The sequence below is a fragment of the Pinus tabuliformis genome, chromosome 7 (genome assembly GCF_031772625.1).
Source record: "Pinus tabuliformis cultivar Carrire ecotype Pingquan chromosome 7, CPIR1, whole genome shotgun sequence".
Classification (NCBI taxonomy): domain Eukaryota; kingdom Viridiplantae; phylum Streptophyta; class Pinopsida; order Pinales; family Pinaceae; genus Pinus; species Pinus tabuliformis.
Genome location: NC_142293.1, coordinates 1,068,286,544 through 1,068,430,722, shown reverse-complemented (window position 1 = coordinate 1,068,430,722; position 144,179 = coordinate 1,068,286,544). Strand labels below are relative to the sequence as shown.

Genomic DNA, 144,179 nt, shown 5'->3' with positions numbered 1-144,179 from the left:
ATCAAATAAACCTTGAGCGGACTGCAATTGATCAAGTAAAGAGCAATGTACATATTTAAATCAGAAGCACACAACGAAAATAGAGAAAATAGAGGCACATAAATAATTTTTTTTCTTAGAAATGCATATAATAGAACCTCTAAAAAACTCTACAGATCGATCTGTACAACAAATGTAATCATACCCTCAAATATTCATCTCGACACCTCTAGAGCCAGCCCCCTCGGATGAGAAACTAAATGATTTAGATACATGGAGTTAATTGCTTGAATAACCATTCCTTAACTAATCAATTAAATGAAAACAAAAAATTAACTTTGAACTTCATTGTCCAGAAAGCTTTTGCTTTTGGATGACAGTTGAAAATCCAAATTAATTTTCTTTGGCATGGACTCGACGATTTCCTCATTTACATCAATTCTCACTCAAATCTTTCTTCGAGTCATCCTTTGAAGTGCTTTACATTAATTTCCTACATGAATAAAAGTAAACAAAAATTAGTTTAAAACATAAATTGAATTGCAATTGAATAGATCATTGCCTTTTTTTATAAATTTCTCATCAAAATTCGATCATGTATCATTTATCACTTATATATATATATATAGATATATATATATAAAAGATATATATAGCTTAATGTAATATTTCTATTAGATCCTGAACTATATAAAATAATATATATTATATTAATATAAAAATTAAAACCAAATTTTAATACTCTTTAGATGTGATGAGAGAGACAACACAAATAAAATCCAATAAATCTTAACCATCGAAGGGTTTTTAATCTTGCGATTTGTTGGGTTGGAAGTTGGTTGGTTGTTTAATCCATTCATTCAACCTGATGCTCTTTAATACAAACATACATTATATTATGTTAGATCTAAGACTTTTGTGATCCATAATGTATATAGATTCCTTTCGGATTAATCACATAATCATGAATTGGTCGACGTTTCGAACCAACTAATGTGGTCCATCCTCAGGACAAGGTGAAGAATCAGTCGATCTTAAGGAATAAATAGTAAGGATGCATCATTGTCCCGAATTTGCGGTTGAAAACTAGCCGATGGTAAAGTAGTTAAATTAGTTAAAAAGGGTAAGTAAAATAATAAAATAGTCAAATATATTTGTTAAAAACTAGCTGTAGAAATAAAAATAAAAATAAAAATAAAAATAAATTATTAAAGTGTTATAAATTAGTTTAAAAACTAGCAGTTAGGATTAAATAAATACTATATTGATTTTAAACATTAATTAAGGTGTTAAAATAATATATATTTATTTACAACTAACTGTTTTGAAAATATTTTATTTACGATTAACTGTTTTTAAAAATATTTTATTTATTATATCAAAGCCTTTAAATCTACTTTTGAGTCAAAATTTTATTTTAATGCTTTAATAATTAATTAGATATTATTAGATTATAAAAATCCTTGGGACTACCTTAATAAAAAACATTCATACGATTAAGGAAGAGAATCCAAGTTAAAGAGATCAGATTATAAAAATAAAAAGAAGGGGGTGGGGGTTTAATAAGTAAAATGAAATATAAAATATACAATTCTTAGATCTATTAATATTGCTCAAGATAAAAGTAAGATAAATACTCAAAAATTCATAAAATTAAGAGGAGGAAAAATGAATGAAAAGGAGAAAAAGAAAATGATTCATGAAATCAATCGGACAAAAAAGAGAGCTAGATTTTTATTGAGGTAGCCCCGAGGATTTTTATAAACTAATAATATCTAATTAATTATTAAAACATTAAAATAAAATTTTGACTCAATAGTAGATTTAAAGACTTTCATATAATAAATAAAATATTTTTGAAAACAGTTAGTTGTAAATAAAATATTTTCAAAACAGTTAGTTGTAAATAAATATATATTATTTTAACACCTTAATTAATGTTTAAAATCAATATAATATATATTTAATCCTAACTGCTAGTTTTTAAACTAATTTATAATATTTTAATAATTTATTTTTATTTTTATTTCTACGACTAGTTTTTAACAAATATCTTTCACTATTTCATTATTTTACTTACCCTTTTTAATTAATTTAACTACTTTACCAAAGTTTAGTTTTCAACAACAAATTTTGGACAATGATGCATCTTTACTATTTATTCCTTAAGATCCACTAATTCTTCACCTTGCCCTGAAGATGGACCACATTAGTTGGTTCGAAATGTCGACCAATTCATAATTATGTAATTAATCCGAAAAACATCTATATACATTATATTCATTGGGGTCTTCCCATAATACATATCTTTAAAAAGCATATTAGATATGTATGAGGACAAAACATTTAAAAGGATATTATACTATTTATCATAGAGCATATATTAACACAACATGATGTTACCTTATGGGTCCCATCGGGTGACAGAAGGAGAGAGAAAATACCAGCCATGTTAGGCCCGAAATGATCCTAACCGTCAAATAACCAATTCGTTGTGGTTGGTTTTGGGTGTGAAGGTGATATGTGGTTAACCTTGTCGGGTGGCCGGTGGGTTATTTGGCACGAGTCGAGTCGAATCTCTGATCGTAGCATTAGGTTTAATGGGAACAAGGTTAGGGGGTATTATAATACCCAAGCCCCCAGACCCTATAAACAAATTGAATGAGATGTGCATTCATTTGGAGAGAGTGGAGAGTATGCAGTGAGGAAATAGGTAGGTCAATTTAATTTTTTAATATTTTATTATACTTTGTTTATTATTTACTCCTTTAAAGAAACATGCCTTGTAATATGTATGAAGTAAGATGCTTTATAATATGAGGTAGGTGAGGGTAAGTTATTTAGGATTTCATTTGATATTTTATTTTTTGTTTTTTATTTATTTAATTTAGAGTATATATTTTATCTTTTAATTATTATGTTTAATTTTTTTTTAATTATTTTAAAAATAATTTTGTATTTTGATTATTAAATTAATTTATTATTTTTAATTTTAATTTTAACTATATAATTATTATAATGAAAATTATGGTTTATAGTTATAAAGTTTTTTATGCAAAAATTAATTTGAGATTAGGATTTTAATTTTTTTTAATGCAATAATGATTTTTATACGCTTTAATGTTGAATAAAGATGAAGATTTAAGATATCGATTTTTGACTATAGGAACATGAGAGGAAATTATATGGCGAGGGAAGCAAGAGGCAAAACCTACAGAAGGAGCGAGGTTCTAATTACGGCCAAATTTGGCGATAATATTTAGCTCCAACTGGGGATGATGCCTCCCCGCGAGGTGTCAAGAACTGCGGACCAGATGCCTTCGCGTTGGGCATGGAGTCGACTCATAAGGAAAATGGAAACTCGCGAGACAAAATGTAAAGCAATAAAAGGAAAATCTTTACATCTTAAAGCTTTAGTTGATTAATAATGAGAATGTAACAAAGATAAACCACATGAGGCCCTAGTACGTAAAAATTAACAAGTTCAATGATTATTCACATACATATAAGATATTTGTTTGTATACTCAGTACGTCATAGTAATTGTGGTAATGCTTTAGGGCACATGGTCATAAATTAGAATGTTTCGTTCCTCACAAGAGCATTCAACACCATATACAAGTCATACATGCTTATAGTTAATGATAAGGAAATTGCATAAATCATATAACTAATTAAGATTCATAAGAATGGATTTCATTTCTGAGTAAGATTTTATTGATAATAAGAAGGCTAGTCATCAGGGATTTGTTTCCCTTTTTGGTGCATAACATGAGTTTCCAGAATTGGATGTCGCTTTGTTACCAACGAGCATTCATATCCTCGACGGAGTCATCCACTATCCTAAGGTAAGAAACTTTCTGGATTCTTGTTTGTTCTTCGTGTTAGAGACCTTCTTTCAATTTATTTAGCAAATATAACATTCACAAAATGGGAGGACTATGCATTGTACTTATTCGAATACCACTAACCTTGCTCCACTGCCAATGAGCGTCCATAGCCCCGACGAAGATGTCAACATACCCCATTAGAAGTTACCTCAACAAAAGGAGTGGGAGGATTACACAATAGATTTTAATCTAGTGCCACTGGTCTTGTTCCATTGCCAGTGAGCGTCCATAGCCCTGACGGAGATACCAACATGCACCACCCAAGAAAACATAGGTTTCTATCCCTAGGGTAGTATGGTGATAAGTGAAGGTCTCATGCATGGTTATAATGTAACTATCTCTACCAACGTTTCAATTGAATTTTATGAAAGCCAAATCTTATGGTTATAGGTATAACACTCATGACTTAATGTCGCATTGGGCATGGAGTTGACTTATGAGGAAAATGGAAACTCGTGAGACAAAATGTAAAGCAATAAAAGGAAAATATTTACATCTTAAAGCTTTAGTTGATTAATAATGAGAATGAAACAAAGATAACCCACATGAGGCCCTAGTGTAAAAAATAACAAGTTTAATGATTATTCACATACATATAAGATATTTTTTTGTATACTCAGTGCATCATAGTAACTGTGGTAATGCTTTAGGGCACATGGTCATACATTAGAATGTTTCATTCCTCACAAGAGCATTCAACACCATATACAAGTCATACATGCTTACAGTTAATGATAAGGAAATTGCATAAATCATATAAATAATTAAGATTCATAAGAATGACTTTCATTTCTGAGTAAGATTTTATTGATAATAAGAAGGCTAGTCATCAGGGATTTGTTTCCCTTTTTGGTGCATAACACGAGTTTCCAGTATTGGATGTTGCTCTATTACCAACGAGCATTCATAGCCCTGACAGAGTCATCCACTATCCTAAGGTAAGAAACTTTCTTGATTCTTGTTTGTTCTTCGTGTTAGAGACCTTCTTTCAATTTGTTTAGCACATATAACATTCACAGAATGGGAGGATTATGCATTGTACTTATTCCAATACCACTAACCTTGCTCCACTGCCAGTGAGTGTCCATAGCTCCGACAAAAATGTCAACATACCCCATTAGAAGTTACCTCAACAAAAGGAGTGGGAGGATTACACAATAGATTTTAATCTAGTGTCACTGGTCTTGTTCCATTGCTAGCGAGCGTCCATAGCCCTGACAGAGATACCAACATGCCCCACCCAAGAAAACATAGGTTTCTATCCCTAAGGTAGTATGGTGATAAGTGAAGATCTCATGCATGGTTATAATGTAACTATCCCTACCAGCATTTCAATTAAATTTTATGAAAGCCAAATCTTATTGTTGTAGTTCTAACACTTAATGTTATCCCTTATGGTAGTCATTTGTAAGCAGTATGAGAAGAAATATGTGGTGAGGAACATTCAATACGAAGTTGAAATTATTAAATAAACTAATATTTGAGCCCTTTGAAATATAGTTACTCCTCAAACTCGATTTACAAACAAAGTTTTTAATATGTATTCAAAAAACTGTTAATATGGTGCATATCAAGGACTCATAGATTTGTATTCTATTCTAGCTATGATCATCTAAGTATTCTTTAAGATGTAAATATTTTCATATTTATTCATTCTAAACCTAAGAAGCATAAGAAAACAAAAGTATATTTATGTACATAATTTACATACAGTGTGTCCCAATGACAATATTTTACCAAAGAAGTCGAAAATCCAGTGTAACCAAATCAAAATCTTCTCAATGAAAAACTTCTTGATTTTAGGCCTTATTTTGATCAATAATAATAACATATTCAAATGTTGAAAGAAGCATGGGAGAAATTATTTACCAAGATTTCGATGAATATGCTCACGTTTGATTGAAAACAGGAAGAAACCCTTTTGAAATACTCACACATCCATGTTTCAACAAAATCATGCAACCCTGTATAAAAATTTGATTGAAAGAATCTTGGAGTATCAACAACTTGCTTATGAAAAGGATGTTCATGTATATACTGTATTTCTAATGAATTAGTCATGTCCAAGTTTAAAAATAAACAAATAATGATAAATTTCACCAAATTAATAGCCATAAGGTCCAAGGTATAATCCTCTTATAGTACAATATGGGCATCATAAACATTAGAGGAAATTTTAGCCTAAAAGTGCCCATGAAATTTTCATGTAATTTCCATGTCATAATATGTAAACCAATAAAATCCATTAAATTTAGAAAGATGTACATGTCCTAAATAATTTTAAATTGTTTAATTTGGGTATTCGTGAAATATTTTATTATTAATTTGAGTATTCATGAAGTATTTTATTAATGTTATTTACCTACCTTAGCCATATGAATTAGAATATCAAAAAAGTTATTAATGCAATGTAAATCTCGATATAAATATAAAATAACCATACCCCCAAAAAACAGTCAAATATAATATATATATATATATATATATATATATATATATATATATATATATATAGAGAGAGAGAGAGAGAGAGAGAGAGAGAGAGAGAGAGAGAGAGAGAGAGAGAGTTGTAAAATATAAATATAGACAATTGTAGATAAATATAAAATAGTTAAATATAAAATATAAAATAGTTAAATAGTTAAAAATAAAATATAGTTATAGTTAAATATAAATAGATAAATAGTTAAAAAGTGTATTCTTGAAAGAACAAATTACTAGATTCCAGCAAAAAATATAAAATATATTGATCCGGATTTTGGGGGCCCCAAGATCTGAGTGATTTCCACACTAGGAAAAGAACAAAAGTAAACCAAACTAGAAAGTAAATTAGGAACTAACTTTTATTAGATCAGAAAATGACGGTTGCAACTACATTATGCTGGACAATCTTCCCTCTTTACAAAAAGAGGCTTATTATTTATAGCTTTTTTTAGTTACATTACCATGAGTAAATACCATGGGTGGAAAAATATCATGGGTGGATAATACCATGGGTGAGTTATTTATAATCTTTAGTTACATTACCATGGTTAAACACTGTGGGTGAATTTCCATTCGGATCATTCCTCCCCCTTTAGGAAGCAATGGTCCCCATTACATGAAGTTCCCTCCATAGAAGCCTTTGTTGAAGATGAGTTTTGGATGACCAAATGCTATTTAACATATGGTTTTTGTGTGGTTTACCCATAACCGAGGGGTTTTGGATGACCCGTAACCATGGTGCATGAAGATCCAAGGATAGAGATACCCTGTAATGCATGTGATCCAACTATGATTTTGACAATGTATGACCTTAGCAAATGGATTTCGATAAGGGTTTTCTGTGGTTGACCCATAACCATGATAAACAAAGATTCGAGGATAAAGATACCTTATAATGCTTGTGGGCCAACTGTGATGTTGATAGTGTGTGGCCTAGAAAATGGACTTCGTTGGTAAGGGTTTTGTGTGGTTGACCCATAACCATGTTGAGATAGTTCGCTTGTTGATTTTCCTTGTAGAGATTTGGTGGCTTACCTTTGTAAATCATAACAAGAGCCTTTGCAATAAATGTATCAAGAAATCCAAGTGCCTCTACTATGCTTAAATGGAACACTATTTCTAGGTAAGCCATATAAGTTGAAGTTGAGTCCCCTCCATTTTCTGATGCTCTTGAAGCTAGCATGAGATCACCATTTGTGGGCCAACCCAATTCTCCAACAATGATTGTCATATTAGGGACCCCTTTCTTCTTTAGATACCAAACTAATGAATCAAGATTCCCATCAAAGATATTGGTGTACTAGATTTTCCCATGAATTAGTGGCTGATTATCACCATCAAAGAAGGTAAATTTTGTGGGGATATTGACCATAGCGGGTGATCCACTATCATTAAAAAATGTCACAATTTCCTTCGTGAGGTCATGAATATCTGCTCTAAAATCCCCAATAGATGGTACTGCATTTCCAGTTGGGGAATTGTAAACATATTCATTGAGAGGTACAATAACTTTTATTTGGTCTACTAAACCTACTTTGACAAGAGCTTTATGAGTATTTTGCAAAGCATGAAAAGTAGTATTCATATATGAGCCACTGTATGTGTTGGCTTAGGGGGTCTTGACCCAGGTTCTGAGTTAGTTGCGCCAACCAACAAAACCCTACACTACTGGCCCTTTCAGCAACAACCCGTGTAGCGCAGGCTGCAATCTCACCTGAAACAGCATGGGGGGATGCAAGAATCAAGCTTATACCTCTAGAGACAAGTGTGATGTCTTCCAGCCCCTTAGATCTACCTCCACGCAAATCGACAGACCTCTAGGGCTCGTTACTATAACTCTATTGAAATGAACTTCAGACCCCTGCGAAGGTCCACGATTGGCCTTTGCAGATCTTTAACAATCAATTTACCTACTTACGTGCATCAAAAAGCAGTCCTAAATCAGAATTCGTACAGATCTACTTAATTTGTTAGAAAACATAAGAGAAATCACCAAAAACTACACGGAAGTGTCTAAACATTCATTGCATACATTATTAAGATAGATTCAAGATAATCATGTAGCATTCAATTAGTATTTCATAAGACATGTCATTCATTAGCCGTATATAACATTAACTGATATAAACAGAAATACTCAGTAATTCTTTGGAAAATTGTCTTTATTGATCTTCAATTCACTGATTATAGACTCAAAATACCCTGCACACACAACTGCAGGGGTCCACGCACTTAGCTGCAAACTCTACCTAGGCCTCCGCGCACTCAGCGACAAAGCCTTCTTTCCTCTACCTAAGCGTAGGAAGCAGAGCCTTCCTGCCTTAGCTCCTGCCCAAGACTCTTTAATGAACTCAATTCTCTATCCAAGTTAAGTTCGGTTGCCTCTTTCCTTTCGCTAAGACTCAACTATTTATAGACTTTTCCATACAATGCCATGGTCCATGGACCATGGGTGAATCTTCAAAACTGACTCAAAACTTTACTTAAAACAAGGGGCTAAGCCCCTTTGACTCTTATTCATCTACGCGCTCTGCATCCAAAAATCGCAGAGACTTTAAATATTTTACAAAATTTGTTACAAAAATTTACTATTTAATTCCATTCTTCCCCTGGGGACCCCATCCCAACAAGCCCCCAACACAAAGATCGTGACTCGCCCTCGAGTCACTCAGCTGGTTGTTCTACTTTCTGGTGGAGTTCGCTGAATACCTTAGTTAATGTTTGTAGCTACGCGATACTCTGTTTTGATGCTTGCTGCACCTCCTAGACCAATTTCTCTGTGGTTGGCCCCTCTACTTCCAAGTGCGTAGTCCTCTGCGTCTGCTACATAGCCTTCAACTTCTCAAGAATGGTCTGTGTGAACTTTCTGGGTTCCTCTATTTAAGGCTCCAGTCGCACGCTGAGCACAAACTTCTTCTTCTGCAATTCCTGTATCTGTAATAGTTTTGCACTACCTTCATGCAGGCACACGAAACACTGGATTGGTGCCAATGTCCGCACTGTCATGCTGAGCTCATCGTACTGTTGCCGCGCTTCCCTAAGTTCTGTGCTCAACTGCTGCAACGTAGGATCCTCCTGCAAAGTATCCCAGAGGCCCATTACCTGAGTGAAGAGGTTTTCACACCCTTGAACATTGACATCTCACTGAGCCATGGATTCTTTAATCACCGCGTTCATTTGTTCCATTACCTTTTGCAGTGTGGTCAGTTGCAGTTTCAACTGCAGCTCAACTATCTGCATCCTGAGGTTGAAAGTCACCTTATCTACCTTCTCCTTCGAAGTGCACACTATACTAGCCAATTTCCTTACCTTGGATGAGGCCTTGGCATCATCAAGTATACCTAACTCAAGTACAGATTTGCAGGCCTGCTCGATTATTGCGAGCAAATTTTGATGTTGTGTGCACAACTCCCCCTGCTCCTTCAAGGTATGAGTCTTTTCGAAGAAAATTTGTTGGTTATTGACTTTAAACTCACTGACGGCAATCAGTGCATGTTTTTCTTTGATTTGTAGCTCATCCGCGACTCCCTGATGTAGCACATGAAGGGACTTGAGCGATAGGATGGCAAGGTTTAACCCCATGTCCTTTACTGTGTTAAGCATTGCATGATGCCCATCTAACTTCACACGAACTGACCCTTCAGGCAAAGGAAAGACTCTGACATCCTTAAGCCAGCCAATCTCTGATACTGCACTCTTTCCCTATGTTAAGCTGGCTTGCACACTGCTTGCCTTCCAAACATCTGCCTGAATTTGGTTCACCTAGATTTGTAGCTCGTGCAGATCCTTCTGGATGCCCCCAAGCATTTGCATGTATTGCTGCTTGAATTGCTGCAACACGTCTGTCATGGTGTCCCGAATTTTGTCGCCAATCTCATCGAGATCTCCCTCTATTAGCACCATGGGATCCACATATATCTACTTATCAGACTTATGTTTCTTCCACTACCCACCTTGTTGCTCCTACGTGCACTTCTTTAAGATGAAAGGAGTGGTTTTCTCTTCATCGCCACGTCCTCCTTGCTCTGATAGCTCTTGCTCATCGGTATGGTGGGAAGTGGACTTCTCGCTGTCCTCTGCATCCTTCTATTCGTGCTCTGCCTGCATTTTATTAGCGCGCTCCTTCTCCATATGGGCCTTCTCTATAGTTTCCATAGCAACTTCCTTCTTATTTTACGCAACCAAGGTGCGTGCAACTTGCTGAGTGAGGTCCTTCTACTTCTGTGCAACCGAGTTCTCTGCGCTTGTGCTTGTTCCTACATCTGAGTCCATAGGCATTCACCATTCCCATGGCCAGAGCCCCATGAATTCTGGGATATATGCATTTGTCACCATATAAGGCAATGCGTACCATTTCTGCTCAGGGTCTTTGTGTGCTTTGATCGAGACCCTATGAAAATCATCTTTGAATTCTACATAAGCCAATAGTTGCGCGTACAAGGTGGGAGAAAACCGTGGCCATTGGTTAACTGCCATATGCACGTCCATCTCCAGCAGAACCCAAAAGATCTTTGTCTCTTTAACACGCTCTAATATTTTGAGGCCCATAACGAGGCAAACCGCATTGCCTCGGGAAATTCTTCTTTGTGCAAAGGAAACTGGCTATCCTTTGGTAACCTCCAAGCAACCAAAACAATTGAAAACAATAGCTAGGTGTAATGAAATGGCCTAATCTCATCCTGGGCCTCACGGCAGTTCGCAAGGAACTCATGACATAGATACTTGGCCAATTTGTACTGAACTCCTTTTGGCGCACTGAGACGTGAGTGATATGATCGGCGCTAGAACTTCATCCGTGCGACATTTTCTCATTACTTTGCTTGCGAGAATCTAGGTAGCCAATTGTACTGCTGGGTTTGATATGGACGTGATAGAGTACCCTCGCAACTTTTTAATCAGACCAAACTCCTTCTTCATGGCCAACTCTTTCTCTCCATTTTTTACTCCAAATTCTTTGGTAGGGTTTGCACCTTTGTAAGGTAACTTAGTGATCTTGTGGATCAACATGTTGGTGATAGGGATAGGCTCTCCTAGCCATAGGTACCCATCATGAACCAACGCGAGGAGCTGGCACACATAGACCATATTAATGGGGGTGTGGTGATAATGTGGCACCAACAACAGATTGAGCAACCATGACTGCTCAACACCACGCACCCACTTCATGGGCTTCAAAATTGTAACCCCTATGTCATCAAAGTAGGTTTTCTGCATGTATTTGTGAGTCGCCAAGTGCAGAAACTTTATGTGGTCCACGAGGTCCCAATCTTCCATTTTAAGTAATGGAATTCACACCAACTTAGGACCCTCGAACACCACTTTCTCAAGAAGCAAAGGTGTTGACACTGTAAATTTCCCCGTATCAAAGTCCTTCGTGACCTTAGCCTTTCCCTTCTGTGGAGTGATATACTCAGGCAGTATCATCATAGGCTCCACTTCTTCAGCATCAATATCCTCAATTCCCTAGAATTCTTGCTCCTCTAGGTTTACTACATTCTCTGGTTGCTTATCCTTTTTCTACTTCGCTTTTGTCTCGGTATGATTTCTCAGTGATGCATGCACTGACACCAACTTCTTTGGCTTTTCCTTCACGACTGGTTTATTTTCTTTCATTGTAGGCTATTTTTGTTTCGCCACAGTCTGCGGGCACAATAGAGGTATCCTCCATACTGGATACTTCCAGTCCTAGCGCGTCAGATACAGCTGCTTTTGAACTAAGGGCTTTAGCAGGGTTAGTGGTAATCATTTTCTCAATGAATAAATCCATGTCTTCTGCAGAATAGTTCGCAAATGGAGGGTGCGACAAGAATTTCACCCAGAACGCTTGGCTTATATGCGATAGACATCAAAATTCACCAACAAGTCTTAGAGTGCGAAGTGTTCTCTATTGGACCAGAACTTGTAACTTATAGGGGTTTTTAAATTCAAATCCGACTTTACCACCAATTTTTGATAATAAATGTTGTTTTGGTGGCAGATCTTCAAAGATTTTTTCCTTAATTGCCACCATCCCGCTCCTCCTAACCACTCTATGGCCATCCCATAATGAATACTAACTCTAACAGTCATTTTCTTGTCAAGTTGCACGGTACCTTCCTCCATGGCGTAACTTCTTGAGCACAACCTCATGTGTGTATCTTCATCACTCCTCATGAAGCCTGCTTACTTCCTTGTCCTCTGAGCCGGGTAGTGTAGTTTATTGTCCAACACTCCCTTACAACTTCCTGGAGCACTAAGACTATCCTGCTGCCATATAGTCATTGCGCACGATCCCCTGTATACAACTTAAATCTGTTGCCATTCACCTTCCCTAGGAAGGGTTCCCCATTTAGCTTCATGAGCTAAATTGCGCCGCCATCTGTAATTTATTTGACAATATATGGCCCCAACCAATGCATCTGGAACATACCTGGAAATTTAGTGAACTTACTATCATATAATAGGACAAGATTGTTTACCTTGAATATAACAAGCTTGATATGTTGATCATGCCATGCTTTTTTGCATTCCTTCTATATTTGTTGATGGAATCCTACCAAAAAACGGTCTTCTTCGAGCTCCATGAGCTACACAAGCCGTCTTCCAAGGCCTCACAATACACCATATCCGTCAAGGCTGCTATGCATAGACTAGGCACAATGTATTCCATCGGCATTACGGCTTCGACCCCATAGACCAATATGAACGATGTTTGTCCTGTCAGCTTCTTACAAGTAGTCCTATAAGCCCATAGCACTGCAGGCACACGCACATCCAAGTCATTCCGCTGCGTGTTACAGATATTTGTCAATGCGTTCTCCAAAATTTTGTTAAAGGCTTCAATAGTTCCGTTTGCCTATGGATGATATGGTGTACTCTTCTAATGGTAGTGATCCGAATGGAAAATGGAATCCACCCATGGTATTCATTCACCCATGGTATTTTCCCATTGTATTGTGACATCCACCCATGGTATTCATTCACCCATGGAATTGACCTGTGGTATTGTGACATCCACCTATGGTATTCATTAACCCATGGAATTGACCAGTGGTATCGTGACATTCACCCATGGTATTCATTCACCCATTGAATTGACCTGTGGTATTGTAACTGGAAAATACTATAAGTAACAAGTCGCATTTTGTAAAAGGAAAAATAGTCCACCACAATGTAGTTCTTACAATTATAATCTGTTTTAATAAAAAAATTCTTTGTGTTTTTGTTTATTGGGCATTCTCCTCTTTTTCTTCTGGCAATTTCAATTTTTTAGATCTTGGGGGCCTCCCCCCAAGATCCGGATTAGGTTACGATTCCATGGGAATGAGGGTTCCATGCATATTTAAGTTTCAATTTTTTGCAGCAATATTCAACAAACTTCAGGCACTCACTGCGACCTCCATAGAGCACTTTCTTGGGCCAAGCAGGAAGAATTTTTCTTTTTTCATTTTTTTGCAGGATATTGTTTTGGGCGGCGTGTTTGTAGATTAGATCTGAAACATTTGGTGCAATATTTACAAAAAAAAAACTAGATCTGGATTCCTTGTGAAAAAATACCAAAATTCAAAAAAAAATTGGCCGAATCGGAGTCTGGATGAGGGAGATATCACTGATTTAAAATCAGCTACGTTGTATATTTTTTTTTTGACGAAAACTGGTGGACGACGACTCTCCTATCATTTTTAAAAATTTTTTGTCCAAAATTTCAAAAAAAATATTGTAGATCTGAGCTCCTCTTGAAAAATCACCCAATTTAAAAAAAAAATGGGTCGAATCAAAGTTCGGATGTGGGAGATATCGCTGATTTAAAATCAACTAATTTTTTTAGAACTTTTGTGATAGTAGAAAAATTGCAGCGCGAATGTGAGATTATAGAGTGTCCAGATAAGGATTTCCAACACATGGGAAGATGCAAAATGGTCCTTCTGCTTCCAAAAATAGGCTATAATAAATATTATGAGTTATGTCCATTTTAATTCTGAAGTAGCATTTAGAGTGGGTTTCCGTTGGATATGTGCCCTCCCACCCCACTTTAGTAGGCACCTACTTCACATTCATCAGTTTCAGCTAGCAGCATTCGGCTTGGGTTATTTGGAGACGTGTCCTCCCACCCCAGGCTATGTAGGCACCTGCTACTTCATCAACAACCAACATCACGGTTATGGGTCAATGGCACAAAATCCTTGTCATCGAAGTCCATTTGCTAGGTTGCACGTTGTTAGTATCACAGTTGGTCACAAGCATTACAGGGTATCTCTATCATCATATCTTCGTTTGTCCTAGTTATGGGTCATCCACAAACCCACACTTCATCGAAGTCCATTTGCTGGGACACACACTATCATTATCACAGTTGGTCACAAGAATTACAAGGTATCTCTATCCTCGGATTTTCGTTCATCATGGTTATGGGTCATCCACAAACCCACACTTTATTGAAGTCCATTTGCTAGGCCACACATTGTCAGTATCACAGTTGGTCACAAGCATTACAGGGTATCTCTATCCTTGGATATTCGTTCATCATGGTTATGGGTTAACCACATAAAACCCTTCTCTTCAGCGGGTCTTCATATTCAACAAAGGCTTTGTAGGAGGGAACTTTACGCAATGGGGAGCATTGCTTCTTAAGGAGGGAGGAATGATCCGAATGGAAAATGGCATCAACCCATGGTATTCATCCACCCATGGAATTTACCCATGGTATTGTAAGTGGCATCCACCCATGGTATTCATTCACCCATCGTATTTTCCCATCGTATTGTGACATCCACCCATGGTATTCATTCACCCATGGAATTGACCCATGGTACTGTGACATCCACCCATGGTATTCATTAACCTATGGAATTGACCCATGGTATTCATTCACCCATGGAATTGACCCGTGGTATTGTAACTGAAAAATACTATAAGTAACAAGTTGCATTTTATAAAAGGACAGATAATCCACCACAATGTAGTCCTTACAATTATTATCTGTTTTAATAAAAATTTTCTATGTGGTTTTCTTTTTTGGGAATTCTCCTCTTTTTCTTCTATTGATTTCAAATTTTCAGATCTTGGGGGTCTCCCCCTAAGAGCCGGATCAGGTAGACTTGGAATTCCTTATTCGACGCGCTGATCGTTTCATTCAGAAAGTGCATACCCCTGTCTCTCATCAACACTTTCGGGCATCCAAATCTTGTTAAGACATACTCAAACAAGAATTTTGCTAGTGTAGCCCCTGTACAATCCTTTATAGGTTGTGCTTCCACCCATCTGGTTAGATATTCCATCGTAGTGATAATATAGCTTGCTCCTGTTTTCTTTCCAAGGGGCTGAATTAGCCCAATAAAATCAATCACCCACTTCTCAAATGCCTGCAAAGTCTCCTGAGGATGTAGTGGTAACTCATCCCTTCGCGATGGTTGGCCAGTTCTTTGACATGCATCGCACACCTTACAATATGCCTTGGAACCCTTGTGCAATGTTGGCCACCATAGACTTGAGCACAAAATCTTTTGTGCAATTGCTTTACCAGCATAATGGCCTCCCGCGGCTCCTCCGTGAACATCGGTGAGAATGCTATCACGCTCGAAGTCTAGCACATATTGCCGCAATATTTCATCTGCACCCATTTTATACAAATACTCTGCAATGACTGAAAAATCAGTCACGCGCACTACAAACTCCTTCTTTTGCTGACTTTTATATCCTTCCTACACCATCCCCATAGTTAAGAAGTGAATAATATTTGTGAAATGGTCATCCTCTACGCACACCACAAAGAGCTGCGCATCTACCAACCCTTCCTCCAAATTACTAGGCTCTTCGCCTGTTTCAATTTGTGATAGATGGTCAGGCCCAACATTTAACCTCCCTAGCTTCACAATGACTTTAAAGTCATACTCCTGAAATAATAACAACCATCTACAAATATTCCCCCCCAACACAAGCTTGTTGACCAGGTATTTTAAGGCAGAATGATCTATATACATCTTGAAATTCCCTCCTAACAGATAATGCCTGAATTTTTGTAGCGTGTAGACCATGGCCAGCCCTTTGTGCTCAGTCGTTAAATAATTTTTTTCGGCCTTTGATAACTTCCTACTTGCGAAGGCTATAGGATGGTTCATTTCTCCTTCACCGGCCTATGTTAACACTACACTTAACGTAATGCAAGAAGCATACACGTGTACATGAAACTCCTTCTTCGAATTGGGAAATACCAAGATTGGTGCAGTTACCATCTTCTCTTTCAACACATCTAAGTTGCGTTGACATTCTTCGTCCCAACAGAATGTTATATCCTTCTTTAACAATTTTTGCATGGGTGTGGTAATTTGAGCATAAGCTTTGATAAATTTTCTATAGTATCCCATATGTCTTAGCATTGCACACAGCTGTTTGACATTCCTAGAATCCTCCAAGTTCACAATTACTACAATTTTTGTAAGGTCCACCATCAATCCTTGATTGCACACAACATGACCCAAAAAGATCCCAAAAGGAACACAGAATATACATTTTTTAAAATTCAGTGCGATCTGGTATCTTCGACATGTATCCAACATCAAGTGGAGATTCGCTACATGATGGTTCACTAATCCAAACATCGTCCAGTCATCAAAGTACACTTCCAGAAACTTATGAATGAATTCCTTGAACGCTGCTATGACTACACGAGAAAATATCATAGGCGTGTTCTTTAGCCCAAATGACATTACAGTGTAATGAAAATAACCCAATCCATCATGAAGGTCGTTTTGCTCCTATCCTCTGTCACAATCTTGATTTGATGATACCCCGAAAACCCATCAGTAAAGGAACATGCCTCTTGCCCTCCAACATTGTCTAACACTTTGTTTGTAAACGATGTTGGAAATGGATTGTGAACACATGCATCGTTAAGCTTTTGTAGATCTATTTAGATCATTATTTCGCCCTTTTTTTCTTTTCTTAGACCACCATCGGGCTCACCTAATCAGATTCTTCAACGGGTTCTATGATGCCTGCCTCCAACATGTTATCCAGCTCTTGGCGATCCTTTTCCTTATACTTAGGATTAAGGCGATAAGGCCTCTGTTTAATAGGCTTCGCGTCTAGCTTCAATGTGATCTTCATAACACCCAAATCATCGATTATGCCCTTTAAATCCAAAAACTTAGTGGGGAAGATATACTGGTATTCACGAGGCAATTCAACAACTTTATCTACTGTGGCATCGTCCCAATAATCTTCAATTTTCACGAACTTCAGTTCTTCCTTGGTGCCAATGTTTACTTTCTTTGTTTTCAAAGGTGCGGAGATGTCCAAGTTTTCTATTTTTGGACCTTCGGCTTCGCAATGCCCTTCCACCTCGTGATGCCCTTCCACCTCCAGAATATTAATGTTCCTTGGGTCTTTTTCTTCCTCTTTAGCGGTCACATTATAGCATTCCAATGTGTGGTGCAGCTGGGTGCTCCATTCCAGTTGGGTCCATTCCATAGGTTCCTTTGGTGTTTTGAAGATAACTACTTTAATCTCTTGAACGCTTCATCGATGCTTGCAAATCCGTCTTCAAAATTGAAAGTTAGCAAGAAACCTTCCTTCAATACATCCCATTCTGCAGTGCCATGGAAGAGTTGCGTTTCAAGATACCAATTCATGGGGATTGTATCCAAGGTATGACAAAATATGTGTACCCATTCTGGTTGTAGTTCTATCCCCCATGCCTTAGTCCATTTTTCCAGGTGATCGTGCGGATCATCCTTCCCATTATACTTCTCAGTCATTCTGGTATTAGCATGTCCAAACCATAGCTTCAACATTATTCTATAATCTTTCCATCCAACAAAACTATCCTTATGTGTACCCCACCATCGTGCAGGCATAGTGCACAGCGCCAACTCTAATTCTTGAAAGAGGTGTTCCTCTGGGACTTCACACTCAAATTCATTCAAAAACATATCTACGTCAGTTAAACAATCATAATAAGGTAATTTTCTTACCTCCAACGAAACACGGCGCAACGACTTCATCATCATATTGCATCTCAATGTGGAAACTTCATGTAAGAGATTCTGCCAATGCTCTAATTACTTGTCTGAATCAGAGGTGTAGGAACTCTCTCGGTCCCATGCAATCTACCCATATGTCATCAGATTGATCCAGTCCTGATCTCCCACTGTTATCTTGTAAATTTGATCCAGTTCATCATCACTTTCTTCATAATCGCAAACTAGTTCAGTATATCCCACCCCTTCTGCAGGGTCCAGTGGCACTATAACCCTAAGTGACTTTCTTTCAAATGACAATATCCTTTTCTTCAAATTGATGACCTCATTCATGTCAATAGCCTAGTCGATTCCCAGGAGTGCAGGGTGAGGGTTATTGTCATCGAAAATTTCTATAACTTCAAATTCTACCATTGCACTCGCACCCTCAATATCCACCGTTACCCCATATAATCGTTCCATGGGGATGATTTTCTGTTGGTTCACCATCCTGAGCTAAATCGGAGACCACTGTAGTGTAGGTCTCCCCATCCTTTCCCATGCCTATTTTGGTAAAACATTCGCATCAGGCCCCAGATCCAAGATGACCAGGTCCATCTCATAATCACCTATTTGCGCTGTTAGCCTCATCTCTCGCCATGTTCGTGCTTTATGCTTTCCAATCTTTCTGACCACGCGATATCCATCAGGGGCCTTTTCTTTAGTGACACATTTATTTATTAATTCCTGCAGTCCTTCCACAACCTTGCTATTGCGTAGCATCTTCATGCATGTCTCCAAAAATGTAGTGAGTACAGAAGGATCAACCTCTTTAGGTGCGTTGATTTCTTGTATCTTTCCCTAGCTTCCTGAGGTGGAGGCCTTAACGAAGCTCTTCTTGGCTTCCATAAATGTTTCCTTAGCATGATTCAGATCAAAGACAACTTATTTCTCCAGAGCTTTGCAAACCCATCCATCTTCTTCAAGTTGTTTACCTTTATCAACACCAGTCGTCATTCCACGTCTTAGCACAATATTAATGCTCTGATTTTCTTCGTAGGGCACAATCCTCACCATTTGTAAATTCTGCGTAGGCTAATGAGGTAGTGTTTTCTTCTCTTACATCTTAGATATTAACATCTAGAATTCTTCTATAGTATGATCGAACTCTCTGCAGTATTGAAATGATGGGTGTGTAGGATTCTAGCACTCTCATGCATAGTGCCCTGGTTGTCCGCAGTTATAGTAGATAATCTAACCACAACCTCTACCAGGTCCTCCTCCTCCTCGACCCTGATAACCTATACATGCTCCTCCGACGCCTTGATTTGGGGGTTGAGTTTCTACTTTTATACGATACGTAGGGGTTCTTTCCATCATCAGCTCATAGCTTCGACAGTGGTGCTCATCATGGCCAACATATTTACAGTACAAAACAACTGCTGAGGTGTTTAAACAAACTTCTGGAGCAAGTGGCAGTTATTCGTCACATGTTGCCCAATAACTTGACAAATGACACACCATAGCGCGGCCCCCGTGCTTGGCCCTACTGGGGCTTCTGGCTTCAGGGGAATTCCCCCCCCCCCCCCGCTGTAATATAATTCGTGAACATGGGACAATGATCCTTATCATGCCCATGGCCCTTGCACTTCAAACACCAAACTTCTATGCACATTTAAGGCTTAATTTCCTTGTCTTTCTTCAGACTTTGTAATTCTAGGTGTAGGCTTGCTAATTGTGAGTGGATCTGCTACAACCCAAGGTTCATGTCCTGAATAGTTGATGCATGCATCCTCATTACAATCTCCAAGGCTTCTTCTTGTGTTTCTATCTTCTGTTGTGATAGAGAAATTCTCAAGTGGGGCAAAAGTGACGCTATAAACCATTGGCGATGTTGGCTATTTGTGATATGCATGTTAGCCAGTATAATCTAACACTTCAACCTCTGATCAAAGTCCCAAGGCATATCCTCAACCTTCATCTGATTTATTTAAATCCAATCACTGGCTGTGAGTCAGATTTAGGCTTACTAAACTCTTTGTTCAAAGTCGTCTTAGTCTCTTCTAGTGTTGCATGAGGATTATCAGTGCAATACTTAATGTATTTTCTTAGCGCACGATCCTGCAAAGTGGTAACCAATTATGCTTTCTTTATATTATCATCAGTGATCTGTTGCACTGTCCATACAACGTTTGCAACAAACCAGAACTTCTCTAGATATTCACTTCCTATGCCCTTGAAAATCAACATCTTTATTGCGTTCGCCATGTTGAATGGTGGTGGTGGAGGTGGAGATGTGGGTGAAGGCATATGTGGTGGAGGTGGAGGTGGAGGTGGGGTGGATGGATGATTTGTTTTGAGAATCCCCTGAGTGATTAGCTGCACAGTGCTTCGCAACGTAGTTTAACCCGCCCCTTTGTCGTCGCTTGAAAGAGGTACAATAAATGGAATATACTATGGTCTTGATCCTTCATGATTTCTAAAGAATCTTCCACTTCAGATAGCTTCGAACATCAAGGTAATGGAATCAATCATTTTTTAGATAACAACATTTTAATCCAAGTATTCAATGATCTTAAATACTTACCTCGCAGTCCCTTGAAGAATATTCGCTCAGCTTCGCTATAGCTAACTGAGGTATCAACTGAAAATTCTGTAACAAATCCTCTTAGAATTCGATCGATCTAATGCTCAACAACTCGCGTGATCTTGTTTTCAAAAGCTTATAGTTGTCGCACTAATTCTAGAGTCCACACTATAGGAATATTGAGCTTCCAACTTCCTTGACTACCTGTCAATTTAGCTAACCACTCGTACAATTCAATGGGGAAGGTGCAGAAGAAGATTTCATGTATCTCTATATACATATATCTATTCAACCACTCTTCCTTTGACAGGTGCAGATTCCTGTTTTCTTGCTCTGCAAACTTGTGGATATTTCGATCCAAAAAATTTCAATTTCTTTCTTGGTCAGGTTCCAATGATGCGAGATCACACATCTCTTTCAAGCATATCTCGGTCCCCACAATGGAACCATTTATTGGCTTAGGGGGTCTTGACCCTTGTTCAGAGTTAGTTGCACCAACCAACAAAACCCTACACTACTGGCCCTTTCGGCAACAACCCATGTAACACAGGCTGCAGTCTCACCTGAAGCAATATGGGGGGATATAAGAACAAAGTTTCTGCATCCAAAGACTAGTGTGATGTCTTTTAGCGCCTTAGATATGCCTCCACATAGATCGACATACCTCTAGGGCTCGTTACTGTAACTCTATTGAAACAACCTTCAGACCCTTGTGAAGGTCCACGATCGGCCCTTGCGGATCTTTAATAGTCGATTTACCTACTTACGGGCATCAGAAAGTAGTCCTAAATCAGAATTCGCGTAGATCTACTTAATTCGTTAGAAAACATAAGAGAAATCACTAGAAACTTTGTGGAAGTATCTAAACATTCATTGCGTACATTATTAAGATAGACTTAAGATAATCGCATAACATTCAATTAGTATTTCATAAGACATTTCATTCATTAGCAGTATATAACATTAAGTGATATAAACAGAAATACTAAGTAATTATTCAGAAAATTGTCTTTATTGATCTTCAATTCACTCATTACAGATTCAAACTACCTTGCACACATAGCTTCAAGGGCCTGTGCAGTCAGCTATGGACTCTACCTATGCCTCCGCGCACTCAATTGCGGAGCGTTCCTTCCTCTACCTAAGCGTAGGAAGTAGAGACTTCCTGCCTTAGCTCATGCCCAATACTCTCTAATGAACTCAATTCTCTATCCAAGTTAAGTTCAGTTGCCTCTTTCCTTTTTCTAAGACTTGACTATTTATAGAATTTTCCATATAATGCCATGGTCTGTAGACCATGGGTGAATCTTCAAAACTGACTCAAAAATTTACTTAAATCAAGGGGCTAAGCCCCTTTGACTCTTATTCATCTACGCACTCCACATCCACAAATCATGGATACTTTACATATTTTACAAAATTTATTACAAAAATTTACTATTTAATTCCATTCTTCCCCCGGGGAACCCATCCCAATAGTATGTTGATCAAAAAGACTGATGCAGGAGCATTCAACTCAAGAAACATCATTGTATTTTAGTAGACATAGGGGGTCTTGTGTTTTAAGGAAGTTGGTTTCCTAAGTTTTGAATTAATGTAATTATTAAAGGTTTTGAGTGATTTAATGAGAATAGGATTTAATTAAGAATAGTGAGACATATTTGTAAATGCTCTCGAATGTAGGAGAACATGAGAGAATTAGGATAGTTGAGAGATTGAGGGATTTGAAAAGTAATTGTAAAGCTTAGATTAGGAGTTAGTTCATGATTTTGTGGATTAGAGAGGATCCTTAGAGATAAGAAAGAGATTTTAGGATTTTTTTGAGAAGCTTATGGATCTAAACCAAGAATCAGTTGTAGAATCCTTTTGTATCAATGTAAGCCTAAAAGGCAAAGTCAGGGGTTAGATGGTTAGATAGTTAGCTGGTTAGATAATTAAGCTAATTAGAGTGTGACTGTAAGCCTATACGCAGATTGTGAAATAGAGGCCACTGACATTAGAAGATCAGGCCAAAGAGAGAGAGACTCTTATGTAAATACTTGTTTATTAATACAAACAACTCAATTCTGAGTTTGTGTGTGTGTGTGGAGTAATTCAATTATAATTTGTGTGTGAACTTGGGTATTCTGCGTAATAGAGGTTGCAAGTGGATACAGGCAGAATATAGAGGAAAAGTATGATACGAAGGATCATAATGGATCGCTTGAATCCATTCGAAGGATCACAGTCAAGATTCAGGAGTGATTGTGCTAAGAACTGTTAGGCCCCTATACTGCTAGTGTAACCCATTATTGTTATTAATATAACCCCCTTATTATATTGTTGTACCCATGTACCCATATTGTTACTATTGTGCCCCATAGAAGCCCACTATTGTTATTATTGTGCCCTTACATTATTATTGTTATGTCGGCTCTGATTATATTATGACCCCTTAGACTCCTATATATAGAAAGGAGGTCTTTTCATTTGTATCATCGAAGAATTGTTCATTTGTGTAATGTAAAGGAGGTTTTCCCCTGGAAGAGGCTGAATTATAAGGCGTTGATTTATCTTTTCTATCTTTTTGTGAGCTGGTTTCATAACATTTGGTATCAGAGCTTTGGATTCTAGGGTTTCGCTGCTCCAAACAGGTCATCATGGCATTTTTGCTATAGCTTGTTTTCTGTGACGTTTCAGACACTAAAAAAAAATCCATTTGGGTTAAAATTGTTCTGAACCTTGGGACCAAATTTCAGAGCTTTTCATGCTATTTTTGCGAAGATATGATCTAAGGAACTTGGCATTTTTGCAGACTCCCGAATTACATTCTGAACAGGTGACATGGGGAAAATAGTCGTAACTTTTGTTTTGAGCATAAGATTGAAATTTCGTTAGAAGTTACAGAAAGAGGACGGACTGTAATTTCCTGTGTATATCTTTTAGATCCTAAGGTCAAACTAGTGACACGTGGAACTTCATACAAGTTAGCTCTTTTGAAAAGTTATATAATCAGGTCATCTTGGGAGATTGTGTATAACGCTTTCTTGGAGAATCTAAATTCAATCAGACTAGTGGCATTCAAAAGAGGACACAGAGGGCTACTGCAGGTTGCAATTTCAGAGCTTAAAGATCTGAAAGCATAGAGTTACAGTCGTTTCAAGATCGTGCTCCTAAAATCAATAAAAAGCGAGATGAGGAAGTTTGATGGCAAGGATTCGGTAAATTGGATACTACAGATGGAGAAATATTTTGATCTACATGGTGTACCACTATTACAATGTATTGCATCTTCATATTTAGAACAAGATCAATTTTTATGGTATAAAGGGCTTTGTTCTCGTAAACAACTTCTTACGTGGTCAATTTTCACAGAGGAAATTATAGCACATTATGAGAATGCAAAGAGCAACACCTTCTTTAGAACAACACCACAACAATTGGAAGAAAAAAGAGAAAAAGGGATTTGTTACAAAGTGGAAAGAAAAAGTATGGCAACAAGGAATTCTACCCCTCACAACTATAAAGATGGAAGTGTTGTTTCTCCTAGCTTTCCACAACATACAAGGGTGACACCACAACAATTGGAAGAAAAAACAGAAAAAGGGCTTTGTTACAATTGTGATAGCAAATGAACTAAAGGTCATAAGTGTGCTGAGAAGAAATTATTTTACATAGAGTATGAAGAGGAGGAAGAAAAGGATCAAGAAACATCAAAAGAAGAGGATATACGCCAGGACCCAACTCTAGAGAAAGAAGAAATGAATCCAACCATATCTTGTAAAGCATTGGCAAGAATTACCACTCCTCAAACTCTCAAGATAGAAGGACATATCAAGAAGAAAAAGGTTCAAGAAGTGAAATATCACATCGAAAAAGAAGAAATGAATCCAACCATAACTTGTAATGCATTGGTCGGAATTACCACTCCTCAAACTATCTAGATAGAAGGACATATCAATAAAAAAAATGTTGAATAAGTGAAAGATCACATCGATCATCAAGAAATGAATCTGACCATATCTTGTAAAGCATTGGAAGAAATTACCACTCCTCAAACTCTCAAGATAGGACATATTGAGAAGAAAAAGGTTCAAGCAGTGAAAGATCACATCGAGCATCAAAAACAAGTTCTCCAACTTTTAAAGGATAACGCCACTTTGGTGCAAAATTGAATGAAACAACAGGTAGATCAACATCGTAGTGAAAAATGTTTTGATGTAGGTGATTGGGTATTTTTACTACTACATCTCAAGCAAGCTATTTATGAGAAGGAAATGTTGGCAATACTACATGCACTTAAGAAATGGTGACCTTACCGAATGGGAAGACACTTCAAGGTAAAAATGGATCATGATAGCCTTAAATACTTTTTAGAACAACTATTATCATTAGAATCACTAAAAAAATGGGTCACAAATATGTTGGGTTATGGCTTTGACATCATCTATAGAAAAGGGAAGCAAAATTTTGTTGCAGATGCACTCTCAAGAAAGGATGAGGATGTGGAAGCATTGTTTTGTTCTATTTCTATTATCTAACCAGATTGGATAAACGAAGCAAGGGATGAATGGAAGAATGACGAAGAAGTATGGCCACTCATTCAAAAGTTGCAGAAGATCCCAATTCAAACAATATTGCAAGAACTTGAAGAGGTAGGAAAAATCATATTGGAACCTGGAGCAGTCACAGAAACAAGAACCTGACAGCTACGAAATCGATCAATTTCAGAGTATCTCATCAAGTGGAAGAACTTACCCACTGAAGATTCCACATGGGAGGACAAGAATTTTATACAGAAGCATCAAGAACTACGCAAGTATTGAGGACAACACTTTTTGAAGGAGAGGGGCATGTTAGGCCCCAATACTACTAGTGTAACCCATTATTGTTATTAGTATAACCCCCTTATTATATTGGTGTACCCATGTAGTCCCCATATTGTTACTATTGTGCCCCATAGAAGCCCACTATTGTTATTGTTGTGCCCTTACATTATTATTGTTATGTCGGTTCTGATTATATTATGACCCCTTATACTCCTATATATAGAAAGGAGGTCTTTTCATTTGTATCATCGAAGAATTGTTCATTTGTGTAATGTAAAGGAGGTTACCCCCTCGAAGAGGCTGAATTTTAAGGCGTTGATCTATCTTTTCTATCTTTTTGTGAGCTGGTTTCATAACAAGAAGATGCGAAGTTAAGCTCAGGAGAGAGTGGCGTAGAAGAATAGCGGAAGGACCAGAACTCTAAAGAAACCCAAAACCACAGAAGAACATTAAAGAACTAGCATAAAAACCCAAGTGAAGAGAAGAGCAAAGAAGTGAAGTGTCAACGCATAGGAGTCATTGGATCTATATGATCAACAGACGACATTTGTTCGTGATAAGCGACCAGGATTAAGTCGCACAAAATGGAACCAAGAAATGAACGACAAAGATTCAATCTAAGTATTTGCGGAAGGAGAAAGGCGGGAATCGATCTAGATCATCAGATCGACAGATCTGGTAGATCAATGGTGACTAACAACTGAGCGGGGGTAGAGAGTACCGAATGCCTTGATCGTGGTTGAATGCCCACAATTGTTCTTAGCCGTCGATCACAAAAGTTAATGCTTACGTCTCAACACACTACGACATTAAACCTGTAATTAACCTGCGTGTTAGTTGGAGGGCCACAGACTGTAAGATTTGTTGGCTTCCATTATCCAACAGATATTGGCCATAAAGATGATCAGACGATAATCTATGAAAGGACCCAAAGTTTTATAGATTGTGGACTTATAATTTGTATCGGCTCTGTGAGGCAGTTAAACATCGTGCAAATTTCCGATGCAATATCATTACAGACTATCAGATCAAATGGGTTCTGATCTACGATGTAGAATCATGGAGAAACTCTATTGATTGCAAAGGACATCAACCGTCAGATTAAAGGTAAGATCCATGGTGGAGATTGAGGGATAAGACTTGTGGAGAGTGGACCTGAGAAGGTTATAGGTGTGGTTTTATTCCATTTGAAGTCCATTTGTGTTATCGCATATTTCATGTGAGAGGCGACGAAGTCACAAGTTGGTACGATGCGAGATTGCGACAACCATTGATCTGGTGGATGAAATCAACAATGGAAAGCGTGATCGCATCTCGCAGATCAGGAGTTTCGAACGATAGATTCTAAAGAGTCCTTTTGAAACCCCGCGATTGCGATTGCTGAAAGCATCGGGTAATGTGCAAAGACCGAGGAAAGGGAGAAAAGGTATGGTTTACGTGTGTTGTGGAATATTTCTACTATGTAAACATTATAATAGAAATAAAGTGTTGATAGGAGGTTTATGGGTAAGTCCATGAATAACCATAGTTATAGAGTGGGGTTGGTTATATATGTGCGACATTAAGGATTGATTAAAAGTGTAATGAAGGGAGAGTATAGAGTCTCGATGGAAAGGATGGTTAAGGGTAGACTGAGTATTAGTTAAGAAATCATTCCACATGAGATTTGTTAATGGGGCCTTAAACTATTAATCAAATGAAGATTGACTCAACAGAGAGTTAAAATTCCTGAGGCAAACTAGAATTTGCATTTCATATTCATACTGTGGGTATGCGTAGGTTTTTCCTGTGTCAAAGTGGTATCAGAGCTGAATAAAGAAATGTTGTGTGAAAGTTTCTTTGAGAAAATTTAGAATAGAGTTATGTGTTAATATGTGTATGCAGGCAAGAGAAGATCATATTCTAATCTGACAAACAATAAGCACACAGAGGTAAGGTATAGTAGAATATTTGGAGAATTGCAGATGTAAGGGAACAGAGGATAATCCATTCAAAGTGAAGGTGAATGGTAGAACATGTTGGCATTATGATGCATGTATTGTACTTGTTGGCAACCCACTTGCAGCAGAACATCTCACTTATATATATAACTAGATGAATCTACAGAAGAGAGATCAGATGTGACAGAATACATGGGATGCAGAGCAACTCAAAGCATTCAGTTCAGAGGTAATGTATAGTGACATCTTATTATGATGACAGTTCACAGTATGGCAACCCACTAATAGTATGGCAACTTACTAAGATGGCAGATCACAGTTCAGGCTCTTAGAATGGAAGAAAATGAGGACCGCAGTTTCCTTTTGATAAAGTTGCGTACATATGCAGGTGCACCATTCAAAAGGTGCGTACATATCCGTAGGCGCACCGACCAAAAAGTGTGGATGTTCAGTAGCATGCACTTTCATGCAGAGAAAAACGCATGTGTGGGAAATCTTATGGTTGGTCCATGGTATTTAGTCTGACAGTTTTTGAACCTATGGTTTTGGTCCTTGGTTTTGCATCTAAAGTATTGATCCCTGGTATTGGGTCCCTAGTATTGGATCTCTATGGTTTTGGTCCATGGTTTGAGTAAGGCCTAGACTATAAAAAGGAAAGGAGATCATTTGGCTGGGTAACTAATGTGTTAAATATCTTGAGAGGAGCAAGATATGAAATATTGGTGATCGGTTGGTGAGTTGGATCTGAATCAAGGAGAAACCTGAGCATTACAAGGCGAATCTACTGAGGGGTCGAGATCTCTTTGGCGCATGATTAGATCTGTAAATCTGATAGTCTGGGGTATAATTGAGGACTGATAAATTGCTATACCCGCAGGTCCGCAGGCTAGACACGGTGCAGGTGTGCAGATCCGCAGGCTAGATAAGGCGTAGGTGCGCAGATCCGCATGCTAGACAAGGTGCAGGTGCGTAGATCAGCCGGCTAGACACGGCGCAGGTGTGCAGATGCACCGGATAGACACAAAGTAGGTGCGAAGATCTGCATGTTAGACACAGTGCAGGTGCGGATGTTCACATTTTAGACACGGCGGAGGTGTGGATGCCCATAGGTTTCTGTTGGTGAAGTTGTGGACTTTTCTTGAAACATGTTTTAGTTGTTTTATCTATTACTACAGTATTCAGGGTTCTGAATTGATGTCTGGTTGCCGTATGCTGAGAAGTTACTATTCAGTATTTGTACAAGGAAGTTGGCTGATTACAGATCTATTTGATGTTTGATTGATATTCATGGATCCAGTCTGAAAGCGTATGCATTATAAGATATGATATTTGAAGTTGTAGTTGGATATGGTTATTGTTGCAGAGTTCTGTTGAATGTGTTGTTGACAGGGTTTCAGTATTTCAATATTGAGTGATTCAGAGATTGATAATGCAAGTATAGTTGATATGTGTATTGCAGTGATGATTAATTTTGTGCTTTAATGATAGTGATGGGTCCAGTATGAAAATTGGATGAAATGTGGCCTTCAAATTATGTGTTGTGTTTCAGGAGTATCCAGTCTAAAAATGTATGAAACGTGGTACCCGGAGGAGAGAAGATTATAGGCTGGCACCTACGTACTAGTATCTTAGCTAATACAAAAGCTAAGGGGGTGGTAGCTCCCTTCCAGTAGCAGTTGGAAAAATTTGGAGCATGTCAACAGGTAGCAGCCTGTGTACTAGTAAATGGGTCGATTAGTACAAGAACTATGGGGGTTGTAGCTCCCTTCAAGAGAAGCTGAAGAATGAAAGAAGGTTGTAGCCTTCTGCAGGTAGAACCCTGCGTACTGGTATAAGACTTCACCAGTACAAAATCATTGTAAAAGAAGTTTCTTATTAAAAGGAAGATTGAGACGACTTGCAACAGGTGGTTTTCACCCACATTGGGTTTCCACCTTACATCATGGTGTTCATGTGTGCTTCTTGTGTGTGATGATCTGTTTTGTTTTACTGCTCCTGTTTACTGTTCTTATGGTTAATAATGTTCTGATGCACTCATTAAGGATCAACTAACTGAATCATAAGTTTACTGGATATACACTTGTTGCCTTAACTGAAGTAGAGTATATGAATCTTAATATGGAAATGAAAAAGTTTTATTGATGTGATAATACTGATTCACCCCCCCCTCTCAGTATTATTTCTAACAATTGGTATTAGAGTAGGTCCTTTGGTAGAAGCTTGATCGCTTGAAGGAGATCCGTAGAACAATGGGAAAGAAGCTTAAGAAGAAAGCACCTAAGAAAAAGAAGACATATCAGAAGAACTATGACAGTGGGAGAATCGATTGGGGAATATGTGGAAAAATCACTTCAGATTCAGAATCACTTCAAAATGAAGATGAACAAGCAAAAGAACTATCAGGTATGAATTTGTTATGCTCTGGTGATACACTTATCTATCCATTAGAAGAAGATGAAAGTGATAGTGAAACAACTGAATTTTCTCTTATGGGTGAGAAATAAAGATATCAAATAGAGGTAGAATTTAAAAGGCTTACAGACAAAATTAGAGATCAACAAGATCTGTTGAACAAAAGGGAATGTGCCTTCAAAGAAGAAGCTACCAAACTAAAAGCTCAACTAGAGGAAGGAAACAAGGTAAGGAAGTTATTCAAGGACAAGGAAGATCAATGTCAAAAGCTGCAGGATGAGGTGACATCATTAAGAAATGAAGTCAATGAAAGGAGCACAACGATCAAGAAACTTAGAGATAGATCCAGCTACTATGAAAGTCTTGAAGCTACAATTCTCTTGCTAAAAGAAGATCTTGAAGGATCAAATAAGCAGAATAAAGAACTACTCCAAGCTCTTGAAAAACAAGACAACAGAATTCTTGAATTAAGACATCAGTTGGAATAAGGAAGGAAAGCTGAAGAAGACATGAAGAAGCACTATCGTGAAAAGGAAGAGCAACATCAGACTGAGGTAAATATTCTAAAAGATAACTTAGAAGAAAAGGATAAGCTCTTACGATTTCAAGATAGTACTAAGATCTTGGATGATATTCTTAGTAGTCAAAGGTCTCCTGCTATCAAAACGGGTCTTGGTTTTCATGAATCTGTTGAAGGAGAATCTAGTTCACAAAGTAAGACAAGGAACTCTAATGTAAAATCTGAAATGCTCAGCAAGGAGATGAAAGGTCAACCTCATCAACAGCCAAGGAAAGAAATTCTTCAAAGAAAATCTTTTACTCCTCCGATGAATAATGTTGAATGTTATGTATGTCATAATCTTGGACATGTTGCAGCGAGATGCAGAAGAAGAATGGTTCAAGACCATCACACAGAAAGATCATCATGTTCCAGGTACTTTAAGGGATATTGTTTTTATTGCAATATGTTTGGTCACAAAGCTGTAGATTGTTACAGAAGGAATATGAAACATGTAAGATGTTATGAATGTAACAAGCTTGGACATATACCAAAGGAATGCAGGAACAAAGTACGGGCACCATACCAAAAGGATAAAACATCATCACACTTGAAGATATGGAAGAATAAGGAAGTACAATAAGAAAAATGTGGCACAACACAATGCACAGACATAACAGACTCAGAGGGAACTGAAAGTATAAAACTTCAGTATCCTGAATCTCATACGCAAGTTTCATAAAAGGAAGTCGTTGGTTACTGCATAGTCGCATATATGTTAGTTTGAGGAAAAGCAGTGGGACAGGCTCAGGAAAAGGGGTCTGATATGATCCATTATTTGCTCTATTTCATAATGGTTACAATCTGTTGATTTTGTGTGGAAATGTCTTGATACTTGTAATATGTTTAGGAATGATTTGATCTTATCTTGTGGATGATGATACTTCTTGTTGATATATGCATGATCAGATCTGACAGTAAGCAAGATGGCACAGGTTCAGGGGGAGCATATGCTTTTAATAATGCATTGTTGACATTTTGGTTAGTAGTCCTTAGTAATGATGCTTATATGGCTAAAGGATACATCTTGCTATGATTCTTGGGTTTTCATAGTTGGTGTTCTGATCAGATTTTTGGATGCATATATGGTGCTTACATGGTGACCTTCATGGGGATAAGGAGAAGTACAAAGCTTGAATACACTTGATGATGAGTCACTCATATGCTGTTGTCATCATATACATAAAGATCATATTATACAATTATAATGCAATATTCCTATAGTTCTTGGCGCTCATGCAGATGAGGATTGTTGTTGTTGATGATATCAACAAGTCTTGAAAAATGATCTTGAGCTCGAGATACATAGTTCTGGATACATGAATGATTACTCAAAGTTGCATTGTTGGAGACATGATGATGATGAGTTCTTACCTATATGATGGACATATACAGGTTGCTGGTCTGGATGCTATTGACAAATGCTTATATAGCAAATCATACACGATAGTTGCTGAGGACTATCATGGTCTTATTTAGATGTTTGGTCTCTATTATAAATGTCATGTATATCATTCGATGTAAAGGTCATATCAAGTCTCATGATGTAATAGTGTGTCTCTATCTATTGTAGTCAGTTGATGAAATCTCTTCTGGTCATATTTGTACCCCCATGCATAGGAAGGATGATGAAATATTTCAGTCATGTATTTCTTTTATTATCAAGGTCATGTAACGGCCTATGTTGGTTTCCCCACTATGCCTGGGATGGATGATGTTATACTCTTGTGTTATCATGTGTAAACTTTGATGTATCCCCACTTGGTTGGGTGGATGAGTCAAGTTTGGTATATCCCCATTTTGGTGGGAGATGGATGTATGTATGAGTCTTTGGTGACAGGAAGGTCATTTATGATGAATAGAGTCATGCTCTTCTTGTAGAATATCTCTTTACAGACCTTGCTTACAGTCAGGGGGAGCATGAATAGCACACTTCAGTAGAGCAGAGATTTCAGCATGTACTCAGAGGGAGAATGGACAGATTGGTACACATTGGCATATACAAAGGGGGAGCTCAATCAGAGATTTCAGCAGGTACTTAGGGGGAGTTTGGACAACGGAATGTATATCAAGGAAGAAATTATCTTGGTCCGCCCTTTGCCCTTGATGTCAAAGGGGGAGAGTGAGATGGTTGTTGCCATCAAGTCCAAAGGGGGAGATTGTTGGCATTATGATGCATGTATTGTACTTAATGGCAACCCACTTGCAGCAGAACATCTCACTTATATATATAACTAGATGAATCTACAGAAGAGAGATCAGATGTGACAGAATACATGGGATGCAGGCAACTCAAAGCATTCAATTCAGATGTAATGTACAGTGACATCTTATTATGATGATAGTTCACAGTATGGCAACCCACTAACAGTATGGTAACTTACTAAGATAGCAGATCACAGTTCAGGCTCTTAGAATGGAAGAAAATGAGGACAGCAGTTTCCTTTTGATAAAGTTGCATACATATGTAGGTGAACCATTCAAAAGGTGTGTACATATCCTCAGGCGCACCGACAAAAAAGTGCAGACGTTCAGTAGCACGCACTTTCATGCGGAGAAAAATGCACATGTGGGAAATCTTATGGTTGGTCCATGGTATTTAGTCTGATAGTTTTTGAACCTATGGTTTTAGTCCTTGGTTTTACATCTAAAGTATTGATCCATGGTATTGGGTCCCTAGTATTGGATCTCTATGGTTTTAGCCCATGGTTTGAGTAAGGCCTAGACTATAGAAAGGAAAGGAGATCATTTGGCTGGGTAACTAATGTGTTAAATATCTTAGGAGGAGCAAGATCTGAAATATTGGTGATCGGTTGGTGAGCTGGATCTGAATCAAGGAGAAACCTGAGCATTACAAGGCGAATCTACTGAGGGGTCGAGATCTCCTTTGCGCATGATTAGATTTGTAAATCTGATAGTCTGGGGTATAATTGAAGAATGATAAATTGCTATACCCGCAGGTCTGCAGGCTAGACACGGCACAGGCACGCAGATCCGTATGCTAGACAAGGCGCAGGTGCATAGATCCACTGGCTAGAAAAGGCGTAGGTGTGCAAATCTACCAGCTAGACACGGCTCAGGTGCGCAGATCTGTAGGATAGACACAGAGCAGGTTCACAGATCTGCATGTTAGACACAGTGCAGGTGCGGATGCTCGCATTCTGGAAACGGCGGAGGTGCGGATGCCCGCAGGTTTCTGTTGGTGAAGTTGCAGACTTTTTTTGAAACATGTTTTAGATGTTTTATCTATTACTGCAGTATTCAAGGTTCTGAATTGATGTCTGGTTGGTGTATGCTGAGAAGTTATTGATTCAGTATTTGTACAAGGAAGTTGGCTAATTACATATCTATTTGATGTTTGATTGATATTCATGGATCCATTCTAAATGCGTATACATTATAAGATATGATATTTGAAGTTTTAGTTGGATCTGGTTATTGTTGCAGAGTTCTGTTGACTGTGTTGTTGACAGGGTTTCAGTATTTCAGTATTGAGTGATTCAGAGATTGATAATGCAAGTATAGTTGATATGTGTATTGCAGTAATGATTAATTTTGTGCTTCAATGATATTGATGGGTCGAGTATGAAAAGTGGATGAAATGTGGCCTTCAGATTATGTGTTGTGTTTTAGGAGTATCCAGTATGAAAATGTATGAAACGTGGTACCCAGAGGAGAGAAGATTGTAGGCTGGTGCCTACGTACTAGTATCTTAGCTAATACAAAAGCTAAGGGGGTGATAGCTTCCTTCCAGTAGCAGTTGGAAAACTTTGGAGCATGTCAGCAGGTAGTAGCCTGCATACTAGTAAATGGATCGGCTAGTACAAGAACTATGGGGGTTGTAGCTCCCTTCAAGAGAAGCTGAAGAATGAAAGAAGGTTGTAGCCTTCTGCAGGTAGAACCCTGCGTACTGGTATAAGACTGCACCAGTATAGAATCATTGTAAAAGAAGTTTCTTATTAAAAGGAAGATTGAGACGACTTGCAGCAGGTGGTTTTCACCCACATTGGGTTTCCACCTTACATCATGGTGTTCATGTGTGCTTCTTGTGTGTGATGATCTGTTCTGTTTTACTGCTCCTGTTTACTGTTCTTATGGTTAATAATGTTCTGATGCACTCATTAAGGATCAACTAACTGAATCATAAGTTTACTGGATATACGCTTGTTGCCTTTACTAAAGTAGAGTATATGAATCTTAATATGGAAATGAAAAAGTTTTATTGATGTGATAATACTGATTCACCCCCCCCCTCTCAGTATTATTTCCAACAGAACAAGATCATGCAGAGATCTTGAAGGTGAGATGGTATGTTTTTATTTCAATCTGATTTGAAGATTGGAGAGTGTGTGGTTTTTATATTGATGCATAGGTAGCAGTATAAGAAGGTGAGAAGATTGCAGTAACCTAGAGCAAGGAGTGCTCAATTGGTTCCAGAGGAAAGAACCATAGAAAAGCTAACACACTGAGCTCAGAGGAGAGAAGACTAGTGAGGCATATGTAGCAAGAAGGAGAGTTGTTACTGCAGAGGTATTTTTTCAACTCACAAGAATATCATAAGGGAAATTCCATAAAGGATGTGGGTAGAATTGCTAAGTAATGAAGGAAGTTGATAAGACTTTCTAAGTTAAAGAAGAAGTGGTCAGAACCAAGTATTTCATTGTGATTGAAATACGAGAGGACAATTGTGTTCTTAGAAGATGTGATTGAGTTGAAGCCTAAAGGAGCAGATAGAAGTGCTCAAAAGAGGTTCCATAGATAGAGAACCAAGGGCTTGCCAAAAGACCAAGTACGGAGGAAATCTTGGTGAGGTAAGTGGCAGCAGGGAGGACTTGCTGTTGCAGAGGCTTTAATGCAGCTCATAGTAAGTGAGTGAGTGAGGAGCTCATAAGATAGAGATGGCGAGGAAGATGACTACTAATTGTCAAAGCAGAGGTTCTGAGGAAGAGCACAATAGAAGAAAGGTGAAGAAGGAGGATGCCAAGGAAAATGGCAAGAGGATGAGTCAAGAGGAAATTGCTGAGATGAAAGAACAACTCAATGTATTGAAGATGATACTAGAGGGAAGCCAAAGATTAGGTTGGGTATTAAAGAAGAAGCCAGTGAAGTGGCATAAGTTACAGAGGAAGCTACAACAGAGGCAAGTAAAGTGGCTGATGGAAAAATTCAGAGAAACTGAGTTGGAAATGGAAATGTCCCTTTGTGAACCAGAGCAGGGTGAAGTTCTGGATGAAGATGAAGACTTGAAGACTGAAACTTCGAGTGAGACCAAAGAGGCACATGATTTTAAAACTGAAAATTTGTGTATGTTTACAGGTGAAACATGTGAAGGACGAAAATTTGCTGATATTGACATAAATAAGGAAGAAGATAGGCATAATCTAAATTTTGTTCTAAAAGAAGAAGTAGAGAAGAATATCAAGCAATCAAGTATAGGACTTGATGAGATTGAGGAGAATACCATCAAAATATTTCTAAGTCATGTAAAGGACTTGAAACATCAGGGGGAATTGGTGATTCAATCATCATATGAAATCATGAGGTCTTGTGGTTTTACAACTAAGAAGGTGTGCATGAATGTAGGTATTGCAGAAGACAAACCATTTTATGGAACTGTCTTGAATGAAGCTGAAAGTTGCCAAGTAAAGTATGATGATGACTTCCTTTCAAATGAAGATCGAGTTGAGTTATTACAGCAAAAGGAGTTCATAAATTCCATGTTTAGTGGAGGAAATATCTTCAGTAGATATGAAATATTTATGTCTTATGATAAGAAATATGCTATTGGTAAGAACAACGAGGAATTGATTTTCTTAAATGACCAAAGGGAGAGTGATGGGAAGACATATAAAACTATCACAGAGATGGAGGATCAGAATTTTATTCTAATCAAGAAGGAAGAATTAGTGTCAACAAGAAGTTATACTTGTGACAAAGAAGAAGATAGTGAGGATTGTACAGAGCTTTTAGGAGAAATTTCAAGTGAGATGGCAAATTTGTGGCATGAGTTAAGTCTTTTGGAGAAAAGGCTAGAAAACCAAAAAGTAAGTGTTCAGGTTGTAAAATCAGAACTAGATAAGAAAGAACAAGTTCACTATAGTGGACAAGGACATAAAGACATCATTGAAACAGATGGTGTGGAGGAGAGACTAGCTGACAGTCTTGTGAATTCTGCTGAGAATTCAAAACAACATACTGATGTGTTGATAGAGGAGGAAGAATTAGAACAACAAGCTAAATTGTTTCCTAAGGAAGAAATGGTGCATAAGCCTTATGATTTTTATTTTAACAATTGTTTTGTGAGTGCAGGTTTAGTTGCAGATGTTGGAGAAAATTTGGCACAGATGAGTAGCTAAATAAAAATGAGAGAAGAATATTTTGTGGAAGTATTAAATCCATGGAACAGAGATGTTCAATTGCTGGAGAGAATGCTGGACAGTCATGATTCAATACAGAAAGAGATAATCATGAAAGAGGGTAAGGATGAAAGGGAGGCAGAACAAGTAAGAATAAAAGGAAGAATTCGACAACTTCAAGGAGAAGAACAACATATTGAAGAGTTAGTGGACCAACAACAACCTGAAATGGTGAGAAAGAGGGAGAAGTAAGTGGTAGAGTATGGAACAGTCCAAGAATGTGCTGGAAATGGAGATTGAAGAATTATGGCAGTTAATGATGAAACGGTCGATATGTAGGAGATTAATAGTAGCAGGAAGGATGATCAATCAGAGTTTGAACCTGATTGACAAGGAGAGGAAGATGAAATAGAAGACAACAGACATACATCAACAACAAAGGTGTAGAGCATTTGGGCAGTTACAAACTAAAGTTTGGGACCCTAGAGGTTTCCTATTAATATATGAACACACATGATCAGGAGATCATGAATATATTCTACTTTGGGCTGTTTGATGTAGGAGCATTCAACTCAAGAAAAGTCATTGTATTTTAGTAGACATAGGGGGTCTTGTGTTTTAAGGAAGTTGGTTTCCGAAGTGTTTAATTAATGTAATTATTAAAGGTTTTGAGTGATTTAATGAGAATAGGAATTAATTAAGAATAGTGAGACATATTTGTAAATGTTCTCGAATGTAGGAGAACATGAGAGAATCAGGATAGTTGAGAGATTGAGGGATTTGAGAATTAATTGTAAAGCTTAGATTAGGAGTTAGTTAATGATTTTGTGGATTAGAGAGGATCCTTAGAGATAAGGAAGAGATTTTAGGATTTTGTTGAGAAGCTTATGGATCTAAACCAGGAATTGGTTGTAGAATCCTTTTGTATAAATGTAAGCATAAAAGGAAAAATCAGGGGTTAGATGGTTAGATAGTTAGCTAGTTAGATAATTAAGCTAGTTAGAGTTTGACTGTAAGGCTACAGGAAGATTCTGAAATAGAGGCCACTGACATTAGAAGATTAGGCCAAAGAGAGAGAGAATCTTATGTAAATACTTGTTTATTAATACAAACAACTCAATTCTAAGTTTGTGTGTGTGTGTGTGGAGTAATTCAATTATAATTTGTTTATGAACTTGGGTGTTCTGCGTAACAGAGGTTGTAGGTGGATATGGGCAGAATACATAGGAAAAGAATGATACAGAGGATCATAATGGATCGCTTGAATCCATTTGAAGGATCACAGTCAATATTCGGGAGTGATTATGCTAAGAACATGCGAAGTTAAGCTCATGAGAGAGTGGCATAGTAGAACAGTGGAAGGACCAGAACTCTGAAGAAACCCAAAACCACAGAAGAACATTAAAGAACTGGCATAAAAACCCAAGTGAAGAGAAGAGCGAAGAAGTGAAGTGTCGACACATAGGAGTCATTGGATCTATATGATCAACAAACGAGATTTGCTCATTATAAGCAGCTAGGATTAAGTCGCACAAGATGGAACCAAGAAATGAACGACAGAGATTCAATCTAATTATTTGCGGAAGGAGAAAGGCGGGAATTGATCTAGACCGTTAGATCGATGATGACTAACAACTTAGCAGGGGTAGAGAGTATGGGATGCCTGGATCATGGTTGAATGTCCACAATTGTTCTTAGCTGTCAATCACAAAAGTTAATGCTTACATCACAGTCGACTACGACATTAAACCTGCAATTAACCCATGTGCTATTTGGAGGGCCGTAGACCATAGGATTTGTTGGCTTCCGTCATCCAACGGATATCAACCATAAAGATGATCGGATGATAATCTCTGAATGGACCCAAAGTTTTATAGACCGAGGACTTATAATTTATATCGACTCCGTGAGGCAGTTAAACGTCATGTAAATTTCTGATGCGATATCATTACAAACTGTCAGATCAAATGGGTTCTAATCTATGACGCAGAATCACCGAGAAAATCTGTTGATCGGAAAGGACATCAACTGTCGGATTAAAGGTAAGATCGACGGTGGAGATTGAGTGATAAGACTTGTGGAGAGTGGACCCAAGAAGGTTATAGGTGTAGTTTTATTCCATTTGAAGTTCGATTGTGTTATCGCATATCGCATGTGAGAGGCGATGAAGTCACAAGTTGGTACAATGTGAGATTGTGCTAGTCGTTGATCTGGTGGACGAAATCAATGGTGGAAAGCGTGATTGCATCTCGCAGATTGGGAGTTCCGAATGCTAGATTCTGAAGAGTCCTTTTGAAACCCCACGATTGCGATTGCGATAAAGGAAAGCATCGGGTAATGTGAAAAGACCGAGGAAAAGGTGAAAAGGTATGGTTTACGTGTGTTGTGGAATATTTCTATTATGTAAACATTATAATAGAAATAAAGCACCGATAGGAGGTTTATGGGTAAGTCCGTGAATAACCATAGTTATAGAGTGGGGTTGGTTATATATGTGTGACATTAAGGATTGATTAAAATTTTAATGAAGGGAGAGTATAGAGTCCCGATGGAAAGGATGGATTAAGGGTAGACTGTGGATTAGTTAAGAAATCATTTCGCATGAGATTTATTAATGGGGCCTTAAACCATTAAGTAATGAAGATTGACTCAACAGAGAGTTAAAATTCCTAGGGCAAACCAGATTTTGCATTTCATATTCATACTGTGGGTATGCGCAGGTTTTTCCTGCGTCAAAGACTCATTTCCAACTACAACATATTTGATGTTAACACCACTAGAGAAGTTATATCAAGTGGCATTCTTGTCCACCATTTCTCTAGAAACTTATAACTTTCACTGAGATGCTTGTTACACTAAAAAATGTCACCATGACTATTTACAGTTAGTATGGCTCTATCAACAGTCATGCTATCCTCTTAGGCAAGTCTTATGCCTCTACTCTCCATGTCAAACTCCAAAAAGAGAGAAAGTCTTTATAAATGTATTTATCTCTGGGGACGCAGGTTCTCTCAACCTTACCTGCGGGTACGCACCCAATGTTCACAAAAGCTGCGTCTTTGGACGCTCTGTATGTAAAGGGGCAGGTGTGTCCCCCTGTAAAGGTTAAAATGCGCAAGTTTCATCTTTAAAAAGTTACTTGTGGTCATTTCTAGAGCATTCTAGAAGGTTGTTCGACGTGTATTGAGCGCCTCCAGATGGTTCATGCACTCCTACCAAAGAGGAACTTATCCCATCAATAAGGGAGCTATCCCATCCAAAGAGGGGATTATCCCATTGATGGTGGACCTGATTAACTTCCTCTTGAGCACTATAAATACAGGCATTAGGCCAGAAGGAGAGGAGGTTGGAAGCTATACATTTCTAAGGGTAGATGCTGCAGGAATTAGGACTCCCATTTAGAAGCTTGTGAGGAGAGATTGCCATCTTTGCTTGTTCTATTTGGAAGTGGGTGAGCTTTGTCAAAGTAAAGGAGAACTCTTGATGGACCCTGGGAGGGACTTGCACAACACCAAGGCTCAGGTTGTATTTGTTCCTTTTGTTACCTATTAATGCAAATGAGTCCATTCTTCTCAATAACTTGTTATTTATGAGTTGTTTCATGTACTCCTTGGTCTATGTGTTAAATATGTTTTATCCTATGAGATTATCAAGTGCTATTTAATCGTTTGATTGTTAGTGTATGCAGGTTTCAAAGTGAAGGAGGAGCTCATCCGGATCAGCGGAGCTGGACTGCTACAACAGCGTTGGACTACAGGTAGGATCTAAACACTTGATTTCCCATATAGTAAATGCATGTTTAGAGAAGGATTGCTCTTGTTTGTCTTGTTTGTCACTAGAGAGTCTTCGGCTCCTAGGGAGGTTGGTTGTGTCCGCACAATCGACTCTTTCCGCCTGACAAATTGGCGACTCCGCTGGGGACTCCATTGATGTGAAAGTCTTTTCCTTTGTATGAACTTTGCTCTGAGAAAATTGGTTTATTTTTCTGGTTTTTGGCTCTGTGACTTTGTCTTTGGGTGGGTTAGCTTAGGGTTAGATTCATTTTGGTTTTTCTTGAATTTTCCAGTAGGACGCACCCTCTGAGTATTGCACAGTGCGTCCCTGGACGCACTGTCGCTGTGTGCACAGAGCGGGCCCGCACCTATTCTAACGGGTTGCCTGCGTCCCCTGCTAAAATTTGAGAAAATTCCATTTTTTGCATTTTTTCTCTTAGATTTTGCTTTTTCTCAGTTTTTACTGCCCAGACTCATTAGTCTCTTGTCAAAGATCTTCACCTGAACTTGTTTCGATAGCATTGAGTGTTTTAGTGGATTTCATAGAAGTTTAAGCCCTAGGGTTTGATTTTTGAGTAGGTCTTGTAGTGACTTTGGCGGTAGAAGTTGTCAAGCCTTAGATCTCTCTGGTTTTGTCAGCATTCTTAGAAGTCAGACCTGTCATAAAGTCTACCTGTGAGAACAACTTACCATTGAGTTGTCTCTTTGGGCAATTTTCGAAGTGCTTGTTGATTGAGTCTTGAATTCCATTTTACAAAAAGAACAAAAAGATTTGAGTTTTGTTTTGACTAGTCTTTTGATTCTGCATTAGCTGGTCCTTGATTTGATTTTGGTCAAGTAAAACAACCTAGAATCATCTTTGTGAGCTTTTGCCTTGTTAGGTTTGCTTAGAGTAATTTCCTTTTTTGATTTGCTTGTGAGTCAAGTTTTCATAGATTTTATAGCTTTTGAGATTGATTTTCGTTAAAATAGGTTTATATGCTTTATTAAAAAGAGAAAATACAAAAACATCTCCTTTGAAAAGTTTTGTTTCAAGTAGCTTTGAAAAGTTTTGAAAGAAAAGAGTTTTTCGTGCACGTAAAGAGTGGTCATGTTTGTATGCTTGAAAAGATAAAGAGAATTGTTTCTTTGATTGTCTTTACTAAGAAAGTTGTTTTCTATAAAATTTGCATCTCTCAACTCTCTTAGTTAAGAATTTCATTGAAAAAAGAAAGTAGCGTAAATCATCTTAGGTGCATCTTTGTAGTGGTTTGAGTCGAGTCTACACACCATTGGTTTCACTTCCGCTACCTTTTGTCTTTAATAAAAACCATAAAATTAACGCTTAAAGTAAAATCGACGTAGTAACTTTTATTTACTAGGGCTCTGAAACACCAATTTAGATCAGGCTAGTGTCTTGGAGTAGGTGAGTAATTAACTCTCCAAGACAACAAAACCAAACAAGTAGCTTATCTTGTGATAGAATAAATCCAATTGTCTCATTTGTACTCTGGGAAAGCTCCTCTTAAAGGAGAAGCACGAGCTCGTGTCCGAACTAGTGAGGGGATCAATCCCCCCTCGTTGGGAACGACGCCAGACACGCACGTATTACAAACGGTAAACCTCGGATTAACCATTGTCGAGGAGCCAGGGGTCACTTGTCGGTAAACCTTGGATTATTGTCAAGGAACCGGCAAGGGGATTGAGCTTGATACTCTGCCCTTGCGTGCTGTCGGAGTTTAGACTGTTCCCCCAGGTGCATTTGTTGCGGTTGGTAACCTTAGTGACCATTATCTTTAGGATTCTACCGAGGTGACGGTGGAGGGAAGATCCCACTGTACCTGGAGCAGACGTCGGCTAGACTCACTTGGATTTTCCGAGGGGTTCACTTCACTCGAGACGGTTAAAGTGGAGGAACTTGTGCGGTCTATTCATTAAGTAGGTTGCGGGGTAACTGTTCCACCCGCCACTTCTGTACTGAATCCGGCGAGGTTGGATTTCATCACCAACTAGCGCTTTCGGTCTGGAAGGCTACTGTTTGTGTTTGGTTTGACGCCCTAGATTCTTTAGGCGTGTGATTCAAATTTGTTTGGTTCTTTAGAGACTTTAGGTGGTTTGATTTGAGATTTTACTTTGTTTTCGTGTGTAGTAGTTAAAAGTTTTTAGCTGTGGCGGAATTACCGAGACAGTCCCGTAGACTTCGGGGCAAGTCACCTGAGATTGTTACCGGAACAGATTTGTTGAGGAAACACCGTAGATCGCAGGGTGGATCTCCTGAAGACATTCCGGGTCAGTACAAAGGGTTGAAGGTCCTTGTAACTCCTCCTAGTGGCAGTAGAGTAGGTTCACCTGAAGAAAGAGAATCTTCCTTGGTAGTCCATCCAGATTACCAAAGTTTAGAGACAGGTTATAATTCCGAAGCTGTTACAGTTTCTGAGCTTGTTGGTAGTTTTTTGTCTGCTAGTGATACAGGCGAAGAACCTGAAATATCTGAACCTGTTACTCCGACTTCTAGTGTTCCAGATTCACCGAGAATAGAAAGAGTTATCACCGAAAATCTTCCTACTGGTTTGATTGCTATCGAAGAACTTGCTCCAGAGGAAGAAATAGGCGTCTCTAACCTTGAAGGTCAACTTACCATTGATCTCAGGGAGCGTGAATCCATCTTTTACAGTCCTCCTAGAAGTACTACTTGGTACCTTTCGTTAACAAATTATTTAGACAACTCAGGGGTAGGTTTTTCTACACCTCGTACTCCTTTTCCACCTGGAGGTATTTATACTCCTGTGAATATGTCTGGTCAGTCATCCGTGTTTACTCAAAGTCCTGAATCTTTTTTACATGGCGGTCTCTCTGTTCCCACTAGGTATCAATCACTTTCTGGTACTTTTGCGGGGGCATCTCCTCAACCCATTGATCATGGGTTATTAGCTGGAAACAGTGGTAATATACCATTGGGTGTAGGAGACATTTACATGATGTCAGGTTCAGTTCCCGTTTCCCAACCTCAAGGTGGCCAATTACCGCCTGGGGGGCAGCCTCAGTTAACGCCTGGGGGGCAACCTCAAGGTCAGTATGCGCCTATAGTACAATACATGCCTCAAGGTCAACCCCAGCCTCAATATGTACCCCAGGGTCAACCTCAGTATCAATATCAACCTCAAGGATGGCAACCTCAAGGATGGCAACCCCAAGGGTATCAACCCCAAGGGTATCAACCTCAAGGGTACCAACCTCAAGGTCAAGGTCAACCCCAGTATCCGTATTTACCTCAAGGTTGTCAACCTCAAGGTCAATACTCGGGTCAAAGTTATCAACCACCTCAAGGTCAGTCATATGTTCCGGGTATGGGAACTGCACCTTACAATTATCAATCCTATCCTCAATCTGGTTATGGATCTCAGTATCCTCAACCTGTCACAGGTCAATACCCCGGAATGTTAGTGTGGGATCCATCACAGGGTCAACAGGTGTTGCAGCCAAGTATACAGTTGGTACCTCAAGCTGGACAACCCGTAGTTTCTGGTCCACCCCAGCAACCGCAACCTGTCCAGTCACATGTTCAAACTTCTGTAACTTCGGTAGTTACTCAGCCGCCAATTGCACCTAGTACTCCATCTCAAACGGCTGCTGCAACTACCGCCACATCTACCATACTTACTTCTGGAGTATCGACGGCTCCGGTTTCTACTGTCTCTGTAACCACTCCTCAGACATCTTTACCGTTGTCTGGATCTACAATTCAAACCACGGTCCAGATGCCTGCAGGTCAGCCTGGTACAAGTACGGTTGTCACTACTCAACCTCAACAACCCCAGTACGGTCCGGTTAATCCTGGTTTTCCAGGAGGATATAATATCCCAAATGCGACTCCTGTTCCTAGTTATCCTGGATATCCTCCTCCTGGGACTAGTCTTGTGACCCAGAGTTTTAGAGATCCTAACCGGCAGTTACCGTTTATCGCAACTTTGGATTTACCAGACTTGACGCGCCTAACGAACGATCCAATTCAATATCTTCAGTTCTAGCCGCCAATGCCAAATAAGTTGCCCAGTGATATACCCAAGTTCGAAGGTAAGTCTGGAGAGGATCCGTCCAATCATGTGATGACTTACCACCTCTGGTGTGCTTCAAATTCTATCTCAGATGATTCGATCCGCTTACGTCTTTTCCAGCGTACACTCATTGGTCTCGCGGCCAAGTGGTACATTGAGTTACCACGGGCCTCTTTTTACAATTTTAGCCAGTTAGCTACCTCGTTCTTAACTCACTTTCAGTTGCCAGTCAGATACGATAATGGCACGGAGTTATTAACTTCACTAAAACAATCGACGTCCACGTATATTTCTGATCACATTCATGAGTGGAGACGTCGAAGAAGGCTAGTGAAAGTTTTTATCCCGGACCAAATCTTAGCTGAATGGTTTGTTAAATCATTATTACCAAAGATTACTGAAGATGTAGCTAAGGCCGGAGTAGTTACTGAGGAGCAAGTCATTGCTCAGGCGCAATACCTTGACTTAGTTTACACTCAGTCGGGTACGTTACACGAGAAGATTCTGGATCTTCCAAAATCGAATCAAATCGCTGCTGCTCCTTTGGGATCTCATGCCGCTGATGGTATGATTGGTATCGTGAATACAAAGAGCAAGAAGAAGTCTTCCAAGGCTTCAACTACTCCTATTATCACTTTGCCTGATTCCCCGACAGGAGAGTCTTCTCCTGAACTTACCGCCGATATTCACGTTGTAGAGTCATCTACGGCCAAATCAAAAAACGGTGGAAAGAAGAAAGGAAAGAAGAAGGCTAAAGCAGACAAGGCTCCGAAGGAGAAAACGGAAAATTCGGAAACCAATGACGAAAAGCGCAAACCTCGATATCCTTGTCTTATTTGTGAAGAGGATCATTTTACGAGAGATTGCCCTCATCGGGCCGAGGTTGTGAAAATAGTCAAAGGTTCTCCCACTCCTGTTGTGTTAAAAAATCCATTTCCGGAGCAGGAGAATAAGATGATAGGTTCTTCCTCAAATGCCAGTGAAGAACCCATTTTGATGATGTCTCATGTGAGGATTACGACTCGATCGCAAGATTATGGTAGTAAGAATCCTGTTGATGGTAAGGAAGCAGAATCTTCTCACTCTAACCCATCAACCTCAGCTCCTGGTTCCGATCCACTACAGATTGAAAAACCTAACCCGGACTTAGTAATTAAACCGCCCGCCAAGGGTGTACTTCGAAGGTCTACTTTCAATCCACATGCGAGAGCAGCCCAGAATTACAACATTGTTGAGGACTTAGCTGTTTCACCCTCAGCAATGTCGGCGTTAGAAGTGCTGCAATCATGCCTAGCACAACGAAAATTACTTTTGTCGGCTATTGGAGCTGTTGATGTTCAGGACCCGAACCTGATAATCTTCGATCTAGAAAATAGTACACTGCGTCTCCCCCATCAAATGGCTTTCCAAATTCCAGTGATAGTAAAAAACAGGCCTATTCATCGGACTGTGATTGATGAGGGAGCTTCTACGTGTATTATGTCGATTCAATGTTCGAGATCTCTTGGTTCTCCTTCGTTGAACCAATCCCCCACCATCCTTAAGGCCTTTGATGGCCGTGGGTTCCGTCCGTTTGGTATTCTACAGGAATTGCCTATAGGGGTAGAAAGTAAAACCGTTAGTCTGGATGTGGAAGTGGTTGATGCCCCTCTAGACTACAACCTTCTTTTGGGTCGAAGTTGGTCATATGCTATGACGGCGGTCGTTTCATCGGTCTTCAGAGTAATTAAGTTTCCATATAACGGTAAGATCGTGACTATTGATCAGCTGACATACTTTTCATCCGACCCAGCCTCTTCAGAGAGTATCCAGCATGTCGGTAAGACGACAATCCCTTATAGGGACGTTGGCGTAGGTTTAGTTAAAGATTCTGGTTTACTGGGAACTTTTCCTCTCCCTCCAATCAGCGTAGATCCTTCATTTGCATCACTTCATATGATTACATCAGAAAACATTATTTATGATGATCCTTGGATTGTCCCATCTGACTCTGAGATAGACTCATTCGGTGATGCTATGCCTTTGAGTCCATATGAAATTGCTTATGAAGCTGTCATGTCTTTTACCGACTCGCGTTCAACCCAAATCGACCAAATGAATGTGGTCAGTGAAGAATCACTTTTCACCTCAACCTTAGAACGGATAGCGTTTCCCGGAGTCGTGTCATCTGACGAGCAACTTCGCGAAATCCTAAGTGTAGACGATCTACCGTGGGAAGATCTCCATCACAGATCTTCGTTTTTACCTAAGGATGATGCATTTGCAAATGATTTTTCATCTATTTTTACCGCTGAATATGTCAAAGACGCTCAGGATCCAACGAAACATTCTGATTCAGAGTTGAATTTAGGGAATATTTCTCGCACTATTCCCATTGATATTTCAGTGAAGCCCGGAATTGAGGAGAACATTCATATAGGTGCCGCATGTACAGAAGATGAAATCCAAACTTACAAGGCCCTATTCCAAGAATTCCGCGATGTGTTTTCCTGGTCTTACGAGGAAATGCCGGGAATCGATCCTGCCATTGTTGTTCATGAAATAAAGACCTACCCGGATGCTAAACCCGTCCAGCAACGGTTGCGTCAGATTCACCCTCGAAAAGCGGCTGCGATTAAAGCAGAAGTCGAAAAGCTGTTGAAAGCAGGTTTCATTTATCCGATCACGTTAACGGATTGGGTATCGAATATTGTTCCGGTCAACAAGAAACAAGGAACAATAAGAATCTGTATCGACTATAGGGATATAAATCGAGCTTGTCCAAAAGACAACTATCCTACGCCTTATATCGATCAAATTATTGATGACTGTGCCAGAAGTGAAATGTTTTCCTTTATGGATGGTTTTTCGGGCTATAATCAAATCAATATTCTACCTGCCGACCAACCAAAAACGGCATTCATTTGTCCATGGGGGACATTTGCTTATTGCAAATTACCTTTTGGGCTTAAGAATGCCGGGGCCACTTTTCAACGGGCGATGTCTTACGCATTTCATGACATCAAGCACATTGTGCAACCGTATCTCGATGATTTGTCTGCTCATTCTTTACATCGAGCTGATCACCTTGTCCACTTACGAGCAATCTTTATGAGGTGTAGGCATTATCGAATTCGGTTGAATCCCCACAAGTGTGTTTTCTGTATAGAAACAGGTCGATTGCTGGGATTTGTTGTTTCAAAAGCCGACATTCGCGTCGATCCCTCGAAGGTCGAAGCTATCATCAAATTGCCTCCTCCTTCGAGTTTGCGCCAACTCCAAAGTTTGCAAGGGAAAGCGAACTTTTTACGCCGATTCATCCCAAACTATGCCGAGGTCACTAAAGGTTTTACACGGTTGTTGAAACAGAACGCTCAATTCTTTTGGGACGAGATTTCCCAACAATCTTTTGATGCACTCAAACACGCGTTGACCCATGCACCGTTGTTGCATCCTCCCAACTACAACCAGGACTACTTCTTATACCTCGCAGCTTCGCATTCCACTATTGGAATGGTGTTAGTTCAAGAAGATGAATTCGGAGCGGAACATGTGATATATTATCTTAGTAGGACCTTAAATCCCACCGAGCTAAAATATTCACATGTGGAGAAATTGGCCCTGGCAGCCGTTCAAGCTGTCCAGCGTTTTCGTCACTACATTCTTCTCCGTAAAACTACAGTTATTTCGGATTGCAACCCTATGATTTATATTTTGACAAAACAACTGCTAGGGGGCAAGTACTCTAAATGGATCGTTATCCTGCAAGAGTTCGACTTGGAGTTCGAGAAGTCCAAGTCTAAGAAATCCTTAGTTTTTGCGGAATTGATGTGTGATTTCCCGCGTGCTGACACAGAGACTGTGGCAGAGGAGTCCATTGCGGACGAATCTTTGTTTCTTATCAGTACTTTAGATCCGTGGTACGGGGATATAATCATCTATCTCCAAACCCAAACCTTTCGGCCTGAAGCTTCCAAGGCGGAACGTCGAAAAATTCGGTTTCAATCCCAACAATACAAAATTATTGGAGATACACTTTATCGCCGGGGGGCAGACTTAGTTTTTCGACGTTGTTTAACTCATGAAGAGCCTGAGAGGGTTTTGAATGATTGTCACTCTGGAGCATGTGGCGGTCATATGTCTGGGTATGCCACAACTCAGAAGGTGTTGCGCGCTGGCTATTTCTGGCCGTCTATGTTTAAAGATTGTATCATTGCAGTCCGGAAGTGCCACAACTGTCAAGTGTTTGATCGCAAGATGCGCGCACCACCTGCTCCTCTCCACCCTATAATTGCCGTTGGTCCATTCGCCAAATGGGGTATCGATTTTATTACTTGTAACCCTCACTCGGCTGGGGGGCATGCGTATATCATCCTCGCGGTTGATTATTTTACTAAATGGGCCGAGGCGATGCCTACATTCGACGCAAGCGGCAAAACAGCTGCAGTTTTCGTATTCAATCATATTATAACTAGGTTTGGTGTCCCACAAGCAATCATTACTGACCATGGGAGCCATTTTCGAAACATCATGATGACTGAGCTTACAAGCCAGCTTGGTTTGCGCCACGATAGCTCTACTCCTTATTATCCGCAAGCCAATGGTTTGGTTGAGTCTATCAACAAAGTTCTGGTTATCATGATCCGACGAACCATTGGTATTCATCGGTCGAACTGGCACAACATGTTATTTTCAGCGCTATGGGCATACCGAACCTCAGTGAAAACTTCAACAGGGTTCACTCCTTTCCAGCTAGTTTATGGCTTGGAAGCTGTGTTACCCATTGAATGCGAAATCCCATCACTTCAAATGGCTGTCGAATTACTTCCAGCTACTTCCGAAGAGGAGAAACGTTTATTGTACTTAGCTAAATTAGATGAGACTCGACGTGACGCTACATTGGCAATCGAGACTCACGCGAAGCGAATGAAAGCTCAGTATGATAGAAATGTGACCCCTCGAAGTTTTTCGGAGGGAGACCTAGTACTATTATATGATCAAGCTAACGATAAGCTAGGTGCTGGAAAATTCGTTCCTATGTGGCATGGACCCTACATTGTAAAGCGAAAGCTAGCAAAAGGGGCTTATGAGCTGGTAGATTTTGATGGGGACTCTTTGGGTAAACCCAGAAATGGACTTTACCTAAAGAGGTATTATGCTTAAATGGTGGGTATGGAGAATTTTTAGTTAGGTTAGGTTTTCTTTCTAGCTAGTATGTTTGTTAGTTAGTCAGTGTGCTTAGCTTAGAGAGTGTGTTTTTCGTCGTTATTCTGGCTTATCTTGGTTTTACTCTTGATATTGCAGATGTCGACGCCTCTCCAAACATACATCGGATTTGCTGATGGTGCTTGTCGTAGTACACGGAATATCTCTTCCGCAGCTTGGGTTATTTATTCGCCCTCTGACGAGTTAGTTTCTATGCATGGGGTAAGCCTCGGTCAAACAACGAACAACATTGCAGAATACAGTGCAGTGGTTGAATTATTATCCGAATCTATTTCATTTGGAATTCGACGTTTGATAGTGAGGTTAGATTCTGAACTTGTTGTATTACAGCTTAATAGAGTTTATGCCATTAGAAATCCTGTGTTATTAAGATTGTTTTGAGAGTGCGTCTCTTGGAGCGTGAATTTGATTACATTGAATATCAGCATATTCCAAGGTCTTTAAATACATTAGCAGATGCAATTGCTTCTCGAATGTTGGACAGACATTTACAATAATCATGCAAGTAAATTTAAAAACATTTCATCACATATGTTAAACAAGATAAGCCGGTAATAGTGATATATATATAGATAGGAGTGTGTCAAAAAATATACATCGTCTTCGATCATAGGTTGAAAAACACCTTATGATCGGCAAAATGATAAGTACAAAAAGTCAAAAATGTCACATGTGTCTACAAAGTGACTAGCCAATCACTGGTGGTGCTCCCTATACGACACCACTGCACGGGCTACCTTACACAAAAATCTCCTAAACGGTCCAGGGACTGCGACTACATAGCGCTGAAGTCTGATAGGAATATCATCTATGGTAGTCTCAGGTATATCCACCGTCAGACGCTCTAGATCCTGCTCCAACTCAGCTAGTGACTCTGCAGCCGCGTCCTGTGGGGCCGGTACCAGTGCAACTAGATGTCTCCTCTCAAAAGGCCGGAGGTTGGCTGGGCGCTGTGGACCAACATCTGCATTTTGAAAATTTGTACTGTCAGTTTTGAGACGATATATAAAAAACAAAAAAATACATAATTTGAAAACTTGTGAAAAATAAAGTACCTATGTCGTCCCATTGTTCTCCCTGTGGAAGAACCATGTCCGGATCACCTCGAAAATCTACTCCGGCATACGGAAAGTCCTGGATCGAAAAAACCTGGTCCTCTAACCAGTGAAAATAACTATCAGAGAATCGAACAATCGCTGTGCCCTCGTCAGGATGCCGGGCCATCACCGTAACCCATCGTATCAGCTTTGGCTCCCCAGGACCCAAGATATCAACAGTGAGTTGCTGAGGGATCAGCATCGGAACTCTCTCTAAGGCAAAGCTCACAACTAGAGGCCCATATCCAAAGGTCTTCAGTTGTCCGTTCTTTGCCCTAGTCAGTTGGCTCTTCATATTAGCCGACACAGCATCACACCAGTTGAAAATGGTGCCTTGGTAACAGTCAATCGCCATCCGCATTTGGGACCCGGAGGCAATATGTAAAGCGGCTGCACCGCAAATTCTGGTAACCATGAAAGCTATAACTTTGAGTTCATGCAGAGAGATGTGTTTGATTTCCACGCCTTTCGCATGGTGTGCATTGGGTGTGCACCAATCCGCCCGGAGACTAGCAAGGGATTGGCCACCCGGCCTAGTCCCGGCTAGATTGAGTTGCTCGCCTCTATTTGGCAAGCCAGTGAGAAAGTATACGTCAGAGGGCTCTATCTCGAGCTGGTGCCCTCCTATGTAAAAGCATTGCTCATGAACATTCCATCTCTCAACCAGCCATTCCAAGAATCTCACCTGAGCCCTCATGCCAGGTATGGCCCAGTATTTATATAGCCCGCATGCTTTTAGGGCATCAATGGAAGGTTGATGTTCAATTGCGGCTAAATCAACGTCCTCGTGCTCTCTTTCTCTCCAATCCAACATGGTGAGTGCCCTACACACCAAGAAACAGAGATTAGAATTGATTTGGGAAATTTTAAATGGTTGTTTGTGGAGTTTGGGGTTTCAAATTCCGCCTTTCGCGGGGGACGCACCCCGCGTTTAGAACACAGAGCGTCGGGACGCAGCTGGCCTGAAGGTGGGCTGCGTCCCCTGACCTTTTTCTTGTACAGGAAAAAGTCGGGGGACGCAGGTCACCCGAAGGGCACCTGCGTCCCCCGCAGAGCGCACTTTGAAACCCAAAACCCCCCAAAATCAAAACTAAAACCTAAAACACAATTTTAAACGGATGAAATTGAAGAGGAGGATGTTGTAAAATACTTGGAAGAGACAGTGTTCGATTCTGACGATCGGATTTTCCGCAGCGACCACGGGAAGTTTCTTGCCAAAAGCCCGTTTTTCAACCTCAACAGTAAAATGGTAAAAATGACATGGTAAAAAGTCTTTTTATAGGTTTTTTGGATGAATTTGTTCGTTTTTCACCATGGAAGGATGTTTTTCGATGTATTTTTGCCTATCTTAAACAGGTATGAGTAATGTGGCGTTTTTGTGCAGGACAAAGGGATTTAGAAGGAAAATTGTCATTTTTCACGAACCAAAATATCAGAGTCATCTTTTAAGCCCTTTTCTGACTCCTAAAAAATGAAAAGATTGCCGAGCGTTTCTTTTACACTCGTTAAAACGGAATTAAAAGACGGTCCCCTTATAGCTCTTTTCTGACCGTAAAATCAGGAAAAGATTGCCAGGTTTTTGTCGTTTCAAACTCGATATGGAAATAAAACGACGTGTCCTTGATCGCTTTTTACTTTTCAGGTCAGTGGCACTAATTATGAAAGTACTCCTTGGTCGCAAGATCAAGCGGTTCCCCCAGGTATTATTTTATACTTTTTCGGGCTTGAGGGACACAAATCTACGAAAAAGTTCAATTTGGAGTCTTCTTAAGTTTTTCAGACTCTCTAAAATTGAAAAACGCCGAGTTTCTCCTATACTGGGCTCGTTAAACATTTCACAGTAAAGGACCTGTTCAATTACAAACAGGAATGAACCACTCCTTCCTAGGGTTCGAATCAAAACTAGGTTGGACTCATCCGAAGGATGAGCTTATAATCAAGCATATGTTATCCTCCTCAAGCTTGTTAAAAATAAAGAGGTACTTGCCAGAAATGGTGGGGGAAAAGAGAGAAGAATGAACCTGTTTGTTATCTTTTGTCTCAGAAGAAACTTTATTACCACTCTTGAACACGACACTTTTCATTCACCTGGGTTGGGAAATCTTTTACCTCACAGTTGATCAAACCACTTTGAAAGTCTTCAGCCGGGTTCTGGGGATTAACTTTGAGTCGTTTATCACCAAGCCATCTGTTGTGTCGTTATGTGTTCAAGAGGTCTGCAAGCAAAACTTTCATCTGCAAAATACTTGTCATCCATTTGACCATCCCTGAGTCAGTCCTTACAACAACATTTCTTCAACTTGAACAATGATTTCGTGTTGCGGGCTTGCATGCAACGAGTCACTTTCTATTGACATCAGCACATTATCTAGAGAGATGACTTAGAAATCGTCAGTACCTTGAAGTCTGCATGCATCAATGGCAGGTTTCTCGCCTTTGACGTCAGTTTACATCATTGACTTTCGATCGAAGGATTCCGTGAAATGTTCGACATCAACTCATTCATTCACATCTCATGGATTGTACTGGGTACTTTGAGAACCATTGACATTACTGGTGGTCTCTCTCATGCTTGTTAACAGTTTTCATCATCGACTGGTAATCAAGTGGTTTCTACCATGTTCGACATCAACTCATTTATTCGCATGGCTAGAATCGTACCAATTCGGGAAGTAGAAATGAAGACCCTGGATCTAGTTTCCACCATCCAGGCTGCGAGGAGTTTTGTATTCATTATCTAAGTAGACTAATCATAAACAGATGGCTGCGCCCATACTGTGTCTACAAAAGTCTATGATTATGATGAACTACAAGATCATTCCTGTATCAGAGTAGTTAGTCTGTTAGTTAAAGTTTAAATCTGAGTATGGGAATGCCTACCTCAGTGATGATATAATCTTATACATGTATTTTGTGTTGAAAATTGCAGGTTCTGACCAGGCTCTCCACGAGATAATCCTTGAAATGATAAAGCGCTTCACCCTTCCTAGATAATACAAAACCCTAATCTATTACAGGCTTCGCACTTTAGGGGGCAATCTGTTACACTAAAAAATGTCACCATGACTATTTACAGTTAGTATGGCTCTATCAACAGTCATGCTATCCTCTTAGGCAAGTCTTATGCCTCTGCTCTCCATGTCAAACTCCAAAAAGAGAGAAAGTCTTTATAAATGTATTTATCTCTGGGGACGCAGGTTCTCTCAACCTTACCTGCGGGTACGCACCCAATGTTCACAAAAGCTGCGTCTTTGGACGCTCTATATGTAAAGGGGCAGGTGCGTCCCCCTGTAAAGGTTAAAATGCGCAAGTTTCATCTTTAAAAAGTTACTTGTGGTCATTTCTAGAGCATTCTAGAAGGTTGTTTGACGTGTATTGAGCGCCTCCAGATGGTTCATGCACTCCTACCAAAGAGGAACTTATCCCATCAATAAGGGAGATATCCCATCCAAAGAGGGGATTATCCCATTGATGGTGGACCTGATTAACTTCCTCTTGAGCACTATAAATACAGGCATTGGGCCAGAAGGAGAGGAGGTTGGAAGCTATACATTTCTAAGGGTAGATGCTGCAGGAATTAGGACTCCCATTTAGAAGCTTGTGAGGAGAGATTGCCATCTTTGCTTGTTCTATTTGGAAGTGGGTGAGCTTTGTCAAAGTAAAGGAGAACTCTTGATGGACCCTGGGAGGGACTTGCACAACACCAAGGCTCAGGTTGTATTTGTTCCTTTTGTTACCTATTAATGCAAATGAGTCCATTCTTCTCAATAACTTGTTATTTATGAGTTGTTTCATGTACTCCTTGGTCTATGTGTTAAATATGTTTTATCCTATGAGATTATCAAGTGCTATTTAATCGTTTGATTGTTAGTGTATGCAGGTTTCAAAGTGAAGGAGGAGCTCATCCGGATCAGCGGAGCTGGACTGCTACAACAGCGTTGGACTACAGGTAGGATCTAAACACTTGATTTCCCATATAGTAAATGCATGTTTAGAGAAGGATTGCTCTTGTTTGTCTTGTTTGTCACTAGAGAGTCTTCAGCTCCTAGGGAGGTTAGTTGTGTCCGCACAATCGACTCTTTCCGCCTGACAATGCTGCAAGAAATTGTTGGGAATTTCCACTATGACCTTAATATTGGTATTTTCCACCACCTAGAGAGTGTTCAAATCTGCATCAAATAGGTTCACCTTGTTTATTCACTTATCCTTCAACAAGTGGATCATGTCAGTGATGACTTGAAAGCCCTCGATGTCCAAGGTGGCATCTTGTTATGAAACCAGCTCACAAAAATATAGGAAAGATAGATCAATGCCTTATAATTTAGCCTCTTCGGGGCTGAATTACAAAAATGAACAATTCTTGGATGATACAAATGAAAAGACCTTCTTTTCTATATATAGGAGTCTAAGGGGTCATAATATAATCAGAGATGACATAACATAATAATGTAAGGGCACAATAATAACAATATGGGGACTACATGGGTACAACAATATAATAAGGGGGTTGTACTAATAACAATAAGGGGTTACACTAGTAGTATAGGGGCCTAACGCTTGAGTAGTTCTTGATGCTTTTGTATAAAATTCTTGTCCTCCCATGTGGAATCTTCAGCAGGTAAGTTCTTCCACTTGATGAGATACTCTGAAATTGATCGATTTCGTAGCTGTCGGGTTCTTGTTTCTGTGACTACTCCAGGTTCCAATATGATTTTTCGTTCCTCTTCAAGCTCTGACAATATTCTACAACTTTTGAATGACAAAACAATGCTTCCACATCCTCATCCTTTCTTGAGAGTGCATTTGTAACAAAAATTTTCTTCCCTTTTCTGTAGATGATGTCAAAGTCATAACCCAACATATTTGTGACCCATTTTTTTTGTTCTTCTAAAGATAATATTTTTTCTAAAAAGTATTTAAGACTATCATGATCCATATTTACCTTGAAGTGTCTTCCCATTAGATAAGGTCACCATTTCTTAAGTGCATGTAGTATTGCCAACATTTCCTTCCCATAAAAATTGATTTGGTTCTAAATAATTAAATGTAATACGTAACTTTTGTAACAGTGGTACACCATGTAGATCAAAATATTTCTCCATCTGTAGTAGCCAATTTGCCGGATCCTTGCCATCAAACTTCCTCATCTCGCTTTTTCTTAATTTTAGGAGCTCAATATTGAAACAATTGTAACTCTGTAATTTCGGATCTTCTAGTTCTGAAATCACGAGCTGTAGTAGCCCTCTCCGTCCTCTTTCTAATGCCACCAGTCTGATCGAAATTGGATTTTCCAAGAAAGCGTTATGCACCATCTCACAAGATGACCCGATTATATACCTTTTCAAAAGATCTAACTTGTATGAAGTGCCACATGTCATTTTTTTGAACTTCGGATCTGAAAAATATACACAGAAAACTGCAGTCTATCTTATTTCTATAACTTCTTATGAAATTGTAATTTGATGCTCAGAGAGAAAGTTATGATGATTTTTTGAAGGTCACTTGTTTAAGATGTAATTTGGGAGTCTGCAAAGCCCTAACTTCCTCAGATAATATATCTGAAAATATAGCAAGACAAGACCTGAAATTTAGACCCAAGGTGCAGACTGCTTTCTTATCAAATGGGGTTTTGCTTTGCTTCTGAAAATTTTTAGCGAACAAGTTATAGCTAAACATTCACGATGACCTGTTTTAGATGAAATTCTGGAGCTTGGAAAAACCCTAACTTCCTTAGATCATATCACATAAATTAAAGTGCGACAAGATATGAAATTGGGACTCGCAGTTCAGAGAGATTTCTTGTCAAATGGGTTTTTGTTTTAGCTTTTAAAACATCACAGAAAAAAAGCTATAGCGAAAATGCCATGATGACCTTTTTGGAGTAGCGAAACCCTAGAATCCAAAGCTCTGATACCAAATGTTATGAAACCAGCTCAGAAAAATATAGAAAAGATAGATCAACACCTTCGAATTTAGCCTCCTTGAGGGGGAAACCTCCTTTACATTACAAGAATGAACAATTCTTGGATGATACAAATGAAAAGACCTCCTTTCTATATATAGGAGTCTAAGGGGTCATAATATAATCAGAGTCGACATAACAATAATAATGTAAGGGCACAATAATAACAATATGGGGAGTACATGGGTACAACAATATAATAAGGGGGTTGTACTAATAACAATAAGGGGTTACACTAGTAGTATAGGGGCCTAACACATCCACATACAAAGTCCCCCGGGGATAAATATAAGGCTTTTCTCACTAGTGACATGCTCAATTTTATCCTTTCGATAGGTAATTCCCACATTGAGATAATCATAATAAATGCCTAGGTAGTCCTTGTTTGTCACCTTTACCATCAACCCTATGCTTAAGTCCATAAATAAGTGGGGTAGAAAGGACCTCACAAATTTCTCTATTCTCCAATCTATCTTGTTCAACCACATCCGGACCACTTTGATTTGTGGATCAGGCGAGAACATAAAATAAGAAGCTACCACAATCATGACAATTAATAAAGCCCAACATCCTACATAGGTAAGAAATCACCCATTACTCTTACTCTAAGGAGTTGGAGTTGAATCAAGAATTACATAATAGGGCTCTGTTGGGTATCCATATAGAGTGTTTTCCTCTCGATGTTGAGGTGGGGGAAGAATTGTTGGTGCTCCATAATCTCATTTTTCCCTAGAATTTTCCCTTTACTTTCTTGTCTGAATCAGCTCATATTTCGACATGAAAACCCTATACTATACACTTGATCTTTAGTTGTCCTAAGGAGTGATGTCTTGAGCTAAATTGTTGAATGCTAAGAGGAGATACCTTCAAAAGTTACCAAAGTTGTGAGGTTTTTTATATGTGAAGTTGTAATAGTTACTATGAGAAACAATCATCATTTTCAAGACACAATATTCAGGTTTTCCCACAAGTGAATTCGAGCTCACCTTTTGGCACAACCCAAACTTGCTGAGACTAGTTTTCACTAACAACATTAACATAGGTAGTTGAATATGTTGTCTCACTATAAAGGATCCAATGGTTACAACACTACATTGTTTCTCACTAATTCACTCAAATTTCACCAAACCATATATTAGTTTGGTATTTGTGTTATCTTCTAATATTTGTAAAAAATGATGAAAATTACATGAATTTAAAACCTATAGGGTCTGCATATGATTCTGATATAAGCCCTCCAAAGAAAATTCTTGAGCTCATGCCAATAGAGGACCAATATAAAAATTAATAAATATATCATAAAATAACTCATAAATCAACCATGCTATTAATGGTAGTAGATCCACACAACTAAAATTTCCTTCCAATTATTCACTGTGACACATAATGCATGGGTGGAAGATTTTAGAGATCTAAAAAACTACACAGAAAATATGTCTCTACAAAGATGGATCTAGATCAACCAACCATTGATTTCACCATTCAAGCTAATAAGCCAATTATCCAAGGATCTAGTGACTCCCGCAATCTGCCAAGCCTCTCACCAATGCAGTCTCGCAGAAGGAGCTTCTCGTTCAAGAAGCGGGTTGCATAGTTATACTGTGATTTGCAACAAATTCTACCATCATCGAAAGACAACTCTACATATTGTCTTACTGCGATCTGAAACACAACCTCGATCTCAATAAAATTAAAAACTCAACAAGGTAGGAACTCCCTCTCCAATACCACTGATCCGGATCTTGGGGTCCCAAGATATGAGTGATTGTTGTGCTAGGAAAAGAACAAAAGTAAACCAAAACAGAAAGTAAATCAGGAATTGACTTTCATTAGATCAGAAAATGATAGTTGCAACTACATTGTGCTAGACCATCTGCCCTCTTTACAAAAAGAGGCTTGTTATTTATAGCCTTTTTTTAGTTACATTACCATGGGTAAATTGCTATGAAACCAACTCACAAAATAGAAGAAAAGATAGATCAACGACCTAAAACTTATCCTCTTCAAGGGGGAAGCCTCTTTTACATTACATAAATGAAAAATGCTTGGATGATACAAATGACAATACCTCATTTCTATATATATGAGTCTAAGGGGTCAAAATATATCGGAGCCTACATAACAATAATAATGTAAGGGTACAACAATAACAATAGTGGGATTATATGGGGCACAATAATAACAATATGGGGACTACATGGACATAACAATAACAATAAAGGAGATACACTAACAATAAAAATAAGGGGCTATACACTAGTATTATAGGGACCCAACTTACCCCTCTCCTTCAAAAATGTTTGTCCTCAATGCTTGAGTAGTTCTGGGTGCTTCTCTATGAAACTCTTATCCTCGCATGTGGAATCCTCAACGGGTAAGTTCTTCCACTTAATGAGATACTATGAAATTGATCGATTCCGTAGCTGTCAGGTTCTTGTTTCCATGACTTCTTTAGGCTCAAATATGATTTTCCCTTCTTCATCAAGTTCTAGCAACACTGTTTGAATTGTAAGCTTGTCACCGATAACCTTATTTAAGCATGAAACATGGAAAATTTGGTGTACTCGGTAAGATGTAGGTAGCTCCAATTTGTATGCCCTAGTAACAATATTTTGCAACACCTTGTAAGGGTTGTAGTACTTGGGTGATAATTTATTATCCTTCTTATCTTGCTTGAGGGACATTTGTTTGTATGTTTGTAGCTAGAAAAATACTTAGTTGCCTACCTCAAAACTTCTTTCATTGTGATGTTGATATGCCTGTTGTTTCATTCAATTCTACGCCAGAGTGAGGTTATCCTTTAAGAGTTGGAGAACATGTTGATGATCGATGTGATCTTCCACTGTTTGAACCTTAAAAATTTCTCTTAAAGATGATGTGATGGATGGTGGATGATGTCCATAAAGTTCCATAAATGGGGTCATTTTTGTTGCACTATAGAAGGAAGTGTTATACCACCATTTAGCTAGAGGTAACCACTTGAACCATTGTGTTTGTTTATTAGATACAAAGAAACGAAGATATCCTTCGAAACATTTGTTCACTATGTCATTTTTCCCATCATGTTGACAATTATAAGATGAACTATGAGCTAATTGAGTAATATGGCAAAAAACTAATTTCATCCAAAAATTTCAAGTGAAAATGGGATATCTGTCACTTACAATGATCTTTGGGTTTTTGTGAAGCTTTTTAATTATTTCCATAAATGCAGTTGCAACTGTACTAGATTTAAAAGGATGAGATAATGCACAAAAGTGTGCATAATTGGTAAGTCTATCAACTACCACTATGATGACACTCTTTCCTATAGATTTGGTTAAACCTATGATAAAATCCAATGATACCTCCTCCCGACACTGACTTGGAATGCCTACAGGTTCTAATAGACGCAGGGTCTTAATTGTCTCAACTTTATTTTGTTGGAAAACCAAACATTCTTCCACAAACTTCTAAATATTAGATTTAAGGCCATCCCAAAAAAATTCTTTCTTAACCCTGTGGTAAGCTTTTAAAAATCCTAAGTTCCCTCCTAAGGGAGAGGTGTGCAATTTCAAACTAATATTATGTTTAAGTTGGTAATTATTACAAAGATATAAGCGATCTTTGTACCATAATGAATCATTTTTCTAGATAAATGTATCAGATGTACTAGGATCTTTCTGCAACTTTTGAATGAGTGCCCAGACCTCTTCATCATTATTCCATTCATCCCTTGCTTTTGTTATCCACTCAAGTTGGATAATAGAAATGGCACAAAGAAATGCTTCCACATCCTCATCCTTTCTTGATAGTGCATCTTCAACAACATTTTTCTTCCCTTTCTTATAGATGATTTCAAAGTCATAACCCAACATCATTGTGACCCATTTTTTCTGATCTTCTGAAGATAATCTTTGTTCCAAAGAGTATTTAAGACTATTGTGATATGTTTTTACCTTGAACTATATTTCCATTAGGTAAGGTCACCATTACTTTAGTGCATGTATTATTTCCAACATTTCTTTCTCATAAATAGGTTCGAGTAAATACTTTCCTTTGATTGGATGAATTTCAAAAGAAATGGGTCTTCCTTCTTGCATTAAAACAATACCAAATCCATTTCTTGAGACATCACATTCCATAATAAAGGTTTTTCTAAAGTCTGGGATAGCTAAGACCAATTCTTGGAACATTGCCTCTTTAAGATGTTCAAAGGCCTCAATTACTTCTAGAGTCCAAGAAAATTCATCTTTATTCAATAATAATTCCAGAGGTGTCGCTATTCTCTCATAATTCTTAACAAACTTGCAATAATACCCTGTCAACCCAAGAAATCCTCGAAGATGCTTTATGGTTGTGGGGATTTTCCATTCCTTAATGGCTTTAATTTTTTTAGGGTCTACCTTAACACCCTCATGAGATACAATATGACCAAAATATTCCACCTCTTGTACTCCAAAGAAACATTTGGAGGTTTTTGCATATAATTGTTTCTCCTCCAATAGTTTGAGCACCCTGTCAGCATGTTGAACATGATCCTTCCAAGACTTGTAGATTAGTATATCATGAAAAAATACTATCACAAATTTTATAAGGAAGGGTTTGAAAATGGAATTCATCAAACCTTGAAATGTTGAAGGTGCATTAGTAAGGCTAAAAGGCATGACCAAAAATTCATAATGATCATCATGAGTTTTGAATGTTGTTTTTAGAATGCCTTCATTCTTCATTATAATTTGATGATATCTTAAACAAAGATCCAACTTGGTGAAGTAAATTGCTCCATGTAATTCATCCAACAATTCATTAATGACAGGAATGGGAAATTTATCTTTAATAGTGAGCTTGTTGAGCTCTCTATAATCCAGACAAATGCGCCATGATCCATCCTTCTTGTACCAATACTACTGGAGCAAACAAAGAACTTTTACTAGGTTGAATTGTATCGACCTCTAGCATTTCTGCAACCATACATTCAATTGCACTCTTTTGGGAATAGGGATATCTATAAGACCTGATTTTTGGAGGAACACTTCCTAGAATCAAATGAATAGCGTGATCATGATCACAAATAGGTGGGGGGCCTTTGGGAGTCTCAAATACCTTGGAATGACTATCCAAGACTTTTTGGAGATTCGGAGAAATAGACAATTTCAATGTTTGAACCTCTAGTGAGCATAATTGTGCAATTACGCTCCGTTGTTATTTCTTTAGAAATTTTTTCATTCCATTAGAGGTGGTTATATTTCCTAGTTTCCTTGCGATACCCCTTAATTCAAATTCCTTTCCTTCCCAAAAAAAAATCAAGAAAAGTCCTTGAAAATGAAAAGCTATCGTCCCCAAAGATTGTAACCATTGGACTCCTAATACAACACCATGACCACCCATTGGAATGGAAAGCATTGGACTATTCAATACATATCCCGCCATGGATAGCTTGATGTTATGGCACTTTCCAGAGTAATTTATAGTTCCTCCATTTTCAACCATCACTTAACACTCTGGTGCTATATGTAGGAAGAAATTCAATTCCTTGGCTATCTTACAATGAATAAAATTATGGGTACTACCTGAATCAGTCAACACTATTAACTTTTTCTTCTTGATATGTACTTCTATCTTGAGATTTTGATGGGTGGTAATTCCTGCCAATGCATTCGAAGATATGGCAAGATTCATTTCTTCTTTATTTGGGGTTGGTTTTGTTAGAAAATTATATATTACAGAGCGATGGAACACATAAAATATTGCAGAAATATAAACACAGAAAATGCATAAAACAAGAGAGACACAGATATACGTGGTTCACCCAGTTTGGGCTATGTCCACGGAGAAACAACCAGTCCTTCCTTTTATTATATTATCCAGCAAACTGAAGAGATACAACCTACAACAGATCCGCTGTAACACCCTCTTCGCTCTCAATCTCCTCTCTCTTCCTCACTTAGAATACATATCTACATAGACACAATACAATTCCCTCATATATAGTGAGTGGTTTCCTTCTAGGGCAAAAAACCATAAATTAAACATAACTTCTACCGTCAGATCATCCGCCTAATGAACAACCCAGATTGACTAGAAATTACTAGACTTTTACAAGGAAATTTTACATCTATTTTAAGCTTGGGGGGCGCTGCCCCCAAACCCCTGCCAGGGGACCACTAGCTCCCAGACCCCCCAGCCGGGGGATTTACCCCCCTGGACCCCCACGGGGGGGAAAAGTCCCCCCCGCACCCCCCCGCGTGGAGGGGTGTACAGTCTTCCTGGGGTATACATCCGGCAGAAACCTTTGAATACAGAAGATAATAAGGCTCCACACCCAATAGGTTTTTGGTGTATATCCTCTTCTTTTGAATTTTCTTGATCCTTTTCTTCCACCTCTTCACAATCTGCGTAAAATATTTTCTTCCCAACACAGTTATGACCTTTAGTGTATTTGTTATCACAACTGTAACAAAGCTCTTTTTCTCTTTTTTCCTCCAATTGTTGTGGTGTCAACCTTGTAGGTTGTGGGAGGCTAGGAGAAACAACACTTCCATCTTTATAGTTGTGAGTGGTAGACTTCCACGTTGCCATCATTTTTCTTTCAACTTTCCTTGCCACCCTGAATGCTTTCTCAAATTAATTAGGTTCCCAAAGGAGAAACTCATGTTGGATGTTATCCTTTAAAGTCTCTATGAAGACATCATTCCTACGCTCCTCTGTAATATCATTTACCCTAATATTCTATTTTTGGAATTCCTCAATGTTCTCCGCCATTGAACCCTTAGAAGATGTTGCTCTTTGTATCCTCATAATGTGTTATCATTTCCTCTATAAAAATTGAACAAGAGACAAGTGGTTTACGAGAAAAAAAGCCATCGATACCATACAAATTGATTGGATTCTAAATATAAATATGCAATGTATACCTTTTGTGTGTGTTGTACATTATGGAGATCAAAATATTTCTCCATATGTAGTATCCATGTTACCGAATCCTTGCCACCAAAATTCCTCATATCGATCTTTGGATTATAGTGGGTCTTAAATCCAAAGTTAGAGTCTATGAAATCATGATTAACATTCCTTTTGTTCTCAACATGAGTTTCATCTAATACCTTTTCGCCATTAGGAGGCATTTCTTGTAGCAACTTTGTCGAACCTTCCTTCAAACTTTCCATGTATGCTTTTAAACCATTCTTCAAATCTTCCATGTTGCCTTTCATTTTTGCTTCTATGTGATCCTTCAAACCTTCCATGTCTATTTTTAAACCATTATTCAAAACATCCATCTTAGCTTCCATTTCATTTTTGGTTACTCTTTGCAAGAGCAAAATTTGTTGCACTTGGTCTTGTGATTTTGATATATCATGTTGCATTTCTTCCTCTTCTTCATGCGTCATAGTAGAGAATTTTGGTTTCTTACTAAGTGTTTCAATTTTCTTGCTTCAAGTCATTTTGGAATCAAACAATGATATTTGTGCTACACTATGCCCCTTGAATCACTTTAAACTATTTTTTTTTAAACAAAACTTATGCCAATTTAAAAAAAATACACACCTTTTTCTTGCTTTATAGGAGCTCGATATTGAATATGTTGTATCTCTATAAATTCAAATCTTCAAGGTCTAAAATTTTGTCCTATGGTATCTCTCTGAGTATTATTTACAACCCCAAAAGTTAGATCAAGATTCAATTCTCCAAGAAAGAGTTATGCTTGATCACCCACGATGACATGATTATATACTGGTTCAGTAGAGTGAACTTGTACGAAGTTTCATGTGTCACTGTCTCAACCTTAGGCCCTACAAACAATACAAAAGAAATTAGAATCTGTGTGATTTCAGTCACTCTTTATGAAATTCAAAGCTTATCCTCGAGAGAAAGTTATGACGATTTTCCCTATATAACCTGTTTGAGATTGAATTCTGGAGCCTGCAAAAACCCTAAATTACTCAAATCATATCTCTGCAAATATAGAGAACCAAGCTCAATATGCTGTACATGATGTGCAACACAATTTCGACTCAATGTGGTCTAAATTTTAGCTTCTGAAGCTTCATAGAAAAAAGGTTATAGCGAAAATACCAAGATGACTTGTTTGAAGCAGCGAAACCCTAAAATCCAAAGCTTTCATACCAAATGTTATGCAAATAGCTCACAAAATAGAAGAAAAGATAGATAAACAACTTAAAAATTATCCTCTTCGAGGGGGAAACCTATTTTATATTACATAAATGAACAATTCTTGGATGATACAAATGACAAGACCACTTTTTTATATATAGGAGTCTAAGGGGTCAAATATAATTAGAACCTACATAACAATAATAATGTAAGGGCACAACAATAACAATAGTAGGCTTCTATAGGGCACAATAATAAAAATATGGGGACTACATTGACACACCAATAACAATAAGGGGGCTACATTAAAAATAACAATAAGGGGCTACACTAGTATTAGAGGGACCTAACATAAATACCATGGGTGGATAATACTATGGGTGAGTTCTTTATATTCTTTAGTATTAGTTGGATAATACTATGGGTGTACTGCCATCTTTGGAATGCAATCGTGAAACTCTATGAGGTGATGTACTGGATCATCATCCTTGTCATCATAAAAATGGGGCAAGTAAGTATCCCATATGTATATGTTTGGTAACTCATGTGGACAACCTGCAATATCAGAAAAATTCAAAGGAGAAAAACGAGAAGAAATCCATGAAGAAGCCATTGAAACAAAAATGAATAATAAAAATAAACCAAAAAACCACCATGTGAAAAAATAAACAAAAATATCTACTTTAAACCCTTTGTTATGAAACCAACTCACAAAAAGATAGAAAAGATAGATCAACAACTTCAAAATTAGCCTCTTCGAGGGGGCAAACTCCTTTACATTACACAAATGAACAATTATTGGATGATACAAATGAATAAACCTCCTTTCTATATATAGGAGTCTAGGGGGTCACAATATAATGAAATTCGACATAACAATAATAATATAAGGGCACAACAATAATAACAGTGGGCTTCTATGGGGCACACTAATAACAATATGGGGAAAACAGGGGCACAATAATAACAATAAGGCCTACAATGACAATAGCAATGGGGGAATCACTAGTAATATAGAGACCTAACATGCCCCTCTCCTTCAAAAATGTGTTGTCCTCAACGGTTGAGTAATTTTGGATGCTTCTGTATACAATTCTCATCCTCCCATGTGGAATCTTCAGTGGGTAAGTTCTTCCACTTAATGAGATACTCCAAAATTGATCAATTTCGTAGCTATCGAGTTCTTATTTCTATGACTGTTTCAGGTTCCAATATGATTTTCCTTCCTCATCAAGTTCTGGCAATATTGTTTCAACTGGGAGCTTGTCACCTATAACTTTCTTTAAACACGAAACATGGAAAATTGGGTGCACTCATGAAGCTACGGGAGGCTCCAATTTGTATGCCATAGTACCAATCTTTAGTAACACCTTGTATGGGCCATAATAATTTGGTGATAATTTATTATCCTTCTTAGCTTGCTTGAGGGACATTTGTCTATATGGTTGTAGCCGTAGGAATACCGAGTCACCTACATCAAAACTTCTTTCACTATGATGTTGATCTGCCCATTGTTTCATTCTATTCTGCGCCAAAGTGAGGTTATCATTTAAGAGTTGGAGAACTTGTTGTTGATGCTCAATGTGATCTTCCACTGCTTGAACCTTAGAATTTTATCTTAAATATGATGTGATGGATGGTGGATGATATCCATAAAGTGCCATAAGTGGGGTCATTTTTGCTATAATATGGAAGGAAGTGTTATACCACCATTCAGCCAGAGGCAACCATTTGACCCATTGTGTCTGTTTATCAAAGACAAAGCAACAGAGATATCCTTCCAAACATTTGTTTACTATCTTAGTTTACCCATTAGATTGAGGATGATAAGATGAGCTATGAGCTAACTGAGTATCGAGACAAGAAAATAATTATGTACAAAAATGTTCAGTGAAAATGGGATCTCTGTCGCTTATAATAACCTTTGCGTTTCCATGTAGCTTTTGAATTGTTTCCATAAATGCAATAGAAGCTGTACTAACTTTAAATGGACAAGATAATGCTAAAAAGTGTGCATACTTGGTAAGTCTGTCAACTACCACCATGATGACACTTTTTCCTTCGGACTTGGGTAAACCTATGATAAAATCCATTGAAACCTCCTCCCAACATTGGCTTGGAATGGATAAAGGTTGTAATAGACTTGGAGTCTTAATTGTTTCAACTTTATTTTGTTGGCAAACCAAACATTCCACCACAGACTTTTGAATATCCACTTTAAGGCCATCCCAAAAAAATTCCTTCTTAACCCTACGATAAGTTTTTTAAAATGTTGAGTGCCCTCCTAAGGGAGAAGTGTGCAATTGCATAAGAATCTTTTGTTTGAGTTGAGAATTCTTACATAGGTATAAGTGATATTTGTACCATAACGAATCATTTTTCCGGCTAAATGTATCAAATGTACTTGGATCTTGTTTTAGCTTTTGAATGAGTTCGCACACTTCTTCGTCATTCTACCATTCATCCCTTGCTTCATTTATCCAATCTGGTTGGATAATAGAAATGGCACAAAGAAATGCTTCCACATCCTCATCCTTTCTTGAGAGTGCATCTACCACAACATTTTGCCTCCCTTTTTTGTAGATGATTTCAAATTCATAACCCAACTTCCTTGTGACACATTTTTCCTGCTCTTCTGAAGATAATTTTTGTTCTAAAATGTATTTAAGACTATCATGATCCGTTTTTACCTTGAAGTGTCTTTCCATTAGGTAGGGTTGCCATTTATTAAGTGCATGTGATATTTCCAACATTTCCTTCTCATAAATAGCTTTGTGTAAATACAATCCTTTGATTGGATGACTTTCGAAAGCAATGGGTCTTTCTTCTTGCATTAAAACAACACCAATTCCATTTCCTAAGGAATCACTTTCCACAATAAAGGTTTTTGTGAAGTCCGGCATAGCTAAGACCGGTGCTTGGCACGTTTCCTCTTTAAGATGTTAGAAGGTCTTTGTTTCTTCTGGAGTCCATGAAAGTGCATATTTTTTCAATAATGTTATTAGAGATGCTGCTATTCTCCCATAATTCTTAACAAACTTGCGATAATGCCCTGTCAACCCAAGAAATCCTCGAAGATGCTTTATGGATGTGGGAATTTTGTATTCCTTAATGGATTTAATTTTGCTCTAGGGTCTACCTTAACACCTTCATGAGATACAATATGAACCAGATATTCCACCTCTTGTACTCCAAAGAATCATTTGGAGATTTTTTCATATAATTCTTTCTCCTCCAATAGTTTTAGCACCTTGTCAACATGTTGAACATGATCCTTCCAAGATTTGTTGTAGATTAGTATATCATCAAAAAATTCTAACACAAATTTTCTAAGGAAGGGTTTGAAAATGGAATTCATCAAAACTTGAAATGTAGAAGGTGCAATGGTAAGGCCAAAAGGCACGACCAAAAATTCATAATGACCCTCATGAGTTCTAAATGTTGTTTTCGAAATGTCTTCAGTCTTCATTCTGATTTGATGATATCCTGAACGAAGATCCAACTTTGTTAATTAAATTGATCCATGCAATTCACCCAATAATTCATCAATGGCAGGAATGGGAAATTTATCTTTAATAGTGAGCTCGGTGAGCTCCCTATAATCCGGACACATGCACCATGATCCATCCTTGTTGTGCACCAATACTACTGGAGTAGAGAAAGAAATTTGACTAGGTTGAATTATACCAGCCTCTAGCATTTCTACAACCATACGTTCAATTTCACTCTTTTGGGCATAGGGATATCTGTAAGGCCTGATGTTTGGAGGAACAGTTCCTGGAATAAAATGAATAGCATGATCATGATCACAAATAGGTGGGAGGACTTTGGGAGTCTCAAATACATTGGAATGATTGTCCAAGACTTTTTGGAGATCTGGAGAAATAGATGATTTCGATGTGGGAACCTCTAGTGAACATAATTGTGCAATTACGCCTTGTTGTTCTTTCTTTAGAATATTTGTCATTCCATTAGAGCTGATTATCTTTCCAAATTTCCTTGCGATGCCTTAATTCAACTTCTTTTACTTATGAACACACTTTCATGAAAATTTCTTGAAAAAATAAAAGCTATTATACCCAAGCATTGTAGCCATTGGAATCCCTGTACAAAATCAGCACCACACATTGGAATGGAAAGCATTGGGATATTAAATACATGTTCTCCCATGGAAAGCTTGATATTATGGCACTTTCCAAAGCAATTTATGGCTCCTCCACTTGCAACCGTCACTTGACACTCTCGTGCAGGATATAGGAAGCAATTCAATTCCTTGGCTACTGTTGGTTGCGTGGGGCCTGACCCAGGTTCAATGTTAGTTAGTAAAACAAATCCCTAAACTACTGGCCCTTTCGGAATCAGCCTGTGGAGCGCGGACCGAAGTCTCACCCGAAGAAGTATGGGAGGATGCTGGAACCAAGTTTATGCACCCTGAGTTGGTCGTGATGTTGGTTTATACCCCCTGTTCCTTCTTTCGCACAGGTCGCTAAGCTATTAGAATCTGTCAGTCTAGCCCTTTACTCCACCCTTTAGTACCTCTGAGAAAGCGTACGATCGACCTTCGTGCTTCGCTAGCCCGCAATCTAGGTACTTTCATGCTGCTATAACAATGTATTCCACCATTTCCCAAGTTATCTTAAGGGTTTTGCTTAACTTACTAAATATTCACAGTTAGCACCACGTAAATAGATATTCTTACTTGCATTCAATTAATCAACATAATTACATACATTCAAGCATCACATAAGCATTGTAAATGAAATACATACATAATATGAAAAGATGTATTAACAGGAAATAAATACACAGGAATTGCGGGATACTTCTCTTTACTGATATCTTCATATTATTACAGACTCTATCCACCCTGCACACATAGCTGCAGGGGTTTGTGCACTCAGCTGTAGACTTCTACCCTAGGCCTTTGTGCACTCAGCTGCAGAGCCTTTACCTATGCTAAGACCCGAAACACTTAGACTTTGCTATCAAGACCCTTCACTCCATTCTTTGCTAAATACTTCTTAACTACTTAGAGCTTACTTACTTAGCTCTTTTTATATAATCCCATCATCTACGGACCATGGATGGATCTTTACAACTGACTTTTAACTTTATAAAATAAGGGTGGACAACCATTTATGACTCATGGCACCTTTGCACATCGTGACCACAAAATGTGGAGACTTTACAACTTTATTACAAACCCTGACCCAAAACATGGGCTTTTAGCCCCAAAACTATCCTTGGGGGATCCCATTCCCAATAGGACCCCAACATAAACATTGTGACTTGCCCTCGAGTCACTCGGCGGGTGTGGAGATCTTAGCGCGAAGACCTACCAACTCAACCTGTATGATTGCAACCTCAGCAGTGCACTTTGCGGCCGCTTGCTTCGCTTGTTCAACCATCTGCTCGGTTACTACTCCTGATTTGTCATCCTAAAGCATTTGCTAAGTTGCCTACAGAGTCACAAGCTTTCCTTCAATAAAGGACGTAACCACTGATCTATTGGGCGTGGGATCCCCCAAGGGCAATTTTGGGGCTTAAAGCACATATTTTGGTCTAATTTTGTAATCCTATTGTAAATACTCCGCATTTTGTGGTCGCGGAACGCGTAGTTGTTAAAGAGTCATAGGGTTGTCCACCCTTATTTTGATAATGTAATGTCAGTTGTAAAATATTTACCCATGGTCTGTGAACCATGGGATTGTTTAAATAGAGTGAAGCTCTAAGTAGTTAAGGCATCAACTAATCAATGACAAAGAATTGAGTCATATATTTTGAGTAGAAGTCTAAGTTTGGGTCGTAGCATACATAAAGGCTCTGCAGCTGAGTGCGCAAAGGCCTAGAAGTTTGTAGCTGAGTGCGTGGACCCATGCAGTTGAGTGCGCAGGGCAAGTCGAGTATGTAATCCTCTGGAATTATCAATAAAGAGAAGTATTCTATAATTTTTGCGTCTTTATTTCCTATTTATGCATCTGTTATATTGGTTATGAATTTCACTTCTAATGCTTATATGATGTGCAAATGTGTATAACTGTATTGGTTAAGTGAACGCAAGTAAGAACATCTGTTTACTTGAAGTTGACGAAGGTTTGTTAATAAGATAAGTAAGATACTTAGCATAGTTTGGGAAATATCACAGTTGCTGCCCTAAAGGGTAGAATAGAGGGATAAGAAACCTGCGTGAAGGCAGGTATAGTTGGAATAAACCGACATCACATCCATCTGAAGGGTGCGAAAACTTGATTCCAGCATCCCCCCATACTGCTTCGGGTGAGACTTCAGTCCGCGCTCTGTGGGTTGATGTCAAAAGGGCCAATAATGTAGGGATTTGTTTGGCTAACTAACGTTGAACCTGGGTCAAGCCCCCATAAGCCAACAAATGGTTCCATTGTTGGGACCAGAATTTGCATGAGAGATGTGTGATGTTGTATCACTGGAATCCAACTAAGAAAGAAATCGAAGGTTGGTTGGACAAAATAATTCACGAGTTCACGGCGCAGGAGAACAGAAACCTGCGACTGTCAAAAGAATAATGGCTAGACAACTACCTATATACAGAGATCCATGAAATATTTTTCGCGTCCTTCCCTACTAAGCTATATGAGTGGAATGCGAAGCTAGCAGATAGCCAAGGAAGGTGGAAGCTTGAAGGACCCGTTGTGTGGACCCCATAACTAGCGTGAAGGTTGGAAGCATCGGAGGATAAGATCGCGTGCGTTGTTGATCATTGGCTTGATCGCATTATAGGAGGATTTGTTACTGAGTTTGCGGTCGACACCTAAGTCAGCTATAGCGAGGTAGAGCGACGATTTCTTAAAGGACCACGAGGTAAGTACGTAAAATCTCTAAATACTTGGATTAAAATGTTGTTGTGCTAAAAATGGGTTATGCAGCTACCTTGATGTTTGGGTCTACATGAAGCGGAAGAATTTACAAAAATGAAGGAAACAAGGGTCTAGAGAATAGCCCCTTGCTTTCACCTCCGCAAGGAGACAAAGAAGGGATCGCGAAGGTCTCTCCGCGAAGTGCTATTCAATTGATAAAACAGGGATTTTCGAGAATACCACCTCCACCCACACCACCTCCATCTTCACCTCCATCACCTTGAACTTCACCCATACCACCTCCACCACCATCATGATTCAGTATGGCAAACACAGTGAAGTTTCCTGTGTTCAAAGGTTTGTGAAATGAGGATCCAGACCAATTTTGGTTCATTGTAAGGGTTGTATGGGAAGCGCAAGGTGTCACAGATGATAACATAAAGAAGAAAACACTGGTTAGTGCTCTGCAAGATCGCGCGCTAACTTGGTATATTAAGTACTCCAACGATAACCCGAATGCTAGAATAGCAAACATCAAAACAACACTAAATATGGAATTTAGCAGGCCTAAATATGAAGTGCAGTTGATTGTGGGATTCAAAGAGATCATGATGCTACCAGGCGAGATGCCTTGGGAACTAGATCAGAGGCTGAAATGTATGATCCATGAAGCCAACATGAATTTGATAGATGGACAGCATCGCGAGTGGTTTGTAGCTTTGCTACTACCACATTTAAGGAGTGCGCTATCATAGCAGAAGATAACAACTCAGGCAGAGGCCTTGGAGATTTCCATGAGACTACATGAGACTCCGATGCAAGATCCTAATCTAGGAGTTCAACAGATCCACGCGCAGTTGAAGAATTTGTGCCTTGAGATGCAAAGCTTGAAGCAAGATAGGATGGTTCGACTAGAAGTACGCGAAGAAGTATGGTGTGTGAAATGAAAAAGTCAGGGCCATGACAAAGACCACTACCCGGTCTTTAAAAACTATCTTGCAGGAGGAGGATTACTGCCTTTAAGGTTGGAATCTTAAGCAGGACCTAGTGTCGTGCCTACTTTGTGGTGCACTTTCTGTCAAATAGCAGGAAAACATGCCACAGATAACGGCCACTTGTTACAGAAGTATACGCAAACTTGGCAACAGTTGTTTTGCAACTTTTGTAGGTTGGTGGGACATGATGAGCATACTTGTAGAAGCTATGAATTGATGATGGATAGAACACCTGCCTACAGGGTTTAGGCCGAAATGCAGCCCCTTGACCAGAATGCAGGGATGGCGCAAACATAATTTCAAGGGTGCGGACGGGGCTGAGGCCGAGGAGGACATGGTAGAGGTCACAGACAGTTGATTTTCTACAATTGTGGAGGGCCACGACACTATGCCCGCGATTGCACTAATCCAATGCGACCATTGTGTAACTATTGCATGTTGTTTGATCACAAAATAGAAGATTGTCCTATGCTGATAACCAGGATACATGACAAAGGAGCGCTACTGCCTCCCCCTACTCAGAACCTGCAGATGATGTGTTCTGAGCCATGCGAGAAAGATCCAAATGTAAACATAGTGCTCCGAAGTGGAATCACAACGGGAGATCACAAAGGAAAATAACAGGAAGAAAATACATGGGTTCGCAAAGCCCCGGTGAAATAAGCAGAGTTTAATTTGGAGCGCGCTCAGGAAACCTTCATGGAAGCTAAGAAGAGCTTCGCTGAGGCCTTCACTTCAGGAAGCAAAGATAAGCCTGAGCTAGAGATGGACCCATCCATGCTCACAACTTTCCTGGAAACCTATATGAAGTTACTACACGACAATAAGGCTATGAAAGGGTTACAAGAACTTATCAATAGATGTGCTGGGACCACGCCAGGTGAACCACGCGTAGTCCGCAAGATCAGAAAACATAAGACAAGAACGGGATGAGAAATGAGACTCACCACGCAGATCAGAGAATACGAAATGGATCAAGTCATTCTAGATTTGGGATCAAATGCGAATGTTCTACCAAAACAGACATGGGAGTGAATGGGGAGACTTGCACTGTAATGGTCTCCAATTCAGCTAAGGATGGTGAATTAGCAGAAAATAATACCCATAGGGTGGTTGCAGGGAGTAACCATGGATATTGAGGGAGCGAGCATGTTGGCAGATTTTGAAGTCATAGAGATTGTTGATGACAAAATCCCTACCCGATGCTCTTGGGAATTGACTAGGCTATTGATATGAATAGGGTAATCAATCTGAAGAAGCGAAAGATGATTTTTTAGAAGAGGTCACTACGCGTAATAATACCCCTCGATCATGCTGAAGGATCGCGCTATACGGAGTTGGTCCATGACTATGAGAGTGATGATGATCTAGATTGAATCTATAAGATAATAGCGCGAGACCAAGACTGGGTGAATCCTACTGTAGAGGGGCAGATTACATGGGAGTGCGAGAGCTCCTACACTTTGGATTCCGACGAAGAGATAGAATGCTGGCAGAATTGGTTACACGAAGTAACTATGCTGAATTGCAACATGATGACCTAGTCGCTGCGCTGCATATCGTCAGAGGTAAGAAATCTGCCTATTTATGATGGTATAAATGAGGTAGATGTCTTTTTGGATGCATTTGAAAGGGAAGTGCAAGAAAAACATTTATTCTAGGCCTTGGACTTGGTACTACGCGCTACACCCGTAAGATGTTGGGGTACGCACAAGGAGAGTTTCGATGATTAGCACGAATGTAGGAAAATGATGCAAACATGATTTGGGAAGCCTAAGATGTGACTGACAGACAAGTACGATGGGCAGAATGATCCGCACACACATCTAGCCAAGTGGACGCAAGCTTATGGAGGAAAGCCATAACCTGAGCAGGTGCACCTGTACTCCGCGCTGAAGTAATTGGTCAATAAGATTGTGTTGGGGGGGGGGGCGCATCTGCAGACGGCTGTTATTGTTCCAGGAATACGATTTTGAAGTTGTTGTGAAGCCTTAACGATTGAACACGGGACCAGATCACTATCGCACATTGAAACCGAGGAGGAAACAACTAATTTGGAGGAAGGATTATCTGATGTGTAGCTTTTTTCTGTGCGCATCGCGGATGGACATTTCGAGGACATAATACACTTCCTAAGAACTAGAACTATGTTGGAAGGATACTCTGTCCAGCAAAAGAAGGAATTAGTGGTGTGCATGGTAGATTTCTATATCATTGCTGGGCATCTATACAAGATGGGGAATGATGAAATACTGCGAAGATATGTACCTGAATTTGAAGAAGCAGCCTCCTCGCGAACGCTCATGGGGGCGCTGCAGGAGGACATTATGCAGGTAGAGAAACTACGTAAAAGATTCTACACGTAGGGTTGTGGTGTCCAACCCTTCATCAAGATTTAAAAGCATATTGTAAGGTGTGTGACGTATGTCAGAGAACAAGTAGGGCATCGCGAAGGGACAAAATGCCTTTGAATCCATAAATGACATTGCAACCCTTCGAGAAGTGGGCAATAGATTTTGTAGGACCAATTCAGCCCCAAGGAAAGACAGGCGCGAGGTACATTATCACTCGACGGAGTACTTGACTTGTTGGGTAGAAATGCACATGGTAAAGGATTGCACGGGCGCGAATGCCGCGAAGCTTCTATTTGAACATGTACTGACACGATTTGGATGTCCAAAGATATTGATGAGCGATCGGGGTATGCACTTTCTAAATGAAACGATCAGCGCACTAACGGAGGAATTTCAGGTGTATCATCAAAAGAGAACACCTTATCATCCACAGGATAACGGGATAGTAGAAGCATTCAACAAAGTACTGGAGACTGCACTGACCAAGGTATGCAATGCTCAGTGAAGTGATTTGGACCTATGCATACCTGCAGAATTATGGGCTTATCAGACAATGTGCAATAAGCTAATGGGACAAACACCCTTTAGGTTGGTAAATGGGGTTGAAGTCGTAATGCCTATGGAATATATCATGCCTAGTCTACGCATAGCAGTGCTCATAGATATGATGGATTGCCAAGCCCTGGAAGAGAGGCTCACGCAGTTGGATGAGCTTGAAGAAGAGAGATTTTTGGCTGGATTTCACTAGCAAGTCCAAAAGCAGTGCGAAAAGGCATGGCACGACTAGCATATTAAGTTGTGCACCTTTAAGGTGAATGACTTGGTATTGTTATATGATAGTAAGCTTGATAAGTTTCTAGGGAAACTCAAAATGCATTGGCTGGGGCCATATGTTATTAAGGAGATTACCGATGGTGGCGTGGTCCAGTTGGAAAAGTTAAATGGAGAACCCTTCCCAGGAAAAGTGAATGGCAGTCATTTGAAGCCATACTCAGGTGGCCCAACCATCTGACTAGCCGACAGGAGCACAATATTAGCGCTCTAGGCAGCTGAAAGGAGGCACGGAACTATAAACTACACTACCTGGGATCTGCACGATGTCAAGACTGTGGAAAGGAGGGAAGTGTCATAGGGTCCGCGACAACACGAAGATAGCTGCACTGGCATGCAGGTCGACTGGAAAGTGACCATTAAAGTCACTATTCATGATTTCATGGTTGGTTTCAGGCCAAATGGAGTGGGCGGCAGGCATTTAAGGCAAAATTTATGGGCTAGATTCTTGAAAATCTGCCGCCAATCTAGCATTAATGGACCAAATGTGGGGGGATGGTCGAATTCAAATTCAAAAGGCCCTATAAATTACAAGTGGTTGTCCAGTGAAAAACACTTGGCATTTTGAGAACTGAGTTGTTGTGCTATCAAGTGTGTATGGACCTTTCAAACTTTGAGGCTTTGAGAGCAAGTTCAGTTTTTCAAACCTTTCCAAAGGAGATGTAGGACCTTCCAACTAGACTAATGTCGACATCCACGGAAGCCATGCAGGAAATTGTGGAAGTGGAAGCCCCAGAGAGCACCAGAATAATCATTGAGGTCCATAAATCACCGCGAACACCGAGACCCAAGAAGGATAAGCAGGTCATGATCCCAGTGCGTGTCTCATTCAGAAATCCACTAAGGACCAAGCTCACATTGTAGGAAAAGGGGAAGCCCATTAATCTGGAGGTCGATGAGGAGGAGTCTAAAGAAATTCTAGTGGAGGAGGAGGATGTAGAGATGGATGTTGAAATCCAGGGTGCGGATCCTATTACTCGATTGCCAGAATATGTTCCTCCATGCAAGGGTAAAGCCAAGGTGTCTAAGGATATAGATGACAACAAGAGCTCTCTGTAAACTCCAATGCTCCCAGACGATATTAATTTTGAGGGACTGCACTTGGGGCGGGTTCTCGTGTTGAAATTTGAAGATTGGGACCTTGTAGACCACAAGAAGTTCCCTCATTTAGCGACTGCAAAGCTAATGCTCCAGAGGATTGAAGAGACTTCTGGAACAATTCAATTGGAGCCGCGCACATGGCTGAGAGGTGTAGAGAAAGCAGGATTGCTAAATATGCTCTAGGTGCTGCATTACCAGCACGCCCTAGTGACCGTCTTCGTCATTAGGAAGCTGCTATGCTTGGTGCATGATGGGTGCTTGTGGCTGGAGGGGCCCATCCCCATCATAGACCATCTGATTCACTGGATTACATGGCTACCTTACTCAAGGGAGGATCCAACCAACATTTTAGAGGGAAAAGGTGGTGAGTTGGCCCTTGCAAAAGCAATGAACAAGAGGTTCAAGTTTGAGAAGAAGAAGCGAGGATATGCCATATCCAGCATTAACAACCCTGTCGTCAAGGTTGCAACACAAATCCTAGCAGGGAAGGTGATGCGCAAGTGACGCGCGGATGAGGTGCCTACGCCCATGGTTGCACTCATGGCCTAATGTACGGAAGGAGTCCAGTTCAACTAGACAAACTATCTATGCAGTGGGCTCCTTGCAAATTGTCGCGAGGCACAACAGCAGGGAAGCACATTTCATTATGCATGGCTCCTATTATTGATAGTACTGGTGAAATGGGAGTTGCCCGAAGATAGCTAGTTCCCTTCAGTCGCGCAGGACCTTCTAGAGGCAGCGAAGTGTGCTTCGCTGTGGGTGACCAAGGACGTGTAATGGATAAAGGAGAGAAAAATATTTTGGATATTAATGGAGATGAATATCCAGATGGGGATCAATCGCAAGCCACGATTGTCACCCATAGTATACAACAGTTTACAGAGCTTTGTAGAGTTCAAAGCAGATTTCCACTGTGTCTTCATCAGGGCATGGAAGGACCCTATGAAGACGTGGCATGATTTACTATACATGGTGACCGACGATGTGATATTCACAGTCCTTGAGTCTTGGTCGTTGGAGTGGTGCGCTATAACTAGCTCTGCGGCGGAAATGGATAAGTCCACCGTGTAGTGCAAGAAGGAAGAGACAAATCTTCGAATGGCACAACTGGCAAAAAGGCACAAAAAAAAGGAAGCAACGGCTAAGGCCCAGGCAGCATGCGATGCCATGAAGCTGGCAGAACAACAGAAAATAGGAGAAGAAGAGTGCAAAGGATAGAAGTCACCTTCGCCCAAACCAGAGACAGACACATAACAAGGTGGCACAGACCCGCAAAACGACGTCCACCCAGCTCAAGCATTTGTGGCCACGAGAGTAGACGGTGCCACGAAAGAAAACAAAGGCATCGAAGACATCTTTTGACCCAATCGCCCTCACTGAGTTGGATTTGCATGATATCGGTGAAACGGTGAGGGATGTCACTGTAGAGGCCCTCCAATAATTTGAAGAACAACAACAACTGGTATTGGGGGCTCTCAGGATAGAGTTACAGGAATTAAGGTACGCACTCCATAGGTTGGCACAGTGTCCATCAGCCTCGTGATCGACACTACAGCTACTGAAGAGATGTTGCGCAAAAGGGTGACCAACGTGGTATTGCTACTTGATGGGGCGCTCACTATGAAAAATGAGGCTGACAGGCCTATGGTTAGTAGTCTGAAAGGGGTAGGATTAAACATGGCTATGCTCCCTTGGGATACGCTCTACCTCTTATAGGATGGAGTCATTGTATAACTTTGAGCTAGGGAGAGTCACACACTGCAAGTGATGAGCGAGCAGAGCATCAACATTGAGCAGTTGGGCCTGCGGCACAATGAGGCAGTGGAGTAGAATAGGCAGATAATGTAGGTTGTAGAGGAAGCCTACTGGATGGTCTTGGAGTTGGAAATTCAGGCAGAAGAACCGGTGGAGGCATGCATCCGCAAATTGGCCATAGGGGTGCATGACACTAGAGCAGAGATGGCCAGGGTTCAGTTGGAGCTGAATCTATAGATTGCAGAACTGCAGTTGAAGGCTCGGCCTTCAACTCCACTGAAAATCAGGGAATAGTGAACCATTGTTGTTACAATAGCAACATTGGCAGTTGACAACACAGTGGTAGACTGCATGCAGCTGTTCGAACAATCATTCGAGGCCCTAACCACCCTGCAAGAGGACCCAAATTTAGAGTGCCTAGAGACAGAGGTGCGTGAGCTACAAAAGAAGTATGACGAAGTAATAGGGATCACACAGATGGTTTCCCTTACATAGAGGCTTGCAAGGATGTAGGAGTTAAAGGCGCTCAAGGAATAGGTGGATGCCACTCGGCATAAGGAATCAATATTAAAAGCATGCCTACAACCATGGATCCATGAGGCTTATACAATTAAAGCCTCCATTGAAGTAAAGCTCGTGCAACTGCAAGCAACTTAGCAGAGGATTTAGAGCAGCAGTTCAACAGCAGCGGTCATCGAACAGTGCATGGAGGAAGTTCGGCAGGTAGCCGCTCAGTGCGTTGCTGAAGTTGCAGTGATCCAAACAAATCTGGGAGGTCTTCGCATTAAGATCTCTACACCTATAGAGTGACTCAAGGGCGAGTCACGATGTTTGTGTTGGGGGCTTGTTGGGCGCGGGATCCCCCAAGGGCAGTTTTGGGGCTTAAAGCCCATATTTTGGTCCAATTTTGTAATCCTAATGTAAAGACTCCACATTTTGTGGTCACGGAGCACGTAGTTGTTAAAGAGTCATAGGGTTGTCCACCCTTATTTTGATAATGTAATGTCGGTTGTAAAAGATCTACCCATGGTCTGTGGACCATGGGATTTTATAAATAGAGCGAAGCTCTAAGTACTTAAGGCATCAACTAATCAATGACGAAGAATTGAGTCATATCTTTGGAGTAGAAGTCTAAGTTTGGGTTGTAGCATACGTAGAGGCTCTACAGTTGAGTGTGCAGAGGCCTAGAAGTCTGCAGCTGAGTGCGCAGGGCAAGTCGAGTTTGTAATCCTCTAAAATTATCAATAAAGAGAAGTATTCTATAATTTTTGCATCCTTATTTGTTGCTTATGCATCTGTTATATTGGGTATGAATTTCACTTCTAATGCTTATATGATGAGCAAATGTGTATAACTGTACTGGTTAAGTGAACGCAAGTAAGAACATCTATTTACGCGATGCTAACGAAGGTCTGTTAATAAGATAAGTAAGATACTTAGCATAGTTTGGGAAATATCACAGTTCGTTGCCCTAGCAGCGCGAAAGCATATCAGCCCCTGGTTAGGGCTGTGCAGAAGCCAATTGTAACAGTTCGCAAGGGTACTGAAGGGTAGAACAGAGGGATAAGCAACTTGTGCGAAGGTAGGTATAATTGTAATAAACCGACATCACATCCCTCTCAAGGGTGCAGAAACTTGGTTCCAGCATCCCCCCATACTGGTTCGGGTGAGACTTCAGTCTGCACTCCGTGGGCTAATGCCGAAAGGGCTAGTAGTGTAGGGATTTGTTTGGCTAACGAACGCTGAACCTGGGTGGGGCTGCCATAAGCCAACAACGCTGCTATAACATCGTATTGCACCAGTTCCCAAGTTATCTTAAGTGTTTTGATTAACTTACTAAACATTCAAAGTTAGCACTGTGTAAACAGATATTCTTACTTTCGTTCAATTAACCAACATAATTACATGCATTCGCGCATCACATAAGAATTGTAAATGAAATACATACATAATATGACAAGATGTATTAATATGAAATAAATACACAGGAATTGTGGAATACTTCTCTTTATTCATATCTTCAGATTATTACACACTCTATCCACCCTGCGCACATAGCTGCAGGTGTCTGCACACTCAGCTGTGAACTTCTACCCTAGGCCTCTGCACACTCATCTGCAGAGCCTCTACCTACGCTAAGACCCGAAACAATTAGACTTTTCTATCAAGACCCTTCACTCCATTCTTCACTAAAGACTTCTTAACCACTTAGAGCTTACTTACTTAGCTCTTTTTATATAATCCCATGGTCTGCAGACCATGGGTGGATCTTTACAATCGACTTTTCACTTTACAAAATAAGGGAGGACAACCCTTTATGACTAATGACACCTTCATGTTCCATGACCACAAAATGCAGAGACTTTACAACTTTATTACAAGACTTGACCCAAAACATGGGCTTTTAGCCCCAAAACTATCCTTGGGGGATCTCGTTCCCAACATGCCCCCAACACAAACATCGTGACTCACCCTCGAGTCACTTGGCGGGTGCAAAGATCTTAGCACGCAGACCTCCCAGCTCAACTTGTATGACCACAACCTCAACAGTGCACTTTGCAGCTGCCTACTTCACTTCTTCAACCATCTGCTCGGTTACTGCTCCTGACCTTTTGGCCTGAAGCTTTTGCTGATTTGCCTGTAGATTCGCAAGCTTTCACTAAATAGAGGCCATAATCACATAAGCCTCATCCAACCAGGGCTTTAGTCACGCCTTCAGCACTACCTCCTTATGCTGTGCTGCATCTACCTGTTCTTTCAACTGCTTGGCCTCCTGCAGCTTTGCCAGTCTTTATGTGAGTACAACGGTTCCCGTTTTTCCTTTGACCTCATCATAGCACTACTGCAGTTCTCGCACTTCTATTTCCAGCCATTGTACATTAGGGTCCTCCTGCAAGCTTGTTAGGACCTTGAACGACTGTTCAAAAAGTTGTGTGCAGTTTGCTACTGCACTGTTGACTGCCACTATTGCTTCTGTGATAGTGGTTGCACGCTGCTCCTTTACTTCTGGTGGTGTTGAAGGTTGGGCCTTCAACTGTAGTTTGGTGATCTGTAGGTTCAACTCCAGCTAAACCCTAGCCATCTCTATGTGAGCATCACGCACCCCTGTAGCCAGCTTGCAGATGCGCACCTCGACCGGTTCTTCCTCTGAAATGGCCAACTCTAGGACCATTCGACATGCCTCCTCCATGAACTGAATTATATGCTTGTTCTAGTTGGTTACCTCAGTCACAACGGGATGACAGAGTCTCTCTATAGGGCCATCTGTTCATTATTAATCCTCTACTTGCTGATCACCTGTAGGGTGCGGTGCTCGGGGGCCCTTAGCTTCGTGATTACTCCATCCTGCAATAGGTGTAGTGCCTCACCAGGGAGCACTACCAGATTCAACCCTACTCCCTTGAGGGTGCTGACAGTGGGCCTGTCAGCTTCATTCTACGTGGTCAGTGCTCCATCGGGTAGCACTATCATGCTAGAGACCTTTGCGCGTAACATCTCATCAGCTTTTGAAGTGCCGATAGCAAGGCTGGTGGACACTGTGCCAGCCTGTGACACACAGGTTTGCAGCTCCTACAGACCTGTATAGATGGCCCCCAATATTAGTTGCTGCTACTGCTCAAACTACTGTAGGGCCTCCATAGTGACATCCTGCACCGTGTCTCCAATGTCGTGCAAGCCGCCCTTTGTGAGGGTGATTGGGTCCAAAGACATTTTAGTGGCCTTGGATTTCTTCCTCAGCCCTCCTTTCTCTTGCTCCCTTGGACGCTTGATGTGACCGGATGTCTCCTATGGGTCCACATCGTGTTACTCTGTCTACTCATCCATCTCTTGCTATGTCTCGGGCGAAGGCGACCTCACGCCTTTGTTAGAGCCCTGCTCTGATCCACCTATTTTCTTCTCTATCTGCTGAGTGGCATTGCGCTCCACTTGGGCCTTGTCAGCGGCCTCCTTCTTTCTCTTTTCAGCCAGCTGCATCATTTTGAGCTTGGCCTCCTCCTTGCACTGCGCGGCGGACTTGCTCGCTCCCACCACCAAATCTGTTGTAGTGCGCTATTATGCCGGCCAGCGATCAAGTACTACATCAAAGGCATCATCCGTTGCTAGGTAAGGCAAGTAATACCATGTCTGCGCAGGGTCTTTCCACGCCCTAATGGACACATGGTGAAAATCTGCCTTAAACTCCATGTAGCCTTGTAGGTTGGCAAACACCATTGGTGACAACTGTGGTTTACGATTAATGGCCATGCAGATATTCATCTCCATCAAGATCCATAAGATCTTGCTATCTTTGATGCGCTACGCATCCTTGGTCGCCCACAGCGAAGCGTACTTTACTGCTTCTGGTAGGTCTGATGCGATCGATGGGAATTGACTATCCTTAGGCAACTCCCATGTTACCAGCACAATAGACAACAAGAGCCACGCGTAATGAAACATCTTGTTGAGCTCCTGTGCCTTGTGGCAGTTCACAAGGAACTCACCATAGAGATAGTGTGCCCAATTGAACTGGACTCCTTCGGCACATTGGGCTGCTAGCGCGATGATAGGTGTGGACAAGTCATCGGTTCGACACTTCCACATCACCTTCCCGACCAAAATTTGTGTGGACACCTTTACTGTAGGGTCATTGATACTGGAGATGGCATAGCCCAGTGACTTCTTCACAAGCTTAAATTTTTCCTTCATGGCCTCCGTGAGGGCCTGCTCACCACCTTTTCTACCAAATATCATGGTCGGATTTTCTCCTATGTAGGGAAACTGAGCGATCATGTGGATCAATCTATCGGTGATGGGTATTAGCTCCTCCAGCCATAGAAATCCATCATGCACCAAGCATAGTAGTTGTTTGATGACCAAGACTATAATTGGGGTGCAGTTGTAGTGTAGCACCCATAACAGGTTGAGCAGACTTGCCTTGTCTACTCCTCTGAGCCACTTCCGCGGCTCCAATGCAATCATCGCAGTGGTTGTGTCAATAATGTGGCACATTAGTTGCTCAATTTACAAGTGCAAGAAATTCTCATGGTCAGTTAGGTCCCAGTCTTTGAGCTTTAATAGAGTAACCCGTCCCAAGCGCGGTCCTTCGAAGACAAGCTCATCCAACAACAAAGGGGTTTACAAGGGGACCTTGCTCTCATCGATATCTTTTGGCACCTTAGTCTTTCCCTTACGCGGAGGGACGTACTCAGGCAACAGAGTGATAAGGTCAGCCCCCTGGGCTTAAAATTCCTCCACATCTATCCCCAAGTCCTTTTCATCCATTAGGATGTCTTCTATTTCCTCCTCCTCCGGCTCTAGATTCATGGCTTTTCCCTTCTCCTATGCGGTGAACTTTTCCTTTGGTGGATTTCTTCTTAGCGATGATGCACCAGTATTGCAGGCTACTTGTCCTTTTTGTCCTTCGCGCTCTCGTTGGTTGGGGTTGGCTTTGGTCTCGATGTCCATGGTGATTTGGGGACTTCTGCTAATACTTCGGCAACCTCTGGAGTAGCTTCTTCTGCCTCCCTAACCACTTCTAGCATATCCTCCTCGACTGTCACTGCTTTGGTGTCCATAGCTGTTGCAGGTGTCGACATGACACTATTCAACAGTGCTCATGTCATCTCTGGTAATTGCTCAAATGTTGAACTCGCTATCAGAGCTTCGAAGAATTCTCGGTTCATGTGCGCCTGAGAGCTCAACAACTCAATTCTCAAAATGCCAAGTGTTTTTCGCTAGGCAGCCACCTGTAATTTATAGGGTATTTTTAATTCAAATCAGACCATTCCCCCCACGTTCACTTCATTAATGACGGATTGGCGGCAGATTTTCAAGGATCTAACCCATAAATTTTGTCTTAAATTCTGGTCGACCGCTCCATTTGGATGCATTTCTACCGTCAAATCATGAAAAGTGACTTTAACAGTCACTTTCCAGCGAACCTGCACAATTTCTCCCTAGGTAGCATAGCTCCCTTCACGCCTGTGACACTTACTTGCTTCACATAATCCTCCAATTGCACAACTCTCCAACCTAGGCAATGTAGTTTATAGTATTGCACCTCCTTTCAGCTGCCTGGAGCACTAAGACTATGCTACCCTCATATAGTCACATGAATGGACCACCGGTGTATGGCTTCAATCTGCTACCATTCACCTTTCCAGGGAAGGGATCTCCATTCAATTTAACCAACTGAACCGCTCCACCATCGGTAATTTCCTTAATGACATATGTCCCTAACCAGTGCATTCTGAACTTACCTGGAAATTTATCAAACTTACTAGCATATAACAAAACTAGGTCATTTACCTTAAAGGTGTGTAGCTTAATGTGACAATCATGCCATGATTTTTCGCGCTACCTTTGGACCTATTGGTGAAATCTAGCCAAAAATCTCTCTTCCTCAAGCTCAACCAGTTGTGCGAGCCTTTCTTCTAGTGCTCCACGATCCGTCATACCCGTGAGTGTCATTATGTGCAGACTAGGCACAATGTATTCCATGGGCATCACTGCTTCAATGCCATATACAAGCCTAAAGGGTGTCTGTCCAGTCAACTTCTTGCATGTCGTCCAATAGGCCCATAGTACTGCGGGTATGCATAGGTCCCAATCACTTTTCTGAGCATTGCAAACCTTGGTCAGTGCAGTTTCCAACACCTTATTGAATGCTTCCATCGTCCCATTAGCCTGCGGGTGATAAGGCATGCTCTTCTGGTGATATACCTCGAATTCCTCCGTCAACGTGCTGATCATCTCATTCCGAAAGTGCGTACCGTGATCACACATCAAAATCTTTGGACACCCAAGTCATGTTAGTACATACTAAAAGAGGAACTTCGCAGCAGTCATGCCTGTGCAATCCTTCACAGCCTATGCCTCCGCCCATCAAGTTAAATACTCAGTCGTGATGATAATGTGCCATGATCCCATCTTCTTCCCTTAGGGCTGAATGGGTCCCACAAAATCTATCACCCATTTCTCAAAGGGTTGTAACGTCATCTGCAGATTCAGAGGTAGCTCATCCCTCTGCGATGGCCTACCTGTCCTTTGACATACATCACACACCTTGCAGTAAGCTTTTGAATCCTGATGGAGGGTTGGCCACCACAACCCTGCACGTAAAATCTTTTGCGTGGTTTCTCTTCCTGCATAATGACCTCCTGCGACACCCCCATGAGCCTCCACGAGGATACTTCTTCTTTCAAACTCTAATACATATCGTTGCAATATTCATCAGTTCCCATTTTGTATAGATGCCCAACAATGATAGAAAAGTTTGTTGCACACACCACTAACTCCTTTTGCTGGACGTTGTATCCTTCTTGGGCAGTTCTAGTCGTTAGGAAGTGTATGATATCTTCAAAATGACCACCTGCGACGTGCACTACATGTATCTATGTGTCAGTAAATCCTTCCAAATTAGTGGGCTCCCCCCTGTTTCGATGCTCGACAAATGGTCTAGTCCCGCGTTCAGTCGTCCAGGCTTCACGATGACTTCAAAATCATACTACTGGAATAATAGCAACCACCTACAGATTCTCTCCCCCAACACAGGCTTATTGACCAAGTATTTTAGCGTGGAATGATCTGTGTACATATTAAAATGTCCACCCTGAAAATAGTGTCAAAACGTCTGGAGCACATATACTATGGCTAACCCCTCGCTCTCGGTGGTGGAATAGTTCTTCTCAGCCATGGATAACCGTCTTCTTGCGAATGTTATAGGATGATCCAATTCTCCTCCGCCAGCTTGTGTCAGTACTGCTCCCAGCGCTATACATGACGTGTCCACATGTACATGAAACTCCTTCTTGCAATCTTGGAAGACTAAAATCGGCACAGTGCCCATATTTTCCTTCAATACATCCAAGCTTTTCTTACATTCCTCGTTACAACCTAACGTGACATCCTTTTTCAACAACTTCTCCATAGGCGCAGTGATTTGGGAATAGCCCTTGATAAACATCCTGTAATACCCAATATGTCCTAAGGTTGCGCGCAACTGTTTCACACTCCTCGGTGCTTCCAAGTTAAGTATCACTGCCATGTTCATGGGATATACCATTAGTCCCTGTCTACAAACCACATGACCCAATAGAGTCCCAAAAGTAACACAAAACAAGCACTTCTTCAGATTTAGCACGATCTAGTACCTTCAAAAGGTATCTTGCATTAGGTGCAAACTTTCCACATGGCATTTTACTAGCCTAAACACAATCTATTCATCAAAGTACACCTCCATAAACTTATGAATAAATTCCTTGAACGCAGTAATGACTGCGCGCGAAAAAATCATAGGCGCATTCTTCAATCTGAAAGGCATTACAATGTACTAAAAATAACCCCACTCAGTCATGAAGGTCGTCTTATTTCTATCCTCCAGTGCAATTTTGATCTCATTACCCAGAGAACCCATCAGTGAAGGATACACTTCCTAACCACCTACATTATCCAACACCTCATCAGTGAATGGAGTTAGGAAAGGATCATGTACGTAAGCGTCATTCAACTTCCTGAGATCTACACATATCCTTATTTCACCCTTCTGCTTCTTTTCTTGTACCACCATAGGTCTTACCCGATCAGATTCTTCTATGGGCTCAAAGATGCCTGCCACGAGAATCTTGTCTAGCTCTAAGCGGACCTTCTCTTATACTTCAGATTGAGACGGTTAGGTCTTTACTTAACCATCTTTGTGTTGGGTTTTAACTTGATCTTCATAATGCCCAGGTCTCCTATTATCCCTTTTAGCTTCGTAACCTTGGTAGGGAACAAGTCTTGGTATTCATGGAGCAATTAAGTGACCTTATCCACCGTCACGTCATCCTAGTAATCTTCAATATATGCAAATTTGGGTTCTACCTCCGTACCAATATTTACCTGTTTCATTTCCAGTGGTGTGGTTATATCAAGATTCTCAATCTGCGGTCCCTCAACCTCATGGTGAACCTCTATTTCAGGGATGTTAATCTTTCGTGGATCCTCATCTTCTTCTTCAGCAGTCACCTTATAGCATTCCAGGGCGTGACTCAGCTGAGTAGTCCAATCGGGTTGAAGCATATCCAATGGATCCTGCGGTATCCTAAAGATTACTTCTTTTGCCTCTTGTAGAACTTCGTCAATATAGTCAAACTTGTTCTCAAAGCTGAATGTCATTATGAATCCTTCGCGCAGAATATCCCATTCACCTGTACCATGGCGGACCCCTATTTCCAAGTACTAGTTCATCGGGATGACATCCAAGGTATGACAGAATAAGTTCACCCATTCTGGTTGGGGCTTTGCTCCATAAGCCTAAGACCATTTGGCCAAGTGTGCACACGGATCATCCTTCCCATCATATTTTTCTGTTATTCATACCTTCAGCTTCCAAAAGTGTGTCCTCATTATCCTCCTACACTCGCAACAATCATTAAAGCTACCCTTGTGCATACTGCACCATATTACGGGCGTAGCTCGCAGTGCCCATTCCAAAGCTTGGAAGCATTTTTTTTATGGTACTTCCCTCTCAAATGCATCCAAAAATACATCTGCATTATTCAAGCCATCATAAGTGGGCATATTTCTTACTTCTGATGACACACAATGCAACGACCAGGTCATCATGTTACAACTCAGTGTGGTTACTTCATGCAAGCGATTCTTCCAGTGCTCTAATTCTTCATCAGAGTCTAAGGTGCAAGAACTCTCATGATCCCATATAATTTGTCCATCTGCTGTCGTATTTGCCCAATATTGGTCTTGCGCTGTTATCTTATATATGCAGTCCAAATCGTCATCGCTCTCATAATTGTGGACCAGTTCAGTATAGCGCGATCCTTCAGCAAGATCTAGGGGTACTATTACGCAGAGCGATTTCTTCTCAAATATCATATTTCTCTTCTTTAGGTTGATTACCCCATTCATATCAGTAGCCCAATCAATGCCAATAAGTGCAGGGTAGGGGTTGCTGTCACCCACAATTTCTATTACTTCAAAGTCAGCGAATGCGCTCGTGCCTTCAATATCTACAGTCACCCGTTGTAGCCGCCCCATGGGGATGATCTTCTGCTGATTTTCCATCCTTAACCGAATCAGAGACCACTGCAGCATGAGTCTCCCCATCCACTCCCAAGTCTACTTTGGTAGGACGTTCGTGTCTGACCCCAAATCCAAAATAACCTAATTCATTTCATATTCTCCTATCTGTGCAGTCAGTCTCATTTCTCTTCCTGTCCTTGCTTTATGCTTACCAATCTTTCTTACCACGCATGGTTCACTCAGAGTGTTTCTAGCGCATCTATTTATAAGCTCCTATAATCCCTTCATAGCCTTGCTATCGCACAATAGCTTCATGCATGTTTCTAAAAAGGTCGTAAGCATAGAAGGGTCTATCTGTTGTTCAGGCTTATCCTTGTTCCCTGAGGTGGAGGCCTCAACGAAGCTCTTCTTTGCTTCCATGAACATTTCGCATGCACACTCCAAATCAAATTCAACCTCCTTCACTGGAGCTTTGTGAACCCATGCACTGTCATCGGGTTGTTTCCCCTTATAATATCTTGTTGCAATTCCACTTTGGAGTACTATATTCACATTTGGATCCTCTTCGCGAGGCTCAGACCTCATCATCTGTAGGTTCTGAGTCGGGTAAGGTGGTAGTGCCCCTTTGTCATGTATCCTCGCTATCATTGTAAGACAATCCTCCATTTCATGATCAAACAGAGTAAAATATTTGCATGATAGACGCGTTGGGTTAGTGCAATCGCGGGCATAGTGTCCTGGTCCTCTGCAATTGTAGTAGATTAGCTATCCTCGACCTCTGCTAGGTCCTCTACCACCTCGGCCTTGTCCACACCCATGAAAGCATGTTCGTACCATCCCTATGCTCTCGTTAGGGGGCCGCATTTCTGCCTGAATCCTATAGGCAGGTGTTTTCTCCATCATTAATGCATAGTTTCTGCAGTTGTGCTCATCATGCCCTACTGACCTACAGAAGTTGTAGAACAGTTGTTGCGGTGTCTGTACAAACTTTTGCAGCTAATGACAGTTATTCGTCGCATGTTTTCCTGCTACCTGACATATAGCGCACCACAACGCAGGCCCCGCGCTTGGTCTTGCTTGAGCTTTCGGCCTCAAAGGCATCAGTCCTCCTCCTGTAATATAGCTCGCAAAGACCGGGCAATGGTATTTTTCATGCCCTTGACCTTTACATTTTAGGCACCATACCTCTTCGCGCACCTCTGGTCGAATTGTTTTATCTTTCTTCAAACTTTGCATCTCAAGGCAATGATTTTGCAAATGCGCATGGATCTGCTGAACCCCCATATTCATATCTTGTATCAGTGTTTCATGTAGTCTCACTGTAATCTCCAAGGCCTTTGCCTGAGTCGCAATCTTCTGTTGTGATAGTGCAACCCTTAGGTGTGGCAGGAGCGAAGCCACGAACCACTCGCAGTGCTGTCCATATGTTAAGTTCATATTAGCTTCGCAGATTTTACATTTCAACCTCTGATCCAATTCCCAAGGTGTCTCGCCTAGTTTCATTGCGATTTCCTTGAACCCCACAATCAACTGTGCTTCAGATTTAGGCCTACTGAATTTTTTATTCAGTGCGGTCTAGATGTCTGCCACTCCAGCGTTTGGGTTATCATTAGAGTACTTAATGTACCAAGTTAGTGCGCAATCCTAAAGAGCACTAACCAACGTTGTCTTCTTCATGTGATCATATGTAACACCCTAAGCTTCCCACACAGCTTTCACAATGAACCAAAACTGGTCCGGGTCCTCATTTCCCAAGCCTTTAAACAAAGGCAGCTTCACTTAATTTTCCATGCTGAACTGTGGTGGAGGTGGTGGTGGTATGGGCGAAGTCGTATGTGATGGTGGTGAAGTCGAAGGTGGTGTGGGTGGAGGTGGAAGTTGCGGGAATCCTTGTATTATCAACTGAATTGCACTTCGTGGAGAAGCATGTGCTACTCCCTCTTCATCACCTAATGGAGGTGAAATCAATGGAATATATTCAGGACCCTTCCTTCCTTTGTTCCTGTAAGTCTTCCCACTTCGCGTAGCTCTGAACATCAAGGTAGCTGCATAACCGATTTTTTGCACAATAACATCTTAATCTAGGTATGCAAAGACTTCAAGTACTTACCTAACGGGCCTTTGAAAAAGCGTCGCTCCAGCTCGTTGTAGCTAATTGAGGTATCGACTGCGTATTCAGTCACAAATCCTCCTATGATGCGATTACGCCAACAATCGACAGCACGGGCAATCTTATCCTTAGAGGCTTCCAGTCTCTCTACTAACTCCGAGGTCCAGAGAATAGGACTGTCAAGTCAAGTCTCCACCTTCCTTGGCTATCCACTAGCTTTGAGATCCACTTGTATAACTCAACCGGAAAGGAACAGTAAAAGATCTCGTGAATTTCTGTATATATGCACCTGTCCAGCCACTATTCCTTTGTTAGTCATGGATTTCTATTCTCCTGTGCTGCGAATTCGTGGATCTTCCTAGCCAACCAATCTGCGATCTCTTTATTAGTTGGATTCAAGTGATACGACATCACACATCTCTTATGTAGATTCTGGTCCCAGCAACGAAACCATTTGTTGGCTGCATGGGGCTTGACGCAAGTTCATCGTTAGTTAGCCAAACAAATCTATACACTACTTGCCCTTTTGGCATCAGCTCGTGGAGCGCAGACCAAAGTCTCACCCGAAGCAATATGGAGGGATGCTGGAACCAAGTTTCCGCACCTTGAGATGGTCGTGATGTCAGTTTATACCCCCTATTCCTTCTTTCGTGCAGGTCGCTGAGCTCTCAGGCTCTGTCAATCTAGCCCTTTACTCTGCCCTTTAGTACCTCTGCAAAAGAGTATGATCGACCTTCGGGCAGCCCTAGCCTGCGGTCCAGGTACTTTCGCACTGCTATAACAACGTATTGCACTAGTTCCCAAGTTATCTTAAGTGTTTTTCTTAACTTACTAAAAATTCACAGTTAGCACCGCATAAATAGATATTCTTACTTGTGTTCAATTAACCAACATAGTTACATACATTCGCGCATCACATAAGAATTGTAAATGAAATCCATACACAATATGAAAAGATGTATTAACAAGAAATAAATACACAGGAATTGAAGAATACTTCTCTTTATTGATATCTTTAGATTATTATAGACTCTATCCGCCCTGCACACATAGCTGTAGGGGTCCGTGCACTCAACTGCTTTCTACCCTAGGCCTCTGTGCACTCAGCTGCAGAGCCTCTACCTACGATAAGACCCGAAACACTTAGATTTTGATATCAATACCCTTCACTCCATTCATAACTAAAGACTTCTTAACTACTTAGAGCTTACTTACTTAGCTCTTTTTATACAATCCCATGGTCCACGGACCGTGGGTGGATCTTTACAATCGAATTTTCACTTTACAAAATAAGGGCGGACAACCCTTTATGACTCATGACACCTTCATTCTCTATGACCAAAAAATGCAGAGACTTTACAACTTTATTACAAAACTTGACCCGAAACATGGGATTTTAGCCCCAAAACTGTCATTGGGGAATCCCGTTCCCAACAATTATCTTACAATGAATAAAATTATGGGTACTTCCCGAATCAATCAACACTATTACCTTTTTCTTCTTGATATGTCCTTCTATCTTGATAGTTTGAGGAGTGGTAATTCCAGCCAATGCATTAGAAGATATGATCAGATTCATTTCTTCTTTCTCTAGGGTTTGTTCCTATTGTATATCCTCTTCTTTTGACGTTTCTTGTTCCTTTTCTTCCTCCTCTTCAAAATATATGTAAAATAATTTATTCTTAGCACACTTATGACCTTTAGTGTATTTCCTATCACAACTGTAACAAATCCCTTTTGTTCTTTTTTCTTCCAATTTTTGTGGTGTCAAACTTGTAGGTTGTGGAAGGCTAGGGGAAAATACACTTCCATCTTTATAGTTGTGAGTGGTATGCTTCTTGGTTGCCATAATTTTGTTTTCCATTTTTCTTGCCAACCTGAATGCCTTCTCCAATGAATCTGTTTCCCAAAGGTGAACCTCATGTTGGAAGTTATCCTTTAAAGTCCCTATGAACACATCAATCCTATGCTCCTCTGGAATATCTTTTATTGTTATATTCAATTTTTGGAAGTCCTCAATGTGCTCCATCATTGAACCCTTTTGTCTGAGATTTATCAATTGGCTAAAAAAGTGTTTCTTTTTGTATCCTCATAATGTGCTATATTTCTTTCGTAAAAATTGCCCAAGTGACAATTTGTTTATGAGAGCAAAGCCATCGATACCATACAAACTGGTTTGGTTCCAAATATAAAGTTGCAATTCCTACCTTTTGTGTGTTTTGCACATTATGGAGATTGAAATATTGCTCCATCTGTAGTATCCATTTTACGGGATCCTTTCCAAAAAACTTCCTCATATTGATCTTTGGAACATGGTGAGTCTTCAATCCAATTTTAGAGTCTATGAAATCATGATTAACATTTCTTTTTTTCTCATCATGAGTTTCTTTTACTACCCTTTCACTATTAGTAAACATTTCTTGTGGCAATTTTGTCAAATCTGTCTTCAAATCTTCCATTTTTCCTTCCATCTTAGCTTCAATGCCATTCATCTTAACTTCCACGCCTTTCTTTAAACTATTCATCTTAGCTTCCATGTCATTCATCTAAGCTTACATGCCTTTCTTTAAACCATCCATCTTATCTTCCATGCCATCCATCGTAGATTCCATGCCTTTCTTTAAACCATCTATTTTAGCTTCTGTTACTTTTTGTGAGTGAATTTTGTTGCACTTGGTCTCGTAATTTTGATATATCATGTTGCATTTCTTCCTCTTCTTCATGAGTCATGTTAGAGCTTTTAGGTTGCTTACTAGGTGTTTCCATTTTCCTTTTTCGGGGCATCAATTAATTATAATTATGCTTCACTGTGCCCTTTGAATTCCTTCAGACTATTTTTTCAAACCAAACTTATACAAAATCTAAAAAAAACTAAATACCTTTTTTCTCTTTGTAGGAGCTCGATATTGATATGATGTATCTCTAAAATTTTGGATCTCCAAGGTATGAAATTGTGAAATATGGTAGCCCTCTAAGTCCTCTTTCAAACACCACAAATCTGATCGACATTGGATTCTCCAAGAAAGATTTATACCCAATCTCCCAAGATGATCTGATTATAAACTTTTTCAGTAGAGAAAACTTGTACAAGGTTTTAGATCTCACTGTTTCAACCTTCAGAACTGAAAACGATGCACGCAAAACTACAGTTCGTCCTCTTTCTGTAAATTCTTATGAAATTTAAATATGATACTCAAAGAGAAAGGTACGATAATTTTCCCAAGGTCACCTGTTTGAGATGTAATTCAGGAGTTTGCAAAAACCCTAACTTCCTTAGATCATATCTTTGAAAATATAGTGAGACAAGATCTGAAATTCAGACCCAAGTATCATCACAATTTTGGATAAAATGGGTTTTGTTTTTAGCTTCTGAAACATTGCAAACAAAAAAAATTATAACGAAAATTCCACGATGACTTGTTTGGAGCAGCGAAACCCTAGAATCCAAACCTTTGATACCAAATGTTATGAAACTAGCTCACAAAAAGATAGAAAAGATAGATCAACGACTTCAAAATTAGCCTCTTTGAGGGGGAAACCTCTTTTACATTGCACAAATGAACAATTATTGGATGATACAAATGACTAAACCTCTGTTCTATATATAGGAGTCTAAGGGGTCACAATATAATAAAAATCGACATAACAATAATAATATAAAGGCATAACAATAACAATAGTGGGCTTCTATGGGGCACACTAATAACAATATGGGGACAATAGGGGCACAATAATAACAATAAGGGATACAATGACAATAGTAATGGGGGAATCACTAGTATTATAGGGACCTAACACCCTTTAAGGTGCATACAGTTGTGCCCTTGTCCACCAATAGGTCACAAATTTTAATAGATCAATTCAGTTACCAGAGGAAATGAAACCTTGACAATTCGTGCCCCGAAAATGATGCTAGAAGAATGTTGTTTCTTGAATTGCCTTGGTAATTGAGAAAAACTCGAGAAGACATTCATTGAGGATTCCAAGAATACTCCCACTTTAGGTGACAATGTTTGGCCTCCCTTTCACCATATTGAGTATTCCTTAGTAGTAATGTGATTTAAATAAATTTTCTGAGTTAACAAACACATATAGCTAGGTTAATTATATGAAAGTGTGTCATATAAAGGAAGAGTGGCTGGCCTAAAGGTGAAAAAGAGACTTATAATAACAAAGGATATGCAAGTCAGAGAAGGATTCAAATTTGCAAGATGAGTAATTAACCATACCACAAAATATGACATAAAACATAAATAAAGATTAGAACAAAGGAGATAAAAAACAACAAAATACTCCAACATTTCTAGTATTGTACTATTTGTTGTAATACAAATAAAATAAAAATCAATATCAAATATTGTATTGCTCCTCAACAGTGCATAAACATATAACAGAAATCTGCAATAGTATATATTACACAATCTGCAATAGTATATAACAGTGCACAATCTACAATAGTATATAACAATGCACAATCTGCAATAGTATATATTGATGATCGAGGTGGATATTGGTGGTGACCCACCTATTCCACTTGTACTGCCATCATTGTTTCTTTCATTTTTTTTACTTTCCTTAATTGTAGGACAATTTACTATTTTTGGCAGTTTTTCAGGTCTTAAACTTCCAGAGCCAGTTTGAGGCCCTAAATGATGTTTTTATGGCAATATTGAAATCTAGTTGATTTCATTGAAATCATATTTTCAATTTTAGTCCTTGAAGAGATATTTCCAAGAGGTATCATGTGCGTCAAACAGAGATAATATGACCAAGTTATGACCCCAGGAAGTTGGCTGCCCAACTAACCCCAACGGGGCCCATAAATCCTTGGTCTTACATCTCCTCGGGTTAGGGTTTTGGTTGTTTAGGGTTTTATCTTATTGTTCAATAATAAAAAGGCCATTGAGCCTCATTTTAACTCAATTTAGAGGCATGTAGCCGCCACATCTCTTCTCAGAGATAAGCTACCATTGCCTGAGCTAGTCTCATTTCCATTATGTTTGTAAGAATATTTCATTATTTGATATTAATGAAAGGAAGAGTTATTTCCGATGCATATCTATATTTATGGTGATATCTATAATTTTTTGCATTCCAGTTTAAATTCGGATCAGTGGTATCAGAACGATATGCTCTTTCTTTGTTTTTCTTTTCATTTCCCCAACGAGGTCGAGATATAAGGAGTTAGGGCTCGAACTAGTCGAACCTTTGCAAGACTAGCCTCATAAATCCCAACGACCTCCTATAGGGGAAGAAAAGAAATATGAGGGAGTAGGAGATCATATCAAAATATTTCTCGAGGAGGCTCTCGAGAAACAAAAGAACATGATGATGGATAACTTTTCCCAGATCCTTCAATGGTTTCCCATCAACGACACATCCACATCCAAAAACCACTCTGGAGGCTCCACACCTTTTAAGGTACAAGCAAACTTTGACATTCCTATATTTGAGGGCCAAATAGACGAAAATGTCATATATAAATGGTTGAATCTGCTAGAAGGATATTTTTCTGTTCATGAATTTTCCAGCCGAGAAAAGATTATTTTTTCTCTTCTCAAAGCACCCCCACGTTAAGGACTGGTGGGAAACATATTGTGAGCAGAAGGATGTAAGTACGACCTCACTGTTTTCAGCCGCTTCCACTTGGAATTCATTCTAGGATGCCATTAAGGAGCAGTATTACGTTGTCAGGAGCTACGAGGACAAATACGTAAAGTGGACAACACCGTGGCTGGGAAGGGACCAAGATGTGACGAAGTTTACCAATGTTTTTCATACCCTTCGTATGAATTTGGGCGTCAAGGATTCTAAGAAACAATTGGTACTCAAGTACCGCAGATTTTTACATAGATACATCTAGGACGAGATGGAGTTTCTGGATATATCCTCGCTTGGCACATCAATACACCGTCAAGATCAAGCAGAAGTTTAAACAAGAGAAACGAGACTTTGGATTTGCAAATCCGAAGCGAGGGAAAGATGCCCCCAAACCACATAACAAAGGACAAAGCCAAGATGAGATGGCCCACGACAACTCACCAACGCCACAAGAAAAGGACATCACTGCAAAGCCGAAGAAGGACACGGGAAAGTGTGTGAGTTCATAAGAGCTCCACCCACAACACAAGTGAGTGTTGGGCAAGTAGTCAGTGGTGGCCAAGCTGAAGGCTTCAGAATTAGATGCATGTTATGACTTTGAGTTAGAACCGACAAGGGGAATGACAAAGGGAAGCAGATTATTGATGTGGAGCCCAACACCATCATTGTCACCAAAATGATCTAGAAGGAGGAACCTGAAGACCCAGAGGAGGAGCATCTCTTCAACTCCTAGATGTGGGAAGGGTTCCCCACTACAATTCATTGTTGAAAACAGGAGCCAAAAGAACCTCATTGCAACAAAGTTCATGAAGCGGCTGGGATTACCAAAAATAGCACACCCACAACCTTACACCATTGGGTGACTTCACCAAGGACGAGATCTGCGTGTAAGCTAACAATGTTTCCTTCCATACAATATCAAGCTCTTCACAGATGAGGTATTATATGATGTTGCACCCCTTGATGTTTGTGATGTATTATTAGGCCAACCATACTTGTGGAAGTGACATGTTGTGTATGAGTCAAGGCCTCACGCTATTATTGTTACATTGGGAAATAATTTATATAGGATACTGAAGGTAGCACTGCCTACCACCATCTCTCTGGTCACTACAAAACAATGCAGTAAGCTCATTTCAAAAACTAGGAAATTTGTTTTCCTAATGATACACCCTCAAGGAAAGAAGAAGATGATGGCCACGACCTCCAGAAAGGGCCCCTCTGCAAGACAAAAATAGATGGACAAGGTTATGGAGGAGTACGAGTACATATTCACCTCCCCCACAAGGGTGCCTCTGCACTGTTGGGTCAAGAACTCCATCGATCTGACCCTAGGTACACCGTTACCCTAAGAAATTTAGGATCTGCTGCAGAAAGGTCACATTCAGCCGAGTTCATCACCCTGTGGAGCCCGATCGTGTTGGTACAGAAGAAGGATGGGACTTGGAGACTCTGTATTCACTATCGGGTGTTGAACAAGATCATTGTCTGGAATAGGTACCCGATCCCACAGATTGATGACCTTCGGGACCAACTAAAGGGGGGAAAATATTTCAGCAAGATCGACTTGAATTTCGAATATCACCAAGTACCAATCGAACCCTTTGATGTGTGGAAGACTGCCTTCAAAGCCAAGGAGGGCCTTTTCGAATGGTTGGTTATGACTTTAGGGTTGACAAATGCTCCTGCAACTTTCATGAGGCTAATGGATGACATATTGTGGCCATGCACCAACTAATTTGTAGTGGTAAACATGGATGACATCCTGATCTTCAACCAGAGTTGGAAAGAGCACCTCCACCACATTTGACAGCTTCTCCAAACACTGTAGCAACACAAGCTATGTGCCAATTTGGAGAGATTCACCTTTGGCATGACCCAGGTTGAGTATCTAGGATACATTATTTATGAACAAGGAGTGCATGTGGATCCGGCCAAGATCCAATTCATTCGGGATTGGCCAACCCCAACCACTCTGACGGAGCTCCGCATTTTTTTGGGTCTTGCTAATTTCTACCATAGTTTCATGTTCGGGTTCTCTCATATCACTTGGCCCTTGAGTCAAGTCATCAAAGGAGGAGTGAAAGAAAAAATATTTTGGTTTGAAGCTCAACAAAAAGAATTCGTAGAATTGAAACATCGCCTCTGCTCTGCACCAATGCTCACATTACCAGACTTGCAACAACCATTTGAGATTGAGATAGATGTCTTTGACTATGCTATTGGGGTAGTCCTTACTCAACAGGGGCATCTAGTGGCATATCACAGTGAGACACTTTCAGATATAGTTCGAAAGTATCCCACTTATGACAAAGAGATGTATTCCATTGTGTAGGCCTGCCGACAATGGAAGCATTACATTTTGGGAAAGGAAACAGTGATCCACACAGACCACCGACCCCTATAGTTCATACAGATGCAAGGGAAGTTGTAGAATGATTGCCATTAGAAGTGGTCCACATACGTGCAACAGTTCCATTTTAATATCAAGTACAAGAAGGGCAGCACAAATAATGTTACAGACTACCTCAGTTGACCGCCGATCATGGAATTAACCACCGTGCTCAACTCTTGTGGGCATGAGACTTCTGATTGGCCACTTCTCTACAAAAGAGACATAGAATTCGGCTACACATACTGTACACTCTTAGAGGGTCAGCAAGTTCTAGATTTTCACCTCCAAGATGCTCTGTTATGCCACCTAGAACAGCTTTGTGTTCCTTAAAGCGAGCGTGCAAAGATGATTTGGGAAGCGCATTACAATCGGGCCACTAGGCATTTCGGGGTCAAGAAAATGGTGGCAGTGCTGCAAAATTATTTCTATTGGCCGAATCTTTGACAGGATGTTGAGAAGTACATCATATCCTGCACTGCCTGCGCCATTGCCAAACTGACCATCAAGAAGCAAGGTTTCTATACTCTGCTACCTACCCCTAGTCGACCTTGGGAATCCATCTCCATGGATTACATGTCAGGCCTTCCTTCTACTAAGCATGGCAACGAATGTGTTTTTGTGTTCGTTGACAGATTCTTGAAGATGGCCATTATGGAAGCCTGCAAGAAGAGTATCACAATAGAAGCCACTACTAAACTATTCTTTGAACGAGTGTGGGTACACTTTGGGATCCCATAGTCTATCATCTCATATCGGGACAACAAGTTCCTCAATACATTTTGGTCAAATCTCTGGTTGATGCTGGAAACCAATCTCACTAAGTCCATAGGTTTCCATCCCCAAACTGATGGCTAGACAGAGTTCGTCAACAAGATGATCATACATATTATGCGCATGTACAACTCAAAGCATCCACGCACATGGGAGGAGAGCAGGGAAAATTTTAAGAACCCCCCCTAAATTTATATGTATAATAAATGGGCAAATCTCCATGGTATATAGGAAAAATGGAAGGCGATTTTATCAATAATATAATATGTATATATAATTTTTTGGCGAATCTCTCACCGGGCATGGCGAATATTTTACTCAATTATAAAACCTTGTAAGATTTTGGTGAGTCTTTCACTAAATAATAAAACTTTGTAAGATCCTAGTGAATCATAGCATTGTGAACTCTTAGAGAATTTTTTGAAAAAGTATAAAACCATATATGACAAGAGCCACATGGTGGCAATATCACTGTTTTTTTCACATTTCCACGAAATGGAACTTGTTTATAAAATTATAAAAAAGCCAACCAAGTCCCCTATAATATGCATGTAAGCTTATAACAGAGTCTGATACATCTACTATGCTTGTCTTCATTCAAGTGTCATAGCTACTATATTTAACACTGTGAATCACAACTCTCTCAGAACTCAACTCTATAGTGTAATTAAAACCTTTGGAAATTGAATCTGACAACTCTATAAAAAGGATTAGTGAAATAGAAGCTTTTGTGAATGAGCCCACTAATTATCACTGCTAAACAATCAATCCAAACTATGAAGTCTTCCATCTTGATCACAATCGTGCTCATGATCAAGGGAGTGCGACCACCTAGCTTGACATAATGGCCATCATAGCTTCCAATAATCAACAACCACCTTGCAAGGACATCCTAGCTCATGTCTCATGAATTTTATTCATCAATCTTAACTACTATAAATCTTATAAAGATAATATTAGAATCCTCTCCGAATTCACTGTTAATACAAGGGTAAAGGAAATTTTCTAGCTCAAGGCACTATCCAATACCAACTTTGGTATTTGTGACCCCTTTGTGAGGATGCACCTACCCTGCCCCATTGGGTTTCTGCCTTGTAACATAGTTCAAGGATCACAAGACTTTCCAATCTTCCTACTCCATTAGACACACTTTATATGCTATACATAGTGAATGATAAAGAAGCATTATAGAACACACAATTTCACAGAAGGAAGAAAAATCTTAGCCAGTTCAATATCAAAATCTTAACCATTGATTAATAAAGAATAACAAGTAGTGTAATGAATTGTTCCGAGTTATTTATTTACAAGTTGTAAAGAATGTAGTGGAATAGAAAATATTACTTAGGAAACCCTTCAATATTTTCTACTAATATGTCTATGCATGTACATATGAAATTAAGAGCATTGTTGAATACAAAGTTTCCTTTTCTCTTGCCTCCATTTTGACAAATCAGTGTGAAATCACTGTCACTTTGAATCTCCTTTCCTGTGTGGATGTTTTGACAAATCAATGTGAAATCAAAGTCACTTTGAATTTCCTTTCCTGTGAGGGATCACATCCATAGTTGATTAGTAAAATATAATCTACTATATATTATGTTCAAGAAACTGACTGCAATCTACAGTGGAAACGAGACCTCAATTATTATTCTAAATTTGAATATCTCAGGACAACATAAGAGATAAAAATGCATATGGCCTTAGTAGCTAGAAAACAATCACTCCATCATTACAAGGCCACCTATATTTCGGCACTTAATCTAAATAATGGCACTAGTTGTAGTGCTTATTTGCATTAACATCATGGAAAAGAAACAACAATGTTTCAAAGCACACTTAGTAGAAAAGTTGTAACGTTCTGAGAATATTTAATGATAGCATCTGAACCTCATAGCTATGGTGGGGAATCTAAGGAACCCAAATATTGGAAGATATCTCATACCAAATCTGAGAAGAAAATAAAAAAGGGAAAAAATCAAGATCTATAAATCAAACAATGAATTGTTTACAAATCAAATACAATTCCTTTAGCTAATAGTTAAATTGTGGTGATATATTTAAATATTTAGTAAGAGGGTAACTTCAAACCATGGTATATTACCTTCATCATTACTGTCATCCCTCCGTGACTGAGATTACAAATCAATACTTATGGAAAGATTGTAAGAAATTCTGTGAAATAGTAAAGCATAACGTCTATTTTCAAGCAACAAAATCGAGACATTGTATGTGGTTATTGCCAAAAGGAAACTACGTTCTAATTTGGAAGAGGATATTATCAAAAGACATGGATTTATTCAAAGCTACAAAGCCTAATGGGTTACTGAAAAATAAGTTGGAATATGGGATCATGATACTTAAATTGAAAAAACATGCTTTCCTTTTAGACACACTACAGTTATACAATGTTTTTTGAAAGCATTAGAATTTGAAATTGGGCCTTTCTATCAAGACAAATTTTCATTAACAGAATGTACTTTCCTACCTGAAACATTGTAGATATCCAAGAAAAACTTGAAAAGCATAAGAGAACTTAGCATAATGTACTTTCTTTCCTTCCTTAACATTCTTAAAGAGTTGAGGTTCCCCAAGTCATCGGGTAACTTTCAAAGGAAATGACAGTTAGTAATAGTCCAATTCACAACTGAAGATGTGTCACAAATATGAGGGGGCATCTCCTCCAAATCAAAAAAGTGCTCCAGGTTAAAATCTAGCATTATTGGAAGCTTAATGCTCGACTGGTTGTTATTGAACCCAGACATTTTTCCATTCTTCACTAAAATCTTAAAGATAGCTTCTCTAAGTTCTACATGACTTTACTATGCTCTTGAAGTGAGGGCACATGCAGGCTCTCCAAGTGAATAGTCTTAAACTAAGTGAAGATAAGGCTGATAGATCATTCAGTGTGGATCTCTTTAACCCATAATTGAATACTATGTGTCTCTTGAACCCATAATTGAATACTATTAGGACTTTCACATTTTTCATGGAACTCAAAAATTTTGGAAGAAAGTATTTTCTTCCAAAAAGGGTAAAACTAAAGCCTTGCTTGAGGACAATTGATGTCACACCACTAACACTTCTCCATGGAATCTATATAGGTAAACCACAAATGCAGAATTCCATTAGAATATTGTGTTTATTGAATACACAAATGAAATCATTGCATTTCTTTAAAATATCTTTTGAAATCAAAATTACTAAAATTACATATTGATAACTTAGTGGGTGTAGGATAAAATTCACCCTTGTCATTCACAGAAAGCATGAGAAAAAACCTAATACTATATATAAAACCAAGAAAAAATCAAATTCATCACCTCTAGGGACCTCGTACCCACCCTGCCAATACACAAGTATGTTCCTATTTGCAGTTAGAAAAATTACCCAAATTACAATCTGTTTACTCCAGCATATGTTGGAAAGTTATAGAAGGATGACTAGTGCAATCAATCCATTCATTTTAGCCCTGGATTTGTTTTAAACTTAAAACAGAAGTATACAAATATACTTGTCCAATGTCTATGCTTTAACCATTCACCTTAAGATGTTTTTACAATATAATTTCCTAAGTCTATTTAATATCTTCATTATCATAAAAACCAACCTATATCCATCTTAACTCCACATCTACCACTCTTAGGGGGATGAAATCTATTTATCCCTCTGAGCACTTGGTAGACCCAGAATTAAGATGGATCTAAGATGATAGAATTTCCCCTTTAAATAGTCTATGCTCACATGAATACCATGGTATTACCATGGGTCAATACCATGGGTTATCATAAACCTGGAGCTTAAAAATTACTATTAGTAATTTATAAAAATTAATAAAATTAATAGTTGAATTTTATTTTATTTTTTATTTTAACCAAGCTAAAATGTTTAACATACATTAAATTACAACATCCACTTTTACTCTTGATCCACCAAGCCCCGAGAGGGATCAAATATCTTTTCACTCTATGCTAGTTTGCATATCACGATATTTGATACCTCTCGGGGGTTAGTAGATCTAGAGTAAAGATGGATCTATGCTGGTTTAATTCCCCCATTTAAATAGGCTACATTCCAGGTGAATACCATGGGTCAATACCATGTGCCATTTTGGTGAATACCATGGGTCAATACCATGTGCCATTTTTATTTTTATTAATACTAATATTAGGGTTAATAATGTTTTTTTGCATGGTATTAATAACAATCTAGTTCATGGTATTTGTCCCATATTATTTTGCCCAAAGGTTTCACCTAAATATAATGCATTTTTTGAATGTTCGTAAATATAAGGTGACTTATGGAGTAAATATAAAAAAATGTTTTATTTGTTTACCATACCTTTGGTAAATTTATATTTTTATTAATTTACCATACCTCTTTTACAAATATGGTATTTGGCCCATAGGATTCTCTTAAATAAAACCTCTTTCTTGAGCCTTCATAAATAGAACGAGGGTTATGGACTAAATATAAAAAGAGGTTTTATTTATTTACCATAAGTCTAGTTTATTTATATTTTTATTTATTTACCATACCTTTTGAGTAAGTACAAAAAGACGTTTTATTTATTTACCATACCTCCACTTTACTTATATTTTTATTTTTTTACACCCTTGCATGTATATAAGGTGACTTATGGAGTAAATATAAAAAATGTTTTATTTATTTACCATACCTCTCATTTATTTATATTTTTATTAATTTACCATACCTCTTTTATAAATATAATATTTGGCCCATAGGATTCACTTAAATAAAACCTGTTCTTGAAAATGGGAGAATGGATTCACTTAAATAAAACATATCCCTTAAAATAAGGTGGGCTATTTGAGGTGATTTGTAAAAATGTGCTATGATACAAAATATTCACCCACTAAAAATTTAAATCCCCTTAATTTCGCCAAAGGGCGAACATTCGCCCCTAAAATTTTCTATGGAGGGGAGCCTCCCCTATGTCCATCAAATCTACAACTAGGCTCTCCACAACTTGGCTGGCGACAACCCTTTCTAGGTGGGCTTGGGATTCCAACCACTATGTCCCATTGATGTGGCCATAACATTTGCAGCGACTCAGGTAGATTTGGCTCATGTCCAATTCGAAGCCGACAAGGAAAATAGCTTCATTGAGTACATTCAACACATCTGCCAATAGGTCCATGAAATATTGGACAAAGCTAATACTAAGTATAAGCAGTGGCATGATCAAAATTAGGTGCCACACAAGTTCTAGGTTGGCGACAAAGTTTGGCTACATTTGCAGAAGGAACACCTCACTCAGCCCCACCACAAGATTCGCCCACTTCGATATGGGCCATACACCATCACCAAGGCTATGGGAGATAATTATTTTGAGTTTAGAATTCCCCCATTCCTTGGACTGCACCCTGTGTTCAATGTGGATTGTCTTTGACCATACCTCCACCATTATTGGACACATTCGACATTGCAGAACAACTCACACCAACATAGTTAAATATATACTGCATGGAACAAGATGCAACTGATCGGATCATGGACACACATATCAAGAACACTATTCAGAAGAATATCCAAATATATCGAGTTGTCAGAGTCGGTTAACTCTTGCACCAAGGAAAATGGCTCACAAGGGACCAAGTTCAGCAGAAGTTTCCTCATCTCATGGAGGAACTCAACGCAATGGAGATCATTGCTTCCTAAGGGTGGAGGAATGATTTAGGTGGATATTGGTGCCCACCTGCCTATTCCACTTGGACCTCCACCATTGTTTCTTTCAGTTTTTCAGTTTCCTTAATTGTAGCACAGTTTACTATTTTTGACAGTTTTTTCGGTTCCTGAAATTCCGGAGCCATTTTGAGGCCCTAAATGACATTTTTTTTGGCAATATTGAAATTTGGGTGATTTCAATGAAATCACATTTTCAATTGTAGTCCTCAGAGAGATCTTCAAACTAGGTATCATGCTAGTCAAACAAAGATAATATGACCAAGCTATGAACTCGGGAAGTTGGTTGTCGAACTAACCCCAATGGGGCCCATAAACTCTTGGTCTTAGATCTCCTTGGGTTAGGGTTTTGGTTGTTTAGGGTTTTCTCTTATTGTTCGATAATAAAAAGTCCCTTGAGCCTCATTGTAACTTAGTTCAAAGGCATGTAGTCACCACATCTCTTCTCAGAGATAAGCTACCATCACCTGAGCTAGTCTCATTTCCATTTTGTTTGTAAGCATATTTCATTATTTGATATTAATGAAAGGAAGCGTTATTCCTGTTGCATCTTTGTATATATGGTTATATATGTAATTTGTTGCATTCTTGTTTAAATTCAGATCAATTGACATGGAATGAATTCATTGATTGTAATAACAAACCAACAGTGCTCGTGTTAGTGATTAGTTTGTTAATCTTCTCGAAATAGACTAGTGCGGGTAACTCAAGAAAACATAAATGAAAAAGAAAGCGTGCAATGATATAATATTTGAAAGAGTTATTGTTATTACACCAAAAATGTCATGCACTAACGCATCCAATTAAACAATAAATCAATTAAATGCTCTAAATCATACATTCCTAATAGTATGTATATCAATGTGAATACATGAATCGAATAGCCCATGAGCGGAATACAATTGATCAAGTCAAGTGCAGCGCACATATTTAAATCAGAAGCACACAATGAAAATATATAAAACATAGACACATAAATAAAACAATTTCTCAGAAATGCATATAATAGAACCTCCAAAAAACTCTACAGATAGATCTATACAACAAGTGTAATCAAACCCTTAAATATTCATCTCGACACCTTTGGAGCTAATCCCCTTGCATGAGAAATTAAAATATTTTTATAAATGGAGTTTATTAAATCCTCGAATAACCATTCCTTAACTAATTAATTAAATGAAAATAAAAAATTAACTTCGAACGTCATCATCGAGAAAGCTTCTATTTTTGGCTAACAGTTAAAAACCCTAATTAATTTTCTTTGGCATGGACTTGGCTGTTTGCTCCTTTACATTAATTCTCACTCAAATATTTCTCCCAGTCATCTTTTGAAGCATTTTTCATTAATTTCCTACATGAATAAAGGAAAATTCAAATTAGTTTGACATAAATTTTGTGTCTCGGGTGGTTGGGACAGAGCAATATTGCCCTCCCCACCCGGGTTCGAATTGCACCTACATGGTAGGATGCTGTACACATCATATGTTGACTATTGTTGGGTTGCTGTCAGTGTGACGCAACAGATTGTATGAATTTCAGTTATACAGATATTGTAAATAATGTAATATATAATGCTTCTTCTATGGGGATCCCCTTAAAAAAAATTGAACTGCAACTAAATAAATCCTCGCCTATTTTTATAAAATTCCTGTCAAAATTCGTTCACATATCATTTATCAATTGTTAGTTTTATACATATATATGTATATATAAACTTTGAACCTTAATGTAATATTTTTGTTAGGTCCTCATCTATAAAAAATAATATATCTTATATTAATTTATAATATATATCAACATCCAAACTCCTAAAAATTAAAACCAAATTTTAATATTCTTCAAGTCCGACAGGAGAGAGAGAACACAAATAAAATCCCATAAATCTTAAACATTGAATGGTTTTCAATCAAGTAGTTATGATTTTCGTGAGGGTAGAAGTTGGCTAGTTGTTTAATCTATTCATTCGACCTGATGGTCTTTAATACGAACATACATTATTTTCGTTGGGGTCAAGGTTTGGGTCTTCTCATGGGTGCATATCTTTGAAAAGCATATTAAATATGTATGGGAAAAAACACTTAAAATGATATCATAATATTTTTCATAGGCCATATTAACACAACATGATGTTACTCTATTGGTCTCGTAGGGTGACAAAAGGAGAGAGAAAATATAGGCCATGTTAGGCCCAAAATGATACTAACCGTCAAAGAACTTTACTCGATTCGTTGTGGTTGGTATTGGGTGTGAAGGTGATATGTGGTTAACCTTGTCGGATGGCCTTGTGGGTTATTTTGCACGATTGGAATCTCTGATAGTGAATCTTCATAGCATTATGTGTAATGGGAACAAGGTTAAGGGGTATTATAATACCCAAGTCCCCACACCCTTTGTTTATATTTTTAAATTGAATGAGATGTGGGTTCATTTGGAGAGAGTGGAGAGTATGAATGAATGAATGAATGATTTTAATGACCTTCACGAGGTTGAAAAACTTAAGGGACCAAGAGAATAACAACTTTAACTCATTTTCGTATTCTTTTCAATGCCGGATCTTCTGCTATGAGTCCTGACTTGAAGACTAGCAATTTGATTGACCTTATCTTCATCAAATAGATGGTGCATGTTTTCAATCTTTAGATTGTTTTCATACTGACTGCAGATATCCTCATATGCTGCACACTCCATGACAAAGTGCAATTCGATCTCCACCTCACCCTTATCGCAGAAAATGCAAGTTCTCTCTTCCCAAACCTCCTTGGGAATCTTCTGCCTACTGGTCTCACATCTAAGGTGATGTGACCCTGTCCTCAACTATGCCACTAGCACCCTTTCTTTTCCTTTAATAGCTACCTCTAAATATGTTTTCTCCCCATGGTCACAAGTTGGATTGAACTCTTTTATGTAGTATGCTTTTTTACGACCATTGTGATTAGTGCACATGGAAGTCCTAAATTTTTCCATCACAAATTTTTTTATTTCTTTATTGGTGCTAGGACATTCATGTAGCTTGATATCCCACTTACTCAACCATTTTTGTTTTTTTTCATCCAAATTTTCTTCCTACAATCTAATTCCTCTTCCATAGCTATCTTGGGCCAGCATTGGTTATCCATAATTTTAGCCTTCTTTAGATAGATTATTAACCTGGTTATCGTTGTTGCCTCCAATAGGAAAGTACCTGCTTCATCCAAAAGGATTTCATATGAGACTGTGGCTTTAAATTTGATATTTCTCGTAATTAACTATTTTTGTATTCTTTCTAGCTATCTCCAACTACAATTTGAAATGCTACTTCACCATACCTCACAACCATAGAGAACAATCGGCGTAACCAACAAACCAAATATGGTTTTCTTGATTTTCCAATCCCAAAGTCCAACTTTTATACACTTATTTTGGAGTAATTATGAGGCTCTCCATCCTCCTTGAATTATTTTCTCCCTACAAGTTTCCCAATTGAGCTTATGGTGGAAGTCAATCCCAAGATATTTTTATTCCTTCACTATCTCCAAAGGACTACCTTGGAAAAGAAAAGTGCTTGGTTTGTCTTTTCTACTTAAAGAGAAAATCATGATTTTGGTCTTATTAATGTTCACTTGCATCCCCGCCTCCTGACAGAAGTTTTCTAAGACCTTTAAGTGTTTTCTTAATCCATGCATTGTTTTTGAAATTAGAATAAGATCATATATGTATAGAAGAAACTTTACCACATAGTTTTCTAGATGAACCCCTTCTACATTGAATTTGCTTAACCAAGCTTCCAACTTATCAATATATAAACCGAATAATGTGGGGGATATAGGACATTATCTTTTAACACCAATATCGCTACCAAAGAATTGATACATTCCTTCACTTATTCTGATTTTAGCCCTAACCTTCTCATATAGTCTATGAACTACTACTCTATACTCATATGGGATACCCAACTCTTCCATTATGTTCCAAAATTTGTCTCTAGGCGATGTGTCAAATGATTTCTTAAAGTCCACAAAACAAAAATATGTTGTTTCACCTTGCTTTTCCCAAACTTTCTCTACGAAATGTCTAAGGGTGACACAATGGTCAATGGTAGAGTGTCTAGATTTTCTTGTCTTTTTTCCCCTTTTCCCTCACTTTCTGCCCAACTACTGATTCTTTGCTCTATCATGCTCCCAAAGATCTTTCCCATGAGGGGGTTGACCATAACAGTGCGGTAGCAAGAAGGGTTATTGATATCTCCACTCTTAAAAAGATGAATGATCGCACTAGTAGTCCACTCTCTCGGAAAGACGTCCTGGATGATCCCATTGAAAATTCCTTTTAAGTGAGGAGCAAGGAGCGCAACTCCCCATTTTAGGAATTCAACTTTAAGCTCGTCTATATCCTCTACTTTACTGCTGGCTAAATTCTTTATTCCCTACTTGATATCATGCTCTGTGAATAGTTCCACTGAAATATTCACTATGGGGGGAGTATCTTTCTCATGCACTCACTCATATAGGAGCCTCACATACTCCAGCCATTGGCTACCTGTAATATTGTTTTCAATCTTCTTTCTCCCTTGTTGTAGCTCTTTCCAAAATCCCTTGGGGTTGTGATTTCCAACAGAGATTAACTGCTTTCTTCTCCCATTTACATATTTTTTTTTTATTGTACTATTTTTTCATATTTTTTCTTGTTTTCTTTGCTCCACTTTGTCTCTTTTAGAGATCTCTTGGCCACCTTGCATTCTTCATCATACCATGGATTTGTTGGAAAAGTACTTGAAACTTCCTTCTTAGGGTGGGACATTTTGCATGCACTTAAGGCCTTGTGAATTTTTGGGATCAACAAACTGCAATGAACATGACAACATCCCTCATTGGTTGTCTTATCTGCCACACCATGTTCTATAGTTTGAAATTGCTACATAAGAGCAACACTACATCTTTCCCTATTTTCCTGATTTATGAGGATTTTTCCTTTGTAATGAGATTTCTTTTGTATTCCAAGATTTTTCCTATTGTGTGAACTACTATGGGACAAATTTAGCTAAACAAAACAAATAGAGGGGCATGATCCGATTTCATTTCGATAGGACAATCCCCAATATCGAACTTCAGCAATCTAGAGGTAAAACTTTGAGAGTATATTACATAATCTACCACACTTTGACCATTGCAAGTTTTGTATGTGATACCTCCTGAAGTCGGCCACCTTCTCATTCCATTGCAAATAACCATGTCAAACAAACTATAGAGCCCCAATAATTCTGCCCCAATGTGCATCACACCCCATTTTCATCTTGTGAATCCCTTTCCCAAGGTTGACTGCCCCGTTCTTCCAACCATAGGGGATTGTTTTATCCTCTTTCTTCATTACTCAATTGAAGAGATAGGTTGTTAGTCTTTCTTGAACTAAAGTCACCTATTAACAATATTTCCTCGAGAGGATTGAATAAAGATATATCTCTCTTTGATGAGGCATACGGGTCTTCGTTCTAACTTTATTCTTTTATAGATATTTGATTTTTTTTTTGGGATAAAGTAACAAGCCACCCACTTGAAAGTAACCTTGTTTTCTATTATTTATATCCAAATGTATTGTTTATTCATATCCTCTTTTTCTACTTTTACAATTCCATACCATTTCTCATTTATTAGCACCGTGAACCCTTCGTGTCCTTTTCCTATCTGATTCCCTTTGTTCAAAACTGAAATCTTCTTATAACCCTCGAAATTTGGAACCTTGCATCCATCGTGCTCATGTGTTTCTAAAAGAATGATAATATCCTTCCCCTATGCTATGGGCCCCAAACCTAGACCTCCTCTCCATGGATAACCTCTGGAATTCCAACATACTACCTGTAAGTAGTCTAGTGGGGCCCTTATTCCCTATTTCTTATTTGGGAATCGGTCACTGATTTGAGCATTCCGATTCTTTAACCATGCCCACTTTCCCTCATTTCTTGCTTATTTCACTTTTTCCCACTCCTTTCTTTGTTGATATTACTGAGAAAGTGTCAAGTCGTCATCTTGGTAAATGTGTGTGCCTCTAAGCAATCCTCTATTTCTAAGGATCATATTCTTATCATCTATACTCCTGAAGATAAATATTACATGTCTATCTCTTCCTCCTTCCACTTTCTTTTTGATCCTGCTTGCTTGATGAATACACCATGTCCACTTGAATTGATCTTTAAGGAAATCCCTTGCTAAGAGGCCGGTCCTTTCATTTTCATCGTAGTCTCTCAGCCCTTTAATAATGATACTTGTAGCCTTGTCTTGCTTCTCTTGTTCTTCTTTTATTTGAGTTTTTATTTGCTTCTCAATGATTCTTTTTTTATTCTTTGTTGATCCACTTATAATTTGTGACCATTGATTTAGCCTATTCTATCTAATCTTTGTAACATCCCCGAAATAAAAACACATAATTAATTAGATTAATCAAGAAATTTATAATCAACAAGCAATTTATCAACTAGTTAGTCATTAAATTACAAAAAATATGAGTGAAGAGAGACAACTTACCTTTGGAACGCTAGTTGAATTTCGCTACCTACAACAAAGTCTTGGGGACGACTCTCCACCCAACCATAGGCTCAATTGCACAAAAACTTGCTACAACTAGCCACCCCCGAGACCTCAATCAACGTACTACTGCCAGGGTATCCTTTGTCTCACAACACTATTCTCCCAAGAGAATGATGGTGGAATCATAGAATGATGGAATGCCTCTCATCTTACTCACCATATATTAAATAGAGCAAACATTGGAAGGGGAACCACATGCACACACTCCATGTGTCTACATGCGACTTGATTGCTTTCTTGTTTTATTTCTTTTGTTTTTACTTTTTGATAGCTTTACTAATTTTTATTGCTTTCTTGTTTTATTTCTTTTTATATTTATTTAGAGCTTTAGTATTGTTATTTATTATTTTATTATTATTTATTATTTATTTACTATTACTATTTTTTTATTTATTGTTTATTATTTATTTTCTTGTATTTTAATATATATTATATTATTTATTATTTATTATTAAGGGACATTACAATCTTTTCGTTGATTTTCTTTAGTTTTCAGTTCGGCCAATGTTAACTGAATCTCCTTTATTTGTGTTGTGTCCTCTTCTTTTACCAATTCTGATTTCTCAAGGCCAATTACCCCTATATGCTCTAATTCTTGTTTCAAGGCAGTGATTTCTTGCTGCCCTTCTTCAATTTTACCCTGCATCCTTGCTACTTGTTCCTTAAGGGATTTATTTTCTCTCTCTAATTTTCCCTTGAACTCCACAATTTCATTTACTTTTTTGCCTTCATACCACCTTTTCACTTCTAAAATTTTGAGTCTTTTTTTCATGCTCATGAGCGCTTCCATATATAGCCCAGATGACCACATTAATGGTGTTGACGTGAGACTATATATGCCCGTGTTTTCATGATTATCTACTTTTTTATCTTCTTTGTTTCCTACAAAACCCTTTGTTTTGTTCCAACTTGGTTCGAGACCTTTAATAGATTTTCTCTTCTTTTCATTGTTTTGAGAATCCTTGCTATATATGTCTTTTAATTTTGGCAGGATCGTTGGGAATTGTTTCTTAGGTGCTTGTCTTAGTTTTAGGATTTGCCTATGTCTTAAAATCCCCTTATATTTTTTTGCGTTTATAAAGACCAATCTCTCACCTATGTTGTAAGTGCCCTTCTGAAGAAAATCTTTCATAGAAGAACCCCATGATCCTGTTGAATCCTCCACTATTATGGTAGGGTGAGGAAATGAAGGTCTATTAACGACATGAATGTTGTGTTTCTGATAAGAGCTCTCACCTACTTGATGAACAAGGTTTAGCCATAGCAGCGAACCCTTCACTTGCGATTGCAGATCACCATTGTACCCTACTCCACATACAATAATCGAATAGTTTGCAAATTTGTTTCCTACTATGTCAAGGAGTGATATTTGCGTCTCCTCTATATTGGAATCCTCTCTCAACAGTGGCAACCTTTCCTTTGTATTCCCCATATTAACCATAATATTTGTTTTATTATGTTTTGCTTTATTTTTATATTGATCTCAATTAATTTGTACCAATTTAAATGAGATAAACACAACTTAAATCATAAGGTACCAAGAAGAAAAGAAAACACCTTGCTTAATAGTTTTGAAACCCTAATTTAGCTACTTTAACTTCAGCTTGCTAAGGTAATACTGGCCCCTACAAAAACTGGGTCCTGTGTCTGTTGTCTTGCCCTTGCTGCCTATTCCTACATAAACTTGCAGTGGTCCCACAAGGCACTCTAAAACTCCTGCTGACACCCACTGCTCCTGCCTTGAAAAGCATTGCTCGTGCTGCTTGAGAACCTGCTGCTCAAGACTCGTTTAGTGAAACCTTTTCTCCACCATAATCTCCTGCCTTGAGAGGCGTTGCTCCTGTTGCTCGAGACTCGTTCACTATTCCTGCTTGAAACTCGTTCACTACTCACTCGAGATATGAACCTAAGAGTAGTCATCATGCAAAAATGGAGCCCAAGGGTGATCTGCCTTTCTGAGTTATTTCAAATCAAACCCTTGCATGTCGACAAATGTTTACATTCCAAACCTCGACAGAGTTTTGAATTAGATTCATGGCAATGTCGATATGTATATATATATATATATATATATATATATATATATATATATATATAGATATATAGATAGATAGATAGATATATGAATTTTATTTTTGTATAGGTAGGTTAGTTTAGTTTTTTAATATTTTATTTCTAATTTTTTTATTATTTACTCTTGTAAAGAAACGTGCTTGTAATATATATTAGGTAGGATGCTTTGTAATGTGCGTGAACCAAGTAAGGGTAAGTTATTGAAGATTTCATTTAATATTTTATTTGTTTTTTATTTATTATTTGTATTTTATTTATTTTAATTAATTCATATTTTTTTTGTATTTATTTAATTTATAATGTATGTTTTATAATTTAATTATTATGCTAAAATTGTAATTTTTATTTTTTAATTATTTTAAAAAAAAATTGTATTTTGATTATTAAATTAATTAATGTTGGCATTATGACACAGGTTTGGCGCTACGGCACAAGTGTTGTCCTTGATGGCAACTCACTCTGGTGACAGATCTCAGTTCAGGCTCTCAGAATGAAGGGAAAATATATATACGCAGGCTCATCGTGACCAAGCTACGTATACACGTGGGCTAGACGTTCCAAATACGCGTATGCATATACATGCACTTTCACGCAAGAAAAAGCGTGTACATGTGGGAGAACTTATGTTTGGTCCGTGGTATTTAGTCCTTGGAATTTGAACCTATGGTTTTGGACCATGGCATCTCATCCGAAGTGTTGATCCCAAGTATTGGGTCCATGGTATTGATTTGTTATGGTTTTGGACCATGGTATTGTGAAAGGCCTCAGACTATAAAAGAGGAAGGAGATCATTACGCAAGGTCACGATCTGAATTAATGAATATCTGATAAAGTGATAGATTTGGAATAATGGTGATTGGGGTTATGGTGCAGAGCTGGATCTGAACGAAGGAGGAGCCTAAGCGCAAAGAAAAGGATAAGTTCTATTGATGGGTCAAAATCCTAAGGCTTGAGTAAAAGTATCTTTGTATGATTTTGATCTGTTATATGTGGCGCACGCTTGATCTATAAATCTGATAATCTGGGTTAACTAATGTCTGAATATTTGAAGGAGTGAATTATCTTTATAGATCTGTACGTAGGTTCAGTGAAGCAAAGGCGCATATACACGCTGTTTCTTTAAGTCAAAAGTGCGTATACGCAGGTTGGTCTTAACACAGAAGCGTATGCACGTAGGTTTTTGAATATTGAAGTAGCGTATGTCTCTTAAATTATGTTCTAGCTACTTCTGTTGATTACTGGAGTGATCTGGGTTCAGAATTGGTGTATGGTTATTGTTACTGTGTTCTGGGTACAACTGTAGCTGTCAGAGAAGTGTCTATTTGATTCAGTTTTAATTGGTGAAAAGGAGATTGTTTGATGCAGAAGTTCTTGATGTTTGATTGATGTTATTCATGGATCCAATATGAAAATTTATGAAACGAGGTCCTTGGAAGAAAGAGAAGGTTGTAGCCTTCTGTAGGTTGTCACCTACGTACTAGCACATGAACTAGTACAAGAGCTAAGGGGGTTATAGCTCCCTTCTAGGAGAAGCTGGAGAACGAGAGAAGGTTGTAGCATTCTGTAGGTAGAAGCCTGCGTACTGGTATAAGTCTGCACCAGTATAGAAACATTATAAAAGAAGTTTCTAATTAAAAGAAGATAGAGACGAATTGCAGTAGGTGGTTTTCACCCACATTGGGTTTCCACCTTATATCTTGTGTTCTTGTGTGTGATTGTTTTCTACTTTGTTTTACTGTTCCTGGTTACTGTTTATATGGTTATGATGCGCAGATTAATGATCAACATTTGAAGAATAAATTGAATTATAAGTTTGCATGGTATACATTGGTTTACTTATCTGAAGTTGCGTATATACGCGGTTTTAACTAACTAAAGTAGCGTATATGATCTGGGTGTGAAATGAAAAATAATTGACTTGATAATACTGATTCACCCCCCCTCTCAGTATTATTTCCAAGAATTGGTATCATAGCAGGTCCTTCAGAAGAAGCTTGATCACTTGAAGGAAGATCTATCATCATGAGCAACTACGAGAGAGAAGCATCGATCAGGCCACCAATTTTTGATGGGACCAACTTCGTCTATTGGAAGGTAAGAATCACAACCTATCTTCAATCTCTTGGTACAGAAGTCTGGGATATCATAGATACAGGGTACACATTTCCATCAGCAACTCCTACAGATCCGACTGGTAAGAAGCAGTATGAAACAAATGCAAAGGTCGTCAATAATCTATTAGGGAGTCTATCTCAAATAGAATTCGTCAAGGTTATGTAGCTCAAAACCGCAAAAGAAATATGGGACAAGATCGTTCTGAGCTATGAAGGAGATGAACAGGTAAAACAAGCAAAACTCCAAACCCTCAGAATTCAGTATGAAAATCTCATAATGCACAATGATGAAAGTGTGGCTAACTATTTCCTACATATAGATGGAATTTTTAAAACTTGGGTGAAGAAATAAAAGAGGTTGTTTTGGTTGAAAAGGTTCTAAGATCGTTGTCTTCTAAGTTTGAATCAAAAGTTTTTGCAATAGAAGAAAAACAGAATCTACAGAGCATTACCATGTCGCAGCTACACAGAATTCTAACCGCTTACGAAATGAGGAAAGGGGGACCATCAGACATAAGAGAAGCCACATTCAAGGCCTCAGGAAAAGGAGATTTCTATGACTCAGGACATATGTCAGAAGAAGAGGAAGAATCAAATTTTGTCAAAAACCTTCAACGGGGTGTTGGAAGATTCAGAGGTAAGTTACCTTTCAAATTTTTTGCTTGTGGAAGAGTCGGTCACTATGCTGCCAAGTGTCCTCATAAAGATAAGCTTGACAAAGGTAAGGAACCAGTTAGATGGAACAAAAAATAGAATGTAAATAAGAAAAGCTATTACACTCATGAAGACAGTGATGGACTTTCAAATAATGATGAAGATGAACAAGGTAATAATTATAGACTTTTAATGGCTTTTGAAGATGATGATTTCTTGGATGCTATAGATGAAGAAGGTATTTATGAAGAGATTTCTAAACTCAAAATTTGTTTAGAGGAGAAAAATATGATTATTGATACTTTGCAATTCCAACTGGTTGAAAGGGAAAAACATCATGAAAAGTTATAATGCGAAATTGTGGGACTTAGAAAAGAGATTGAGAAAACAAAAGCTCTTAATCTTAGATTTGTTAAAGGATCTGAAACTTTAGATGAGATTATCAAAGTGCAGCGTTCTTCACTAATCAAGACAGGTCTGGGATATAATGAAGAAGCATCTCAAGTGCAGAAGCCATCCACCTCCAAAAGTTATCTTGATGCAGCAAGGAGGAGTGAACAAATTGATAATCGACAGCAAAGGCACAATGCCGCTCACTAGGTAAATCAGGGACATTTTACTTCAAGAATGAACAGAGATCACCAAGAAAATCGGGGGCAATCTACTTCAAGGAAAAACAGAAGCTACAACAAACCATAGGTAAATCATTCTCAATTTACCTTAAGAATGGATTTCAATGAAAACTACAATCATTTGGTCTGCAGGGGTGATAATCGCAGGAATTTCTTCAATGGCCAATGTTTCTCTTGTCATAATTTTGGACACAAAGCACCTCAAAGTGTTGCCTACAAAACTATCATGACTAGAGAAGCTCAAAAACTGAGGAGTATGAGTGGGATCATGGAAAGGACCTACAATAACTTTTCTGCTCTTGAAAATGAAATAGAATTTTCTATTTGTAACAACTTCGGTCATGAAGATTCTGAATGCAGGAGTAGGTTTTAGCAGACAACTCAAAAGGAGCAAGCCTCAAATGCCAGAACATGGAGAATGAAAGAACCGCAACCAGAAAGATGTGGTATAGCCTTATATGCGAAAGGGCATGAAAATCAATGGTACATCGACAGTGGATGTTCAAAACATATGACAGGTGATAAAGAAAAACTTTAGTCATATAGTGCCTTAGAAAAGGAGAAGAAGGTCTCATTCGGAAATGACACCCCTACACTCATAAAAGGTAAAGGTTTTGTTCTTTTAAAAGAAAAGGTCAAAGTGGGAAATGTTATGTATGTTGATGGCTTAAAGCATAATCTATTGAGTGTCAGTCAAATGTGTGATCAAGGAAATGAGGTGATATGTCGATCAAATGGATGTATTGTTTGTGAGCTTGATACATGAGAAACAATGATCAAAGGCATAAGGACTCCAAATAATCTATACATTCTCAAGGGAGGACAAAAACAATGCTATCTGAGCAAGAATGATGAACACTGGCTATGGCATAGAAGATTGGGGCATCTAAGCTTCTCTCAGATAAGGAAAGCATGCAAATATCAGGTAGTTCGTGGTCTTCCAGACATCTGAATTCCAGACAATACAATATGCAAATCATGTCAGTTTGGCAAGCAAACCAGAACTAACTTCCCTGAGAAGGAAGGATCAGCTATCAGGCCACTTGAAAGTCTCCATACTGATGTATTTGGTCCATCTAGGAAAAGGTCACCTTGAGGAGAAGAATATTTTATATTATTCATTGATGATTTTTCAAGGATGTGTTGGATAGGACTTATGAAGCACAAAGACGAAGACTTTGAAAAGTTCAAATCATTCAAAGCCTTGGTGGAGAATGAATCAGATCATAGAATGAAATTCCTCAGGTCTGATCGAGGAGGAGAATTTACCTCAAATGAATTTTTTGATTTTTGTGAAGAACATGGAATAAGAAGGGAATTCTCTACAGCTAGGACTCCTCAACAAAATGGAGTAGTGGAAAGGATGAACAGAGCGGTTCAACAAATGGCTCGTGCTATGCTTGATGAGTCTGGAACTCCCGCAACCTTCTGGGCTGAAGCCGCATTTACAACAATTACTATTCTCAACAAGACAAACATCCGGGTAAACAACACTCAGACTCCTCATGAACTATGGTATGGTGAGACTCCCACGGTAAAATACTTCAAAATTTTTGGGAGAAAATGCTACATCAAAAATATTGATGAAAATCTTGGCAAGTTTGAACCTAGAGCAGATGAAGGCATTCTCCTTGGTTACTCTCCCCACAGCAAAGCATACAAGTGTTACAATAAAAGGCTTGGAAAAATTGTTGAAAGTATTGATGTAGTGGTTGATGAAGAAGAAAGCACTCCTAGGCAGGTAAGATCTAAAGACTTCGAAGATGATGAGGACTATCCATCAACATCAAATCAGATTCATGATGAAGAAGAAACCCATGAGGAACTAGAAGAACAGATAAGGATAGAAGAAAAGACTCCATCCAGGTACGTTCAGAAGAATCATCCAGAATCTCAAATTTTGGGGCAAAAAGAGGCAAGTGTAAAGACAGGACCATTTCAGAAGCTTCAAGCTATCTAGCATTTCTCTCCTCCACTGAACCACAAAATGTAAGAGAGGCATGCAAAGATGAAGGCTGGGTAAAAGCCATGGAGGAGGAACTTGGGCAGATCGAAAAGAATAACACTTGGGAGTTGGTTCCTAGACCAAAAGATAAGAATGTCATAGGAACAAAATGGATATTCAAAAATAAGCTGAATGAAAATGGAGATGTGATTAGAAACAAGGCCAGACTTGTTTGCAAAGGGTATGCTCAACAAGAAGGCATTGACTTTGTACAAACATTTGCACCACTTGCCAGACTAGAAGCCATAAGGATGTTCCTTGCTCTTTCTAGTTTTCAGAAGTTCAAAGTATTTCAAATGGACGTGAAATCTGCTTTTCTAGATGGAGACTTGGATGAAGAATTGTATATTGAGCAACCAAATGGGTTTATCCTTGGAAATGATCCAAAGCTTGTATGTAGAATCAAAAAGGCTCTCTATGGCCTTAAACAGGCTCCAAGGGCTTGGTATTATCGCTTGGATAAATACCTCCGTCAACAAGGTTTTGTAAAAGGATCAACTGATAGCATTCTTTATATAAAAATTGACAATGATAAGTTGCTAATACTTGTTGTGTATGTTGATGATATCATCTTTGGTAGCAATGAAGAAGACATGAGTCAAAATTTTGCCTTAGTAATGCAGAAAGAGTTTGAAATGTCTATGCTTGGTGAGCTCACATATTTCCTTGGTTTACAAGTCCAACAAAACAAAGATGGCATCTTTCTATCACAAACCAAGTATCTCAAGCAGATCTTGAAGAAATATGGGATGGAGGATTCGAAACCAGTATGTACCCCTATGGTGACAGGATGCAGCCTCAGCGCAAATGATGAATCGACAGCAGTACATCGACCAACCTATAGATCCATGATTTGTAGTCTACTCTATCTAACAAGTACCTGACCAGACATTATGCATGTAGTGGGAATAGTTGGAAGATTTCAGGCAAATCCAAAGGAAGCTCATCTTCAGCCAGTGAAGAGAATTTTCAAGTATCTTCAAGGAACTTAAAACTATGGCTTATGGTATCCTAGAGATACAGATCTCACACTTCACGCTTATATAGATGCAGATTGGGCTGGAAGCGTGGATGATAGAAAAAGCACTAGTGGTGGTGCATTCTTTATGGGTTCTAGATTAGTATCTTGGTTCAGCAAGAAGAAAAGTTCAATTGCATTATCTATAGCTGAAGAAGAATATGTCGCTGCTGCATCTTGTTGCACACAACTTCTTTGGATGATGCAAACTTTGCAGGATTTTCAAATCACTTGTACTCCACCTATCTCCATCTTATGTGATAATACAAGTGCAATCAGCATTACAAAGAATCTTGTCATGCATTCAAAGACCAAGCACATACCTATCAAATATCATTTTCTCCGGGAACAAGTGCTTGAACAAAAGGTCAAGTTGGAGTATGTTCCCTCTAAGGAACAAGTTGCTGATATACTCACCAAACCACTACCCAGGGAAACATTTGTATACCTTAGACAAAAGTTGGGAGTAGTTGATGCATCATCTTGCTGTTGAAACCTGTCTGTTTCAGAGAAATGTGGTTGTACGTGAGTTTCATGAGGAGGATCCACATACATATGCCGATTTATGTAGATACAGTCGTGTATATGGTGGTTTGAAGGAAATCAGTGGGGACAAACTCTGGTTGAAGAGAGTCTGATATGGGTCTGACAGAGACCATCTAGCACAAGTTTAGGGGGAGTAGATAAACTTCTAATAATGCATTGTTGACATTACATTAGAAGCTCTTGGTTCGAGTACACAAGATGTTTTGGGTTCAGGTGGATCAGCTGCAGAAGGAGAACATGGTTGCTGATCTGAATAGTGCTGTTGATATTAGTTATTAGTGACTTTCATAGTCTTGCTCTAGATATTTCATCTCTATGTCATGCATATCTTTTATTATTATCAAGGTCATGTAACGACCTATTTTGGTTTCCCCACTATGCCTGGGATGAATGATGTAATGTACTTGGTTATCATATGTAAATTTATAATGTATCCCCACCTAGTTGGGTGGATGATCCCCACTTAGTGGGGTGATAGATGTATGTATAGAGTCTTTGATGATAGGAAGGTCAGTTATGATGTATGAGTCATGTTTCTTCTTGAAGAACATCTTTTTGCAGATCTTGACTACAGTCAGGGGGAGCATGACCAGCACAGCAGAGCAAAGATTTCAGCATGTACTCAGGGGGAGCATAACCCTTTGCCCTTGATGACAAAGGGAGAGAATGACCTTGAAGATCTTGGGTTGCCATCAAGTCCAAAGGGGGAGATTTTTGGCATTATGACACAGGTTTGGTGCTATGGCACAGGTGTTGTCCTTGATGGCAACTCACTCTGGTGACAGATCTCAGTTCAGGCTCTCAGAATGAAGGAACAAAATATATACACAGGTTCATCGTGACCAAGCAGCGTATACACACGGGTTAGACGTTCCAAAGACGCGTATGCGTATACACGCACTTTCACGCAAGAAAAAGCACGTACATGTGGGAGAACTTACGTTTGGTCCGTGGTATTTAGTCCTTGGAATTTGAACCTATGGTTTTGGACCATGGTATCTCATCCGAAGTGTTGATCCCAAGTATTGGGTCCATGGTATTGATTTGTTATGGTTTTGGACTGTGGTATTGTGAAAGGCCTGAGACTATAAAAGAGGAAGGAGATCATTAGGCAAGGTCACGATCTGAATTAATGAATATCTGATAAAGTGATAGATATGGAATACTGGTGATTGGGGTTATGGTGCAGAGCTAGATTTGAACGAAGGAGGAACCTAAGCACAAAGAAAAGGATAAGTTCTATTGATGGGTAAAAATCTTAAGGCTTGAGTAAAAGTATCTTTGTATGATTTTGATATGTTATATGTGGTGCACGCTTGATCTATAAATCTGATAATCTGGGTTAACTAATGTCTAAATATTTGAAGGAGTGAATTATCATTATAGATCTGTACGCAGATTCAGTGAAGTGAAGGCGCGCGTACACATTGTTTCTGTAAGTCAAAAGTGTGTATATGCAGGTTGGTCTTAACACAGAAGCGTATGCACGCAGGTTTCTGAATATTGAAGTAGCGTACGTCTCTTAAATTATGTTCTAGTTGCTTCTGTTGATTACTGCAGCGATCTAGGTTCAGAATTGGTGTATGGTTACTATTACTGTGTTCTGGGTATAGCTGTAGATGTTAGAGAAGTGTCTATTTGATTCAGTATTAATTGGTGAAAAGTAGATTATCTGATGCAGAAATTCTTGAAGTTTGATTGATGTTATTCATAGATCCAGTATGAAAATTTATGAAACAAGGTCCCTGGAAGAAAGAGAAGGTTGTAGCCTTCTACAGGTAGAAGCTTGCATACTGGTATAAGTCTGCACTAGTATAGAAACATTGTAAAAGAAGTTTCTAATTAAAAGAAGATAGAGACGAATTGCAGCAGGTGGTTTTCACCCACATTGGGTTTCCACCTTATATCTTGTGTTCTTGTGTGTGATTGTTTTCTGCTCTGTGTTACTGTTCCTGGTTACTGTTTGTATGGTTATGATGCACAGATTAATGATCAACCTCTGAAGAATAAATTGAATTATAAGTTTGCATGGTATACCCTGGTTTACTTATTTGAAGTTGCGTATATACGCGGTTTTAACTAACTGAAGTAGCATATATGATCTGGGTGTGAAATGAAAAATAATTGACTTGATAATACTGATTCACCCCCCTCTCAGTATTATTTCCAACAATTAATTTCTTTTTATTTTTATTTGATTTAATTTTGACTTTAATATTACTATAATGATAATTATGATTTACAGCAATAAAGTTTTATATTTAAAAATTAATTTAGGATTAGGATTTCAAATGTTTTTTATTTAATGAAATAACTATTTTTATAAGCTCTAATGCCAGGAAATGATGAAGATTCAAGCAAGCGATTTTTGGCCATAGGAACATGAGAGGAAGTTATACAACGAGGGAAGCAGGAGGCTACACCAATAGAAGGATCCATGTTCTAATTGGGGTCAAATTTGGCGTCAATAGGAGGAACCTGAGAGCAAGCTTGGGTTGTTGATACAATCAAATAACTTGCGTTGTAGATATAGTCAAACATGATTTCCATGGTTAAAATGGATGTATACCCATGGTAATTGAATGGACAAACCAATAAAAGAAGAAGATAACAACGAGAAATGGTTAGATGTTTTGATGAGAAATTGAGACTAACTAAGAAAGAGTGTTGACGATGTAAAAGTTGGGTTGTGAAGTAGATGAATAAGAGAGCATATTCGAATTGTTGGTTTGCACATGTTTGTATTGCAGCAGAATATCTAGCTACCTGAGAGATAAAGTAGTAAGAGAAACATAAATAATTCCAAAGACTAAAAGGATCAAATCCGGTGGGTCTGAGTTTGAAAATGAAATAAAGAAGAATCTGCTAGGAAAAGTAGGATTGTTCCTTCATATGAGGGAGAAGGCACTTCCTTTAGATTGGTGCTTGTAAATATCAGGGGGTTGGTGCCTACAAATTGTGGGAGTCAGTGCTTCCAGCAATTGGGTGCTTGCAAAATAGGGGATGGGTGTCTCCTTCTAGTTGGTGCCAATAGATATGATATAACAATAGGTTGGAGCTTGCATTTTCATCAAGAACAAAAAGAATATTTACACTTTTCTCCCTTTATGGGTTTCCACATAAAATTCTGTCTCATATGTGTATGCTACTTGATTTATGGTTTTGTGATGTAATTTATTAGCGATAATATAAATAATCTTAAATATTGTTAAAATTCACATAATATTGATTCATCCCCCCCCCCCCCCTCAATATTATCCTAGTTTCTAACAATTTCCATTAGAGCTGGTTCCTTTAGCAGTAATCTAACAATTGGAAGGTAGATTCAATACAATGGCTACCAGGATGGAAATTCCACCAACAAAGTCCCCTTGTTCATTGGAAAAAAAATATGCATTTTGGAAGGTACTAATGAGAACCTGCATAATGTCTCTTGGTGTAGATGTTTGGGGCACATTACATAATGGCTTTAAAAATCTAGATGCACCATTAGTAAAAATGATAAGCTAGAATTCATTAACAATGTTAAAATAATGAATGCAATCCTAAGTGGTTTTCCTGAATTCGATTTGGCTAAGGTCATGCACTGCAAAACAACCAAAGATATATGGGATAAGATGATGAAGTTTTATGAAGGTGATAATAAAGTAATGAAAGCCAAACTCTAAGGCTACAAAATGCAATTTGAGTGATTAAAGTTAAAAGAGGACGAGGACATAGAAAATTTCTTTCTTTGGGTAGATGAAATAGTTAGCACCATAAGAGGACTTTATGAACCCCTGGATGACTCCTTAATAGTTCAAAATGTGTTGAGATCTCTTACAACTAGATTTGATTTCAAAGTATCATCCATTGAGGAGATGTAATATCTCAACACATTAATGGATCGATTGCATGGAACATGAACAAAATATGAAATGTGAACATCAAAAGGAAATTCTACATCAAGGGAGACCACTTTAAAATATGATAGGAAGAACAAATAATATCTAGAAGACAAGAGCTATGGATCTGATGAAGAAGTCTAGTCAAAGTTTGTCAGAAGATTGAAGAGAGGATTTGAAAAACACAAAGGTAAGTTACCCTTCAAATGCTTTAATTGTGGAAAATTAGGTCACTATGCATTTAAATGTCCATAGAAAGAAGAAAAGAATGAATATGATCACAAAGATAAGAACATATATAGGAAAGTAAAGAAGGAAAATAAGATCAAAAAGAAGAGGTTCTATACTCAAGAAGATAACAATTCCTTAGAAGATGAAGATGATAAATCATTTGCTGGAAAACGAATGGAAGAAAAAACTAAGGATTTTATGATTATGGCCTTTGAAACTATAGGTGAAAGACAAAGTGAGTTTGATGAAGAAGAGGTTGAAGTAGACCTGGAGGGTGAATTGATTAGTGCCTTAGAATAAATTCAATGGCTCAAAAAAAAGAATAATTAGAAGAATATGCTTGCAAAATTTGAAGAGGAAAATGATAAATTTGAAGATTCATCACTTCTTCTTCTAAAAATTAAGTTGTAAGAAGCAAATAAAATTGAATACACATTACTACAACAACTAAAAGAGAAGTATAAGGAGTGTGAAAAATGAGAAGAAGAAATAGTGTCCCTTAGAAAGGAATTATAAAAATCCAAGAGTGATCTGAACCAAAACTTAAATTTTATTAAAGGATCCAACAAGTTAGAAGAGATTCCAAGTATTCAGTGATCCCTCTCATGAAATTTGGTTTTTTTCTATTAAGGAGAATCAAGCATTAAGAAAGCTGACAATAAAGGACCAATTAGATATTTCGAAGCAATTGATGGACCAACCGAAAATATAGTTAAATGAAATGAAAGGAACAAGCATAAAAAAAAAGAAAAGTTATTACAAAAATATCAAAAGCCATAGAGATCAAGTGAATAATAAGCAAAGACCTCATTCCTCTCCAAGAGAAAGTCATCAAAGAATGAGTAGATCACACCCTTAAAGGCAATTTACTCCCAGGTACTAGAATATTTTTAATGGTTATTATTCTTCATGTATAAATTTTGGACATAAATTTTTGGAATGTCAAGCATATATTGGAAAAAATAAGATAATAAATCAAAGAAATGAACCTTATGAGTCAAATAAAGATAGAAAATTTGTAAATTTACATAGAAATAGTCTTAGGAACAAGAATACCTTTGCTTCCTTATTTGATGAAGTTGAAGGTTTAACTATCATAATTATGGACTTAAAGTGGCTAAGAGTAGAACCAACAAATCCATATCAACTTCTTTGATTAAAAGAACACAAGAGGAACCCAAGGCCCGGAGAAAGAAAAGAAAAGAAAAGAAAAAGAATGTGGCACTATCTTATCTACCAAAAACCAAGGGAGCCATTGGTATATGGACAATGGATACTCTATGCATATGATTGTTGATAGACACAAATTATTGTCACTAAATGAAATCTACAAGACAAAAAGTGTCATTTTTGGCAATGATGCCCTAGGAAACATCAGAGCAAAAGGAACAATGAGTTTAGACATTGGAAGAGGTAAATCTCAAAACACTCATTTTGTAGATGGGCTCAAACACAATTTATTAGCACAATTTATTAAGTGTAATTCAAATTCGTGACCACAATAGAGGAAATTTCAACCGAAAAGTTTCCATGAAATTTTCATGTACAAAATATGTAAACCAATCAAAATCCTATAAATTTAAAAAGAGAGAAATGTAAATATTTTGGAGGTAAAATAGAAAAATAATTTTTTTAATTATATTTTTGGCTTCTCTCCTTATAGGTTTACTCAAATTTGAAGTGTAGACACTCATTGGATGTAGAATTAAATTCCATGTTATGCATACTTCTAAGAAGGCACACATTCATAAAAAATGAAGATACATTAAAAAAACATGTTCAACATGCTTTTTAAATATATCTTTAATTTTTATCAAAGTGGGTCTTCTCAGAAGTATGCATAATGGGTACTTGTTGGACGTGGAATTTAATTCCACATCCAATGAGTGTCTACACTTGAAGTTTTAGTAAACCTCTAAGGATATAAGCCTGCAAAAATGCAATAAAAAAGTAGTTTTCTTCTTTAGATTTCAAGCTTCTGTGGTAGTTTTCTGGAGTAGCATGATCCAGATTATCCATAGTATTGTCTTTATTCTGTCGACGTTTCAAACCCCAAAGGAGGTCCATCATCATGACTAAGATAAAATATGAATGATAGTTCCTTGAGAGAAGAATCTTTTGACCATAGTATAAATAAACCTAGATCTTGATTTATAAAGAAGCCAACCCTTATATATGAATTCTTTTTTATTTTTATTTTTATTTTTATTTCAATTTATTATAATAATTCTAGTTTAATTATTTTAATTTAGATTATTTTTGCTTTAATTATTCCAATTGTTTTACTTATCTAATTAATTGTAAGTTTATTTATATAATGTGATGAAATTTTATTTATTTATAATTAAGTAATAAAGAAAATTAAAATTAATTTTAATTTTATTTTATTAAAACTAATTTTATTTTTATTTATTACTTAATTATAAATAAATAAAATTTCATCACATTATATAAATAAACTTACAATTAATAAGATAAGTAAAACAATTGGAATAATTAAACCAAAAATAATCTAAATTAAAATTATTAAACTAGAATTATTATAATAAATTGAAATAAAAATAAAAATAAAAAAGAATTCATATATATACTATGGTCAAAAGATTCTTCTCTCAAGGAACTATCATTCATATTCTATCTTAGTCCTAATGATGGACCTCCTTTGGGGTTTGAAACATCGACAGAATAAAGACAATATTGTGGATAATCCGGATCATGCTACTCTAGTTTTCTTTTTTTCCCTCCAAACTCATAACTCTTATTTATTATTTTATTATTTTTCCTTAGGATGCTACTTTTATGCTAAAATTTACTCTAATGAGGGTATGATGTTACCTTTCATTCCAAATTTTTTGAGATAAAGTCATAAAACATAGGGAAGGTAATAGCAAAGGGTGTGAGAAACTCAAATAATGTGTACATACTCAAGGAAGTAAACACATTTTTTTTGGGAAGCTTGATGAGCGTTGGATGTGGCACAAAAGTCCGGGACACTTGAATTTTGACCATATTGCTGAGCTCAACAAAATGGGAGCTATAAGGGACTTTCCAAAAATATCTAAGCCAAACAAAATAATATGTAAATCATACCAAATTGGAAAGAAAATCTGAGTGCATTTCAAGACCAAAGAAAATTCATCCACCAGGCCACTACAACTAGGTCATATAGAATTATGTGGGATCACAAGAACTAAGACTCCACGTGTCAATACTTGATGATGATTATAGATGATTATACCAGACTTACGTGGGTTGCATTTCCAAAGGAGAAGCATGAAGCATTTGAAAAATTCAAGATATTCAAGGCCATTGTTGAGAAACAAACTAATTGCAAACTAAATTGTGTAAGGTTAGAGAGGATTGGGGAGTTCACTTCAAATCAATATTTTTTGTGAAGAACATGACATAAAAAGAAAATTCACTATTGCTAAAACCCCATAACAAAATGGTGTAGGTGAAAGACAACAAAATGGTGTAGCTAAAAGACAAAATAGATCAGTGCATAAATTGGCAAGAGAAATGATGGATGAAAGAAATCTACCAAATACTTTTTGGGCCGAATTTGTTCATACAAAAGCCCATATTTTAAATAAATCTCCCCTTAGTCTAACAGTGACAAGACTCCATAAAAACTATGGTATGGAAAAATGATCACAATAAAACACTTTAGAGTCTTTGGTAGCAAATGCTACATAAATAATAATGATGACAATTTGGGAAAGTTTGATGCAAGGGTCGATGAAGGAATATTTTTAGGATATTATAATAAGAGAAAGGACTACAAGTACTACAATAAAAGGATATGTAAAATAATAGATTGCATTGATGTGAAGGTTGACAAGGAGTTACCTCTTAAAAGTCAACAACCAAGATTTATCGGTCCACCTAATCAATAAAACACTTCAGAGTCTTTGGCAGCAAATGCTACATCAAGAATAATGATGACAATTTGGGAAAGTTTGATGTAAGGGTCGATGAAGGAATATTTTTAGGATATTATAATAAGAGAAAGGGCTACAGGTGCTACAATAAAAGGATATGCAAAATAATTGACTGCATTGATATGAAGGTTGACAAGTAGTTACCTCTTAAAAGCCAACAACCAAGATTTATCGGTCCACCTAATCAGACCAACAATTAAGATGTATCATAGCAACTTGAAGAATTGGAAGAAGAGTTTAACAACCTTGGGTTAAAAGTTCATGTAATAAAGTTAATAAAGGAAAAATTAAACCAAGGTCATGGGACACTTATTCTAAGATGAATGTTGGGAAAAACATCCTAGTGGGCATCACTTTTTGTTTATTATGGCTAAGGAAATTGGAAAATCCATTGGCAAAGGCTTTGAAAAGGGAAAGAGGAATTAATTGGTATTTTATTTATGAAAATAAAGGAAAATAGGAGAACATGGAGATGAAAGGTCACATGTTTTCATGAGGAGAAAATTAAAGGAAAATAGATGAAAAATGAAGAAATTAGAGGCATCAATAATAAAAAGGCATCATAACATCAGTTTTGGGCCTTTTTTAGTTTTCCTTTGGAGTTAATTGGAGGGAGGAGAAGAGCACCAAGAGGAGAAAGCAAGAAAGAAAGAAAATGAAGGAAAAGGAAAGGAAGGAAAAGAAAAGGAAGGATAAGGAAAGCAAAGAACAAGCAAGGAAGGATTGGATCAAGCATCTTCAACGAGAGGACTCGTAGGTAACATGTTGCATGTGTAATTTCCTAGATGAAGTGTCAGTGCATGGTGCATGCATTTGTGTATTTGATTCATTTTCTATCATTGGCATGCGCTTTTCCTGGTTGACAATGGTTTCAAACTTGCCTTGCCAATTCCTCGTTAGCCATGGTGTGATTTGATTCATTGTTGGTTGAGCTTTGGATTGTTAGAAGGTTTTGGATCTGGGTGAGGTGGTCTCAGGAAAATAGCAGGGGTTGGGGGTGGATATGGTTTTCTCAGAAATCCCTCAACATGTGGGTGGAGACAAGAAAATTCCTTAAGGGATGATGAAGGAATTCTGAGGCATCCAAGCTTGGTTTGGTTTTGCGATCTCAAGATCGATTTAGGTGAGATCACGGTAGCATGAGGGTGGAGGTGGTTTAACCTCTGGATTCCCTTGGTTGTTTATGACTTGGTTTATCCCATGAGATCCCACATTCATGCTTGGAATATGGCATAGGGATGATTCATTGAAAGAACGATTTGGTTTAGCCCAATCTATGGTCGAGTGGTACGTGGAAGTCCTTGACTTGGTTTGATTTTTCATCATTTAATGAGAGTTATTTCTCTATGAAAATCTATGAAGAATTTGTACTGGTTAATATGACGATTTGATGGATGTTATTTCATGGTTACTATGATGATTATTTGTTGGTTATAAGTATGGATATGTTATATACTCTAGCTATGTCTTGTTCATGAATTGATATGTATTTGGTTGGTTAATGAATGAATGAGATAAAAAATGTTATTGCAGCTATTAACAGAGGGAATTAGACCTTCTTGGTGAATCTCAGATAATTTTCAGGACCCTATGTTAAGATATGCATTCATGACCTGTAGATTTCATGTTCAATATATGTTTGAAGAAATGACTATCATGGCTAGGCATGGTTAGGTCAATTTATTGACTAAGTTTTATATGAATGACTTTTTCTTTATGTTATATATCATTCTATAAAGTCTCATTAAGTTATGGGTAGTGGTTGGGAGTCAGTCCCTGAAAAGGTGGCACTGATTATAGGATCATTATAGGATCACATGCTCAAAACTGGAAATTATGAGTTGCAGTCGCTACTTTCCAGGCTTATGCATGTGACTGGAGGCCTACAATTGCATGGAAGCCTTGTCAATCATGTGACTAGGGGCCTAGATCACTAAAAATGAAAGTTAGCTCAGGGTTTGGGAACCTAGAGTGGTTGTTTATCTCCTGGGGTCTTGTAGCTCTTGAGGGAGGTCAATAAAGTTTCAGTTTGTCGACTCCACTTCCTTAATGAATATAAGATGTTGGGTCATGTCATAGTAGCCCTTATCTCATGTTTACCCTAGAAGGTTAGTTAATGTGGGTAAATGTGGGAGTAGGAAAAATTTTAAGGATGAAAAATTATCTTGAAGTTTAAAAACATTGGCGAATCTCACTAGTCCCTAATATGCAAACTATAAAATGTTTATTGAATATTTGTAAATTTTTTCAAAATTATAATGATTATATATATTATCTATATAACGTTGGCAATTTTTAATGTAAAATAATTTTATTTTTTAAAATTTGGGCGAATCATTTTTAGAAAAAATGGAAATTGACGAATCTTCTTTTTGGAAAAACCATGGAAAATTAGCCCATCTACGAATATTAGCCCCTAAAATTTTTCATGTGTGGAATGGGTGGTTACAAATTAGTATCAAAGCATGGTTCAAACACTTGGAACAATGTATGTTGTTATTCATGCATTGTCACGGTTTTGGTTATCATGCATGAGGTCATTGTATGCAACTAGCGTTGTCATGCATGATGTTGATATATTGATATGATTATGTATATACATGTATCATGCTAATTTGGACTGATTTTGTAGATGAGATAGCCTTCCATAAACATCATTATTTGCTTGTTGGGGCCTAACCCAAGTTCAGAGATAATTAGACAAACAAATCCCTGTACTACTGGCCCTTTCGGCAACAGTCCGCAGGGCGCAAATTGAGGTCTCACCCGAAGTAGTATGGGAGGGTGCTAGAACTAGGTTTCCACACCCTTGAGATGTATGAGAGGTTTGACTGGTCCTTTGTTTGTTCCTGTGCGTAGGTGGCTTCGTGCACCTTCTGTTCCTCGCGGCCTGATACCCCGTGTTCGCGCAACCCTAACCAGGGGCTATGTCGTGCTTTGCGCTATTACCCAACATCTTATTTATCTTCCAGTACTAATTAAGCACCTTCACCTACTTAAATGTCTTAAGTTATACTTAACAATATAACACATTCATACAGGTTCACACAGTAAATAAATAGTATACTTGCAAATTATATCCAATCATGCATTAAACCAAGAAAGTATACACAAAATTATAGCAAACTTCTCTTTATTGATTCTTACAACTGTTACAGACTCGACCTGCCCTGTGCACTTAGCTGCAAGGGTACGCGCACTCAGCTGCAAAGCCTTCTCCTACTCTACGACCCACAGAGACACTTTACACTTCGACTCAATCACTTAGATTTCTCATGCTTCTATTCTCTTCTTTTCCTTAGTTCTCTTTTACACTTAAAGCCTCGCTCAATTTATACAATCCCATAGTCTGCGGACCATGGATAGGTCTATCCAGCTGACATTACATTACAAAAACTAGGGTGGACAACCCTGTGACTCTATTATACTTTTATGCCCCGCGCCCGCAATTCTCGGAGCTTTTATAACAACATTCGGTCAAAACTTGGGCTTTAAGCCCCAAAACGTGCCTTGGGGGATTCCATGCCCAACAGACCCCCAACACAAACATCGTGACTCACCATCGAGTCACTCTGTTGGAGTGGAGATCTTTGCACGGAGTCCCTCCAACTGTTCTCGAACTGCGGCAAGGTCAGAAGCACACTAAGCTGCTGCTTGGTGGATCTGATGCATACATTGTTCCAAGACCTCTGTGTCAGAAGTTCTTCTCTGCATCAGTGCATGCATCCCCTATATTTGTACAAGCTTGCTTTCAATTTCTACTGTGATGGTGAAGACCTTGTCGATCCAAGGTTGAATGTGTGCCTTCAGGACTGCTTCCTTGTGTCATGCCGCGTCCACCTGTTCTTTCAGTGCTTTAGCCTATTGCATCCACACAAGCCTCTAAGTGAGGACCACCGTTTGCGCAGTTCCTTGGACACTGTCATACTACTATTGGAGTTCTCACGCCTCTATCTCTAAGAGCTGGATGTTGGGGTCCTCCCGAAAATTTGTGAGGACCTTAAGTGATTCTTCCAACATGCTGGTGCAGTCTCCCACTGCAGTACCAATTTCATCTAGTCTCTCTGTGATAGCGCTAGAGCACTATTATCTGACTTCTGGGGGGCTGGATGGCTGCGCCTTTAATTGCAGCTCAATGATTTAAAGGTTCAACTCTTGAAGCTTTGTCATTTCCTCCCGCGCCTTGCACACTCGTGCTGCTAACCTATGGATGCACACCTCTGGTGGTATGTCCACTAGGATGGCCAGATCCGGGACACATTGGCAAGTGTCATTTATTACTTATACCAGTTGTTGATTCTGCGACAACAATTCATCGCACTACAAGCTCAATTGTTCCATATTGATTTTCTGCTAGCTGAGGACTTGGAGTGTGCTACTCTCCCTAGCTTGCAGCTTTGCAATTATCCGATCCTACAACACATAAAAGGTCTCTCACGGGAGTGCAGCCATATTGATACCAAGACCCCTCAGCACGCTAACCGTAGGCCTGTCAGCCTCATTTGTTGTCACTAGTGCCCCTTCTGGCAGCACTATGGTATTCGTCATCTGTGCGTGCAACATCTATTTTGTTGTTGTTGTTCCAACTGCGAGGCTGGTCGAGAGGGTACTAGCCTGAGGAGGGCGCGCCTGTAATTCTTGCAACTGTGCTCTGAGGGCCCCCAACACAATCTGGTTCTCCTGCATGAAATCTTGGAGAGCCTCATAGGTGACATCGTGCACTGTCTCGTCGATGTCGTGCAGATCACCCTCGGTTAGGGTGATTGGGTCAATAAACAACTTCTATGTCTTGACCTTCTTACGTGACCCTGTCTGCTTGGTTGGGTGCTAGTGCTTCAATTGTGTTGACACAGTTTGTGGGTCCACGCCTCCCTCTTCTGTCTCTGTTTCCTCTACTTCCTGCCCATGCGAAGGAATCGTTTGGTCCTCACCTACCTTCGTGGATGCCTCCTGTGCTACTACTACTGCTGTAGCCTTTTCTTGCTCAGTTGCTTGCTGTGCAACGTCCCGCGTCGCCCACACTTTCGCTTTCGCTGCTTCCTTCCTTCACTTTTCGGCCAACTGTGTGATGCACAGCTTGGCCTCATCTTTCTTTCTTTATGTCGCCGACTTCTCGATCTCCGTGATGTCTAGGGTACTCCACTCTAGCAGCCATGCCTGTAGTACATTAAAAATGATGTTGTCCATGGCTATGGAGGGTAGCCTTATCCACTGTTTGGTTGGGTCCTTGCACACTCTGATATAAATGTTGTGGATATCTACTTTGAATTCTGCAAAACTCTATAGGCTGTTGTAGATGGTGGGTGACAACCGTGACTTACGGTTGATCCCCATTCTGAGGTTCATCTCCATGAACACCCAGAATATTTTACTTTCGTGGATCCTCTGGGCATCCTTTGTGGCCTAGAGCGAAGCGTACTTCGCAGGCTTTGGCAAGTCCCTTTCAATTATGGGGAATTGACTATCCTCTAGTAATTCCCTTGCCATGAGCACTATGGATAGTAGAAGCCATGCATAGTGGAATGTTTTTCCCTGTTCTTGAGCTTCATGGCAATTATCTAAAAATTCCTTGTAGAGGAACTCAGACTAGTTAAACTGGACCCCCTCCATGCACTACTCAGCTAGTGCTACCACCGGCACAGGGACTTCGTACGCGTGGCACTTGCACATAACCTTTCCTGCCAGGATTTGGGTCACCATGCATATTTCTTTGTCCTTGATGCTGGAGATGGTGTAGCCCCTCTTCTTCTTTTCCAGCTTGTACTTTTTCTTCATGGCCTCCACAACAGCCAAGTCACTCCTCTTCCCTTCGATATGATTGTGGGGTCTTCTCCTTTGCAAGGAAGCCACGAAATGCCGTGAATCAAGTCTGCCATGATGGGGATGGTTTCCTCCAGCCAAAAACACCCATCATGCCCCAGGAATAGCAGTTTCTTGATGACAAAAATGGTTATTGGTGTGCGGTGGAAGTGCGACACCTAGAGTAGGTTCAGTAACCCAGCCTTTTCCACTCCACGCAACCACTTTTGCGGCTCTAGTTCTGTAACCCCCGCCACAGTGTTCTGCTTGGGCTTCATGAGGTGCCTGGTCTCAAGTTGAGGGAACTTCTCGTGGTCAGCAAGGTCCCAATCTTCAAATTTTAGTCTCGGCACCCGTCCCAAGTGCTTGCCCCCAAACATAATGTTATTTGGGAGGAGCAGGGTCTGGAGCGATCTCTTGGTCTCATCCAGGTCCTTGGGAACTTTAGCCTTCCATTTTCATGGGGGGACATAGGTGGGCAACTTTGTTGGGGGTGTGCAAGCTGAGTTTCCTCCTCCATGCCTTCATCCTCGTCTTCTACGATGATTAGGTCCTCCAGGTCTTCCTCTTCTTCATCCGTCACTACGGTGACAACTTTCCCCTTCTCCTCCATTAACAGCTTGGTGCGTAGTGGGTTCTGCAGGGACACACTTACGGGAATCATTGCTTGTTTGTCCTTCTTGGATCTTGGCATGCATTGTGATTTCGAGATTTCTGCCACAAGTTCGGCACCTTCCAAAGCATGCCCCATGGTCAGAGCCTGCGCAGCCTCATCAATGGTCATTTCGGTTATCTCCATAACATCCTCAGCTGTTGCCATCATATCTGTCTAGAAATTTAGCACTCGTGAACTCAGTGGCTCAATCAACGCTCGACACACAACAATTAGGGCTCTCCTCAATAGCTCAATTCGAAAATTACCAAGTGTTTTTTGCTGGGTAGTCCTTTGTATTTTATAGTTCTTTTTGAATTTGAATTCAACCATTCCCCCCAAATCTGGTTCATTAATGCTCCTTTGGTAGCATATTTTCCCAATTTTTTCCCATAAATCATGTCTTAAATGCCTGCCACCTGCTACATTTGGTCTCAAGTCGAGCATCCCATCATGAATAGTGGCTTCAACAGTCACTTTCTAGTCAACTCACATGGCAGCGCAGCCCCCCATGCGTGGTCGTAGACCTTTTGACTCTTTGTTTCTATGTGCAGCTCCAACATTGCGCAGCTCCCAGGAATAATAGTTTATAGTCCCGCGCCTCCTTTCAACTGCCTGGAGCACTAAGACTGTACTTCCTTTGACTAGTTAGGTGGTTGCACCTCCCATGTAAAGTTTCATCCTATCATCCATCATGTTGCCTGGAAAATACCCAGCCTTTCTTGTTATGGTCAACATTACGCACTTTACCATTTGAAACGCGCTACCCTAGTCAATTCACTTAGTAATGTGCGGTCCAAGCCAAGGCATCAGACTGATCAATTCATGGAGATAGGTCTTAAACATGTCATCGTGATCATATGCATCCTACCTTATCACCCTATTCTTTTTGTCGAGAAAATATTCCTTTATCTTGTCCTCTAGCTTCTTGACTTCAGCGTCCACCAAAGCGCTTTTCTTCCTTAATCATACCCTTTCTTCTTCAAGTTCTTGGAGTCTAAGATTTCCCTATTGGATTTCTACTTTCAAGGTTCTACAAACCATCATATCTACCAGTGATATCATGCACGGTCTAAGCTCTCCAAGTACTATAGGGCTTATAGTAGTTTCTTCATACTCCAGCCTTGGCAGGGCCTGCGTGGTCAGGTGCTTGCACATGATCCTATAAGCCCATAGAACCACTAGCACGCACAGGTCCCAGTGAGTCCACTTCACATTGTGGACCTTTTTCAGCGCTTCATATACTTTGTTAAAAGCTTCTGCGTGGGATATTCTTCTACGCACTTGGTCTTTCCATACTTTGTGGTCCCAACAAGAGGGGTTGTTTGCGCCATTTCCTTACCCACACATGCTTACTGATCGTGTCTAGTACCACAAGGATGGTGTGCATTCATGCAAGTTTCATACCATATGCCTGTATCCACCTGGATAGGTGGGTGTGCGGGCTGGTTCGTCTGACAATTTTGTCTGTTAATCACATCAAAGGCTTCCCAAACCGCATGTGCATCATCCTTCTGCATTCTCGCCAGTCCTCAAAACTTCGTTGGTGCATATCCCACCATCTTGCAGGCGTAGCTCACAGTACCCATTTCAGAGCATTGAAACGTTGCTGTTCCAATACTTCTTTTTCAAATTTGTTCAGGAAGTCATCCACCTCGCTTAACCCATCATATGTAGGTAGATCTCTTACCTCTGTTGCCACGTAGCACAGTGACCTTGTCATCATGTTACAGTTGAGCGTGGTTACCTCGTGTAACTGGTTCTGCCATCGTTCTATCTCCTCATCAGAATCTGATGTGCAGGAGCTTTCGCGCTCCCAAGAGATTTGGCCATCTGCAGTTGGATTTACCCAATCTTGCTCCCGCGCGGTTATCTTGTAGATGCAATCCAGATCATCGTCACTGTCATAGTCATGCATTGGCTCTGTGTAGCATGATACTTCTGCAGGGTCTAAAGGTACCACTACGCATAGTGACTTTTTCTCAAAGATCATCTTGCACTTCTTTAGATTTATTACTCCATTCATGTCAGTGGCCCAATCTATTCCGAATAGTGCGGGGTAGGGATTGCTGTCATCAACAATCTCTATCACTTTGAAATCTGCTAGCGCGCTCACTCCTTCAATATTTTCTGTGATTCCCTGCAATCTCCCCATAGGCAGGATATTTTTATGGTTCGCCATCCACAGTTGGATAGGAGACCATTGCAATGCAGGTTTGCCCATGCGCTCCCATGTTTTATTCGGTAGGATGTTTGCGTCCGATCCTAGGTCCAGAATCACTTGATCCATCTCATATTCCTTGATCTACGTGGTCGATATCATTTCCCTTCCTGTTCGCATCGCGTGTTTCCTGAGCTTCTGGACTACGCGTGGTTCTCCTAGCGCAGTCCCAGCACATCTAGTTATGAGTTCTTGCAGCCCCTTTATAGCCTTTCTATTACGTAGCAGCTTCATGCATGTCTCCAAGAACGTAGTGAGCATTGATGGGTCCATTTCCAGCTCCAATCTGTCTTTACTTCCTGAAGTGGAGGCATCAACGAAGCTCCTCTTGGCTTCCATGAAGGTCTCCTTAGTGCGCTCCAAATCAAATTCTGGTTCCTTCATTGGGGCCTTGCGAACCCAGGTACTTTCTTCGGGTTGCTTGCCTTTGTCATCCCATGTCGTAATACCACTCTATAGCATGATATTTACATTAGGGTCTTCCTCGTGTGGCTCAGACCTCATCATTTGCAGGTTCTGAGTCGAGGGAGGTTGGAGTGCTCCTTTATCGCGCAACCTCGCTATCAGTGTTGGACAATCCTCTGTCTCATGATCAAACAACATACAATATAAGCATGATGATCGCATTGGATTCATACAATCATGAGCATAATGTCCTAGCCCTCTGCAATTGTAACATATTAGTGATTCACGACCTCTTCCTGGTCCCATTCCACCTCAGCCTCGTCCGCGCCCTTGAAATCCGGTGCTCGCCATTCCTGTGTTTTGGTTGAGGGCCTGTGTTTCGGCCTGAACTCTGTAGGTAGGAGTTCAATCCATCATCAGTTCATAACTCCTACAGGTGTGCTCATCATGTCCTACTGACCTGCATAAATTACATAACAATTGCTGTGAATTCTGCATATATTTTTGTAATAAATGGTAGTTATTTGTAGCATGCTTTCCTCCTATCTGACAAATCGTGCACCATAATGCAGGCGCCGCACTTGGTCCTACTTGTGCCTCCGGTCTTAATGGCATTGGCTCTCCTCCCACTGGGTAATTCATGAATATCGGGCAGTGGTCCTTGTCGTGCCCCTGGCCCTTGCATTTTATGCACCATACCTCGTCGCGCACTTGGGGGTGAGCCATCCTATCTTGTTTCAAACTTTGCATCTCAAGGCACAAGTTTTTCAACTGTGCATGAATCTGCTGAACTCCCAGGTTAAGATCCTATATCGGAGTCTTGTGCAATCTCATCGCGACCTCCAAAGCCTCAGCTTGAGTGGTTAGCCTTTGTTGCAATAGTGCATTCCGTAGATGCAGTGTTAACGATGCTACAAACCATTCGCAGTGTTGCCCATCTGTTAATGTCATGTTTGCTTCGTAAATTGTGCATTTCAGTCTTTGATCCAACTCCCACGAGGTTTTTCCTGGTATCATTGTGATTTCCTTGAATCCAATGATCGATTGTGCATTCGATTTTGGCCTACTAAATTCTTTGTTTAGTGCAGCTTGGATATCCTCTATCCCTACATTCAGATTGTCATTGGAATGCTTAATGTACCAAGTCAGCGCGCGATCCTGCAGAGTGCTAACCAATGTTGCCTTCTTTATATTTTCATCCATGACACCCTGTGCTTCACATATAGATTTTATCATGAACCAAAATTGGTCTAGATCTTCATTACCTACTCCCTTGAACACTGGTAGCTTTATTGCGTTGGCCATACTTCTTCATGGTGGTGGCGAAGGTGGTATGGGCGAAGTCGGGGGTGAAGATGATGAAACTGGTGGTGGTGTGGGTGGGGGTGGTATGCATGGAATGCTCTACCTTATCAGATTAATCACACTTCTTGGTGAAACCTTCGTGAGCTCTTCTTTGCCCCCTCGCAGAGGTGAAATCAAGGGGCTAGTTGTTATAGACATATTTGGGCACTGCAACCCCAATCACATATGTCCATAAACCAAGGGCTTCTAAGTCCTTAAAAGTTTTGTTTCATACCATAAAGGAGCAAGGTCATCTGATTACATCATCTCCCAGAAGTTTTCCATGAAAAACCTCTCAGAACTGGTCAAAGCAGGACCATACAAACTGCCCGTTGCAAAGGGTGTGATGCATCTCACCTACCACATGCAAAAAGTGCGATGCATACTGGAAAGGCCTTCTATAGGGTGTAATGAGCAAGAGTAGACAAATGGCACAAGTAGTTTTCTAGCTGGAGATCCTGAGAATATTCTAGAATCTTCTCATTTGACACTTGCCTCCCTGAATTCACCCAAGGATGAGTAGGAGATCATGAAATCTCCAAATGGAACCGAGAACTATCAGAGAGATGACACTAATCAAAATCCCAGAAGCTAACTCAACCCCCTGCAAATATCTATAAATGGATCCCTCATCCGAGAGATCCAAAGGTTGGAAGTTGGTAATTTGCAAAGAGGTGCTGCTAGTTTCTCTTTGAAGACATTGTTGGGTGATCTTGCTTTGTGTCAGGTGAAGAGGGCTTTCAAGCTGGGAGGATGGAGCTGGGTCAGACCAAGTGATTGTAATCCTCTCTTCTACTACTTTTACTAATAAAGCTATTTGATTTTTCCTCCATATTCTTGTGTATCTCTGAAGATTGTGTTGATATATGCATTTGTATGGTCAATATATATCTGATCCTATATTGTTTACAGTGAAAGATCTCTATGCTTTGATGGTATTATACTGCTGTGAATCTATAGGTGCTCTTTGAAGCGGGATAAGTAAGGAAGCAGTGGCGAGATTCTATCAAAGGGGAAAGGAAACAAGCAAGGAGCCAAGCGGAAGACTGAGGTTGGTACTCTATGCTTCTCTCATCTCTCTCTCGTAAAGGAAAAAAAAGTGAATTTAATCTGTTTGTTTCTAAGATAGCTACCCATCTTAGTGGGACTAGCAGTTCTGAATAGACACTAGATTTCCTGATAACAAAATGGTGACTCCACTGGGGAGTGATTAGTTTGATTGCTTGTCTCTATTTGTTTGATCCATAAACCATAGAAGAAGCTTGAAGTTAAGCCAGCTAGCCTTCGAACTGCATTTGCTATGCAAGTGCAAAGTAGATCAATGCTGCTTTAATCAATCTCCGGGTTTGTTTATGAACTGAACAATTGACTTGCAAACATCCTAAGTGCCCTAGAGGTAGGTTAAGTAACCTCATTAGATCAGTCCCCGTACTTTGTAGTTACTGACTATCACTTGCTCAACCTAAATCCCTGAACTAGGCTGCAAACTGTGACCAAAAACCAAGTTAAATTCTTGTCCCTGGACCATCGCACCTTCTCTTCTTGGCAATCTAGATGCATCGCACCTCTCATGTGCAGTAGGTGGGATGCATCCCTGTTTCCTTGTGTTACAGGTGCGATGATCAGACAAGACTAGATCTGCCTCCAGATTTTGGTTTTTTCTTCACTCTCTTCAGATTTATTCAGTAGTTTTACTATCTGTGATCAGTAGACCACTGTTTAAACCCCCTTTCTTTGCATCATCCAACCTCCATTGTGCAAAGATTTGTGAATGTTTTTATGTATTTTTCGCCATTCACAGTTCTCATTTACAAAATGGTAGCTTAATCAAACTATCGTCTTTGGATTTGAAAGTGTCGCAAGTGTCGTTTTCAGTCAAGGAAAATAATCATTCTCTTTTTGATAGTCGATTACACTGTTACTCTTGTATTTGATTTGAATTAATAATACTTCAAGTGTCGAAAGCAGTTTTAAATTCAAAATCGCAAAGAGTCGTCTTGTCTCCCTTTTGTTTTTTGAAAAGAAAATCATTAGTACTGTCGCTTTGAAAGAAGATATAATTCAGATTTGTGCTTAGCATTCTTTTTGTCATTCACACATTAAGAAAGCGGAAAACAAATACATGCATGTGTATTTGCATTTAGACTGCTTGTTGATTTTGATTTAGGACAGAGCATCTAGTGTGTGCTCTCTAATCTAGGTTGAAAGAATTTCATTTCTCTTTCCTTAGTAGCTAGGATTTTCATTGCAAAAAAAAGATTAAACGACTGTTTATCATCTTAGATTGAATTTTAGGAATTGTATATCTACATCACGTGGTGAACCTGAAAGGAAAATTTCTTAAGAAAGATCAACTGTAAAATAAATTCAATGAACATAAAAACGCTTTGGAACCTAACGCACAACATCTAGAAGTCTAGGCTAGAGACATATTCTGGCGTCGTAAAGTCTAGTAACTGTCGCTTTCATCGTAGGTTGGGTGATTCCTCCTCTTTGAGACGACAAGTGCCAGTATGGACTTGTGCTCCCACGTACCGTCGAGTATATATTGGGATACCACAATAGGCTATATCCTTTATCCTTAGGAAGCCATGTCTACCACCCTATCGATCGCAATGCATTGAACACAACATTCGGGAAGATTGATTGCCGTACCGTAAAATGTATTCTGCAGTTTTGCGATTGGTTTGGTAATCCCTCTGTCTAGATTTCCAGAGTAGTCTCTTTCATTCCTTTTCAAACTCCTTAAAGGAAAAGGTCCATCTGAGCACTTGTCACTTCAAGCTCATTGAAAATTGAAGGCGACTAGAGTCATCTTTAGATTTTTCTCGACTCTTAAAAATTGAAAAAGCAAGTTGTGTCAATGTGTATAAAATTTATTTTAATCGGAATAACGTCACTGTTCCCTCGTTAGTCTTAGGTTGAGAAAATGGAGTCCACCAACCAAGGATTTCCCCTTGGGGGAAATCTAGTCCTTTCTCCTCTTGGGGAGATGTTGGTGCACCTCATATGGCCACATTGTCCCTTCTAGGACTAACAATTGGCCTACCGGTATCGCTTTCTCAACCTCTGTCGTTCAAAGCACCATGATTCCTGAACAATCGAATCAGCAACTAGATGATACCAGAGTTCCCCCCAACCTTCTATTTCGTTTGTCTCTCCCTCTCCTTCTTCCTCTTTGCTTGGTGAAGATAGTAAAACTAAAAACCAAGTAACTGAGAAGAAGAAGAAGGGGAAGGAGAAGAAGAAAAAGGAGCCAACGGCAAAAAGGGGCAACCGTGCATTGTCTAGCGAAAATCCACACACTACACTGTCCAAACCTAAATCTCCATGTGTCATCTACAAAGGAGAACACTATCACTAAGATTGTCCTTGCATCCCACGGATCCTAAGGGAGTAGTCTCCCCGCTTGCACAACTTGGTGTCGTGAACCTCTGACGATCATGTTGAAAGTACACCGTCAACTAGTGAAAGGAAAGTCACCGAACATAAAGGAAAATCTAAATTTCCCTGCAGATTGTGTGAAGGCGATCATGCCCTCGACTGTTGTCCCTTCCTGGACGAAGCTAAAAGAGTCTTGGATAATCGTCTTGCATCACCACAGCGACTCCCTCCTGGATACAAGAAACTCTTGCTGAATCCATTACTAGTTGAAAATCCGACTGACCCACCTTTGGTGTCGGTCAAAGAACTTATCGTTGAAGATAAACCCTTTGAGTCCACATCGGACCAAAGTTAAGAGGTCGAGACGGCAGTTGACCCCATCTTGGCTTCAGAAGATTTACCTTAATATGATACAGTCACCAAAGAGAATGAGAATGACACCATTCAAATTCTTTTTGTAAACACAGACTCTGATGAACATGGGGGAAACCTGCCCATTCCTTTACCGTAGGAAGGAAATTCGTCAGAGTTGTATATGGCCATTTATTCGGTCCCACCTCCAAGCAACCTAGTCATTTCCTTCTATTGGAATCTACTAGGCAGACCCCGTTTACCATCTAATGTACCATTTCGAATCATAGTGCAAACTTACAAAATGGTCATGGTTGGTACCATCATAGATGAAGGGGCTTCTGTGAGTATCCTTTCCTCAACTGCTTGGAAAGTGCTTGGTTCACAATCGCTTTTGCCTGAGATTCGAAATCTGACAGGCTTCGGTAAAGGAACCAGTCTATCGTTAGGGATCCTTCCAAGTTTGCCTATAACTTTGAGAAGGAAAACCGTTTATCTGAATGTAATGGTAGTCCAAGGACCTTTAGATTACAATCTACTCCTTGGGCGTGACTACATTTATAGCATGGGAGCCATTGTCTCCTCACTCTTTCGAGTAATGTGTTTTCCGCATGAAGGCAGAGTGGTCCAGCTCATAGACCAGCTTTCATTCCCTGGTTCACACATAGCTAATAGTCAAATGCCATCCCTAATAGGTCTTTTTGCGCAAGGAATTTCTCATCAATCTCCAGTCCGTCCACCTAATGTGCTCGAGTGATTCGGTGGTCGTGACTGAAACCCAGGGGGCATGCACCCTGGTCTACT

General features: G+C 39.2%; 1 pseudogene; it reads right to left on the bottom strand.

The window, feature by feature from the left end:
• Window positions 1-55,257: 55,257 nt before the first annotated feature.
• LOC149251305 (uncharacterized) lies at window positions 55,258-135,838 on the bottom strand (annotated as a pseudogene).
• Between the last annotated feature and the right edge of the window lie 8,341 nt (window positions 135,839-144,179).